The sequence below is a fragment of the Cornus florida genome, unplaced genomic scaffold (genome assembly GCF_030987335.1).
Source record: "Cornus florida cultivar Cherokee Brave unplaced genomic scaffold, ASM3098733v1 CherokeeBrave_3.0.0_Hap2_Chr01, whole genome shotgun sequence".
NCBI classification, from domain to species: Eukaryota; Viridiplantae; Streptophyta; class Magnoliopsida; order Cornales; family Cornaceae; genus Cornus; species Cornus florida.
Window position 1 is genome coordinate 42,434,813 of NW_026775571.1, and position 144,179 is coordinate 42,578,991.

The 144,179-nt window shown below is 35.8% G+C and overlaps 3 protein-coding genes, 1 long non-coding RNA gene and 1 pseudogene across 6 annotated transcripts; 4 read left to right on the plus strand and 1 right to left on the minus strand.

The window, feature by feature from the left end:
• Positions 1-2,950: 2,950 nt before the first annotated feature.
• LOC132271310 (uncharacterized) lies at positions 2,951-35,204 on the minus strand. Its single transcript, XM_059772652.1, has 4 exons — positions 35,087-35,204; positions 33,474-33,763; positions 30,913-31,574; positions 2,951-3,038 (listed from the first exon to the last, which is right to left on the minus strand). Exons 1-4 carry the CDS (start codon positions 35,202-35,204, stop codon positions 2,951-2,953), a joined length of 1,158 nt encoding a protein of 385 aa, XP_059628635.1.
• Positions 35,205-49,400: 14,196 nt separating this feature from the next.
• LOC132295443 (pentatricopeptide repeat-containing protein At5g39680-like) lies at positions 49,401-54,621 on the plus strand. Of its 2 annotated transcripts, XM_059793722.1 has the most exons (4): positions 49,401-51,924; positions 52,559-52,692; positions 53,920-54,078; positions 54,319-54,621. In XM_059793722.1, the coding sequence occupies exon 1, from the start codon at positions 49,640-49,642 to the stop codon at positions 51,773-51,775; it is 2,136 nt and encodes a 711-aa protein (XP_059649705.1). In that variant the 5' UTR covers positions 49,401-49,639; the 3' UTR covers positions 51,776-51,924; positions 52,559-52,692; positions 53,920-54,078; positions 54,319-54,621. The 2 variants fall into 2 exon arrangements, with proteins under 2 accessions (XP_059649705.1, XP_059649701.1); XM_059793718.1 differs by lacking the exons at positions 52,559-52,692; positions 53,920-54,078; positions 54,319-54,621 and adding an exon at positions 52,046-52,325.
• A 157-nt stretch (positions 54,622-54,778) lies between these two features.
• LOC132295458 (uncharacterized) lies at positions 54,779-55,789 on the plus strand. The gene is made up of 4 exons (XR_009478477.1): positions 54,779-54,887; positions 55,295-55,378; positions 55,457-55,581; positions 55,700-55,789. It is a non-coding gene; the product is annotated as an uncharacterized LOC132295458 (long non-coding RNA).
• A 79-nt stretch (positions 55,790-55,868) lies between these two features.
• Positions 55,869-63,723, plus strand: LOC132271315 (structural maintenance of chromosomes protein 4-like; annotated as a pseudogene).
• An 11,142-nt stretch (positions 63,724-74,865) lies between these two features.
• Positions 74,866-113,201, plus strand: LOC132295461 (uncharacterized). Of its 2 annotated transcripts, XM_059793737.1 has the most exons (11): positions 74,866-75,136; positions 76,737-76,831; positions 79,233-79,297; positions 90,460-90,503; positions 90,997-91,074; positions 100,973-101,126; positions 104,499-104,672; positions 109,041-109,100; positions 109,176-109,290; positions 112,655-112,698; positions 112,866-113,201. In XM_059793737.1, exons 1-9 carry the CDS (start codon positions 74,991-74,993, stop codon positions 109,284-109,286), a joined length of 927 nt encoding a protein of 308 aa, XP_059649720.1. In that variant the 5' UTR covers positions 74,866-74,990; the 3' UTR covers positions 109,287-109,290; positions 112,655-112,698; positions 112,866-113,201. The 2 variants fall into 2 exon arrangements, with proteins under 2 accessions (XP_059649720.1, XP_059649726.1); XM_059793743.1 differs by lacking the exon at positions 112,655-112,698.
• Positions 113,202-144,179: the final 30,978 nt, after the last annotated feature.

A 144,179-nucleotide genomic window follows, 5' to 3' on the forward strand; every position in this document is an offset into this window, starting at 1 on the left:
AACTCAAAGAAGAAACCCCCCCTAAAATCAAGTTTCCTACCCTGACCACAAACGGAAACAAAAAAAATGCATTGTAAAATGCCCAGAATGCCCCCAAGAAAATCAGGTCAAGAGGAAAAAAACTAATCCGAACTACTGCCCAAGTTTTGGAAATAGGGCTTCGGGAGGTTTTAAAATTGCCTAAATTGAAAATTCAACCTTAAAATGCACCCACAAGACCTCAAGAAGTTTCGGATTGGTCGTGACGATTTTCAAAAAAAAGTCGATGAATAATACCAACTACATTTGTACTAAAAATTTGCAAAACCTGGCAGTAAGGATTTTTCGGAAAAATATTGATTTTTGAGGGCCAAGATGATGTTTTCTGGAAAAACACAAAGAAGAAACCTCCCTCAAAATTGAGTTTTCTATGTGACATATGAGGAAAAATGAAAAAAATGCATTGTGAAATACCCAAAATGCCCCTGGAACAGAATAGGGTAAAACTCCCTAAAAATGCTACTTAGAGTTTTTATTTCATCAATGAAGGTATTGTTTGCCAAAGTGAGCATGCAAGTGTATGTAATATGATAAAATAGATGTGCTACAATGGCCTATGGCCTCATTACAATACATTTACAACATTTGACATGTCAAACCCCCAAGTTAGAAAAATTACATTTCATAGACAAATCATGAACATGCTAACACTTGCATGTGAACAAGAATGCTTCTAAAGAAGCTCAACTCAGCAAATCACCCAAGCAATTGCAATCTCCAATCTTGTATCCTGTACCTGAAATATGCCCCAGTATCGTAGGGGTGAGTAACATAAAGCTACTCGTAGGAAATGAGCATGCATCGACCTACATTTTACAAGTGTACATGATTTAATCATTGTGGTTCATTCCACCTAACGTCTATGTCAAAGGTGAGACTCAGGGAGCATCCTAGCTACCTAAGATCATTTCTAGCATAAAACACATCCTTTATGCAATTTCAACAACACAAGAGTATGCTACACATAGCAATAAGAAATAGCATGCTTACACAAAGCAACTAGTTAGAAACATGCTTACACAAAGCAACCAGATAGAAACATGCTTACACAAAGCAACTAGATATAGATTCTCAAAGTTATCAACTTGAAATCTAAAAGCTAAATCAACTAAATATAGCAATTTAGTATGGATGTACTTAACAACATCAAATCGCCAATAGCCAAAACCACTGTCACAATATAAACATGATTGATAACTTGGAATTGAATGCGAAAACAAATAGTGGAAGACTTGGACATCACAGCTCGGATTTCCGCTGAGATAAGGCAAATTTGGAGCTACTAACCCCCAGGCAGCCTACCTAACGCGCGAACTTTTGACTTAGAGGACTCTTGTCCCCGTACTAGAGCCAAACGCTAGCCATCACAGCTTAACAATGTCCCAAGCAACTCCAAAATAAATAAGTTAACAACTTATATATGTATTAAACAGTACACGAAACTACCTTCATGCACAAGTTTAGGGTTTGGATGAACCCCAAGCTTGTAAATTAAACCCTTTCTCTTGAATTTTTGGGAAATTTATCTTGTGATTAGTACTATAGCCTTGTGTATAAAATGAATCTTGGTTTAACTCTATGATTCCTATAGTTTAATTCTTCCATTTAATTCTCTAGATTAGTTGCATGTCTAAGTGTAACTAATTGAGGATTATATCTCTATGATTCATATGGTTTAATTCTTCATATTGATTCTCTTTATGATTACATGTTGTCTTATGTGTGATTATTTGGGAATTGATATTTACACTAGTTTCTCTATGTTAGTTGCATGTCTATTTGTGATTAATTAAGGACCTAGTGATGGCTATGCATGGTTTTCATTGAATGAGTTTGTCAATTAATTTGATGGATTATACTTATGCTTGATGAGTTGTTCTACAATTTAATTCATGTTTGTAGATAGGTAGACAATCTATACTTGATTTGATATTCCATGGCTTATTGTTGCAAATTCTATAATTCTCTAGATTGGGTGTGCAATAATTGTTACTAATTTGATGGGTCATGCTTAGAATTGATGGGTTGTGCTACACTTAGTTTATTTGTCGGTTAGGTATATAATTCCTTCTTAAATTTGATGGTCTATGCTTAATATAGCAATTGGTAGTCGCATTTTGTTCACAAGAATGTTTTTCCCCAATTAGTTGAAAGTGTGTGGTTTAGTGAACGAGCTTGGTGGTGATTTTAATGCCCTAAGCCTCTCTTCTCATCTCTTAAATCCCTATCTCAACTTAGTATTATTTTAATTCCACTTGAATTAATTGCATCTTAGTGTAATCAAACAACCAACCCTCCTTTGCAATCATTTGATATATACGAGTTGAATTTAAATTCCAACACGTATAATCTCTTGGGAGGATCCCTTTTTACTCATACTACATAGTATAGGTGTTAAGCGGTTTATAAATTTAAAGTATGATACCCATTTGACACTAATTTCCAAACTCAAAGTGTTGTGCATTATTTAGTGCACACGCTCGGTTCACATCATGCCATGAAAAAATTAAGAGAACATTTTAACAAGACAGAATCCTTAACCCATCCAACAAGACCGTTGACGATGTCTACCTGCCAGAGGGAATCGACACAGCCATTATGGACTCCTCTAAAGCTGATCTTATCCTCGAGGTGGCAAGACTGGGTGATATTCTGCAGCAAAGAGAAGAGGAACTCCAGGGATTTAAGACGAAGTTGGTGGAGCTTACTACTGAAGTTTCCTCCCTTAAAGTTCTTCTTCATGCTCCAGCTCTCCATGCTCAACCTAAGTTTTAGGCACCAAGTATCTCTTACGCGCCACTTGACGCACTGGTTGCACCTTCCCCAAGTCACATAATGCCTCAACCACAAGTTTCAAATTCAAATTTGAACGTGACGTCATTTACTCAGGAAAACGTGTCCCCATCCCTACCTACCACATCAAATCAGACGCATGCTTCCCCAATTTCCCTACCAACTGAATCCAATCAACCAACGCCCTCATTCTCGTTCCATGGAAACTGTAAGGAACATCACCCAGGTATGTTCCAATATGATTGTTTTTCCTCACTCATGGACCAACCCCTTGGTCCCCACTCAACCTCATAGACCATCAACACCCATACTCCTCCGAACTCATCCTTACATACCATTATCACGCGTACTCCTCCCAACACAGAGAACATAAACACAACCATTGATGGTCGGATGTATAAGACCTGGTCCTTAGTTGCTCAATTATCTCATTCAGACTAGAACTTTGAATTTTTTAAACCTTCGATCTGTGTTACCTAGACTCATCGTTTCCGGCGAGTGTTCGTGTCGACACGACATGACACGGACACGAACTCGGGATATGCTTCCGACCTTGTACAGTCAAGATCGGACACGATTGTTGAAGAAAACCCTTGTTTCAGTGGTCGGAAATTATTGGTTTCACAGCGATTTTAGGAAGGAGGTTTTGGAGAAGACGAGGGTTCTTCACGTGTTGGTTTTGCATAGAACCTACCCAATTTGGAGCGTCCCACTCACGTGTAAACTTCATAGCCTGTCATTGTCATTAAGAAACGTAATAGAGTGTGTATATATTTATGGTAGTGTATATATATATATATATATATATATATATATATATATATACACACACATATGATTATAGCATTTAAATATCTATATATATAATAATAAATATATATTGTGGTTAGTGGGTTTCCAGCTGTAACCCACTAACCATGTTGACCCTTTGAACATAATAAATAGGTGTAATTTTACATTTTTGACCTTATAATTTATGACGAAAAAATTAGAAAAGATTGTGTAGTATTAAGTTGCATTTTTGCCCCTCAAAAGATCTGGTTAGGACTTCTTTTCTTTTTTCCCTCTTGTGTGTGTGTGTGTGTGTGTGTGTATATATATATATATATGTGAGGTTTTTTATAAGAATACCCCTAAGTTAATATTGTAACGACCCGGTCATTTGCCTTCCTTTCCTTTTTCCTGAAATTTTACGAATGAATTTTTTTCGTTTAATTTTCTTTTCTGAACTCTGTTTCATGTCGCTTAGTGTCATCTCGAGTGCTCGGAATTGGTTCCTGAGACTCTTTTCCGTGGATTGACAACTTTCTCTGAGGACCGAGTCATTTTCACATTTTTTGTTTTTCGATACTATGCACTATTTCGTCCTTTTCCCTATTCTGTCTTATCTCCGTTTGCCAATTTTTGGCACAACCTCACTTCTCATGCTCGGAGTTGGTTTTTGACTTCACGTGCCTTCATCTTAAGTGGTTTCCTTGAAATACGTATCTTTACTTTTGCAAGAAAGTACTCTGGTTGCTCCTGGTGCCCACAGGGGAATGGATGCACAATTCTTTAGATTCTTTTTCATTTCTTGGGGTGTTTTTTGTAAATATATTTTGAAGATATTTTATTTCAGGGGTATCTAAGAAAATATCTTTTGGAAGATATTTTCATTCTAGAGCGGTTTCGCAGTTAACCCTTTTTGTAGGGGCCATTATGCAATTAACAAAAGTTATTGCAAAATGCCTCGTCTGGAGGCTGGATCCACGTACAGGATTCATTTTCACATTTCGTTGGTAGTGGACTCTTGGAATTTCCTTCTAGTCATATTTCCCCAGTTTCAGAGTTTCTGGACCCGGCTGCTAACGAACTTGTTCGGGGCATAACTTTCTGCTCGGGACTTAGTTTTTGATGCCGTTACTTCCGTTGGTCATATTTTCTTATTTTAAATCTTTTCTATTCGCAGAGTTTTTCCGTTTGAGTGCGTTTGCTCAAAATCCACATTTCCGGACCCGGCGGGGCCCTTTTGTGGCACTTTTTGAGATTTCTATAAATAGGTTGCCCTAATTTTTAAAATCAGATTTTCAGACCTTCTTCCTCCTCTTGGCTGGCAACCATGGGAGCCCAAGGGGCTGCCTTCACTCTTTCTTCTCCTCCACTTGATTTCCTTGGTAGAAATCCTTCGGCTTTAGCATTTATTGCTTCCCTCGATGTGCTCTACCTTTTGCCCTTATTAGAATTCATTTCTGACGATTTTTTGAGTTCGGGTTTGGAGTCAAGTTGAGATTTTCATAGGCCTTCTTGCGGATTCTTGTTCACGGTGTTGTCCCCAACAAAACCTCTCGGTATCGTCGAATTCAGAGCACTTTTATTTTGGTGGGCCTTTGGGATTTTCATCTCAAATTGAGGTAGGGGATGTTCTAGGTTTAAATTCTTGTTATATAGCATGCTTGTGATGCTTATACTACTTGTTTGCATGATTAAATATAAAATCTAGAGATTTTATTATTTATTTTTCTTGTACGGAATCTAATTTTTCCTGTTGCTCATGACTTGGTTTAAACATGTAGCATGATTTTATATTGCCCCTTGATATGCTCATTGTCGTGTATTAAAATTGGAACATTTGAATAAGTATTACAGATTTTATTTAATATTTATTTTAGGTGAAAGATTAATTCACATGGCCTTAACTAACTTGAAATTAATATGCGTTAGCATATTAAATTAGGCCTTAGCATGCTCTCCAACATAGTTGAATTTGAAAGTAATTGGAGGTGTTTTGAAAATTAGTAATTATTAATTAATTTAATTAATTAATTTGCCCCGAATGCACTATTCACTCTATTTGAATTCCGACTTGATATTCTTGATTTACATGCATATAGCTTCACATATATTTGATTTGGAATATTCGGTTAGGTTTTGAAACCTTTTATTTAATTAAATTCCATGTTTAAGATTAATCCTCATATAATATACAACTTGGAATTGAAGTGTGGCATGCTAGAAAATTAAGCTTAGGTATAGTTGTTCACATATATTAAATTGGGATTAATTGCATGAGAATTGCAACTTTTAATTTATATTTAACTTTAATGAAAGGTTAAGTCACATGGCCTTAAATTAAATGAAATAAACTTGTAATGTAATATTACATTAGTCCTTGACATATTCTCTAAGATATGTTAAATTGAGAACATTTGGCTAAGTTTAAAAATCTAGAGATTTTAATTAAAAGAATTAATTAAAATCTATTTTGTGGCCCATTAGCTTAATTAAGGTTTTAACTTGATATTTGTATTGGCTATGACTTGTTTACTGGTATATATTAATTTGGGACTATCTGAAGTTGTTTTAGAACCTTGGGATTTAAATTAGCATGATTTAATTAAAGTTCTACTTTGTTGTTCTAACAACCTAATTGAGTTTTAGAATGGATATAGGTGATGACCTTGCCATGCCCTTTAACATGTATTAAATTGAGGTTAATTGAAATTGAATCGGAAATCTAGAGAATTTAATTGTGTTTATCTATTTAAATTCTATCAATTTGCTCTATGATCTAGTTGTGTTTTAGAAGTGGTTTCTATATTCAAATCACGGACTTAGTCTTGTTGTATATTCATTTGGTTATATTTTGAACATTGGATAACATAATTGCTATGTTTGTATTCATGAGAATATGTTTTCCTTATTGAATATATTGTTGCCTTGTGTAATGATTTGCACACTTCGTGTTTAACATCTTTCATGCATAGCGTGTAACGAATCGCACACTGAAGATTCGACATTCATCATATCATATTAGTTGTGGATTTAGAGCATGTATTGTATAGGTTTCCAAATTTGGTTGTGCTTAGTAGATAGTTGATTATCTTGCATATTCCTGTTGATATATGCGTTGTTGCACAACTTGTTGATTTTGGAAACTTGGGGATATCGTTGTTTGACTATGGCTAGGACGTGGTTCTAGTACGGGGGATAGTCCCTCTATATGGTCTAGTGCGCACATAGGGAGGTTACCCATGGGCTAGTAACCCTAAAGTAACTATGTTGTCGGTCTGATCCGGCGTGACATCCGAGTATCCACTTTGTTTGATTTCGCATTTCATTTTCAAGTTTATAACTAGATGATGTTGTAACTTGTTGTTTCTTATTTGTCGTTCCATTTTAAGTTACAGGATGTTAACTTTGCGAAATTGTGCTTTATGCGTTATATTGGAAGTTCCAATGTTGGTTAAATTGCATCGATATTGAAAATCGTGTTTTGACGTTCTAATAAAGTTTAGGATTGATCCTATTAATTCATTTATAACATAGACGTTAGGTGGCATGAACCACTACTGTTATTTTGTGCTTTAGATTCTAAGTTGATGGCTTTGAGAACTTAAACCTTGTTGCATTGTATAATATGCTCTTTTGTTGTTGAATTGCATGGATAATGTGATTCTTGTTAACTTGCATTCAAATATGCTTTTGTCATGTTGTATGGATTACTCTAGACCTAGTTCAATTGTATTAAAAATGCAATTCATGTTAATCTATGCTCAAGCATCCTTCTTGTCGTGTTCTTTGGATTATCCCAACCATGATTCGTTTCATACACGTATGTATATCATGATTCTTATTGCTTAGACTCTAAGTTAGCTTAGGATGCTCCCCGAGTCTCACTTGGACATAGACGTTAAATGGCATGAGCCCCTTTAACATGTTTCACCTTAAGGTGATAAATTTATAAAATGCTAGGTCGATGCATGCTCATCTCCTACGAGTAGCTTTATGTTACTCACCCCTACGATACTGGGGCATATTTCAGGTACGAAGACTTGGTTCGTGACGCCTAGCATTCCTTGGATGTCGTGTAGCTTTCAAGTTTCCATTTCATGCAAATGTTAGCATGAAATGTCATTTTGTAGACTTATATGTCAAAATATGTATATTTGATTCCATGTATGTAATGTGTACTTAAGTACACTCCTTTCAATGTATTTGATATATATGAGATGAGGCCGAAGGCCAATGACCATTATATTGTATTCTATGTACTTTTTAACTTCAAGAAATATTGTGAAAATCTTGAAAAATCGCAAGTCATTGCTTCACCATAGTTGCATCGGGTGTGGGAATTCCATTTTCATTGAGTTCCACGACCTCATGGAAGGTCACTTTGACTTCTTAGAGTCCTGTTTTCTGTTTTTGCTTTCACATATCGGATCCGTTATCAGATTATCCTTACAGTTCATCACAGGACACGTTGGCCTAAAAATCAGGGTCATCACAAATACAATTACGTAATTTTGTACTCATGGAAAATCTTCTCCCCAGTTTTATTTTATTTTTTGTTTTTCCCTCTCTGTTTTCTTCAGAGTTCATATTGCCGGCCAGCAGTGCAAGAAACACTGTGAGATCGCCATTGCCCAAGGAGCATTGCAAGAGAGGTAAGTGGAATCCATATTTTAATCCCTCTTGCATCGACTGAGCAGTTGTCGATTCATTGGATTCGGCCGGACTCAATATTTTAATTCTGGTTTCTCACCGAAATCCATGGATTTCGACCGGAATCCATGGATTTCGACCGGAATCATTCTTTTGTCGTCGATCTCGTCTTATTGAACATGGAGTAGTAAAATAAACTATGAGAAATTTGAGTTCCATTGATTCCAATCTGAATCCATGTTTCAAATCTGGTCTGTATACATGGTATTACAAATTTGATTCACAAAGCACTTTTATTTCAATGTTTTCTTTGTTAGAACCACCAGAAAGTTCACAGAAGAAAGTTCACGACGGCAGACACAAATTAATGGAAAGAGGAGGAACCCCAGTTATATTGTTTATACAAGTGGGTCACTTTTTGTCCATTAAAATAATAATTTTAGTTTCACCAATGAATAATTTAGACAAGGTTATTTTTGGGCATTGGACTTTGTACATCATTTTTCCATCATCCATACAACAAAATATATACAAATTTGTTACAATAAAATACACAATAGTTTATAACTTTATATATGTACTTATTTATTAATATTAATGCTTGTTTTTTTAAAATATAAAGGACAATGATCAAAATATAAAACTTATATACTTTGACTTTTCAAAGTGGACAACTAATATGGAAAATCTAAAAATAATATTGTCTAAAATAATAAAAGGTTTTTCCCATAATTAAATTTCATAAATCCATTCAAAAGGGTAAATAAATACTTATGCATTTTTTATATAACTTTCATATAAAAAATATTGAAAGTAAACTAATTTCACATTAATTACTAATCATATTTGAGGTTTATAAATATTCTAAAAGATATTATATACATTATATTTAAATTAATTAACTTTTTGTCCCATATTTAAAGCTCGGTACCTTACACACCCACTTATTGCATATAATTTTCTTATTACTCATTAATAATGTTTAAGGGTATAAATATCCTACAAAAAAAAAAATTTAAATTTATATTACTTAAGATTCTTTTCTATTTAAATCTCACATATCCATTTATTAGTAAGATAATTATATAAATAATTACACAATAAATTATTTATTTTGTTTACAAAAATATTAGAATAAAATTAAGTATTTAACTAAAAACAAAAAGCTTATATTTAAGTATTTAACTATATAGTTCAACACATGGAATTAAGAAGGTTACACTTAGTACAGTGATTCATATATAACTATATAATTAAACACATTGAATTATATTTGTCCTAATTAAACACATTGAATTAAGGAGGCTATAATAGTAAAGTAATCCTACAGGACTATATAATTAAATACATGAAATTAAGAAGGCTACACTAATATAGTGATCCTATTACCTATATAACTATATAATTTAACACGTTTAATTAAAAATCTCACACTAGTATAGTGATCTATATTTACCTATATAATTAAACACATTGAATTAAAGAGGCTATACTAGTATAGTGATCCTATATAATTAAACACGTGAAATTAAAAATCTCACACTAGTTTAGTGATCCATATATAACTATACAGTTAAACACATTGAATTAAGGAGGCTAAAATAGTATAGTAATCCTATATGACTATATAATTAAAGACATGGAATTAAAAATCACACACTAGTATAGTTATCTATATATAATCAAACACATTGGATTAAGGAGTCTATACTAGTATAGTGATCCTATATAATTATATAATTAAACACATGAAATTAAAAGTTCACGAACGAGACTATAGTGATCATTGATCAATTGATAACTATATAGTAATTGAACTCATGAGACTATAATAATCATTACATTACTATTGAGACTATAGTAATGAATAGATAAGTATATAGTAATTGAACTTATGAGACTATAGTAATCAATACTTAACTAATGAGACTATAGTAATCACTAATTAATAGATAACTATATAGTAATTGAGTTCATGAGACATAGTAATCAATAGATAACTACTGAAATTATACTAATCAATAGATAATTATATAGTAATTGAGAAACTATAGTAATCAATTAAGTTAGATGATGAATTAATGATTTACATGATTTCTTGCTAATTATTATTACTTTGCCTATTCGAATTTAATCACAATGATTAATTGAATGATGAAATATTTAATTAAGAATAATTGTTTAGACAATAAATAAAATATTTATTATTAAACTAATGTTGCTATTCTATACACTAATTTTGTGACTTCACATCATCACAGGTACGAAAGTTGTTTAAATGTTAACTTAATATATAATATTAGATTTTAAATCAATGAAAAGGCTATTTGGGGGTGATGGCTTAGTCAGGTCATTAAATGCTACTGTGACATATTTTGTGGCTCAAAGCACATCTCATGCACCATACTTACACACCACCATTTTCAGAAGAGCTCCAGCCTACGCCATTTTCATCTTCTCTCTCTCTTTTTCTTGCACCATTTTGATGTTGCTCCTGTTGGGATTTATATGCCCTGGCATAGCAAATTCATATTTGGATTATAGTGACATATGTTCCTGACATATCTAAAATATTTATGATTTATATAATTAGAGAATTCAATATATTATGTTTCGATTCATTATGGAATTGATAATGTCAACTTGATTACAAGAGATATTTATATATGTATGTGATGGCGATCAATACATAATTATAAATAGTAATCATAAATTGTTCATAATTGGTAATTATGGATGGACCCATTATTAACTAAGACTTGAACTGGATCTACGTTAGGTTGAGATAAATTGTGAGAGTCGTCGTATGCAATTGCTCCCTATCACTGTCATGACATTTGACTCTTAAGTATGAGAGAAATATAGACTCTTTTATTAATTAGTAATTACTTTGATTTGTTCAGCGGATTCTTCGGAATCCTTAGACCGACACTTTGGATAATTATGTAATTAATAGTTAGAGGGTTATATTTTCAATATTTGCATCATTGTTACTTGTATTTATTTTGTATTGATTATGGTTGATCATAAAGTAAATTCGTGTGTTTTTAGATAAAATGATTTATTATATATTTATTTATTTAAATTATTATTTTTGTCAAACAAATGCTTTATTGTGATCGAGATGGAAATAATCAAAGGTCCCAAAATAAATATATTAATTAAGTAGTCGGATTGATGTCTTTGTTTATCCGATAACTAATTATGCATAGAGGGGTCAAAGTGCAACATTGACTTAGATGTTATTTATTATTTAATTGGAGTTCAATTAATTTTTTTTAGTGGAGTAGAATTTAATTTATGAATTAATTGAATTGGTTCCATGGATCAGGTCAATTATTAATTCATTGTAGCCAAGAAAATAATAAGCCCAAAGGATTCTCACTTATAGCCCAACTTGATATTGGAATCCTATTAGATTTGAGATATGTGAATTAGAGATTGAGAAGGATTTTTTGTTTCCTTTCCTTATCTTTATGTTGCCTATATATACATGGTTCATGTATATTTTACAGGTGACTTTTGGAAGAAAAAGGAATATATTTTCTCTCTCTAGAATTTTAGGGTTAATGTTCTCATCTAATGGAGGCTCCCATAAGCCTAACTTTCCAAGGTTATTCATGGAGGCTTATGGGTGATTCTTAAAGGCAAAACCATTACTAAGAAGATGGAGATCCAAGGAGGCATCTAGGAAAATGATCTACAATAAATGAGAACATTCATTTTAGATAAGAGATTTAAGGTTTACTCAAACCTTGATGTAAGTTTTCTATCCTTAAATTGAATGGATCGTCATATTCTTCATGCATAAAACTTGTCTATACACATGAATCAAGATCTTTATTTGAAAAACCCTCATAAAGTTTTGAAAACTTCCATTTCCCTAACTATGGTATTAGAGGTAGAATTGATTCATGTATAGAGTTTATATCTTTTATTGAAAAAAATCATCATTCATGAATCCAAATTTACATATGCATATGCATATATTATTTTATGATCATGATGTATGTATATTTGTGATTGGATGATGTTGATGTATGTTTGGGTCATGGGTGAAGTTTATAGGTTAATTAAATGTAATTTTATCTTTGGATAAATGTAGTTAAGGTTTTGATTTAGTCATTTGAAATTTCAACGATGTAATTTAATTTTTTCCATTGTATTTCAAATTGTAAAATTTATTTAAAGCCATATAATCTTCATCAAATGGTGCTATGAAGTTTCAAGAAGGTTTAAGAGGGTTTAATTTGTCTTCAGGAATTTTTTAGAATTTTTTAGAATTTTTGTGGAATTTTTCCAGAATTTTTTTAAAGCCAATAATATTTTCTGGGAATTTTTATTAATTTTCTGGAATTTTTCTACGATTTTTCGGCAATCGGAGTACCGCCAGTAGCGAAGGCGGCGCCGGAGTATGGCTGGCCGATCCGATGCGGCGTAATACACCAACATGCGGTGTGCCCTTATTAGCAGCCATCGGATCAAAGAATAGAAGAGGAGATGATCTAGTGAAGCGCGGCAAGAATGCGCTCCATGCGCCACCAGTGAATAGGCGCGTGAGGACCACGCGCCAGAGACAAAGTCAACACCACATGGTGCGTGCCAACGCGTGGAACACGCTGGCAACTCCCACACGGGCGTGGGAGCACGTGACATGCGTAAAAACATTCCACCAGCGCGTGCAGGCGCGTGGGAGTGCGTGGCACGCGCTGCAAGCTTCCTCCAGCTCGTGTAAGCGCGTAGCACGCACTGGGAACCTTCCCAGATGCGCTTAGGGGCGTCCGATGGTGTCTTAAGGCACGTTAGGTTGGGTTACAGCATCTTGCAGGTGTACATAAGCTTTAGATGGACCCTCGCGCAATAATTAGAGCATTTAAATGTTAAAAGCTAAATCCATTAGCCATTTTATTTGTTTTTGTCTGTTATCTAATTATTTTTGGTCATACATTGGATCCATGATTTTTATCTAAATGACTTGATTTATATTAATTAAATTATGAAAATTAATTGGATTTGATTACTAATTAATTAGAGGGCACTTATTGGGGAATAAAAAATTATTTTTAAAGTTTGCCTCAAATTAAATATTAGTGAATCATTTAAAAATCTAGATATTTTCTAAATTTAATTGGATTAAAATCAAGGCATTTTGCATACATTAAATCATGAATCGAAAACCCTAATTATAAATAATTAAAAATTGAGTGGGAGTAGGGATTTTGATACATTACCCCATGGCCTTCGCTATTATAACCATTATAATTAGATCTTCAAAAATAAGGCCCCACGCATGATTTGAAGAGTTTAAAAATTACAAGAATAGTTGTCGCATGAAAATGAAAATATTAAATGTTTATTGTAATTAGATCTTTAAAAATAAGGCCCTACACATGATTTAAAGAGTTTAGATTATAATGACAAGATATTTAATGTTTTATTTCTCGTTAGAGTATTAATAACGTTATACACTAAATCTAAAATCAATAGTGTTAGCTCCCCAATGGAGTGGTCTACACTAGTTGATTTTAGAAAGGCTAAACATAATCGGGAATCATTTCATATATATAGACAAGGCATTATCTTAAGAGATATGGAAATGATGGGATTTGCCCACCAATAGCAATAATGAACTTCACCAACCGAATAAGTTATTGGCATATTGGTTATCTGATTTTTCATGCAAAGTGGTTAAGGGACCCACATATTATTATTTTAATGGAAGTGCTCGCCTTAACAAATGAATCTCAACAATAGTAATAATGAACTCCTCCATCAGGATAAGTTATTAACGTACTGATTCTGTAATTTATTATACTACGAAATTGAAGGACCTACATTAATTAAAAGGGATTGTTCATCAATAATGATAATGAATTCCTATACTATTAAGATTTATTATACTATGTGGTTGACAAACTCATTTTAATTTTAAATATGCATGATAGTATTAATAATTCATCTTGCATATTGTATGAATGCATTTATATTCAGATTAATTATGTCTAATCCATTTAATCTGCTTACTAACATATTCAATGTAATTGAACCTCATTTATATTGACTGAAAAAGGAACTTAGATATTTTACTCACAACGTAAGGGTACAAAATGTATTTACTACTCCTGTACCTAATCCTTTTATTTTAAGATACCCAATTTGACATTAATACTTTTAATAAGTGAAATAAGGCAAATGATATGACTTGGTCCAATATTCTAAAATTTATCTCCAATACGCTCCAAAGCTAACATTTGCATTATTTCATTTTCATCAAACATCATGTTAAATGTCAATGAGATGTTTTGGTGAGATTAGATAGAGTGTATGCCTTAGTACTATGTCAGACTTGAATACCATTGAGATAGCCTAAGGAACTCCAGTAAAAAATTGTATTTTAAAAATGATTGTTATTATTTAAAAATTAACTGGAGGTCAATAAGGCTAACTTGGGTGGTAAGTTTCAAGTTTACATGATTATTGTCTTATTACCAAGCTCGTTTGACTCTTTTAGAGTGAACTAAATAAGGAACCAGTTTGAGTTTACAATCGCTGATATTCTTATAAAGTTAGTAACTTATGAAGGGATAATCAAAAGTATAGGCATTCCTATCAATCTAACCTAGTTTGTACCATCTTCTTCTAGGCTCAAGTGGATGGGCAAAGGAAAAGAATAAGGATGACAATAGGACTACGCTAGCACAAAGTATGGGGATCCAAAAGATTAAAGGAAATAAAGTAGTGTATGTTGAGGGCGAAAGAAATTGTTTCTTTTGTAGCCAACTAAGACACTTAAGGAACGAGTTGTCTAAGCAACTACGTGGCATAGAAAATATATATATTTAATCATTAAGCTATGTTATGTGGTTGCATCTATTAATTCCTGATGGATAGATTCTGGAGCTACTGAACATGTTTGCAATTCGTTGTAAGGATTTTAGGAATCCAGAAGTCTTCATGGCATGGATATATATTTGTCTTTTGACTTGATGCCAAGGTTGCAGCTAAGTCAGTGGGAGTATTACATCTGAAATTAGAGTGTGACGACCCTAGTTTTTCAAGCTAGTGCGTCCTGTGATGAACCGAAGATTGACCCGATAGCGGATCCAGATGCCAAAGCAAGACACAAAACAACGGTCTCCCAAGGCATAACACACCTCTAAGACACTTTGATGACCTTCTATGAGGTCGTTGAACTCAATGAGAACTGACGCGAAAGCAAAAGATATGAAATATGACAAAGAAGCCCCCAGGAACAAAATAGTCACTTTACATGAAAATGATGTCCCTATAATGTATATTATTCCCGAGACACATCCATAACATCCCTTGAAGTCACGGAATTCAAAAGAAAGTAACGGAAGCGAATTACAAGAAAACCAGACAAAAATAGCCCCAAAGGCAAAATGGTCATTTCTGAAAATATAAAATCGGGTGCAACCGAGCACACCATTGGGAAGACAGTGAAAAATTAATCAAGTTAGACTCAAGAATCACTTGATTCGGAGTCCGGATGGAAGAGAAAAGTCAAAACAAAGTTTTGACGTCGCCGCGGCTGTGAATAGTATTTTGATAGCACTGAATAGTAACCTGGGCAAAATGCTGAAATTCGTGTGCCGTTTTGAGGCCCTAAACGACGTTTTCTGGAAAAATACGAAGAAGAAACCCCCCTCAAAATAATTTTTCCAGGCTAACCATATTGAAAGAAAATTTTATTTTTAACGTGAATCCCCAAAATGCCCTCATAACAGACTTTTTTTAATAATGCATATGCGCACAGGAAATCAAATTTGACGCGGAGTTTTTGAGACCGAGACGACATTTTCTGAAAAAATGCAAAGAAGAAACCACCCCCAAAAATTACGTTTTTTGCCTGGCCATGTCAAAATAAGAAAATAAAATACACAGTGAAATGCCCATAATGCCCCCAAGAAAATTAGGTCAAGGGTGCCTAAAAGCTGCTATAGGGACTTCTAAATTCTGCTAGAACTGAGAGCAAAAACGGGGCCCTTAACGACATTTTCTGAAAAAATACAAAAAATAAACCCCTCCCAAAATCGAATTTTCTACCCGGTATCGCGAGAGAAAATGAGAAAAAAACACATTGTGAAATGGCCAAAATGCCCCTAGATCAGTAGAGGCTAAAAAACTCAAAAGTAAATCCATAGAGTACTCATTTTGTTAAATATGACTCTAAACTTGAAAAAGATCATGCACTCAAACGTAACTTACCTAATAGAACGTGTTACAATGGTCCACAGTTTAAAAATACCGTCGATGCAAAATTCGACCCCCCGACGGTAAAAAAGGCGAAAATGAACGAGAAATGAGAAATTTGAAAACCAAAATTAACAAATGATTTCAAATTACCATTTGGCCCTTAGCCACACTTCATACATGATTAATGAGACCCTATGAAAGAATAAAAATGGAATTCCCACATCCGATGCAAACATAGTAAAGCAAAGACTTGTTATTTTTCAATATTTTCATAATATTTCATGAAGTTGAAAGTTACATAGGATACAAACTAGATACCACTGGCCTATGGCCTCATCTTATACATGTCAAATACATTATAAAGAGTGTACTCATGTATACATTACATGTATGGAATCAAAAAATACAAGTTTTGACGTATAAGGCTACAAAATGATATTTTTTGCTAACATTTGCATGAAATGGAAACTTGAAAGCTACAAGTCATCCAAGGAATGATGAGTATCACAAACCAAGTCTTTATACCTGAAACAAATCCCCAGTAACTTCAGGGTGAGTAACATAAAGCTACTCGTAGGAAATGAGCATGCATCGACCTAGCATTTTACAAGGTTATTACATTTATGTGAAGCAATTCAAGGATCATGCTACCTAATGGTGGTTATCGTGGGCACCAACGTTTAAAATTGTACTAAGAATGTGAGTGTGCAAAGTGGCCAAGTTTTAAATTTATAAAAGCCACTACTACCTCTAACTAAAAATATAGTTAGAGTGAGTAGGGATCGTCCAAAGGGATTGTGGGCGTGTTTGCAATGGAAACAATGTATAGGGTTAGTAGGTCAAGTGATCAAAAGGTGGTTTGTTTGGTTGATTAAACTACAATGCAATTGAAATTAAAGCAAGTAAAAGGTAACAATTTAGAATATAGGTAAAAGATATAGAGGAGATGACTTGGGGTACTAGAGCTCACCACTAAGCTTGACTTCACTAGACACTAGCAATTGTATATCAATGGGGAAAATTGAATTGTAACTTTTGTGTGTGTGTGTGTGTGGCATTAATTGAAACTAGGCATAGATGGCAAATAAGTATAGATTGTCTAGCCAATTCAAATGGAAAACACAACCTATCAAATGAGACCAAAATCCTTTCAATGAAACCACAATTTATGCACACATAACTATCTAAAAGCATACACCATTTGCATTCATAAGCATGGAACACCAAGGAACAAGAATAGATTGTCCACCTATCTATGAATCTAAAGCAACTACACTACATCTACACTAAAGACAAGGAAATCAAACTAAGTAAGCTAAAGGTGTGGCACAATCCATCAAGAAACATGTGTGAATCTTCAAATAAATTACAAGAGTATTCAGTTAAGCAGTATGTTTTGACCATCTCTAGATTAACTTCAACCATACACATAAACATGCATAAACTCCACTAAATCTAGAGAAAAACACATGAATCATCCATTCTAGCATACATAGTGTGACGACCCTGGTTTTTAGACCAGCGTGTCCTGTGATGAACCGTAAGGATGATCCGATAATGGATCCGAATGCGGAAGCGAAAACAGAAAACAAGACTCTAAGAAGTCAAAGTGACCTTCCATAAGGTCGTGGAACTCAACAAGAACTGATGCGGAAGCAGAAGATCGAAAATATGACAAATAAGCCCCCAAGGGCAAAATAGTCATTTCTGTAAACTGTAGATTCGGGTGCCACCGAGCACACCGCTGGAAGGACAACAAAAAACTAATAATGATGGACTTAAGAATCGCATGATTCGGAGTCCGGACGAAAGAGAAACGGCATGACGAAGAAAAACGAACACTTAAGGCAAAAAGGGTAAACTGGTAATTATCCAGGAAGAACCGGGTGCAACTGAGCACACCGTTGGAAAGACAGCGAAAAATTAGGCAAGTTCAAAAAAAAATTCACTTGAATCGGAGTCCGGACGAAGGAGAAAAGCCCAAAAGAAGAGTTGACGTCGCGGTGGCCCGACGAGGGGCCACGACAGCCCCATGCGCACGCCCATGTGCTTGCCCATGCATGCCGCGCGCGCGCTAGTGCACACATGGCTGGCAGCAGCAGCCCATTAAGCTGCTGTGGGTTTGTTTTTCAGAAAAATCCGGAACAGAGGCTGAATTTGGAGGCCTAGATGAATTTTTTTGCAAAAACACAAAGAAGAAACCCCCCTCAAAATTGAGTTTTCTACGTGACTTGCGAGAGAATAAAAAAAAAACGCAATATAGAATGCCCAAAATGCCCTCCCAAGAAATCTGGTCCAGAGGGTCGAAAAAGCTGCTAAATAGAAAACTGAAAGCTGAACTTCGTAAGCGATTTCCGATGCCAAGATGACATTTTCTGGAAAAACACGAAAAAGAAACCCCCCCTAAAATCATGTTTTCTATTCAACCATGTTGAAAGAAGAAAATAAAACCATAGTGAAAAGTCTATAATGCCCCTAGATCAGAATATGCAAAAAAGGTGCGAAATGAATTCACAAGAGGCTCAAAACATAAACGATAAGGTTTTTCTCAGAAACGACCATGCACGCAAACGTAACTTACCTATTAGGACGTGCTACAATGGTCCACGACTTAAAAATACCACCGATACAAAATCCGGCCCCCCAACAGGCAAAAAGGCAAAAATAGAACTTGGAATGAAAACTCGAAATCCAAAAATATAAAACGGGATCAAATGACCATTTGGCCCTTGGCCACACTTCATACAAGATTAATAAGACCTATAAAAGAATAAAAATGGAATTCCCACACCCGATGCAACCATGGTGAAGCAATGACTTGCAATTTTTCAAGGTTTTCATAACATTTCATAAAGTTAAAAAGTTGCATAGAATACAATATAATGGTCATTGGCCTCTGGTCTCATCTCATACATATCAAATACAATGAAAGGAGTGTACTTAAGCACACATTACATACATGAAATCAAATATACATATTTTGACATATAAGTCTACAATATGACATTTCATGCTAACATTTGCATAAAATGGAAACTTGAAAGCTACACGACATCCAAGGAATGCTAGGCGTCACGAACTAAGTCTTCGTACCTGAAATATGCCCCAGTATCGTAGGGGTGAGTAACATAAAGCTACTCGTAGGAGATGAGCATGCATCAACCTAGCATTTTACAAATTTATCACCTTAAGGTGAAACATGTTAAAGGGGTTCATGCCACCTAACATCTATATCGAAATGAGACTCAGGGAGCATCCTAAGCTACCTTAGAGTGTTTCTAGCATACATCACATCATCTATGCCATTTAAACAACATGGAAGCACGTTATACAAAACAACGAGATATAGGTTCTTAAAGGTATTAACTTGCAATCTCGAATATAGATACAACTAAAGTGATCATGTCACCTAATGTCTATGTTCTAAATAAGTCTAAGGAATCATCTTAGGCCATGCTGAACAACCAAAATGCAATTTACAACTTCAATACAATCTAACCACATAAAAGCATATTATACAAAGCAACAAAATATAATTTCTTAAAGCTATCAGCTTGAAATCTAAAGCACGAAAACAACAGAAGTAGGTCATGCCACCTAACGTCTAAGTTATAAATTAATCAATATGATCAATCCTAAGCTTTATTAGAACGTCAAAACACGATTTTCAATATTGATGCAATTTAACCAACATTGGAACTTCCAATACAACGCATAAAGCACAATTTCGCAAAGTTAACATCTTGTAACTTAAAATGGAATGACAATTAAGAAACAATAAGTTACAACATCATCTAGTTACCAACTTGAAAATGAAATGCGAAATCAAACAAAGTGGATACTCGGATGTCACGCCGGATCAGACCGACAACATCGTTACTTTAGGGTTACTAGCCCATGGGTAACCTCCCTATGTGCGCACTAGACTATATAGAGGGACTATCCCCCGTACTAGAACCACGTCTTAACCATAGTCAAACAACAACATCCCCAATTTTCCAAAATCAACAAGTTGTGCAACAACGCATATATCAACAGGAATATGTAAGATAATCAACTATCTACCAAGCACAACCAAATTTGGAAACCTATACAATATATGCTCTAAGTCCACAACTAATATGATGTGGTGAATGTCGAATCTTCAGTGTGCGATTCGTTACACGCTATGTATGAATTATGTTAAATACGAAATGTGCAAATCATTACACAAGGCAACAATATATTCAATAAGGAAAACATATTCTCATGAGTATAAAATAGCAACTATGTTATCCAATGCTCAAAACATAACCAAATGAATATACAACAAGTCCATGTCCAGGATTTTGATATAGAAACGACTTTCAAACACAATTAAATCCATGGCTCAATTTGATAGAATTTAATTAAATAAAAATAATTAAATTCCCTAGATTCTAATTCAATTCCAAATAACCTCAAATTAATACATATTAAAGAACATGGCATGGTCATTACCTATATCCATTCTAAAACTCAATTAGGTTATTGGAACAACAAAGTTGAACTCTAATTAAATAATGCTAATTTAATTACCAAGGTTCTAAAGCAACTTCAAATGGTCCACAATTAATATATACTAGTAAACAAGTCATGGCCAATACAAATATCAAGTTAAAATCTTAATTAAGCTAATGAGACCACAAAATAGATTTTAATTAATTCTTTTAATTAAAATCTCTTGATTTTCAAACTTAACCAAATGCTCTCAAATTAACCTATGTTGGAAAGCATGCCAAGAACTAATGTAATATCACATTACAAGTTTATTTCATTCAAGTTAAGACCATGTGAATTAAACTTTCACTAAAGTTAAATATAAATTAAAAATTGCAATTCTCATGCAATTAATCCCAATTTAATATATGTGAACAACTATACCTAAACTTAATTTTCTAGCATGCCACAATACAATTCCAAAAGGTTTCACCATGAGGATTAAATCTTAAACATGGAATTTAATTAAATAAAAGGTTTCAAAACCTAACCAAATATTATAAATCAAATATATGTGAAGCTATATGACATGTAAATCAAGAATATCAAGTCAGAATTCAAATAGAGTGAATAGTGCACTCGGGGCAAATTAATTAATAATTACTAATTTTCAAAACACCTCTAATTACTTTCAAATTCAACTATGTTGGAGAGCATGCTAAGGCCTAATTTAATATACTAACACATATTGATTTTAAGCTAGTTAAGGCCATATGATTTAATATTTTATTCAAGATAAATATTAAATAAAATCTTTAATACTTGTTCAAATTTCCTCAATTTTATATATGTCAATGACCATATTATAGAGCATTATATTACCATGCTACATGTTTAAAACAAGTCATAAGCAACCGGGAAAATCAAATCCAATACAAGAAAATTAAATAATAAAATCTCTAGATTTCATATTTAAGCATGCAATCAAGTTGTATAAGTATCAATAGCATGTTATATAACAAGAATTAAACCTATAACACCTCCTACCTCAATTTGAGATGAAAACCTCAAAGGCCCACCGAAAAAAAAGTGTTCTGAATCCGCCGAAACCGAAGGGTTTTGTCGGGGACAACACGATCTATATGAATCCCCAAGAAGGCCCATGAAAATCCAAACTTGGCCTCAAAACCAAACTCAAAACTTGGCCAAAAATGGTTTCTAATAAGGGGTAATGGTAGAGCACGACGAGGCGAACAACAAATGCTAAGGCCGAAGGATTTCTACCAAGGAAATCAAGTGGAGGAGAACAAAGAGTGAAGGCAGCCCCTTGGGCTCCCATGGCTGCCAGCCAAGACGAGGAAGAAGGTCTGAAAATCTGATTTTAAAAATTAGGGCAACCTATTTATAGAAATCTCAAAAAGTTCCCTTGAAAGGGCCTCGCTGAGTCCGGAAAAGTGGATTTTGAGCAAATGCGCTCAAACGGCAAAACTCCGTGAACAAAAAAGATTTAAAATAAGAAAATATGAACAACGGAAGAAACGGCATCAAAAATTGAGTCCCGAGCAGAAAGTTATGTCCCGAATAAGTTCGGCTGCAACCGAGTCCAGAAACTCTGAAACTGGAGAAAAACGACCAGAAGGAAATTCTATGAATTTACGAGTCAACAAAAAGTGAAAATGAATCCCGTACGAGGATCCAAGCTCCAAACGAGATATTTTGCAATAACTTTCGTTAATTGCACAATGGCCCCTACAAAAAGGGTTAACTACGAAACTGTCCCAGAATGAAAATATCTTCCAAAAGATATTTTCATAGATGCCCCTGACATAAAATATCTTCAAAAGATATTTACGAAAAACATCCCAAGAAAAGAAAATAATTCCGAAGAATTATGCATCCATGCCCCTTTGGACACCGGGAGCAACCAGAGTACTTTCTTGCAAAAGTAAAGATACGTATTTCAAGGAAACCACTCAAGATGAAGGCACGTGAAGTCAAAAACCAACTCCGAGTATGAGAAGTGAGGTTGTGCCAACAATATGACAAACGGGGAAAAGACATAATAGGGAAAAAGACGAAACAGGGAAAAGGACGAAAGGCGCATAGTGTCCGAAAAGTGAAAATGCGAAAATGACTCGGTCCTGAAAGGAAGTTGTCAATTCACATAAAAGACTCTCAGAAACCAACTCCGAGCACTCGAGATGACACTAAGCGACACGAAACAGAGCTCAGAAAAGAAAATTAAACGAAAAAAATTCATTCGTAAAATTTCAGGAAAAATGAAAGGAAGGCAAATGACCGGGTCGTTACACATAGACATATGGTTAGAAATAGATAATCAATTAAAAGCATTAACCCATACACATCAAATAAAAACTACAAGATATATATATAAATCCAAGATTAAAACATTTATTACAAGCAAATCCCCAAAAATATACAAAACACTAGGTCTATGAAGCAAACTTAGGGGCTACTCTAGCCCCAAGTAGATGTCTAGCCACTCATTGAAGTAGTCATCCAACCCTCAAGGGCTATCTCCATGGTAAGAATGACTTCCTTCTTGATGGAAACCCTAGAAAAATGGAAGAACTCCCAAAGATGTGTTAAAGCTCTCTAGTCTCTAACCTCCTCTCCAAGATATGAGATATGATATGTGTAATGAAGATATAAAGATAATTGGATATGAATGGATCAAAATCCTTATATAGGAGGCTCAAGTGTCACACCCAATGGTCTGGATTCGTGCACTAGGGTCCTTGCAATGATTGCACCATGAGCCAACTTTTAATGAGCTGGAATTTATTTTATTTTGGACTTAAGGAGGTTTGATCAATCGAACATTGGTGAGATCCATCGAATGCTGCAGAGATCGATCATCTTTGGTGACGCCTTTTTGAATAAAGACAAATCTCTGAGATATTTTGGGATATTTTAGGAAAGAAACAAAAGTGGTAGGTGGGGTGGTAGGTGTGGATAAGATCGAATAATTTCGATCGATCTAAGAAATGTTGGATCGATCGAAAATGGTGAGATCTTTTGGATAAGGACAATTGCTTGGATCCATCTTGATGAGGCCAGATCGATGCTGCTCTAATCAATCGAAGGAATATTGAGATCGATCGAACTTACTGTTTTTCCATACTTTGCTTCCACTTTGCTCATTTCTTCCATTTAGCTTGAGATTGCTTCTTTTAAGCTCTTATTTGGTTGAATTAACTTATTTTTGGGATAAGTACCTAAAAGGGGCAATAACATGAGATTAGTCTAAGATGAGAAAATAAGATAGATAAAGATCCTAGAATACCTAAGCTTAAGGGGTTTAATTGCGCACTTTTCAGCGCTCATCACATCCCCAAACTTAAATATTGCTAGTCCCTAGTAATGAACTATAAAGTAAAGGAATGAAATGAACAACTATACAACTATGAACTAGAAAGTAATAAATAGATAACGCCACTTTCATAGGGAACACGATTGCATTTAGCATATGCAACAAGCCTTTTAAACCCCTAGGTTACCCCTAGTGGACGAGTGAAGTCTCGTGAGGGTTTCCAAAAATGATACCCACAATGTGATACCCCCTAATTTCTAAACACGAGTTGATCAAGTCCGTGCACAAAATTAAGAAATATCAAAACAATTAAAGTATTTACACAAGCACAAAATACAAAGATAAATAATAAAGAATAAATAAACCGCTGAAGAAAACTATTAACTAAAAGTTTCATTAATAATTCTCCAAAAATTACAACTCAGGAATCCTGTAACTCAAGGACCCCTTAACAAAAGTCCACTATCCAGAAGTTCATTATTAAATACTAACCTTAAATGAAAAATATAATAATATCCTACTTTTAAATAAACCGAAAAAATGGATAAGTCCTCCAGCTGCGAATCCTCAACCTTGAGACTTGAACTTTTAATAACCTGAAAAATAAGTCGTGGGTTAAACCCTACGAGCAAGTTCTCTCTACCAGACCTCTGAAAACCAATAAATAGATCATCTCTGATCAAAAGCAAACCTAATAAAGTTTTAACCTTAATATACCATGATATACATATATATATAACTAATTATATACAATATAACAATAACATCTATAGCTAGGTGCATTAATTCCAAAACCATTATCAATGATTAAATAATAATCATATCTAGTCCAATCCACAATTTCTTTTTAAAGAAACTCCCCTAACCTTAATTCCATCCTACACGGCAATTTAATAATTTAAATAATAAAATATAATTAAAAGAATATTATATTTAATTCCAAAACCAATAATGATTTTAAATATTTAAATTACACAGCCAATATCTAGGCTTTGACAAATCATCCATGTCACCACCAATATTATTTTATTAATATGTATAAAATAATACACTTACCTGTAAGTACTAGACTATTCTAATTTAAGAATATCTAACCCTAATCCAACTGGTACACACAATAACCATATATGCAATTTAAACCTTTAACACCCATAGCCATTAAGTTATGCTTTGGCAAATTAACCAGGCCATTATAAATATATTTATTTATATATTGGCAACTCAACCATTTCTCCTTAAGTATATATATTTATACTTTGGCAATTCAACCATACCTCCATAAGTATATTTATTTATACATTAGCAATTTAACCATGCCTCCACAAATATATATTTTATGCCTTTAAACTAGCAACTCATCCATGCTTCCTATGTATGTATTTTATTCGTACAAATACTTAGGCAATATATTTACGCCTATGGCAATTCATTCATGCCTACAATTCAACTATGTACCAATTTTAGACTCAACGATAGCTAACTCATACACAGACATCTCACGCAAATTATAAGCATGTCACTTTATTTAATAACCAGTCTGACCGGGTCCTTTACAAGGGTCGCGATACCAAGTCAAGCTTGAAGAGTTGTGTGTGTTTAGGAGGTGGCCAAGTTTACATTTATAAAAAGCCACTACTACCTTTCTCTATATAAAATATAGATAGGGCGAGTAGGGATCGTCCCAAGGGATTTAATGGTGTATCGAATTGTGAACTATGGTAATTAGGGTTAGTAGGTCGAGTGATCACACAATTGGTTGGTTGGTTGATTATACTAAATGAGCTAAATTATAATAAAGCAATGCAATAAGATAAAAAGTAAGTAAGAAGGAAAGGTCTTGGGGTGTAGAGATCACCACCAAACAATACTATTCCAAACCATAATCAAGTGACTAATGAGGGAAATGAATGTGTTGCAACAATGTTGTGTGTGTAAAAGACATTCAATTGGTAAGGGTGACTCAACAAGTGCAAATTGTCTCAATCAACATGTGTGAGGCCACAATACATCTATTGGTAGAGGAATATATTGTCTAAACATCATGTGAAGATAACAAAATAACAATTCAAGTCATTGAACCTTTCATTAAGCTCATAGTCCAAGCAATCCATAAGGATGACTTAGTTAAACATGCATTATCTAATCATCATGTGAGAGGTACAAAATATCTATTGGGAGAGGAATAAATTGTCTAAACACATGTGAAAGATACAACATATCATAACTAATCATTAACCCTTCATTAAGCTCAAAATTCCTTTACATCACAAAATTAGAGCATATGCTTCTTGCATTCAAAAGCATGGAACATCAAAGAACAAGCATGAATTGTTTCCCCAACTAACACTACACTACTTAAAAGAGAAACACAATCCATCAAGGAATAAGTATGAACCATCTAGAGACATAACAAGAGCATTACATTAAAAACTTCATATTTTGGCAATCTCAAGATTAAAGGCATTAATACACATAGACATGCATCAATAACATTAAATCTAGAGGTGAGCACCTACTCTAGCATACATAGACATATAGATAGAGAAAATGATCAATTAGAAGTATCAATCCATAGAACTTAATGAATAATCAAGATCTTCATAAGTTCAAGAATCAAAATATGCATTACAACACACATCCCTCAAAATTACACAAGATTGGGTAAAGAAAGCATGCTTGGGGCTAACTCTAGCCCCAAGAAGATGTCTAGCCACTCATGGTAGTGATGATCCAACCCTCAAGGGCTAACTCCATGGCTGCTCCTTGTAGATGAAGATCTCCTCCAATGGTTGCTCTAGCTTCCTCCCTTCTTTCTCTCCAAGAATAGCCTCCAAGATGATTTTCAATGTGTGACAAGAGACTCTAGGCTCTCCACCAAAAAGTGTATCATATTCCTTATATAGGTAGGTCAAATACACCCTATGATGAGCTGTGTTCGTGCAAGGCATATTCTCCAATGATTGGGTGAAGGACGGAATAAATGAGCTGGACTTTAACTTTTTCTCGCTGGAGGAAGTTCGATCGATCGAACCTTAACTTGGATCGATCGAAGATGGGTTCGATCGATCGAACTGCATCTTGGATCGATCGAAGTGGTCTGACTCCTCCGGATAAGAACAAGGCTGAGATATTTCGAAGATATTTATGGGGAAAAGGACAAAAGTGGTTGGTAGGCGTACAGCTGTGGATAAGATCAATCATTTGAATAGGACAAAATAGGGTTCGATCGATCGAAGGTGATGTTGGATCGATCGAACTTGGAATTTCAGCAAAGGCCAAGGTTGGATCTATCGAGAATTACTGTGATCGATCATAGATGTTCGATCGATCGAACTCTAAGTTGGATCGATCGAACTTTTCAGCTGCACAACTTTGATTCCTTTTTGCTCCTTGCTTTCTCCACTTTGCTCCCTCCTTTGGTTTATCTCAGGATTGTTTCAATTAAGCTCTTATTTGGCTGAGTTAGCTCAATTTTGGGATTAGTGCCTGAAAATATAAATAACACGTAATAAGTCTAAAACGGCAAAGTAAGATAGATAAAGGTACTAGAATGCTTAAGCTTAATGGGTTTAAATGCGCACTTTTCAGTGCTCATCACACCCCCAAACTTAAATATTGCTAGTCCCTAGCAATGAACTAAGAAGTAAAGGAATGAAATGAACAACTAAACAAGTATAAACGGAAAGCAAGTAAAATGATAGCGCCACTTTCGTAGGGAACACGATTGCATTTAGCATATGCAACAAGCCTTTCAAACCCCTAGGTTACCCCTAGTGGACGAGTAAAGTCTCGTGAGGGTTTCCAGAAATGGTACCCACAAACATTAAGCTCATTCTTTCAAAAAAGGCACCAATATTGCAAACAAGCATTGAGAGAAAACTACCTTGAGTATGCAATTTTTCAACCGTTTCTAAGCAATCTCCCAAAATTTCAATATCAAGTAAGCAAGCATGGTCCTCCACACATCAAGAAAATGATCATGAAAATCAAAACAAGTCTAGAATCCATGTGAGGGTCCGGCATCAAGTGTGTTGCTATCTTAGCTAACTAGAGAAGTAATCATATCCTTACCCTCAAACTAGCACACAAATCTAGTACCGATCATCAAGATAAGAGAGTGGACCTTTTATTAAAGCTTTATTGTTCCAGGTGCGCTTATTCTTTTCACTCTATTTCTTTCTTTTTTTTTTCTTTTTTTTTTCAATTTTTTTTTATTGAGGATCAAAGATGGAAGTATTGTGCAATGTGTTGATCTCTTAAGCTTTAGAAGATTCATGTAGCGAGCTTTAGGTCAATGACTCCCAAACCAGATGGCTTTAGGGCATTAGGTGTTAAGACACCCCTACGGACTTACAAACTCAAATCAACTAGGCTACAAATCAAGACGACAACCATCTAATCATTTCCCACTTCTCACCTTTTGGGAGAAGTCCTCACTTTTATTGCTTTTTGCAACTTCTTCTTCTTTTTTTTTTTTTTTTTTTTTTCAATTCAATTATTAACCTAAAGTTTGGGCCCTCCACCTTTCGGCGCGAGAAGTTCACTGCTTAATGAGGCAAGAATCCCGGCTACTCAATGAAAAGGGGTTGTTATCCACCTTTATCAAGAATGAAAGCTTTCAATGCACTATTAGCCCAATTGGGATATAACCAATTCAATAATCAACAAAGCATGTACCCCACAATTGAATGCTAGCGTGCGTCGGTGCTAGTGTAGAATCCTATATTGAATCTCAAAACAATCACAAAATCAGGATGATGTGGACCACAAATGCAAGCAAGATATCAATCTTTTGAAAAATTTACTCCTAAATGGCATCCTCAAGGCATACAAGGAGTATTGGACTCTCAAGTCAAGCAATTTTTAAATTTTAAGCAATATAGTCCTCAAAAGATCAAAATCATAGCTAGAAATGGACCAAGTATAGAAATATCCCTCAAATACACAAGACATGCTCAAAATTTGAATTTTAAAGTAACACTGAAACATACACCAATACCCCCAAACTTAAAGTGCACATTGTCCTCAATGTGTGAAGAGAACAAAGGAAAGAGTATACCAGTGCTTTAGACATAAATGATCGAGATAGAAGTATCCAAAGCAGGTGGCATGGCCCCCCCAAACTTGGGATAAACTGTGGCCCTAAAAAGTTTGCACTCGGATAAACTAATTAGATAACAAGATAGGATAATCAGTGCACAGTGGACATGCAAGTGTAAGATGGGATAAATAGAGAATAGAGAGAGAGGTGTAAGAGTGGTCGTGAAAAATTAGGCAGCACTCTCTCACTGAAGTCACTGTGGTGTACCAGATGGAGTCAAATATACAAATATGAGATACTAAGAGACATCCATAATCAAGAAGCAATATATAGAGAATATAAAGTGCAGGTACATCAATAAAATAATAAAGCCGACAGACCGGCCACAAAATATAATACAGTAACAGTGACAGTATAATACAGATCCAGAATAAAAGAAATGAAAGCATAGAACAACTGGAAGTAGAATCTCAGGAGGCCCGATCGTGAAGATCTGCAGTGGCTGGAGGTGCCGGCTGTGAGTTCGATCGATCGAAGATGGAGTTCGATCGATCGAACTTAGGTCTCCACTCTTAATGAAATTTTTTTTTTTTTTTTTTTTTTTAGATGAGATGCAAATTTCGATCGATCGAAGAAAGATTTCGATCGATCGAAGAGGATAAAGAATGTACAAGTTTAAGGGTTCAAGAGTTGATATGTGCTGGAACCTTGGATCGATCGAACTTGGAATTCGATCGATCGAACATGAAAAATTTTGAAAAGTCCCGAGAGCATGCATTTTGGAGTGTGGATGTAGGTCCAAAATTTTTCTAAGTGTTGGGACTGATGATCGATCGAACCACATGTTGGATCGATCGAAAGGTAGTTCGATCGATCGAAATGGTTTACGATCGATCGAACTTTTGAGAATTTGGAGATCCCGAGAGCATGCATTTTGGAATTTGGATGTAGGTCCAAAATTTTTCTAAGTGTTGGGACTCATGATCGATTGAACCACATGTTGGATCGATCGAAAGGTAGTTCGATCGATCGAAATGGTTTACGATCGATCGAACTTTTGAGAATTTGGAGATCCCAAGAGCATGCATTTTGGAATTTGGATGCAGGTCCAAAATTTTTCTTGGAATTTGGATGCAGGTCCAAAATTTTTCTAAGTGTTGGGTGCAAAATGAGAGCTGGATCGATCGAGTCCATAGTTGGATCGATCGAACCAAAGTTCGATCGATCGAACCAAGACTTGGATCGATCGAAATTATGCCTAAATGCTCAAAATGACTTGAATGCTCATGCAATCCCTTACTCAGTTCCTTCCAATTTATATGAACCACAAAAACAGTATCTAGACTTCACAAGAATCAAAATGTAAGATAGAAATGAGGGAGGAATAGGGTTTTGACATCCTACGAATTTCGGTGCTAGTCTTTAACGTCTCTAGCAAGACCTAGGGTTCTTTTAACCCGGATCAAAGATCTTGCAATGCATCCCCTCCTTTTTGGGATGAGAGATGTTTTGAGTTCCACTCAACAAATGGTTCTTGGAAGAACTTGTTGGATTTAACTCAAAAGATGTTTTTAAATTCTTATCAAAATCTTCATCAATATGTTCATACACCGGGTCAATAAGATTTGCAGCCTCTAAATGTCTTTGAAAGACTTGGCCCTCTATGTATGGTTTCAATCTTTGCCCATTCACCTTGAAGATGTTCCCCTTCTTCAAGTCTTGTATCTCTACCGCTCCATGCGGTGCAACCGAGATAATTTCATAGGGACCTTCCCACTTGGTTCTCAATTTGCCGGGAAAGAGTTTTAACCTAGAGTTGAAAAGCCAAGCTTTTTGACCGGGTTCTAAGGACTTCTTCACAATATGCTTATCATGGAAGGCTTTGGTTCTTTCTTTGTAGAGCTTGGCATTATCATAAGCATTGTGCCTTAGCTCTTCCAATTCACTCAATTGAAGTAACCTATTCTCTCCGGCTTTGGCTAGGTCAAAATTGAGCTTTTTAACTGCCCAAAAGGCTTTGTGTTCTAGCTCAACTGGAAGATGGCAAGGCTTCCCATAAACAATTCTATAAGGGGACATGCCAATGGGAGTCTTATATGCCGTACGATAAGCCCACAAAGCATCATTTAGCTTTCTTGACCAATCTTTCCGGGTGGGGTTAACCGTTTTCTCAAGGATATGCTTAATTTCCCGGTTAGACACTTCAACTTGTCCACTTGTTTGAGGATGGTAGGGAGTGGCTACTTTGTGAGTGACGGAGTACTTAAGAAATAATTGCCTCAAGAAATGATTGCAAAAATGCTTTCCTCCATCACTTATCATAGCCCTTGGTATACCAAAACGAGCAAAGATATTGGATTTAATGAATTGAATGACCACGGAGTGATCATTTGTTTTGGTAGCACAAGCCTCAACCCACTTAGAAACATAATCAACGGCAAGAAGAATGTATTGATAACCATATGACATTGGAAATGGACCCATGAAATCAATGCCCCAAATATCAAAAATTTCAACAACCAATATATTGGTTAATGGCATCATATCTCTTTTAGACATTGTTCCCATCTTTTGACACCTCTCACACGACTTGCAAAAGTTGTAGGCATCTCTATGAATAGTGGGCCAAAAGAGCCCACTTTGAAGAACCTTTAGGGCGGTCTTCTTTGCACTAAAATGCCCACCACATGCAAGTGTGTGGCAAAACACTAGAACACTTGGGATTTCACTCTCCGGAATGCATCTTCTCACAATTTGATCGGGACAATAACGGTATAAAACAGGGTCTTCCCAATAGTAATTCCGGATGTTGGCAAAGAAACGATTTTTGTCGTTCTTTGACCAAGAGGTTAGAAGCTTGCCTATTGCCAAATAATTCACAATATCAACGAACCAAGGCATTATTCCATTTGAGACTTGAAAAAGTTGTTCATCCGGGAAGGAATCATGAATTGGAGGACTAGGGAAAGGCTCTATTTGTAATCTGGAAAAATGATCAGCAACCACATTTTCGGTGCCCTTTTTGTCCTTGATTTCAAAATCGAATTCCTGGAGGAGTAAAATCCATCTAATCAATCTAGGTTTTGTTTCCCTTTTTGTTAAAAGATGTCTCAATGCAGCATGATCAGAGTAAACAATAACCTTAGATCCTAGCAAATAAGAGCGGAACTTATCAAGAGCATATACTATAGCAAGTAATTCCTTCTTGGTAGTGGAGTAATTCAATTGAGCTCCTGAGAAGGTTTTGCTTGCATAGTATATGGCACAAGGGAGCTTACCTACTCGTTGGCCCAAAACTGCCCCCATGGCATAGTCAGAAACATCACACATAATTTCAAAGGGCAAAGACCAATTAGGAGGTTGCATGATAGGAGCATATGACAATGAAGTGCGCAATTTATGAAAGGCGTCTAGGCATGCTTGATCAAAGACGAAAGGAGTATCCTTGGCAAGAAGATTGCACAAAGGTCTAGCGATTTTGCTAAAGTCCTTGATGAAGCGGCGATAGAAGCCGGCATAACCTAGAAAAGAGCGAACTTCCCTCACCGTTGAAGGTGGGGGTAGTTCAGAGATGAGTTCAACTTTCGCCTTATCTACCTCAATTCCTCTTCTAGATATGACGTGACCCAAAACAATTCCCTCTTGAACCATGAAATAGCTCTTTTCCCAACTAAGAACAAGGTTTGTTTCACGGCATCTTTTAAGCACTAAGTCCAAATTTTTGAGGCAAGCATCAAAGGAAGACCCAAAAATAGAAAAATCATCCATGAAGACCTCAAGATACTCTTCCACCATATCCAAAAAGATAGACATCATACACCTTTGGAATGTAGCAGGAGCATTGCACAAACCAAAAGGCATCCGTCTATAAGCAAATGTGCCAAATGGACATGTAAAGGTGGTTTTCTCTTGGTCTAATGGGTCAAGGGCCACTTGGTTGTAACCGGAATATCCATCTAGAAAGCAATAGTATTGTTCCCCCGCCAATCTCTCTAAGATTTGATCAATGAAGGGTAAAGGGAAATGATCCTTTCTAGTGGCGGCATTTAATTTTCAGTAATCAATGCACACACGCCATGAGTTGGCGGTGCGCTTAGAGATTTCCTCACCTTTAGCATTTTCAACCACGGTAATTCCCGACTTTTTGGGAACTACTTGTGTAGGACTCACCCATTTGCTATCGGAGATTGGGTAGATGATTCCGGCATCCAAAAGTTTCACTACTTCTTTCTTAACTACCTCTTTCATGTTAGGATTCAATCTCCTTTGGGCATCCCTAAAGGGTTCTGTATCCTCTTCCATGAGTATACGATGCATACAAATGGAAGGATTAATTCCCTTAAGGTCCGCCACACTCCACCCTATAGCTTCTTTGTTTTCTTTAAGTACATTAAGTAGAGCATTTTCTTGGTCCTTATCTAGGCTTGAAGAGATGATAACCAGAAGAGTGTCGCGAGGACCTAGAAATGCATACTTAAGATTAGAAGGCAAAGTTTTTAGTTCAAGAGTTGGTGGAGATACCAAAGATGGAACCGGAGGAGTACTAGAAAGTGAAGGAAGAGGCTCAATTGGAGTTTTCCATGGTGGACAATTCAAACTTGCTACGGATTCTATTATATTGCTTACTTCATTGATTGAATTTTCATTATCAAACCCACAACTCTCATACATTTCAAGAAGACATGAGGCAAGAGGATCATCGGATAAAAGAGATGAGAGATCATCCTCAAGCGGTTGTTTCATGATCATTGTGGGAATTGATTCCTCAAGAACCTCATCTAACACATCAATAACATAACACTCATCTTCATCTATGGGATGTCAACTTGCATTGAAAACATTGAGTTTGACCATCATGTTGCCAAAAGAAAGATCCATGATTCTGGACCTACAATTGATAGTGGCATTGGCGGTGGCAAGGAATGGTCTTCCCAAGATGATTGGGATTTGAGTAGTGGAATTAGCAACCGGTTCAGTGTCTAACACTACAAAATCAACCGGAAAGTAGAATTTATCTACTTTAACAAGGATGTCCTCAACCATACCCCTAGGTGTTTTGACCGATCTATCGGCCATTTGAAGAACCACCGAGGTTGGTTTTAACTCATTCAACCCCAATTGGACATACACAGAATAAGGAATCAGGTTAACACTTGAACCTAAGTCAAGAAGAGCTCTTCGGATCTCGTGATTTCCAATTACACATGAAATGGTTAGAGCACCGGGGTCTTTGCATTTGAGTGGAGTATTTTGTTGAAGAATGGAGCTCACTTGCTCCGTGATGAACACTTTCTTAGGACCTTGTCCTTTGTTCCTCCTCTTTTGTGTGCAAAGATCTTTTAAGAATTTGGCATAAGGCGGAATTTGCTTAATTGCATCTAAGAGGGGAAGATTTATGTTCACTTGCTTAAAAACATCCATCATGTCAAGTATTTTCCCATCTTGCCTCTCTTGAGGTGAGGTTTCTCTCAAAGCATAAGGGAAATGAGCTTTTGGCTCATGACATTTTGGCACTTGAGAAGATGATGAAGATTGAGTATTCCGATTTGGAACATTCTCATCCAAAGAGATAGGTATGGAATTGGAATTTTGATGAGTGACAACATTTGGTTGCACCGATTCACTATCCTCCTTTGGCAACTCAACCTTATTGTCAACTTGCTTTCCACTTCTCAAAGTAGTGATTGCTTGTGTTTGAACTTGTGAGGCATTCTCCGACGTAGAGTTTGCCTCCACACAAAATTGAGCTTTTGGGTTCCTCTCGGGTTGACTAGGTAACTTACCCACTTCCCTTGCATTCAATGCATTAGCTATGATCCCGATTTGGGACTCTAGCTTTGATATAGATTGAGAGTGTGAATGCAACAAATTTGTGTTCTTCTCTAGGCTATCCAAAGCCATTAAAACCTTATCTTCAAATGTAGAATCATTATGAAGTGCATGAGGAGAATGATGCTCCGTTTGGAATTCATACAATTGAGGATGTGAAGAATTATTCATTCTTTGATGATATGAAGGAGAATGTACTTGTTTTGAAAATTCTGAGCTTGAAAAGAATTTGGATGTTCATTCCACCTTGGAACATAAACATTGAAATAGGGATGAGCAAATGTAGCATTGACTTGTTCATAGTATTCATTATAAGCATGTCCGTGGGGACAATCAAAAGTAGTGTGCAAAACACTTGAACATGTCATACAAGGCTCATTCATTTGAGAGGTATGATGATGAGGATAGGAATTGTTAGCCGGTTTTTGATTTAACAAGAATTGGTCAAACTTTTGAGAAAGAGTTTTAATCTCGGCTACAATTCCCATTGAACTCTCTATTTGACAAACTTGAGAATTTTTCTTCTTCTCTTTTCGTTCATTGTCAATTTGAGAAGTATAAAATTTTTGTAAAGAGTTTTCGCTCATCTTCTCAAAGAGTTGCCAAATGTCATCCTCATGTTTCCCAAAATATGATCCTCCACATGATGTATCAACAATATCTTTATGAATGTCGGATAGGCTCTCATAGAAGGATTGAACCACTTGCCATTTTGGAATGCCATGATGTGGGCATTTCCCTAGCAAGTCATTCAATCTTTCCCAAGCCTCATGTAATAACTCCCCTTCTTTTTGAGAAAAAGTTCTAATTGAAGTACGCATAGCATTGGTCAAGCTCATGGGATAAAACTTTTTTAAAAATTCATTTTGCATTTGCATCCAAGAAGTTATAGAATTTGCTTCCAAAGTATTGAACCAATGCTTTGCCTTGCTTTTGAGGGTGAAAGGGAAAAGGAGTAGTCTAATCACTTCCTCCGGGACATTCATGTATCTAATGGTGGAACATATTTCAAAGAATTCATTTAGATGCTTATAAGGCTCCTCATCATTTAGACCATAGAAAAGTGGACACAATTGAATAGTTTCGGGCTTGATTTCATATTGATTTGTCTCGAAATTAGGCAACATGATACAAGAAGGTGCATGGTATGCATGGAGATCATAATAGTCACGAAGTACCATTGGAGGCATTGGAGCTTGAGCTCCGAGACCGTATTGATCGGGAGGGAGGTTTTGCATGAAATGTGGGTCTAGGTGGCCAAGATTACCCTCTAGGTTTTCCATGTGAATGCCTAGAGTGAATGATCAAGTAAAGACTACAAATCACAACAAAGCAATCAAACAAACACTTCTCCTCCACAACAAGTCAAATATCATCAACTTCCTCCATATACAATAATTCCCATACTCCCATGCTTTCAATGATATGCAATGCCACCACGTGGGCCCCCGATTTAACTAAGGAGATTGGGTAAGAAGGTCTCACAATAGTCCTTTAGCACTTCAACTCCAAATTTAAAAGCTTAGCTTAGCAACTCTTCATTTTAAGCATTTTTCCTTTGCTTTGCTTTGCTCCTTAGCTTGGAATTACTTTGCTAGCTCCTTGCTCAATGCACCTTGTTAATGAAGAACAAACTTAATAAGTAATCAAAAACAGAAAATAAAAAGAAAGTAAAGACAAGATCAAAAGAGTACTAATCCTAATTGAATTTCACAATTCGACGTTGCCAATTTAAAATCCCCGGCAACGGCGCCAAAAACTGACCGGGTCCTTTACAAGGGTCGCGATACCAAGTCAAGCTTGAAGAGTTGTGTGTGTTTAGGAGGTGGCCAAGTTTTACATTTATAAAAAGCCACTACTACCTTTCTCTATATAAAATATAGATAGGGCGAGTAGGGATCGTCCCAAGGGATTTGATGGTGTATCGAATTGTGAACTATGGTAATTAGGGTTAGTAGGTCGAGTGATCACACAATTGGTTGGTTGGTTGATTATACTAAATGAGCTAAACTATAATAAAGCAATGCAATAAGATAAAAAGTAAGTAAGAAGGAAAGGTCTTGGGGTGTAGAGATCACCACCAAACAATACTATTCCAAACCATAATCAAGTGACTAATGAGGGAAATGAATGTGTTGCAACAATGTTGTGTGTGTAAAAGACATTCAATTGGTAAGGGTGACTCAACAAGTGCAAATTGTCTCAATCAACATGTGTGAGGCCACAATACATCTATTGGTAGAGGAATATATTGTCTAAACATCATGTGAAGATAACAAAATAACAATTCAAGTCATTGAACCTTTCATTAAGCTCATAGTCCAAGCAATCCATAAGGATGACTTAGTTAAACATGCATTATCTAATCATCATGTGAGAGGTACAAAATATCTATTGGGAGAGGAATAAATTGTCTAAACACATGTGAAAGATACAACATATCATAACTAATCATTAACCCTTCATTAAGCTCAAAATTCCTTTACATCACAAAATTAGAGCATATGCTTCTTGCATTCAAAAGCATGGAACATCAAAGAACAAGCATGAATTGTTTCCCCAACTAACACTACATTACTTAAAAGAGAAACACAATCCATCAAGGAATAAGTATGAACCATCTAGAGACATAACAAGAGCATTACATTAAGAACTTCATATTTTGGCAATCTCAAGATTAAAGGCATTAATACACATAGACATGCATCAATAACATTAAATCTAGAGGTGAGCATCTACTCTAGCATACATAGACATATAGATAGAGAAAATGATCAATTAGAAGCATCAATCCATAGAACTCAATGAATAATCAAGATCTTCATAAGTTCAAGAATCAAAATATGCATTACAACACACATCCCTCAAAATTACACAAGATTGGGTAAAGAAAGCATGCTTGGGGCTAACTCTAGCCCCAAGAAGATGTCTAGCCACTCATGGTAGTGATGATCCAACCCTCAAGGGCTAACTCCATGGCTGCTCCTTGTAGATGAAGATCTCCTCCAATGGTTGCTCTAGCTTCCTCCCTTCTTCCTCTCCAAGAATAGCCTCCAAGATGATTTTCAATGTGTGACAAGAGACTCTAGGCTCTCCACCAAAAAGTGTATCATATTCCTTATATAGGTAGGTCAAATACACCCTATGATGAGCTGTGGTCGTGCAAGGCATATTCTCCAATGATTGGGTGAAGGACGGAATAAATGAGCTGGACTTTAACTTTTTCTCGCTGGAGGAAGTTCGATCGATAGAACCTTAACTTGGATCGATCGAAGATGGGTTCGATCGATCGAACTGCATCTTGGATCGATCGAAGTGGTCTGACTCCTCCAGATAAGAACAAGGCTGAGATATTTCGAAGATATTTATGGGGAAAAGGACAAAAGTGGTTGGTAGGCGTACAGCTGTGGATAAGATCAATCATTTGAATAGGACAAAATAGGGTTCGATCGATCGAAGGTGATGTTGGATCGATCGAACTTGGAATTTCAGCAAAAGCCAAGGTTGGATCTATCGAGAAGTACTGTGATCGATCATAGATGTTCGATCGATCGAACTCTAAGTTGGATCGATCGAACTTTTCAGCTGCACAACTTTGATTCCTTTTTGCTCCTTGCTTTCTCCACTTTGCTCCCTCATTTGGTTTATCTCAGGATTGCTTCAATTAAGCTCTTATTTGGCTGAGTTAGCTCAATTTTGGGATTAGTGCCTGAAAATATAAATAACACGTAATAAGTCTAAAACGGCAAAGTAAGATAGATAAAGGTACTAGAATGCTTAAGCTTAACGGGTTTAAATGCGCACTTTTCAGTGCTCATCACAGTCTATTATGATTAAATCAACCATGCTATATACCAAACAAGAATAATGATAATAATAATACTCTTAAATGCTATATACAAATACACATATATTATGTATAACACCTTCCTTAATAATACTTAATTATGTAAATCATAAATATATATACATATCAATAAATATGTATATATACAAACTTCCTAAATTAATTAAACCATATACACATATATAAATAATTATATATATGTATGTATATATTTATTTCCTTCCGTCATGTAATATTAATTAATCATATATACGCACATTAAATACCGTAGTGATACTCTATTTCTCTCATAACACTAAGAGTATCTCCTTTAGTGGTCGGTTTAAACCCTAACAAGCTTAAAATCAAATTTGGGAATTCACTGAACCCCACAGGACCTTACCGGGACCCCAAACATCTCTCCACGCACCACCACGCGCCGCCAAAAGTTCCCAAACATTCCTCACACGCTTCCACGCGCCACTACATGCTACCAGGTGGCCTCACGCGCAGCCAAACGCTGCACACGCGCTGCCACGCGCCTGTACTTCTTTCTGGCTGATGTGGCTTCTCCTGGTTGGCTGGAACTTTGCTTTCTGGTGAGCCACATTACACCGGATTTCTTTTGTATTTACTGGACCACATCTATGGTCCATATCGGTTGTGCACCTATTCTCCATAGACCTCCACCACAGCAAATCAATCCACTTAGATTAACTTAATCTAATGGCCCAGATCAACGTGCACACTAACTCCCCATGCACACGACCACATTGGATCATCCGCATATTATCAGGACCATCCCATGGTTCTGATTTGAGGTGCAGCAAAGTTCTATGCACCGCATCTCACCGAATCCCTAGTCCTATTTGATGCGCCAATTCACCCTCCAGCATATATGTAAATAGCATCTATATATATATATACATATATACATATATATTTACACATATATAATTCTAAAACTTCCAAAAAAAATATAGAAAAATCTCAGAAAATTTTAGAAAAATTATAGAAAATTACTAAAAATTCTATAAACCCTAATTAATCCTCTTAGGTCACAAATTCACCTATACCTTGATTTTTAAAAATATATACAACACCTACGTACATCATTAAAATTCAATAAATCCATAAATCAAATAATAATTTATGTTTTTAATTATTCTGATCTAACTATGATGTAATCAGTAAATTTAATTTAAAATTCTGATACTCAAGGTGATAAACTTATGGGTCCTAAGAGGAGAGTTAGAAAATAACTTGCCTGAAGGTTTCAAAACGAAACCGACGCTTCAATCTTTGATTGTCTTTTCAAATTCCGGCATCCTCTTTCTCAGATCCAGCCTACTCCTTGTCAGCTTTCCCTTCTTCTTCTCTTTCTATCTCTCTTATTTTTCTAACGTGTAAAATTTTTAACAATAAAACCTTATATCTATATTTATACACATTAATTACCCTAATCCTATTCCTACTAGGATTACCAAATAAAAATAATAATTATTATCTTTTAAATAATATAATATATATAAACATATATTATATTACCTATATATATATATATATATATATATATATATATATATATATATCTTCCATAATTAAATATTGGTTAATTAAATCATATATCCTATATATATCCTTATATAACACTAATTAATTAATTATATTTATATATAATTAAATAAATAGTTATAATTATACAAAAATGATTATTTAAATAACCACAAAACCATGGGCTTTATTAATTAATCAATAAAGCTTCATTCAAGCCCAAGACCATATCCGTTGGTCCAATTTCCCTTAAGTCCAGTCCAATTAATTTAAATAAATAAAATAATTAAATAAACACTTAAATTAAAATAACTAATTACATGAAGCATATACACAAATAAGAATGTACAACTAAGTCACATCATACCAATAAAATCAATACGCCAACAATTCAATAAATAATTAAGTACACAAACAATCAATCATCATACATAATCATGAAATATAACTTAATTAAAATAAGACAATTAATCTAGCACTCAATTAAATAAAACAAATCATTTAAAAAAAATAACAATAAAAGCAATTAAATCCAAATAAATCATTTAAAAAAAAATAAAATAAAAGTAATTAATTTCATACAATAAATCCTTTAAAATATCGGGGTATTACACACAAACATTAAGTTCATTCTCACAAAAGAGGCACCAATATTGCAAACAAGTATTGGGAGAAAACTACCTCAAGTATGCAATTTTTCAACCATTTCCAAGCAATCTCCCAAAATTTCAACATCAAGCAAGCAATATGGTCCTCCACACATCAAGAAAATGATCATACAAATTAAAATAACTCTAGAATCCTTTTTGAGTGGACCGGCATCAAATATGTTGCTATCTAAGCCAACAAAAGAAATGATCACATCCTTACCCTCAAACTAGCACACAAATCTAGTACTGATCATCAAGACAAATAGTGGACCTTTTATTAAAACTTTATTGTTCTAGGTGCGCTTATTCTTTTCACTCGATTTTTTTTTTTTTTTTTTATCCCTAAGGATCAAAGATGGAAGCGTAGTGCAATGTGTTGATCTATTAAGCTTTCTAGCGATCCATAAGGTCGAGCGTTAGGTCAATGACTCCCAAACCGGACGGCTTTAGGGCACTAGGTGTTCAAACACCCCTAACAACTTACAAGCTCAAATCAACTATGCTACAAATCAAAACAACCTCCATCTAATCATTTCCCACTTCTCACCTTTGGGAGAAGTCTTCACTTTTTAATTGTTTTTGCAACTTCTTCTTCTTTTTTTTTTTTTTTTTCAATTATTAACCTAGAGTTTGGGCCTTCCACCTTTCAGCGCGAGAAATTCAGTACTTGATGAGGCTAGAATCCCGGCTACTCAATGAAAAGGGTTTGTTATCTACCTTTATCAAAATGAAAACTTTCAATGCACTACTAACTCAATTGGGATATAACCATTTTAATAATCAACAAAGCATTACCCCACAAATGTATGCTAGCGTGCGCCTGTGCTAGTGTAGAATCCTAGAGTGAATCTCAAAACAATCACAAAATAAGGATGATGTGGACCACAAGTGCAAGCAAGATATCAATCTTTCGAAAAATTTACTATTAAATGGCATCCACAAGGCATACAAGGAGTATTGGACTCTCAAGTCAAACAATTTTTAAATTCTAAGCAGTATAGTCCGCAAAAAATCAAAATCACAGCGATTTATGGACCAATCATAGAAAATCCCTCAAATACACAAGTCATGCTTAAAATTTTGAATTGAAAGCAAACATTGTAATTAACACCGATTACCCCCAAACTTAAATGATACAATGTCTTCAATGTGTAGAGAGAACAAAAGGAAAGAGTATACCAGTGCAACTAAGGCAAAGAATGGCCGGGACACAAATATCCAAAGTGGGTGGTACAAACCCTAACAAACTTGGAATTGACTGCAGTCCTGAAAAGATAGCATTTGGATAAAACTCATCAGATAACAAAAGGGATAATAACAGTGCACAGTGGACATGCAAGTGTAAATGGGACAGTGAATGAAGTAAAGAGAGAGGAATAAGGGTGGTCATAAAAAAATTTGGGCAGCACTCTCTCTCACTGAAGTCACTAGGATGTACCAGATAAATGGAGTCAATCACAGATAAATGTATCAATATAAAATCCAGACATCCAAAAAATATCATGCATAGAAAAAGATAAATAATGTACAGTACATTACAGTATCAAGGCTAACAGACTGGCCGCAAAAATATCATATTAGTAGCAATGTAACAGTAATGTATCACAGATATATCAAATGAGGAGAGTAAAGAGATAGAGAAATTAGGCAGAGGAGGTAGGGGAAGCGGGGCGTGATCCCCGGATATCTCTGGATATGTCACGCAACGCAGCTAAGACATCCATACGGAGAGTAGAAATGTCTGCTCTGAGAGAGACTACTGCATCCTCCAATGACTGGACACACTCTCCTAGGCTGGGTGTCGGAACTGGAGCCTCAAGTATGACTGGATCATGAAACTATGGTACATCCTGACCCTGCTCCTGGAAATGAACTGGCGACCCAGCTGAAGAGTGATGTTGTAACTCCTCTAGAGGTTGTTACTCCAGGTCTATATCCATATGTGCTGCAGCCGCCGGTGCGACTACTGGATCGTCTGTTGTTGCTGCTGCTGCTGCCATCTTTGCCTCCTCAGCCTCTGCAGCCTCCTCTACTGCTAAAATAGCGTCCTCCTCCAAGCTCTTGATGCGATACCCCTCGAATCCGAGACATGGGTTGATCAGGTCCAAGCCCAAACCCTAGGGAAATATCAAACAATTAATATTTTAAAACGAACACGGATTACAAAATGAATTAAGAAATAAATAATTAAAAGCTGAAAGAATTCTAAAATATAATCCTTTGAAATTATATACTTAAAATCCACAACCTCCAATAGTTTAACAACTCGGGAATCCATCCAGTGGACCCCAAATATCAAAATCCAAACTAAAATGCAAATAACTAAAAGAACATCCAAAAGTAAACCACGGAGAGAAGTCCTACGTCGTCGGAAGAGTGAGTAATAGTCTCTACTAGTAAACCACGGAGAGAAGTCCTACGTTGTCGAAAGAGTGAGTGATAGTCTCTACTCAGCACGATCAGGTCTAAGACTGGAACTGTCGAATACCTGAAAAAGAGAAGTGGGTCAGGCCCACAAACAAGTTATATCCTACGACAATCCAAACAGAGACTCAATACGTATGTACATCCTAAATAACTCAAGAATAGCTATATAATCCGTGCATATATATATCCACACTACGGGACTCTCACTGGACTATGAAGAGGGTCTCAACCTGAATAGAAGGCAACATGCAAAACGCACCTGAGTGGGTATGTGTGACGACCCTGGTTTTTAGGCCAGCGTGTCGTGTGATGAACCGTAAGGATAATCCGATAACGGATCCAAATGCGGAAGCGAAAACAAAAAACAAGACTCTAAGAAGTCAAAGTGACCTTCCATGAGGTCGTGGAACTCAACAAGAACTGATGCAGAAGTAAAAAATAAAAAATATGACAAATAAGCCCCCAGGGGCAAAATAGTCATTTCTAAAAATTATAGATTCGGATGCCACTGAGCACACCGCTGGAAGAACAATGAAAAACTAATCAAGATGGACTCAAGAATCGCATGATTCGGAGTCCGGACGAAGGAGAAACGGTATGACGAAGAAAAACGAGCACTTAAGGCAAAAAGGGCAAACTGGTAATTATCCAAGAATAACAGGGTGCAACTGAGCACACCGTTGGAAAGACAGCAAAAAATTAGTCAAGTTCAAAAAAAAATTCACTTGAATCGGAGTCCGGACGAAGGAGAAAAGCCCAAAAGAAGAGTTGACGTCGCGGCGACCCGACGAGGGGGCCATGACAGCCCCCATGCGCGCCCATGCGCACACCCATGCACGCTGCGCGCGCGTGCGCCCAAAAGCTGCTATATGTTTTGCTTTTCAGAAAAATCCGGAACAGAGGCTGAATTTGGAGGCCTAGATGAATTTTTTTGCAAAAACACAAAGAAGAAACCCCCCTCAAAAATGAGTTTCCTATGTGACTTGCGAAAGAATTCAAAAAAAAACGCAATGTAGAATGCCCAAAATGCCCCTCCATGAAATCTGGTCATGGAGGTCCAAAAAGCTGCTATTTTGAAAACTGAGAACTGAACTTCGTAAGCGATTTCCGATATCAAGACGACATTTTCTGGAAAAACACGGAAAAGAAACCCCCCCCCCCCCCCCCCAAAAATCATGTTTTCTATTCAACCATGTTGAAATAAGAAAATAAAACCACCGTGAAAAGTCTATAATGCCCCTAGATCAGAATATGCAAAAAAATGCGAAATGAATTCACAAGAGGCTCAAAACACAAACGATAAGGTTTTGCCCGGAAACGACCATGCACGCAAACGTAACTTACCTATTTGGACGTGCTACAATGGTCCACGACTTAAAAATACTACCGGTACAAAATCCGACCCCCCTACGGGCAAAAAGGCAAAAATGGAACTTGGAATGAAAACTCGGAATCCAAAAATACAAAACGGAATCAAATAACCGTTTGGCCCTTGGCCACACTTCATACAAGATTAATAAGACCTTATAAAAGAATGAAAATGGAATTCCCACACCCGATGCAACTATGGTGAAACAATGACTTGTGATTTTTCAAGGTTTTCATAACATTGAAAGGAGTGTACTTAAGTACACATTACATACATGGAATCAAATATACATATTTTGACATATAAGTCTACAAAATGACATTTCATGCTAACATTTGCATGAAATGGAAACTTGAAAGCTACACGACATCCAAGGAATGCTAGGCGTCACGAACCAAGTCTTTGTACCTGAAATATGCCCCAGTATCGTAGGGGTGAGTAACATAAAGCTACTCGTAGGAGATGAGCATGCATCGACCTAGCATTTTACAAATTTATCACCTTAAACATGTTAAAGGGGTTCATGCCACCTAACGTCTATATCGAAATGAGACTCAGGGAGCATCCTAAGCTACCTTAGAGTGTTTCTAGCATAAATCACATCATCTATGCCATTTAAACAATATGGAAGCACGTTATACAAAGCAACAAGATATAGGTTCTCAAAGGTATTAACTTGCAATCTCGAATCCAAAAACAACTAAAGTGATCATGTCACCTAACGTCTATGTTCTAAATAAGTCTAAGGAATCATCATAGGCCATGCTGAACAATCAAAACGCAAATTACAACTTCAATGCAGTCTAACCACATAAAAGCATATTATACAAGGCAACAAAATACAATTTCTTAAAGCTATCAGCTTGGAATCTAAAGCACGTAAACAACAGAAGTGGGTCATGCTACCTAACGTCTAAGTTATAAATGAATCAATAGGATCAATCCTAAGCTTTATCAGAACGTCAAAACATGATTTTCAATATCGATGCAATTTAACCAACATTGGAACTTCCAATACAACGCATAAAGCACAATTTCGCAAAGTTAACATCCTGTAACTTAAAATGGAACGACAATTAAGAAACAACAAGTTACAACATCATCTAGTTATCTACTTGAAAATGAAATGCGAAATCAAACAAAGTGGATACTCGGACGTCACGCCGGATCAGACCGATAACATAGTTACTTTAGGGTTACTAGCCCATTGGTAACCTCCCTATGTGCGCACTGGACTATATATGGAGGGACTATTCCCCGTACTAGAACCACGTCCTAGCCATAGTCAAACAACGATATCCCCAAGTTTCCAAAATCAACAAGTTGTGCAACAACGCATATATCAACAGGAATATGCAAGATAATCAACTATCTACTAAGCACAACCAAATTTGGAAACCTATACAATACATGCTCTAAATCCACAACTAATATGATATGATGAATGTCGAATCTTCAGTGTGCGATTCGTTACACGCTATGCATGAAAGATGTTAAACACGAAGTGTGCAAATCATTACACAAGGCAACAATATATTCAATAAGGAAAACATATTCTCATGAATACAAACATAGCAATTATGTTATCCAATGTTCAAAATATAACCAAATGAATATACAACAAGTCTAAGTCCGTGATTTGAATATAGAAACCACTTCTAAAACACAACTAGATCATAGAGCAAATTGATAGAATTTAAATAGATAAACACAATTAAATTCTCTAGATTTCCGATTCAATTTCAATTAACCTCAATTTAATACATGTTAAAGGACATGGCAAGGTCATCACCTATATCCATTCTAAAACTCAATTAGGTTGTTAGAATAACAAAGTAGAACTTTAATTAAATCATGTTGATTTAAATCCCAAGATTCTAAAACAACTTCTAATAGTCCTAATTTAATATATACTAGTAAACAAGTCATGGCCAATACAAATATCAAGTTAAAATCTTAATTAAGCTAATGGACCACAAAATAGATTTTAATTAATTCTTTTAATTAAAATCTCTTGATTTTCAAACTTAACCAAATGCTCTCAAATTAACCTATGTTGGAAAGCATGCCAAGAACTAATGTAATATCACATTACAAGTTTATTTCATTCAATTTAAGACCATGTGAATTAAACTTTTACTAAAGTTAAATATAAATTAAAAGTTGCAATTCTCATGTAATTAATCCCAATTTAATATATGTAAACAACTATACCTAAACTTAATTTTCTAGCATGCCACAATACAATTTCAAGTTGTATATCACCATGAGGATTAAATCTTAAACATGGAATTTAATTAAATAAAAGGTTTCAAAATCTAACCGAATATTATAAATCAAATATATGTAAAGCTATATGGCATGTAAATCAAGAATATCAAGTCAGAATTCAAATAGAGTGAATAGTGCAATCTGGGCAAATTAATTAATAATTACTAATTTTCAAAACACCTCCAATTACTTTCAAATTCAACTATGTTGGAGAGCATACTAAGGCCTAATTTAATATACTAACACATATTGATTTCAAGCTAGTTAAGGCCATGTGAATTAATCTTTCACCAAAGATAAATATTAAATAAAATCTTTAATACTTATTTAAATATTTCAATTTTAATACACGACAATGAGCATATCGAGGGGCAATATAAAATCATACTACATGTTTAAACCAAGTCATGAGCAACCAGGAAAATTAGATCCCGTACAAGAAAAATAAATAATAAAATCTCTAGATTTTATATTTAATTATGCAAATAAGTAGTATAAGTATCACAAGCATGCTATATAACAAGAATTTAAACTTAGAACATCCCCTAGCTCAATTTGAGATGAAATCTCAAAGGCCCACCAAAATAAAAGTGCTCCGAATTCGACAATACCGGGAGGTTTTGTCGGGGACAACACCGTGAACAAGAATCCGCAAGAAGCCCCATGAAAATCTCAACTTGACTCCAAACCCGAACTTGAAAAATCGTCGGAAATGGATTCTAATAAGGGCATAAGATGCGTGGCGTCAAGACAAGCATTAAACGTTAAGGTCGAAGACTTTTCACTCGAGGGAAGTGGCCGGAAAATGAAGAACAAAGGTGGCAGCCCCTTGGCAGCCATGGCTGCCAGCCAAGAGAGAGGAGAGAGAGAGAAGAAAATTCTGATTTTTCTCTTTAAGTCTCCTATTTATAGAAAAACCCTAAAAGTGCCCCGAAAGGGCCCCGCCGAGTCTGGAAAAGTGAATTTTGAGCAGACGCGCTCAAACGGCAAAACTCCATGAACAAAAAAGATTCAAAATGAGAAAATATGAACAACGGAAGAAACGGCATCAAAAACTGAGTCCCGAACAGAAAGTTATGCCCCGAACAAGTTCGGCGGCAACCAGGTCCAGAAACTCTGAAACTGGAGAAAAACGACCAGAACGGAATTCTAAGAGTTCACGACTCGACGAAATGTGAAAATGAATCCCGCACGAGAATCCAGGTTCTGGACGAGACATTTTGCAATAACTTTCGTTAATTGCACAATGACCCCTACAAAAAGGGTTAACTGTGAAATTGCCCCAGAATGAAAATATCTTCCAAAAAATATTTTCTTAAATACCCCTGAAATAAAATATCTTCAAAAGATATTTATGAAAACACCCCAAGAAATGAAAAAGATTCTGAAGAATTGTGCATCTATGCCCCTGTGGGCACCGGGAGCAACCAGAGTACTTTCTTGCAAAAGTAAAGATACGTATTTTAAGGAAACCATTCAAGATGAAGGCACGTGAAGTCAAATACCAACTCCGAGCATGAGAAGTGAGGTTGTGCCAAAAACTGACAAACTGAGATAAGACAGAATAGGGAAAAGGACGAAATAGCGCATAGTGTCGAAAAACGAAAAATGTGAAAATGACTCAGTCCTCAAAGGAGTTGTCAATCCACGGGAAAAGAGTCTCAGGATCCAATTCCGAGCACTCAAGATGACACTAAGCGACACGAAACAGAATTCAGAAAAGAAAATTAAACGAAAAAAATTCATTCGTAAAATTTCAGGAAAAATGAAAGGAAGGTAAATGACCTGGTCGTTACAGCATGAGTACCTAAGCTTAACAGGGTATACCTCAACCAACATAACCAGCTATGCATCATACTGCATATACGCTCCCTAACCGTCGACTCTGAGACTCAAACTCATATCGCGATACCATAAAAATATATTTAAAGTCCTATCCTATCTATCCATAAGAAATCCAGTAAGCCATTCAACTTGTTCAGCTGCACTAACTTAAATATCCATAGCAAGTAATCCAGTTAGTCATTCAACTTTGTTTCAGTTGATGACTTAAATATAAGTAGAATTTATTTTATACTTCATTCCCTTATTTTTGCATAGGTAAGATGTAGTATTTTGAAGTTATTCTTGAAAATTAAAATACTTACAGAAAGCCCGCTTTTGAGTGAATTCCATAGTGTTGGAAGGGGCTTGCCATGAGCTACCCTCACATTCTGCTTCCACTAGTAGTTGTCAAATAGGATTAATAAATTGGTCAAAAGAAGAGATAGGGTTTTGAGTGGTGAATTGTTAAGAAATCTATTGGTAATTTTTTTTTATTAATTACTCCCAATGAAGTTGCAGATATGTTTTGTTCAATTTGAATTAGATACAACCATATCAGCAGCGATTATAAAGCAAGTTCATAGCAATGCCCACCCTAAAACCTCCATCAAACTTCCACGCTCTTCTAAACAAAGACTTGTCTTCTCTACTCAAACTAAACCAAGTTCCCTCCTTTCTTGAGGACGTCACCAAGTACTTGAAACTATCAGCTGACACCAAAAACCTAAAGCTTGGTAGAGTAATTCATGCCCAGTTGATTGTTACCAATCAAGCCTCACCAGACCATGTGATTGAAAACAATTCTTTGATCAATTCTTACACAAAATGTGGCGATGTTTTGATTGCTCGCCAACTGTTTGATAGAATGCGCAGACGAAATGTAGTTTCATGGAGCGCTTTGATGGCAGGGTATTTCCATAATGGGTTTGCTTTGGAAGTTCTCAGATTGTTCAGAACTATGATTTCAGTGGATTATTTGAATCCGAATGAGTACATATTAGCGACAGTTCTTTCATCTTGTTCTAATAGAGGATCACTTCTAGAGGGTTGGCAGTGTCATGGGTTTGTATTGAAGTCTGGATTGGTGTTTCATCAGTACGTAAAGAATGCGCTTATATACATGTACTCGTTGTGTGCAGATGTTGGCGGGGCTATGAGGGTTTTGAATTCAGTGCCTGGTTCAGACATTTTTACTTACAATTCCATTATAAATGGGTTTCTGAATCATGGGTATTTGAGTGAAGCATTAGAAGTTTTGGGTAGGATGGTGGCTGAATCTGTGGCGTGGGACAATGTCACTTATGTGAACGTTTTTGGCCTTTGCACTCGTCTTAAAGATTTGAAACTTGGTTTGCAAGTTCACAACCGTATGCTGAGGAGTAATGTTCAGTTTGATTTGTTTGTCAGTAGTGCCATTATAGACATGTATGGGAAATGTGGTAAGGCTCCAATTGCAAGGAAAGTTTTTGATGGGTTGCGAACTCGAAATGTGGTCTCCTGGACGGCAATATTGGCTGCTTATTTACAAAATGGGTGCTTTGAGGAAGCATTGAAACTATTCATAGAAATGGAACTTGAAATTGAGAATATAGTTCCAAATGAATATACCTTTGCTGTATTGTTGAACTCTAGTGCTGGTCTATCGGCAAGGGGATATGGGAGTTCATTACATGCACGTGTCCAGAAGTCGGGGTTTAAGGATTATATAATTGTGGGGAATGCTTTGATCAGTATGTACTCGAAGAGTGGCAACATAGAAGCTGCAAATAAAGTATTTACAAATTTGAGATATCGAGACTCCATTACTTGGAACGCAATGATATCTGGATACTCTCATCATGGGCTCGGTAAAGAAGCGTTGTCGGTATTTTATGACATGTTAGCTGCAGAAGAGCATCCTAACTATGTAACTTTTGTTGGGGTTCTTTCTGCGTGTGGACACTTGGGTCGAGTACAAGAAGGGTTTTATTATTTGCACAATTTAATGAAACAAATGGGCGTTGAACCTGGACTGGAGCACTATACCTGTATTGTTGGGCTTCTGAGTAAGGCTGGACTACTTGATGAAGCTTTGAATTTCATGAGGTTTACACCAGTGAAATGGGACGTGGTTGCTTGGCGTACTTTGGTTAGTGCTTGTCAAGTACATCAGAATTATGGTTTAGGGAAGCAAGTTGCAGACTTTGTCTTACAGATGGATCCTGATGATGTGGGAACTTATATCCTTTTGTCTAATATGCATGCCAAGGCAAAGAGGTGGGATGGAGTTGTTAAGATCAGGAAGTTAATGAGAGAAATGAACATAAAGAAAGAGCCAGGGACGAGTTGGACAGAGATAAGAAATAATACTCATGTCTTTGCTTCTGATGACAATAAACATCCAGAAGCTAGTCAAATTCGTGATAAGGTAAGGGAACTGTTGGCAAAGATAAAACCACTGGGGTATGTGCCAGATGTTGCTGCTGTACTGCATGATGTGGAGGAGGAACAGAAGGAAGATTATCTTAGTTTTCATAGTGAGAAGCTGGCCATAGCATACGCCCTCATGAAAACACCTCCAGAAGCACCAATCCGAGTGATTAAGAACCTTAGGATGTGCGATGACTGCCACTCTGCTATTAAATTTATCTCAAAGGTCACAAACAGGGAAATAATCGTAAGAGATGTCAACCGCTTTCACTGTTTTCGTGATGGATGCTGTTCATGTGCAGATTATTGGTGATGTATTGATGCTTTTTGTTCATGTAATGGGTGAATAGTGGAGGAAATTTCAGCTATGGAACGGAGAGGTCACTAGCAACAAATCAGCCTCCATCGCAGCTCAAAGAGAATAAGCTCATTTTGAGGATGTCCCTAGCCACCGTGACATATGTAAGTTCTTTTTTTTTTTTTTTGATAAGTATGACATACGTAAGTTCTTCAAATCAGATATTCCTCAAAACATGGATTTTTCACTTTTAGTTATTGATGGTGAGACTTTTCTGTACTGCAGCTGCTATTGATGTTTTGGACCGTATACATCATGAAAGTCTGAAATTAAGTGAAGAGAAGGGAATTTGTAAATTGTTCTATGAGAAAGAAGTTTTAATACCATTTTCTTTTTCCTGTTCTGGGAACCAAATGGTTCATTAGTCTTTCCTGTTACTATAGTGTACTCCTTTTTAGTTGTTCATAACTGCCAAAAGAAACGATTGATGTGGTTATAGTATTGAAAAAAACTTATATGTGCTGTTTGTTCAATATTTTTTCTTCTTAATTTTTACTCATGTAGGCCCTCAAATGCATTTGAATTAGAAACAAAAGCATTGTAATTATTTTTCTGTTTCTGGCATTTGTTATTGGGCTGCTAGTTATTCTCTATATTTGCTCAAAGTATATTCATTTGCTAAATATATTCTGATTTTTTATAATCATTGGATCACATGATAATTATTTTTCAATAAATAGTTCTTTTAGCTTCACCATTCATCGTTACCCTTTGGTTTGACTGGATTTCTCCGTGCAGCAAAATATGACGTTGCCTTATCAACAGCATGTCCTGGTCTTGATTATATTGTGGTGGAAACAACTGGCGCAGCACAAGCATGTGTGGAGTTACTTCGTAACAAAAAACTTGGTGTTGCAACGTTTATGATTTTGGTAGAAATCTTATATTCAATTTAGTGGTTTTCCATGGTTATTCTTTATTCAGTGTTGATTTGTTGTGCTAGTAATTAGGTTGGTAATTGGTAAATTTAACAGAAATTTGTCAGCACTTGCCAACAAAACTGTATCACAGCAAACAGCCTCTTCTATTTGCTGATTCTGAGTGGCGGGAGTTCATTATGTTGTTTGTTATTCATTTCTGGTATCCCATGGTTGTTAAAGCGCACCTAGGCTCCCAAAAAGCCCCCGGTTTGTCAAGGCTGCTCAGCTAAAGCGCCTCAACCTGGTACAGGCCAGGCTTCTCAGTCAGGCTCACTTTTAGTAGGTTCCAGGCTAAAAAAAGCACGCCTTTTATTTTTTAATGACTTATTCATATCATTTATTTTGTATCAAATGACTACTAAATGAGAATGTTATATATCATATCATGATCATATTTAGTGGATCATATTTTTAAACGTTACGAAATATTTGACAGAATCCATAAGTTTATGAGTCACTACTTACATTAATGGCATTTAGTGCTTGATTAGGGATATTTATGATAATATATGTTTAACATTTTGCATAATTATACTTTTAATTGTTTCAGATTTAAAATCACTTTTTATTTGGTTAATGCATGCATTTTAAATGATTTATAAGCATTAATTTACCTGATCCTCTTAGTTGATATGTCAAATTTCCCATTCTTTTAAGAATTTTTTATTATTATTTGTGTCGCATATGTTGAATTGTTCTTATTGTACATTGGTTATTGAATTCATATGCAAAAAGAAAAGAAATATGGATGTTGATTTAGCTTATGTATTATGAATTGATATGTTGAGATTATTCCTTATTTTGATATCGACAAGTATGTGTTGCATAGTTTAATTTTTCTTTATATAGATCACACACGTTACTTCGATCAGGCTTGGGCCTTAGTGCGCCTTGAGTCTTTAACAACTATGACTTAACCTGACTTAAATTTAATTCCTACTAGTGTTTGATCTTTGTAACCTTGATGACAAATGTATTGATATAAAACAAAAATTCATATTGCAAAAGGTCTATTTAGATTGAGAATGGATTATTAGTCGAATATACACATTCTTTTTACAGATTGGTCGATTATTAGTCGATTATTAGTCGCATTTGATGATTCTGACTACATGGAATAATTGATTGTACGTCAACTCCAAATGTACGTGACTCCTTTTTTGCTAATTGCTCTGGCAGGAGAAGCAAGTTGACCATTTACCTAGATTGAAGGAGAGAGTAAGCACTCCCTAGGGAGTTCCACGCCTATTTGATTAGATTAAAGTTCAAGATGAGAGAATGAAACTTGCTTTCTTTGCAGCAATGGGGAATACAGTTGTTGCAGAAAATATTGATCAGGTGGAATTTTTTTTCCCTAAATGGAGAAATTAAATCAATAGATAATGCAATAGAGTACGAGTGTATCAGTGAGGGCATACTCTCACATTACAACATATATATGTTTCATGTTATTTATTCTTTCACGAAGCACAAATGGCCAAAAAGAAAATGAAAATTAGGGGCTTATTTGGTTTGGTAAACATTGGCAATAGAATGCCAAGGCAAATATTGATTAACAGGTTTCTTTTGAATTTTTAGGCTACACGTATTGCATATGGTGGAAACAGAGATTTTCGGCGCGTAGTAACACTTGATGGTGCTCTTTTTGAAAAATCTGGTACTATGAGTGGTGGTGGAAATAAGCCACGAGGTGGCAAGATGGGATCATCAATCCGAGTGATAACTGTTTCTGCAGAAGCTGTTGCAACTGCTGAGAAAGAGCTTTCTGCAATGGTTGATAAATTAGTTAGCCTACATCAAAGAACTGATGATGCAGTGAGGCATTACCAGGCCTCAAAAAAACTAGTATCAAATTTGGAGATGGATTTAGCCAAAAGCCAGACAGAGGTAGAAAGTCTAGTACAACTCCTCCATCCTTTTCAGTTTGATAATAGTTATTGTGATTTTATGGGTCAAAAATTTTGTATCTCAACAGATCAGTTTGAATTCGCAATATGTTTATATTGGAAAACAACTTGATGCCCTGATGGCTGCATCTGAGCCGGGGAAGGATGAGCTTAGAAGGCTGGAGGAACTGAGAAAAACTATTTGTGCAGAAGAAAAAAGAGATCGAGAGGCTTGCACAGGGGTCAAAAGAGCTGAAGGAGGTGTGTAAGGGGATATCTTTTGACTTAAAATATATATATATATTCAAAATCCAATCGATATCTAGCTTAATGTTACATATTTTATTGGTTACTCTTTTGAGCGTTATATACTAAACAAATGTATTCTATGCAAAATGGTATGCCTTTTAGTTTGGGAGAACAATATCCGCACTCCACTTTTATACTCAAACATTACTTGCTTTTCTAAAAGAAAAATGACACAATTGTCCTTCAAAAACAAGTCCATACTTCATAATTATCTCAGAAGTACTCACACACTCGGGTAACTGAGCCATTTTTTTAAAGAAAATTAAGTGGAATGCAAGAGTTTAAAAATGAAGTAGGAATACCACATTCCTATGGTTTGTGATTGAAATTGCTTATAGCGTCCATGTTTTTATTTTTAGTCTTTGGAACTACAGAGCAAAATAGAGAATGCAGGTGGTGAAAAATTGAAAAAACAGAAGTCGAGAGTTAACAAGATTCAGTCTGTAAGTATTTGCTTGAGTAGCATATGGCAGATCCTATAAATGAATATTTCCACCAAATTCATATTACCCACTTTTCAGGATATTGATCAAAGCAGTACGGAGATCAACCGTCACAATGTACTGAGGAGAAGCTACTTTCCACCTTCAAAGAGATAGAACAGAAGGCTTTTACAGTTCAAGAGAATTATAAAAAAACACAGGAGGTATTATATTTAGTTGTTTTAATTTGTGGAACTCATTATGGTGAATTTTGTCAATGGAGTTGCATTTTTAATTGGTGGTTGCTCTCTTCATCATCATCATCTTCTTTTTCTTCTCTAGCTAATCGATCAACACAAGGATGTGCTGGATAAAGCAAAAAATGACTATGAAGAGCTGAAGAAAACTGTGGATGCGTTAAGGGCATCTGAGGTACACCAATAAGTATTTTCTGTTTTGAGCCTGTTCTGGTCAATCTATTTTGTAATACCATATCAGTGATTTATTGGGGATGGTACAGTTTGATGCTGACTACAAGTTACAAGATCTGAAAAAGGTCTGCAAGGAGCTAGGAATGAAGGTAAAAGGATACAAGAAAAGACTTGGTGATTTGCATGTTGCTCTTTCAAAGCATATGGAAAAGTATACATCACTCATAATATTTTCCTGTCAGGGAAAATTGTAAAACATTAAAGCATGTCTAATTTTATTCTTTTCTTATTATTTGCCCCTTCTTTTGTATGGTTGCTCGCAGAATTCGAAAAGACTTAAGTGGACCCTGAAAAGCTTCGAGCAACATTGGCAGATGAAACTCTTACTCGGGTTTGTGACCTAAAAAGGGCCCTTGAAATGGTGCCACTGCTGGAAGCACAACTGAAAGAGATGAATCCGAACCTTGATTCAATCTCAGAGTATGCAGTTCTTTGCTTATTTATTTAGGAAAAGCTCAATATATTTTGCAATTTTTCTGTACTAAGTATTCATTATAATTGATACCAGAAGAAAGTGTCCTTGTACAATGAATGAGTGGAGGATCTTAACTCAGTAACCCAACAGCGTGATGATATAAAGAAGGGTAAATTACACTCAGACCCCTGAGGTTAAGTCATTTTTCAGCTATATTAACATTTTGGTTTTAGATCTCACTTATATTTGAATTAGTGATTTAACATTTCACTTGCACCCCAAATTTTTGGTGGGGCCATAGTACTTTTAAGGTGTAAAATGACTATGCTACCCTTTGACCTCCTGTTGGCTATTTTTGTAACCAAACGATCCCCAACATATACCATCCTCTTCTTCCTCCTCATATCATCATCTCCATATCTATCTTCACTCCATATGACAGAACATCTAGAATATCGAGAGCAGTAAAACTGCCAGAGTTCAAGGCATTCACTTCCACTAAACTTCTAATGCTTGGATCATAGGAGAGCAACACTTTTAAAGTCTGCATTAAATAAATCAGATAAAATGAGAATTTAATGTTGCAGAAAGCTATACACTTGCTCAACCAAACAAAAATGTCATAGATTACTGGGCAAAAAGAAAAGGATCACAGATAAGATGATTTTTTCTTTCTTAAGAATGAAATTTTGTCCCCATGTGTGGAAGACCCACCATTCAGTACCAATACAATATTTAGCCTTATCTCATTTCATACCCTTCACTTTTTCTCTCTGGAAAATTTCTCCAATCTTTGAAATTCTCTTTCAACATCTCTTTGTCCTCTTAGCTTTTCCCTCCACCATGCCCACCAGGACCTTAACCCATAGGAGTTCTTAGGTGCCAGCTGTAGTTGGGGTGGTGGAAGAGACAAGGGCAAGGGCCTTGAGCGTGTGAAAAAGATGGAATTGTTGAATTGATTCTCTCTTCATCAATTTAGGAATTCATTATAGGTTTTCTATGTATTTAGAACAGGATAATGTGTACTATTAGAAGATCTTACAGAGCTTATGTGACGGCCCAAGTTTTTTTCAACCCGGTGCGTCAGTGATGAACCGAAAGTTAATCCGATAACGGATCCGAAATGCAGAAGCAAATGATAAACCAAGGTCTTAAGAGATAGGAATCACTCCTAAGACACTAATGTGACCTTTCATGAGATCACGGGACTTAAAGAGAGTAAAAGCGGAAACAAGGGTCAAAAAGGACAAAATTCGTTATCAAAGGGGCAAAACAATCAATTCACAATTAAGGAGAGAAACTTGACTCTAAACAAGTCAAAAAAAGTTAATACAACCTAATCTAATCATTTCAAGACATTCCAAGAGGTTTTAAGAACATTGGCCAAGAATCCCACAAATTGCCCTTTTCCCGGTTGAAGTGAAAACTGACACTATCTCACTAAAACATGAATAACTTCCACTGTGTTTGGAATCTGAGAATGGCATAAGTACCATTGGAAAGCTGACTCAAAATTCTTGAGTTTAGGCTCAAGAATCACCCCATTTGGATAAGGAACGAAGAAATTATGGCCTTTCGAAGTTGGAACAACAGTGCTGAATCACAACTGAAGAAGCTGGGCAAAAGAGGGCTATTTCGGTCGACCGAAATAGAAGTGGTGTGAGTTTCAGTCGACCGAAACTCACAGAATACTTTCTGAACAGTGGTTTTTGAGGGTTGCATGGCTCGGTAGGCCGAAATAGGCCATCGGTCACCCGAACTGGAGTTTCGGTCGACTGAAACTCCTCGAAAAGCTGCTGAATGACCTGTTATGAGCAAAATTTGTTGAGGCTTCACCCAAGCCTCAAACCCCAACATGAATGTGGACTAAAAACATGATTTTAAGCTATACAAACATGCTCGCAAGTGTACCTTATATATTGAAACATGTTACCATTGCCCATGGCCTCATTACATGACATTTACTCCAATTCACATGCCAAACCTCAAAGGTTGATGAAAGTACATTTCAAATGCAAAACTTGAAATTTAAATACATACAGTCGAACTTTAATGTTGGTGGCCCTTGGCCTCATATCATACATATCGAATAGGTCCCAAATAGTGTATCCAAGTACACTTTACATACAATAAGGCAAAAAAGGTATGTTGAACCCAACTAAGTGTTACAACATCAATAATGAAACTTAAACATGCTAACACTTGCATGTGAACAAAAATGCTTTAAAAGGAACTTCAAATCTCTAAATCACCCAAGGCAAGTGCAAGTCTCCAATCTTGAATCTTGTACCTGAACAAATCCCCCAGTAACTTCGGGTGAGTAAACAAGTTTACTCTTAGAGAATGAGCATGCATCGACTCGATTTCTTTATAGATTTTTATAACAACATAAAACAATTCAAAAGGGTCATGCCACCTAACATCTATGTCAAAGGTTAGACTCAGGGAGCATCCTAAGCTACCTTAACTCATTTCTAGCATAAAACACATCCTTTATGCAATTTAAATCACATAGGAGCATGCTATACGAGGCAACACAATATAGATTCTCAAAGTTATCAACTTGCAATCTAAAAGTGCAAAATCAACTAAATATAGCAATTTAGTATAAATAGAATTTCTAATACCACACATCAAAACATAGATTCTCTAGGTTATCGACTAGAAATCTAAAAGTGTGAAAACAACTAAATATAACAATTTAGTATAGATGTACTTAACAACATCAAATCGCCAATAGCCAAAACCACAAGTCATAATTAAACATGATTGTCAACGTGGAATTGAATGCGAAATCAAATAGTGGAAGACTTGGACATCTAAGCTCGGAATTCTGCCAAGACCTCAACGGTTATTCCGGGCATTAACCCGCAGGGAAAACCACCCTAAGTGCGCACTATCTCAATTGGGGAGAACTCATAACTCCCGCACTAGAGCCAAACTCTAGCCATGTAATTTGTAACAACAATGTCCCAAGACTCCAAAATAAACCAAATAAGTTCACAACTTATGCATAATTTATATAATGCATGAAAACAGCTTCCATGCGCAAGTAGGTTGAAACCACACAATCAATGCCTTAGAGTTTCAATTCTAAAATGACATACATAATGTCAATTACAAAGTGTGCAAATCGTGACACAAGGCAATAATATATTCCATAAAGAAAACATGTTCTCATGAATATAATTTAAACAACAATGTACTCAATGCTTAAAACAAGTCCAAATCCATGATTTAAATATAGAAACAACTTCTACAACATAATTAAAATCCATGGCGTAATGGATAGAATTTAATCAAATCATGATAATTAAATCTCTATTTTCCAAATCAACTCTAAATGGTCCCAAGTTTATATATACTAGTACACAAGTCCTAGTCATCACAATTATTAAGTTAAAACACAAGTAAGCCGATGGAACCTTTGAAATAGATTTTAATTAATACTTTTAATCAAAATTTCTAGATTTTCATACTCATCCAAATGTTCTCAAATTAAGGTATGTTGAAAAACATGTCAAAACTTAATTTAAAAGTATATCACAACTTAATTTCATGCAAGGTACGGCCATGATAATTAATCTTTCACAAAAGAAAAAATATTAAATAAAAGTTGCAATTCTTTTCCAAATAATCCAAATTTAATATATGTTAACAAGCACATCAAAACTTAATTTCCTAGCATGCCACAATTTAATTCTAAGTTAAATACCATCATGAGAATTAAATCTTAACCATATAAAATAATTAAATTAAATTCTAGATTCTTAACAAAAGCATGCATACAAGTTGTATAAGCACCAAAAACATGCAAGATAACAAAAATATGAAATTATAGCACCCCCTACCTCCATTTGAGATGAAATCTCAAATCCCCACCAAAATGAAACCGCTCCGAATCCGACGAAACTTCTAGGTTTTGTCGGGGACAACACAATCTACATGAACCCCCAAGAAGCCCCATCAAAATCACAACTTGACTTCAAACCCGAACTCAAGAAATGGTTAGAAATGAATTCTAATAAGGGTGAAAGGTAGAGCACGTCGAGGGGAACATTAAACGTTAAAGCCGAAGACTTTTCATCAAGGAAAAGTGGATCAAAAGAGGAGAGAGAAGATGGCAACCACTTTTTGACTTTAAGTCCCCTATTTATAGAAAAACCCTAAAACTGTCCTGAAAGGGCCCCGCCGTGTCCAGAAGAGTGGATTTTGAGCAAACGCGCTCAAACGGTAAAACTCAGTGAACGAAAAAGATTCAAAATGAGAAAATATAAACAACGGAAGAAACGGCGTCGAAAACCGAGTCCCGAGCAGAGAGATATGCCCCGAACAAGTTCGGCGGCAATCGGGGTCAAAAACTCTGAAACTGGAGAAAAACGATCAGAACTGAATTCTAAGAGAACATGACTCGACAAAATGTGAAAATGAATCCCGTACGAGGATCCAGGCTCCAGACGAGGTATTTTTGCAATAACTTTCGCTACTTGCACAATGGCCCCTCCAAAAAGTGAAAACTGCACTAATGGCCCAGAATGAAAATATCTTCCAAAAATATTTTCTTAAAAACCCCTGAAATAAAATATCTTCAAAAGATATTTACGAGAAACACCCCAAGAAAATAAAAAGATTCTGAAAAGTTATGCATCCATGCCCCTATGGACACCGGGAGCAACCAGAGTACTTTCTTACAAAAGTAAAGATACGTATTTCATGGAAACCACTTAGAATGAAGATATATGAAGTCAAAAACCAACTCCGAACACAAGAAATGAGGTTATGCCAACAAAGTGACAAACGGGGAAAAGACAAAATAGGGAAAATGACGAAATAGGAAAAAAGACGAAAAGTGAATAGTGTCGAAAAAAGAAAAATGTAGAATTGACTCGATCCTCAAAGAAAGTTGTCAATCCAAAGAAAAGAGTCTCGGAAATCACTCCAGAGCACTCGAGACGACACTAAGCGACGAGAAACTGAACTCAAAAAGGAAAAGACCAACGGAAAAAATATATATATATCTGTAAAAATCTGAGAAAAAAGAAAGGAAGGAAAAAGACCGGGTCATTACAGCTTACAGACCTCCGATGCCGGCACCTCCACGCTCCCACGCGTAGCACTCTTCTACGAGTAGATCTCACTCGCGCTACGCGTCACCACGCGCTCCTTCTTCAGCGACAGTAGTCATCTGCCATCTCCGGTCCTTGACCAAATCTCTGGTCCTTCACTTCACCGGACAGCGAGAAATCCGGTCATTGGCAACATTGGTGAGAGCCAGAAACTCCATCATCGGCAACGCCGACGAAAGCCTAAAGTTGTTTCACTGCCGTACAACGCCACTAGCAAATCTCTACCTCATCATCAACGACATCACCGCCGTTCCTCATTATCGCCGCTGCCACTATTTCCTTGCCGATTAGCACCACCAAATATATATATATATACATATATATATATATATGTCATATATACATACAAAATGGTTTTTTTTTTCGCCTTTTGATGTGTGAAGTTGCAGAGAGGGTATGAAATGGGTGTGGGTATGAAAATGAGTTTGTGGTTTGTGTGTTTTTTTGATGTGTGAAGTTGCAATGATGGGGCTGAAAATGAAAATCGAAGACGGGATTCGATGGTTCAAGCACCGCGACCAGCGGTGGTTGTTGGTGGTGATGACGATTTTGGCATTTACAAACAGTGTATGTGTGTGTGCGTGTGTGTGTGTATATATATACACACACACACAGAGGGGCCTTTTTGTCATTTAAGATTCCATATATTTTGTATTAAAAAAATTGAGGGTAAAATTTGCATGGGTCAGAGGCCAAAAAGTAAATTGGGGTGTAAATGAAAGTTAAAACCAAAATCTCCATCTAGCTAAAATATGGCCTAATCTCAGGGGTGTCTGTGTAATTTACCCAATAAAGAACCAATACGATGAGTGGAGAAAGAAAAGGCAAGTCTATCCTTTCTTGTTTGTAATTTTAGTTTCATTTCTTATATACAATGTCTCTCACTTAAAAGAAAAGTTATTACTTATGCATCAAATTGGTGCAATTTTATGGCAGGATTCAACACAATATCGTTGAAGTTGAAGGAAATGTATCAGGTTTTTGAATTAATTTTATTTAAATTCCCCTTTCTCAGCTATTCGTTTCAAGAATATGTGATTCTGTGTGTGCGTATGTGCGTGTGTGTATTTGTGTGCCCAACATTCTGGATTTCTGTGGATGCATGACTTGTTTGTTCATCTAAACTTACATGGTTGCTGAGATTTTGGCTGATGTTAGTAATGTTCTGTTACTACTTTGGTGCTATTGCCTTCTAATTCCTATGTTTCAATTCCACCCTCCCTCAGTGATGTTGCCATTTGTAAGAAAGCCATGTATCAGTGTGTTCATTTGCAATTGATGCTAGTTGTTGTTGACCTTTCTCATAATGGATGATATTTGTGTCAATTGTTTACTTTTCCTTTATTTTTTACTTTTTCAGTCGTTGATCATAGTTATTTTCAATCTTGCTATAGATGATCACACTTGAGGTGATGCAGAACTTGAGCTAGTAGATTCTCTGTATCCTTTTTCTGAAGGTGTTGTTTTCAGTGTCAGACCGCCTAAGAAGAGCTGGAAGAACATTGCAAACTTATCAGGTGGTGAAAAGGTATGCATAGAGAAGAGTCAACGGACCCAATTTATTTTGCCTCTAAATATATATTATAATTCTAGCGTAGCCTTGTCTATTAATCTGAATAATATAATTTTTTGTTGTCTTTTCATAATGTTGCTGATTTATTTATTGCTTCAGACTCTCAGCTCTTTAGCTCTTGTTTTGGCGCTTCACCACTACAAACCTACCCCACTTTATGTAATGGATGAGATTGATGCTGCTTTAGGTATGTTCCAGGGATATATGGTATTAGGTCATAGTATTTTTTTTGTTGTCTTTTTTGTTTTCCTTGTTGAATTTTATTCTTTAAATTTATGATTCCTTCTTTTGCCACCCTTCACTTGTATAACTCATGTAGCAGATTTCAAGAATGTTTCAATTGTGGGAGATTATGTGAAAGACCGTACGAAGGACGCACAGTTTATAATCATAAGGTAGATTGGATACATAAATTATAATCCTGGATTATCACCAAATTTATGTTACTTTTACTCAAGCTGCCCTTTATGGTTTACATGAAACCTGCAGCCTTAGAAACAATATGTTCGAGTTGGCAGATCGGAATTTACAAAACTGATAATTGCACTAAGAGCATTACCATCACCCTGTAAGTTTTGTGGTTTGTGAAAAAGCTGCTTAGGAAGATGGCTGCAAATTTAGAGGTGGATTGAAGTTCAGTCATGTAACAATTTTTTTTATTTCCTTTTTGGTAGTCTCTGTGAATTCCAAAGATACGTGAATATCAATTGTATATTTATTTTGATACTGTTAATTATTGTCTATAGCATGATTATGATCAAGTATTATTGCATACTTTGATTGTTCAGTTGCTAAGATTATTATTGTAAGAGGTTTATTTGTTATATGGCCTTTTTTGCAGTTTCTTGTCCTTTTAGAGTACATAAACTGTCCTATTTCATGGATCTTTCTAACAATCTGTTGCAGGTTGTGCTTTTACAATTTATAAGATGGCAAGTGGGTTCAGGTATGTAAATTTTCTTTTTACTGTTAAAAGTGCTGCCAAATGAAATCGTTGATTGCTTTTTACTGTCCTTAATATATATATATATGACACACATGTATATATTACCCAGGGCTGCATTTTTATTGGTTTTTTTTTTTTACGATATTTTGTGTGCTAATAGATGAATTCATTAGTTTTGGAATTTGAGCCTCTTTGAATTAGAGATAATATTCTATTGGTGGCCTCTTTTATGTCATTTATTTTTCCAGAGCTTTTAATTTTAAAGAGGAATTTGCATATATATTAATTAATATCTAAAGTGTGGTATTGGGTATTATTATAAACGGGCTCTGGTTAGCATCGAGAACGTTCCAAACTGTGATTTAGGGTTGGTTTGTCCGTGGCTCCGATTTAGATTGTTGGGCCATACCTCAAGGTTGTACGGGCTACTGCAATCTTAATTATTAATCCTGGGCTCTCCAATGGATATTTTCTTCGGGTCCTTTCTCAAGCAACTTATGAGGCCCAAAATTAGCTATGAATCCTGGCAAATTAGGGGAATGGGGGATTCGAATATGGGCACACTCAGAGCTTATTTATAATAATACTAAGTCACTGGGTAATGCCCAACTAACATTACTATTGGCGTTGTACCTGCTCTTCAGTTGAATTTTTAATTAATAAAATGACAAAATCGTGGAAGGTGTAATAATTTTAATACAATCAATATGTGCAAGTAACTCAAGCAACAGGAATTTTTTTAACTTCTATCAGATTGTTAATTTAATTTTATATTTTTGGTAATAATTTTATTTTCTTCAAATCAGGAATTAGTATCCAAAGCTTGACTCACGTGAGGCCCAACCCAGCGGGATTCAGTCTTTTAAGGGGTCCAATTGGCAGGTTGGCCCAGACCATCTCACGAGCCCATTGTGTCTCGCCCCAACAGTTTAACTCGTCACTATTGACTGTTTGGTCCAAGTGTAACCCAATCACTCTGACCGCCAATTAAGATTGACAACCGCATTTATGGCCAATTGGGTAAGTGGTCAGGCCTGTTTGGCCAGATTGTGGTCCTATCAGCCCAACCCACCAAGCCCGCAAATATTTTGGAGTTATCTCATTCAATTATTATTATTATTTTTTTGGGTAAAATACAGTTACACTCCTGAGGTTTGGCAAAAGGACACTCAGATGAAATTTACCTATTTTTTGAACAAAGACACCATTTGAGGGTTCAAAAATGGACAAAGACACCCCTTTACATGAAAAATTGACCAAATTACCCTTTGACAGTTTAGGAGTCTTTTTTAACAATTTAATAAATTGGACCAATCTACTCTCAAGAATAATTTATGCATAAAAAAAAAAAAAAAAAAGCAAAAAAAAACTTTATATTGTTCACTTTTTTTTTCTTTTTATTTTTTGTTATTTACTCTATAAATGTCCCAACTTCTTAAAAATGTAGAAGTCTAAAATGATTTTTTGATTCAATACATATATTTCAAATAAATTATATTTTGTTATTACTTCTTTTCTTTTTCTTTTTTATTTTTAAATTAAGATACTTAATTCTTTTATCTAAAAAAATTAAACCAATCTATTTTCCTTAAAAATAAAAAATATGGTACCAGTAAAACTTTATTCATCTTAAATTATATATCAAATATTATACATTTCCCAATATAAAAAAATAGGTACCCGTATAACTTTATGCATGCTTTGTGTTTTTTTTTTTTTCCCTTTGTTTTATTATTTTTTTCCCCTTTGTTTTATTATTATTATTTTTTCCTTTTATGTTGAGAAATGCATAATATTTGATATATAATTTAATATGCATAAAGTTATACTGGTACCATATTTTTTATTTTTAAGGATAAGAGATTAATTTAATTTTTTAAGATGAAAGAATTAAGCATCTTAATTTAAAAATAAAAAAAGAAAAAGAAAAGAAGTAATAACAAAATATAATTTATTTGAAATATATGTATTAGATCAAAAAATCATTTTAGACATCTACATTTTTAAAAAATTGGGACATTTATAAAGTAAAAAAAAAAAAGTGAACAATGTAAAGGTTTTTTTTCTTTTTTTTTTTTTTGGTTACTTTTTTTTTTATGCATAAATTGTTCATGATGGTAGATTTGTCCAATTTATTAAATTGTAAAGTTAAAAAAGTCTCATAAATGGTCAAAGTGTAATTTGGTTAATTTCTCATATAAAGGGGTGTCTCTGTCTATTTTTGAACCTTCAGGGGATGTCTTTGTCCAAAAAAGAAGTACGTTTTATTTGAATGTCCTTTTGTCTAATATCAGGGGATGTGACTGTATTTTACCTCTTTTTTCTTTTTTTTTTTTTGTCAAAATCATTCAATTATTAATGGAAGTTCATTTTTTACACTTACTGTTAGATAAATTGACTAGACCAATGACCAGCATTATTTTTCATTTGATAATTGGATATACAGTTATAATAGTTAATAATATGGTTAAATGTAATATAACTACCAACACATAGATTAGGATTTTAAGATAAAAAAAACTATAGGGTAAAGTAGAGCATACCCTTTGAGATTTGGTAAAAAAATACTCAAAAGAAATTTACTTATTTTTTGAACAAAGACACCCTTGAAGGTTCAAAAATGGACAAAAAAAACACCCCTTTACATGAGAAATTGACCAAATTACCCTTTGACCGTTTAGGAGACTTTTTTAACTTTACAATTTAATGAATTGGACCAATCTACCATCATAAACAATTTATGTATAAAAAAAAAAAAGTAAAGAAAAAAAAAACTTTATATTGTTCACTTTTTTTTTTTTGTTATTTACTTTATAAATGTCCCAATTTCTTAAAAATGTAAACGTCTAAAATGATTTTTTGATCCAATACATATATTTCAAATAAATTATATTTTGTTATTACTTATTTTTTTTTTCTTTTTTATTTTTAAATTAAGATGCATAATTCTTTCATCTAAAAAAATTAAACCAATCTCTTTTACTTAAAAATAAAAAATATAGTACCAGTATAACTTTATGCATCTTAAATTATATATTAAATATTATGCATTTCCCAACATAAAAGGGAAAAAAATAATAATAAAACAAAGGAAAAATAATAATAATAATAAAATAAAGGGAAAAAAATAATAAAACAAAGGAAAAAAAAAAAACAAAAAACAAAAAAACAAAGGCATGCATAAAGTTAAGATGCATAAAGTTATACTCGTACCTATTTTCCTTTATAAGAAGTTGGGACATTTATAAAGTAAAAAAAAAAGTAAATAATATAAAGTTTTTTTTTTACTTTTTTTTGTTATGCATAAATTATTCATGAAAATAGATTGGTCCAATTTATTAAATTGTAAAGTTAAAAAAGTCTCCTAAATGGTCAAAGGGTAATTTAGTCAATTTTTCATATAAAGGGGTGTCTTTATCCATTTTTAAACTTTCAAGAAGTATCTTTGTTCAAAAAACTAGTAAGTTTCCTCTAAATGTGCTTTTGCCAAACCTCAGGGGGTATGGCTGTACTTTATCCAAAACTATAATATTATTTGTATTACAACAACATAGTTATTACTGTAGTGTGATAGTCCAGTGATAGGGTGTTGGTGTTTGTGGTCAAATGGTCCAGGTTTGAGTCCCATCTCGTATGTCGGTCAATTGGACAATATCCAAAACGGGTTGCCCCCTACATAATTAGGATGACGTTCCAATAATACTGACTGCAAAATCATACCAAACCCAATAGGATGAAGTTCCAACCCAACATACACACTTCACTAGTTACTAGAAAACTGCATTTTTCAGTTTTCTCATTTGGATATTTCATCCTGTGTCTCTGAGATTGTCCAAAATAAAGCGTATTCCGTTTCTTGTGACACTTATAATAATAATGTCGATTAACATGTAACACACATTTCAGCTTCATCATAATGAAGGCATGGATATGTAAATCATTAAACATGAATATCACTAGAGAAAGAAATAGAAAAAGGAATCAGAAGCATGGAATTTATAAACAAGCTGAAAATAAATGAGAGAATTGCTATGTAAATTAAGGAGCAATTAGTTTTGAGCCCACTAAAAAACCTAAACTAACTCAACTCATTGTGATGGCTTTGTTAGGTGATTTAGGAAAATAGCCAGTTAGGTTATGTACATGTGTGTATTGTCTAACAGGACTTATTAGTTTAGACAAAAAAAAAATAAAATAAAATAAAATAAAAGTGAAAGTTAATAAAGTGACAACAATGCAGGTGATTTAAGGATTCAATTTCATCCATTGCCGACAGTTTGAGAAGATGTTAAACATAGAGCTGATTTAAGGTACTAAAAACAAATTAAAGAGGGCCCATACCTATGATGAACTAATATTATAGAATTTTAGGTAAGTCACAATTTTGATCAGTGCTGCTTTTGACCTTTTCAATATACCATGTTTTTCAGTAGTGTCGGTGCACATAAATTAATATGTGATATGTGTTTATATATATATTACAGTTGTCTGATTGTAGCTAGCCTTCTTGTGCTTGTTTAATATATATATCCACCCATATAACTAAACTAAAAATATATATAAAATTACACCAATAAAAAAATTTACAATTAACTAAAAAAATTTTACTAAATAATTAATATTAAAATGACAAATAAATAAACACTCCAAAACAAATTTCACGCACCATCCAAATAGTCAAGTAAATAAAAAATAAAATAAAATAAACACTAAAAAATTAGCATTTAAATGACAAACAAATAAAATCCTAAAATAAATGCACAAACAATTCAAATAGCCACGTAGATAAATAAAATGAAATAAAATAAATAAATAAAAGTCTTGAAAAATTTAGGGGTATTACATATGCACCTTGATAGCGAGATAAAACCTGGTTGAGAACTACCTCAAGGTTAGTTGCAGATAAAGCAGATGAAGCAGATGTAGATTCACCAAAAGAGTTGTTGACCAATGTTGTAGTTGAAGGTGGTGGTGACATTGTAAACACTAAAATTTAGTGGGCTTTGGTTTTAACAAATGGACCCATTAAATATGGGCCTAATGTTTAATTAAATTATTTAATTGGTCTTGGCTTGGTTTACTTAAATTATTTAATTAGCCCAGCCCAGATGATTGAATGAAAAGATAATTATTCCTAATAAAATATATTTGGAATAATTAATTTTAAGGATAATTATCATAATATAACTGGCCCGGCCCAGTTATGATTTTTTTTCTTATCCTGAGATGACACGTGTCATCGTCCTATTAATCTAAGAAACCTATAAATAGAGGCCTGGAGGAAGAAGAAAGGGTACACAAATTCAGAGTCCAGAAATCCAGAGATTCAGAATTCAGAAGTCCAGAGACTCAGAAATCCAGAGACTCAGAAGTCAGAGACACAAATTCAGAATCCAAACCCAAAAGTGAAGAACATCAAACACATCCAAAGACGTGCCGTTCTTCATCAAATTCCACTATGATTCAAGAACAAGCTCGTGCAACCCCTGGATTCAACTAACAACAAAAAGGAGATCGAATCAGAGGACCATTCTTTTTGTAAAAGATATCACAAAGGATTGTACTCCAAATATTTTTGATTTAATAAATTATTATTTTGCCCATATTTTGTCTTTATTTGCAGAGAATAAAATTTGTGTGTTCAGACATATATTCAGTGTTAGCCACAACTGCAGTGAAGAGTCGAGCACGAGTACGACAATAGTCAATGCTATGCCCCGGAATTCAACAGAAGGTACAGTAAAGAGATGAACGATCCTTTTTAAGGTTGGATTGCTGAGAGCCAGATCGATTTGTTATTGTTGTGTCCATTTGGAGCCAGATTGATTGTTATTATTGCGTCCATTGGAGCTAGACTGATTGTTATTGTTACGTCCATTGTGTTGAAAAAATGAGGCGGGGCAATCTGGTGCTGATTAAGATGGCACTGACTGATGAACAGAAGATGGTGTGGCTAGGACAGTGAGATGGTTCTGGGAACGAAGAGTCTGCAAGCACGTCTCTTCTCAAACACGTTCATTGAGAACTTGATCAAGTGAGGAAAAAGGTGAAGATGGAGAAGCTAACTGCGTACGGATTCAAAATCATCATGAAAGCTCATCAGAAATTGGTAAAGACGAATCTGATTGCGATACTCTAGAAATTTCCTTGCTTCAGAAGAATATTCCTATGATGGTTCTGAGAGAGCTAATTGATCCCATAGACATTTCATTCGGGAGAAGAATCCATTAATGCATTGACCTGATTCTTATTTGAGAGTAGAAAGTTGAACCATTAATTGAAATTGTCGAGCCCCATCAGAACCAGAGTAGCGAGAGGCAAGCATGTCCCAGACCTCCTTAGATGTGTCGTAACTCTCAAATTCCATCCCAATGGAAGGATTAGATGTGTTGGGTAACTATATGATGATCTTGTGATTATAACTGTCCCAGTCTTCAACACATATTGTATAGGCATCTGATGACTCTTATTTGGCCTAAGTAGGTGTTGTACGATATCTAGTAACATAAGACCATAACTTGCGACCTTTTAGAAAACTACGCATAGATTGATCCCAAAATGAATAATTGTCACCATTAAGAATAACTGATATAGAGTGAGTAACCTCGTTTTGTGCCATTTAAAAATCCCGAATGCAAAATCAGATTGCAAATTCGGTATTAGCGTAAAAAACTGGGCTGAAATAGTGTTTTTAGAAAGAAAAAAATTCTAACAAACGTGGCACTGACGAAGCAGACAGCTGAAGTCTGACGTGGCAACCTATTGATGTGGCAGTCCGCTGACATGACAAAATGGCCTTGGATGCTGATGTGGCAATGCTTATGTGGCATAATGGCCCTGGATGTTAACGTGGCAGAATGACCTTGGATGCTGACGTGGCAGGGCTAATTATGCAGCTGACGGGGCACGTGGGAGCGCGTTGAGCTTGAAGGAGAAGAATTCACGCGCGTTAGATGTAGATTTGACGAGTTTTGGCGCATGAAGGTGCGTAAAGGCTGATGCTGGAGCGTTGAGGCATGTGGCGGGCCGAAAAAAGGTATAGAGGCTTGCGGCAGCGCGTGGGGGTGCGAGCTTGCTTCTTTCTGGCTATTTTTGGTGGCATTGGGATGGTTTGAGTCTAAACTTTCGCCCAGTATGCTTAAAATGAGGCCAATTTCGAACACCTAACATAATGTACTCTTAATGGACTTATTGGAAACTACCAACAAATTAAAAAACAGAAGGCAGAGAACTTGGCTCTAATACCATGTTAGAAATAAAATAGAAAGAGAAATGTATATGTATTAATGTGTTGATAATGAATACAAGATGGGTTTATGTATAAGGGGTTATGTGTTGTGAACAAGTAAACCCTATATGTATATATGGTAACTCTACACATGGTAACAAGGGTAGGTGAAAACAGTTAACCCTAACCCTAGTATACAATTACATACATAAACTAAGCAAATTTTTTTTTTTTAATTTTTTTTAAGAAGGTAAAATGAGAAAGAGAGCGTTGTATATGACGCGAGAGTTGCTATGTGCGGCAATGTGAAGATAAAAGATGATGTTAGATTAGGGCTAAAGTTATATGCATATATGTATATGTGTATATCATGATTCACCGTATCGTCCGATACACGATTCGTATTAGCCAGTTTACAATGATTTTGTCCAATTTCAGTACACTGCGACTGTAACCGATACTGCGAACCATGGTGTGTGTGTATATATGTGGGGGTAGGGGGTGTTTAGGAACACGAAAGGCGGTAGAATTTTCTTATAATTTTAAAACAAGGGCATTTTTGACATTTTATTTTAGGGTTCAGTGCTCTGAAACCCCCTCAGGTTTGGATTTATTGCCCTCGTATTAAACCTTAGCCATTTTTGCTCTCACACCCCCTATGAAAAGTAAGAAAAAAATAATTTTACTATAATACCCTTACCTTTATTTAACTTTAAACTTATGTAAACAGATAAAACGTGAAATGACAATATTATCCTACACCCAATTCTCTCTCTCCCCTCTCCCTGAATCGCTATCACTGTTCACTGTATTTCTCTCTATCCCATATATATATATGTGTGTGTGTGTGTGTCAAGAGGTAGAGTGGTTACCAAAAAAGTTGTTTTTATTTAGGGGTAAACCAACTCTCTGTTTGGTTGCTGGGAAATGGAAGGAAAATAAAATGGATTTTTTTATTTTAATTTATTTGGAAACTAAAATAGATTTAAAAAAAAAAAAAAATTATATATCATGGTGTTTTTTTTTTGGTAAACTAACCTCAGTTTCTAATTTTTTTTTTTTGGTAAATTTTATAGGAATGACTTTTGCAGATATAGTGATGGCCATGGCTTCTATTATTATTATTATTATTTTCCTCACTGGTGGTTGTGGTGTGGTGGCGGTGGTTGGGGTGACCATGGTTTGTTTTCTGTTCTTCTAGTGGTACTATGGTTGTGGTGGTGTTTGGGTTTGCCATGCAAGAATTGTTAGGATTATTTTGGTCCATTAAATTGGTATTATATTTACGTAAAACCATGGAGGGTAATTTAGGCATTATATTTTATCAATTTGAAAGAAAGGAGTGTCATAATAAGATAAACCAAACCTCGTGGGGGTGTATTAGCAAAATTGGATGAGGTTTAATATGAGAGCAATAAACTGAAAACTTAAGAGGTGTTACAGCATTTAACCCTTTATTTTACTACTCCCTCCGTCTCATAAAAGTTGTTCACATTAATAATTAGGTGGTAGAATTTTCTTCTAATTTTAAATAAGGGCATTTTTTATGTTTTATTTTACTACTCCCTCCGTCGCATAAAATTTGTCCACATTTATGGGACGGAGGGGGTAATGATAGGAGCACGAGTCTATTATTTCGGAGTGCTAATTTCATTACTCAATTTAAAATGTGTATTCGTTGGGAAGGAATTTTTTTTTATAAAACCATTAAGCCCCTTGGGAAGGACTTTTTGGGAAGGACATTTTCATATTGACTTTATTAAACTATTAACACCCCCGGCGCTTGATGTATAGACATATATTAAACGATACGTTTGACCATTGTCGAGACCCAATAATCTTCTATTGCGATTGACCATTTAAGTGGTCCAATGTCCACCAAGAAGAAATTAGTCATGCAGTATATGATAATAATAATAAAAAATCGCAGTTTTTTTAAATTTAAACTCTTCACCTTTGCAATTTAATTAATTGGTAAATGATCCTAATGAGTTGTAATTGAACATTAAAAGAATAATTGATTCTCTCTTTTAAATTGGATTAATTAGTTTTTTGAAATTTAAATACTTCAGCTTTTGCAATTTAATTAATTGGTAAATGATCATAATGAGGTGTAATTGAACATTAAAAGAATAATTCATTCTCTCTTTTAAATTGGATTAATTAGTTTTTTGAAATTTAAATTCTTCACCTTTGCAATTTAATTAATTGGTAAATGATCATAATGAGGTGTAATTGAACATTAAAAGAATAATTCATTCTCTCTTTTAAATTGGATTAATTAGTTTTTTGAAATTTAAATTCTTCACCTTTGCAATTTAATTAATTGGTAAATGATCATAATGAGGTATAATTGAACATTAAAAGAATAATTCATTCTCTCTTTTAAATTGGATTAATTAGATATATAGAATTAAGTTATACCAATGCTTCTTTTGAACAACCGAGTATCCTACCATTATTTTCGTATTAAAATGGATATAAAAATAATGTCAAAATACTTTAAATCAAGTTATGAGTTAGCCAAAGATAAAGAAATGATTTGTTCAAATTTGATAAAACAAAAAATTAATATGAAATTTAATTTGAGTGTATGATTTACATAAAATTAAGAGTTTGTTTGGCTATCGCAGTTATTTTGTGCTTTTACTTTGACCTGAAATAAAAATAATATTTATACTTCGGAGTGTGTTCAATACCATTTCGTAGCATGTTTGGTAGCGTACATTTGTTACAAGATTTTTGAAAATAAAAATATAAAATCATGTTTGGTAAAAAAAAGTGTTGCAAGTTTAAAAAATAAAATGACTAGTTAAAAAAGTCATTTTAGAGTTTTTTTTTTTGGGTACTGTTTATTGCTACAGTGTGGAAGCAAACATAAGCCTGAATTTGGTGCTTTCGATTTTGGGATCTTTTGCAGAAACGCTTCGATATTATTTACATTGTAGCAAACTTTACCAAACACGATTAGTTGTTTTGCTTCACTACAATAAAGAAGAAAAAAAAACACGAAGCAATTGCATTTGCAAACATCCTTTAATATATATATATTTTTTTCAATTTCAATTTTAAGACCCTGATTTATACTACAAAACACAGTTTAAATGAATTTACTATCAAAATTTTGACCATTATTTTTAAAACACGATTGGTAGGGATGACAATTTCCTCCAACACGGCAGGTTCCGCCCCACTACTAATGGGGCAAATTTGATAGTTCCTTAAATGAGTTTGGGGTTGGTATGGTGAAATAATTGAAAATCCGAAACGAGTTTGTGACGGGGGCAGATTTAGTGATGAACCCGTTTCGACCCTGCCCCAATTATATATGTACCTTTTAAAATATATATATAAATATGTATTTAATATTTTTAATACTTTTGTTATTTTGTTGGAAGTGTCACTTAATATATTATTATTCATTATTTAGTAATATATTTTCTTTCTACGTAATAAAAGTGACATAACCCGCCATACTCAGCAATTAAACGAGGTACACGATGGGTGATCAATACTTTATCTATCAAAATAATGATGAAAATAATATACCAATTAATAACCAGTCCAAAATAAGGGCAAAATTAATATGACAAATATTCTAACCTGCCATTGCTGCCATCCCTTAAGATTGGACACAAAACTAAGGAAAAAAAGTACCGGGTTCATGGATTCTAATAGCGAGGTGACGACATCTTAATGTTTCTCTTAAATAATAAATAAATAGGGAATGAAGACACACAAGTCAATTATTCTCCATTTCGGATTCGCCGCCCACTGAGTACACTAAAGTGGCTACGCAACCCTTCTCTCTCTCCCAAAAGTTGATTGTTTGCGCTCTTTGTTTTTGTAAGAAAATGGATGATGACTGTAACTCCTCCGGTCATCTGCCAACGATTATGGTGACGAACGACGATGGAATTGATGCGCCGGGTTTGCGAGCTCTAGTTCGCGTCATCGTCTCCACCGGTTCTTATCAGGTTCTAGTCTGCGCGCCTGATTCGTACGTACTCTCTCTCTCTCTCTGTATATGCATTCATTTCTTTATCAAACAAATGTATTTTATATATCTATCTATATGTATGTGTATGTGTGTGTGCGTTTCTTTTCAACTGAAGGCCTGCCAATGTATTGAAGTCACGTGTGATCAGTTTGATTCTCCAAAGTTTAAGCTCTGTATATGTGAATTTTGACTGCAATTTGATAATTCTAGCTTTGTAGTATTATATACATATTTCAATGTGTTGTGGTGACGTAGCCTAAGATTTTGCTATGATCAATTGTCTAGTGATTCTTTCTGTGACCGATTTTTATTTCCTTTGATAAATTTGTTGTGGAATTTTGAGTAATATCTCATGTTTTTATGATTGTAAATTGGCTGTGAAATCCCAGAAAATAGTTTTGCTTTCTTTTATTCATTCACGATTGGCAAGTTTGTGTGAAGAGAAAAAGGAACAAAGTTGAGAACATAAATTTCTGTTAGTGTTGTCATCTACGATTGGTTTAGACAGCTAGAGAAAACTTTGGTGATAGATTGTTAATGTACATGAAAATTATACAAGAGTTGAAGAGCTCAGTTTGCTTTTATAGAACAAGAAATAAAAGCTCAAGTCTCAAATTGCAACTTGTATAAGAGTATGGTATTTGTTTTACCATTACTAAACTAATTCTACCTTCTTCTTCTTTTTTTTTTTTTTTTTTTTTTTTACTTTTATTTATTTATTTATTTTTTAAAAATATGTTTAGCTCCAAAGAAATAAGGTAATAAAATGATAAATTCCACAACATTAACCCCACACAGACGGAACTCTAATTGCAAATAATGATTTTAGTTCCTGCATTTCTATTGCTCCTATCTAAAAAACATATTTATTGAAGAAAAAAGAAGAAAAAACAAAATCCTAGCCATTAGACATCCTTCACGATTCCATTTCTTTTCATCAGTTGAATCACTTGCAATGACATTGTAACTTTAAGATTCATTGTTTGGTACAATGGTAAAATCGGGTTGTCAAGTATGAAAAATGTTTGCGTGTTTGAGTATGGACACTTGTCCAAGGTTATTTCAGTAGCTTTGAATAAATGGTTTTCTACTATGATACCATCCATATATATGGAGCTTTGAGTGCCTATCAAATACCCTAAGCTTGGTAAGGTTTGGGGGATGATGCACAGATTCAGCATGGGATAGGACATTCTCCAGTTCCCATGACCACTAAAGCCTAACTGATCTACCTTCATAATTATTAATTAAAATAATAGACAAATTCTGGTCTTCTCTCAATCAAAACGGTTGTTGTCAAAGTGTTGTATCTTGACCGGTCGCATAAAAATTCCCCCCTTGTTTGGTTTGCGACTGCAACCTCTTGTATTGTTCAAGCAGAACCTAGCCAAAATGATGTAAATTGTAATAGTGGGGTTAATATGTTTCTTGGATTATTAAATGTGGCAATGCACAATAAAGGAGAATAGTGATTTGATCAGTTATAATTTTTAATATCATTTATCAAATAATTATTATATATTGACAAAATAAAATTGGGAAGAATTGCATTTCTAGACAGAATCTGATGTCCTTTGTTTACTCATTGCTCCTTTTCCAGGGAAAAGTCAGCTGTTAGTCATAGTATCACTTGGCGTCATGCTGTTTCTGTCAAGCGAGCAGAGATTGATGGAGCAACAGCCTTTGCAGTTTCTGGTTTGTTGCAACTTTCTCTTAATTGCTTTCATATACAACTTATTTTTCTTGTAATCGCTTTCATATACAACTTATTTTTCTCTTAATCGTTTTTTCTTAGTTTACAGTGGTACCTAGTGAGAATCTCGTTTATCATTAGGATTTGAGAGGGGTCTTTTCTTGGCTTAAATATATTTTATTCAAAGGTAGACGTACTTTCCCTACTTTCTGGTCCAAACTTTTAGAATAACATCACCATCGAAGGGTACAACTGACGAACTCTGTCTTCTTCTTTAATGTGGTTTATCATATAGTATCAACAAGACTAGGGAATCCTTGTATGCTAGTGGAAAATGTGAAAGAATGATTCGTTCTATTTGTAAAAGAGAGAATGCCTCCCCATAAAATTATACCCCTGGTCTAGCTACAACAGGGTCCTTGGGAGGAAGGACTTGAGACTCGAGAGAGACTAGCCTTTGGTATTTTACAAAGTGTCAGGCTTGAACTCACACCTACAACACTTTACATTTTTTTTTGACTTGGAGTATATGCTATCCGTACGAAAATGGGAAAAGAAAACCACAAAATCAACTTTGAATTTTATGGTTTATAAGTGTTTTTTGACATTTGGTTCCCTGATGTGTGTATATTCGACGTCAATCAAATTATGACCAAAAAGGAATCAACATGAATTCAGGCATATTTTTTTTTTTGATAAGTAAATTGTATTAAAAGCGTTCAAAAAGGGGAATGCGACCCAAACTATACAAAGACAAAACGGAGCCTATGAATTCAAAGAGCTCATAAAATCAACAATCTCCTCAAGAGAGGAGTAGTCTCTCCCCTGACCCCAACAAAACAAATTACAAATGATGGAAAATTTTAACACCCCAATGGAGGATTCCTTTCCCTCAAAAGATCTTCCATTACGCTCTCTCCAAAGGCTCCACCAAATACAAAAAGGGATCATCCTCCAAAAAACTCTGACCTGAGCCCCCACCCATTGGCCCCTCCACATATGAATTCAGGCATATAATTACTCTATTCCTCTATATGTCAATAGGAACCCCAAAAATTCCAAGTGATGATGTTTGTAAAATTAGTAGTGAGGTGGATTTTCTGGTTTGCCTCCTCTTGGAGTCTTCATCACTAAAGTAATTCTTTATGTTAGGTTCAAACTATAAGACCTGAGCATTACTAATTGCATGCATGCATTTGCATTTGCATCTGTGTTCAGGTTTGACACTGACACATTGTTATATTGCTATTAAACACATGTATGCATGCGTGTATGAATTAAGACATATGTACTTTCTCTTTTCAATCAAATTCTTATGAATACATGCATACTGTGTATATTATAACTTATCAAAAAAAAAAAAATGTATATATATTATAATATGTTTTACATAACACATGTATAATGCAAATGTCTGACCTCATAACCTAATGCCTATGCTTGGAATTTGTAAATTATAACCTCAAAAGAGCTTCACCTGCCAATCTACCATATAACTTGTTCTACTTGTGTTAGTACAAGGAGAAATATAAAATGCATGTATCATAAGCCTTCTTGTTTATGTACTATGTAATCTCTATTGGTTAGTGTTGAAGGATTTAAATATTTGAGTTACACCCTCTAACTGCTTAAGCTTTTAGAGTAGTGGTGATTGGCATGGTATTAGAGGTAAAGGTCTCATGTTCAAACCTTACCGTCACCATGATAAGGTGGCCATACATGAGGGGGCGTGTTGATGAATTTAAACATTAGAGTTACACCATTTCTAATGGCTTAAGCTTTTAAAGAAGATGGTGGTTAACATGGTATCAGAGCCAAATGTCTTGTTTAAACCTCACCGACAACCTCATAATCAAAACTGAAACACGTGAAGGGTTGTGTTGAACGATTTTAAAATTTAAGTTACACCCTATCTAACAACTTTAGTTTTTAGAGTAGATGGTGGTTAACAGTTAGGAAGATTTATAACCTTATTGACCATTGTTTCTTAGTTATTAGGCCATGACTTCATGTTAACCTTTGTGTCCTTTGACTAGGTCATTGTGTCGAATGTTATTTCAAATGGTAAGATCACGAGTTATTAGTTTCAAAGAGCGATTGGTGATAGAATAAAATCGTGCCAGTCAAAACCGAATTGTGCATTTGATTTTCTTTTTAACTAGCATGATAGCGTCAATGCGATCCAATCTCACATCCTCCAACATTGCAGCTCAACTTCTCCACATGCTTCTTTTTGCGAACTGACTGCATTGGTGACATTGAGTGAACACTGGTAGACATAGGGGATGATGCACTCCTTAATGCAAAAGCCATTAAGTATTCTTGTTTAGGTTAATTACTCAAATAAGTCAAAGATTGCTCTTTGTACATCTACAATAACTTAAAGTTACTTATGTTTTGCAGGTACTCCAGCAGATTGTACTTCTTTGGGGATCTCCAAAACACTCTTCCCTTCAGTACCTGATCTGGTAATTATTTGGGCTTCAATTTGCAGTATCAAAATGTTAATGATTACTAGACTGGAGAGCATTCACTTAAAACCTTGACTATAAATTTCATGTTGCTTCCATTTTGCTAATTGGGGTGCACGTAACAGGGATACTTCCTTTAGCATTTCTTGAGAGTTGTGCAATGCGGAAATGGTAGGAATTGTTTCAAATTATAAAGAGGCAGGGGGATTGACTAGGTCTAGTTTGCTCTTTTTGTTTGTTTTTTATTTTAACCAATTTCAATTTAGTTAATGAGCAACAAGCAAGCAAAACACATGACAAAAATAAGAACGAGAGAGAGAGATAGAGAGAGAGAGAGATGACACAAGTTCTTACGTGGAACACTATAGTGAGGAAAAACCATCTGAGAAAGATTATGATGAGTTTCAGTGCCTTCAAAGTTGCTTTCCACAAGATGTCGATTCTAATGCCTTCAGATTCACTTTTTGTTGATTTACCTCCGACACCAACACTTAGTGTCCTCCAATTCCAATGCCTTCGGAATTTCCAATAACACTGATCCACGTTAACTCAATCATCTCACAGTGATCTGGTTCTCACACTGATTAAAAACCTTTTTCCTTCCACTAGCGCGTGCAAAGTGACAATACGAAGAGAACAAAGAGATTTGTGGAGAAAACTTCTGTCCCTTTCCCTTCGGGAGACTTTCTTTATATAATAATATTTACTATACAAGGAATGCTTACCACAATCATATCCCAAGATTTAGTATCCACAAATAATATTCCTAACTACAAGCAATCTGTAAATCATCTAAATTGGAATGAAATCCCTAATTACAAGTTATCTTACAACTCATCAAATCATCTAATTTTGGTATGTAGATCACCTCCTCTGATACCCCCCCTCAAATTGATGTTGGTGAATCCACAAGCATCAATTTGTCAACTAAGAACTGGTGACGAGTCTTAGTTAAGGCTTTAGTGAAAATATCTGCAGTTTGGAAATTTGTTGACACATGAGGCAAAGTAATGAGATGATTAACATAGGCTTCCCGAATGTAGTGACAATCGACCTCTATGTGTTTAGTCCGTTCATGAAATACTGGATTTTCTGTAATCCGGATGGCACTTGTGTTATCAGCATGTAGAGAAGTAGGATTTCAGAACAGGCAGAAGACATGGCTCGATATTCTGCCTCAGTAGAAGATTTTGAAACTCGCTCTTGTTTCTTGCATTTCCATGACACAAGGGAGCCATTGAGATACATGCACTACCCCGTTGTAGATTGACTAGAATCAGGACAACCTGCCCAGTCAGCATCACTATAAGCTGTAAGTTGGAGAGATGAACCAGCTTTATAAAATAACCCACGCTCTGGAGTGCCGAGTAAATAGCAAATGATCCGTTTGACAGCTACAAGATGAAGATGTCGAGGTTGGTGCATAAACTGACTCATCAAATTAACTGCATGAGAAATATCTGGTCTTGTGATTGTCAAATAAACCAAGCTCCCAACTAGTTGCCTATATGTCGTAGGATCAGAGAGTAGTTGGCCTTCATCTTTTTTATACTTGACATTAATTTCAAGTGGAGTAGCTACTGGAGTTGAGTTCTGGAGTCCAGCCAAAGCAATAAGATCTTTGGCATATTTGTGCTGATTAATAAAAATTCCATTACCTGATTGATGCACTTCAAGGCCTAGGAAATACGTGGGGTTTCCAAGATCCTTCATGTGGAAAAAAGAGTGTAAAGAAGCCTGTAGTTGTTGAATGCCTATTGTATCTGTACCAGTGATGATGATGTCGTCCACATATACAAGGAGAATGGTGATACCAGTTTCACGACGACGAAGAAACATAGAAGGATCAGTTTCAGATCACCATGTAAGAAGGCGTTTTTTACATCCATTTGATAAAGAGGCCAAGATTGAGAAGCTGCAATAGCAAGCACTGTATGAACAGTTGTCATTTTTGCCACAGGAGCAAAAGTCTCTTCATAATTAATCCCATACTCTTGCCAATTCCCGAGAGCGACCAAACGAGCTTTATATCGATCGAAGGAGCCATCAGATCTAAGTTTAACAGAGAAAATCCATTTGCAACCAATTGGTTTGTGACCAAGAGGACAAGGAACAATATCCCAAGTATGATTCCTCTCAAAAGCTTCCAATTCTTCCTTCATAGCTTGTTTCTAACATAAATGTTGTATGCCCTGTGAATATGAGTTGGGAATAGATTTTGATGACAGAGTAGTCATAAGAATTAGGCGATCAGGAGGTTTGATTTGGCGAGTGGATCTTCGAAGAGGAGGCGGTTGTGGACTTGGATCAGGAGATGGAGAGGAGTCACGGTTAGGACCTTCTTCTGCACCAATTGTTGTTTTACCTCGTCGCTTATAAACCAGCCCAGGTTTAAACCTTGTGAAAACAGAAGGATTATTACTACTAAAGACATGAAGATAAGAAAAGGAGGACGGAGGAGAAGGGACATGAGTATTTTGAAAGAAATACTGTTTTTCAACAAAGACAACATTACGAGAGGCACGAATGCGACGGACAGAAGGATCATAACACAAAAAACCTTTTTGATGAGATGCATACCCAAGAAATGCACAAGAAGCAGATTGTGCAGATAATTTGTTTCGATCTTGTGCAGGTAGATGGATGTAACAAACACAACCAAAAACACGCAATTGGTTATAATTGGGATTAGCTTGATGCAAGCGAAAATATGGAGATTGATGTTGAAGCTTTGGAGAAGGCAATCTATTGATAAGATGCGCAGCTGTGGAAAGTGCTTCCACCCAAAAACGAGAGGGTACTGATGCATCAAGAAGTAGGGTCCGAGTAACATCCAAAAGATGCCTATTTTTCCTCTCGGCTACTCCATTTTGTTGAGGAGTAGATGGACAAGTTTGCTGGGAAATGATTCCTTCATGTTGAAGATAATTTTGAAATTCATTTTTCATATATTCACCTCCAGAATCGGAACGAAGAATTTTGATGGATGTGGAAAATTGATTTTTTAGGTAAGCCAAAAAACGCTTAAAGGCATCAAAAACTCCAGATTTAGAATGCAAAAAATAAATCCACGTGTGTCGACTATAATCGTCGATGAAGGAAACAAAATATTTGTGACGAGAATGAGAGGGAAATGGAGCATCCCCCCAAACGTCGGTATGAATCAAATCGAAGCATTTTGTAGTAATGTCACCATGAATTGGAAAAGGAAGAGTCTTACTTTTACCCAATTTACAACTACTACAATCAAATGAGACATCATTGAAAGAAACAGGGTCTTTATTAGAAAACAAACCAGATTTCAACAAGAACAACAATCTTTTGGCATTAGGATGCACCAATCGTTTATGCCACATCTGATATGACGTACTAGAAGAAGGATAAAATAACGAAAATAAAGATTTATTCCTGGGATAGCTAAACAAGCTTAGAGGAAACAGCCTTCCACATTTAGGTCCCTTCCCGATCACTTTCCTCGACTCCTGATCCTGCACAATACATCCAGATGTAGAAAATGAAACTTTAGAGTTATTATCAACCAATTGACCGACAGATATAAGATTAGAGGTCAAACGTGGTGTATGATAAACATTATGTAATGGCAAAGAATGAGGGATATCACCAACTGACTTAATGGGAAGATGTTCCCCATTAGCAGTATGAATTTTCACATTTCCCACATATGGTTTCACATTAGTGAGATGTGTTGAGGAAGAGGTCATGTGATTGGAAGCACCAGAATCAACATACCAAATAGATGAGGAGGAAGGTTTACCTGTGAGACCAAGAGCAGAAAATGCAGAATGAATCATTTGTTGCACTACCTCTGGAGTTATGGATCTAGAAGCAGTAAAAGCTTGAGAATGCTGCATGGTCGTAGCAGCAGAGGGAGAACCCACTGCGGTGGTAGCATTGAAAGCCTGGGATGATCGATTTTGAGGTCGCTTACGGCAATCAACAATCAAATGTCCAGACTTCTTACAGTAGTTGCAGAATTTTTTGGCTATATGCCCATATTCCTTACAGCTATAACATTGTATTTTGGACAAATCCCTTCCTTTAGCCTGAGCTGCATAAGCTACATCCAGTGGATTAGTGCCAACACCCTTTTGTTCAATTGTAGCTTGAGTCAAACAACGTTGTTCTTCTCGGAGAAGTTCACCAAAGCACATATCCAATGATGGAGAAGGATCTCTAGCCATCAGATTTGAGCGAATAGATTCAAAATCACGTCTCAATTTCATAAGAAACTGATCTCTTAGAGTAATTTCATGCACTTTTTGAAGAGATGGTAGCCCCTCACTTGGGACAGTAGCATAAATTAGTTGCTTATATTCAGCCCAAAGATTCATGAATCCAGAATAATAGTCTTGAATTGACATATTCCCTTGGGAATATTCAGATATGTCCAATTCAAGCTGAAAACGCCTCCCAGAATTTTCTTGATTATAAACCTTTTTTAGATAACCCCACATATCTTTAGCATTGGAATAAGGCTGCAAATTGAGTACAATATTAGAATCTACTGAGCTTAAAATCCAACTAATTATCTTTGCATCATTAGACTCCCATTTAGCTATGCTATCATTTTCAGTCCCAGCTTTTGGTTCTGGGATTGATCCATCTACATGTCCCCACAATTCTTTCCCTTTAACAAACATACGGAATTGAAACTCCCAAGAAAAATAATTCTTCCCATTCAATTTAATGGGCAAGATTTCTGACTTTTCTGACATTCTAAAAAAAAAACTTCAAAAGAGACTCAAACGAAAGAGAAAAGATGAATGAGAACCTGAGATGATGCTAACAGCAATTCTTGACTGCAACTCTAACCAAGATTGTTGCTGCAACTCCTTAGAAACAAGACACCATAGTTTTTAACAAAAAACTGTGATGTATCTTATAAAAAAAAAAAAACTCAGAACATCTCTTGTATCAAGCTGGGCTCTGATACCATGACAATACGAAGAGAACAAAGAGATTTGTGGAGAAAACTTCTGTCCCTTTCCCTTCGGGAGACTTTCTTTATATAATAATATTTACTATACAAGGAATGCTTACCACAATCATATCCCAAGATTTGGTATCCACAAATAATATTCCTAACTACAAGCAATCTGTAAATCATCTAAATTGGAATGAAATCCCTAATTATAAGTTATCTTACAACTCATCAAATCATCTAATTTTGGTATGTAGATCACCTCCTCTGATACAAAGAAATGTGATTGGATCTGCTTCTCTGTTTGCTTTGGATGATCTTAGTGATGGAGCTCAATATGCATGATTAGAAGAGAACACACACGACTATCACTCATGTGCAAAAGTGTATGAAAACTAAAAAGAAACAAAGAAAATATTTCAACAAAATATGTATTATTGATCTCACTTTTAGAGAACAAAAGCTGAGCTTTTATATAAAAGAATCTTTGTTTTTGGGTTAAAAGTCAATCCTAAATTCATTAGAAAATATTTCTTTGAGAATACTAGAAGTTGGGACGTGTATCATGTAAGAATCATGTTCTTTTTGAACTAGGATAAGTTGGACTGGTACAAGCTAAGTGCTAAAAAGTGTAAATTGTGTAACTTTCCTCTGGACTAAGTTGAACCTGTCCATGTCAAAAGTTCGACCGGTGCAGTTTCTCTCTGACGTTAAAATGAAGCAAGTTGGACTGGTGCAGTGGCCTTATGGACCAGTGCAAGTGGGCACTGTCCAAATTCGTCTTTAAAAATACTTTTTAACTTGTAGAACTTGATTGGCACTCAAAATATTACCTTTAAATATCAAGTTTCCACTCGTCATTCAACTTACCTGGTACCATAGTGTTTGCTCATCATCTCTATCCCACACTCACTGATTTCTATGAGACTACATCTCTCTACTCAGTGCCTTTTTGAACCCACTCTCTGCTCTCTTTTTTTTTTCACTCTCTCTTCCATTCTCTATCTTCTTCTCTTTGTTTTTCTCTTCAAAGTGCATCTCCATATTTAATCATTTATAGATGAATTGTGCCACCTTTTCATTCTTCACCGCCTCAACAGGACACTATCTTACATTTTTCTATCTTTCATTCAATGCACTTACAACACATTAAATCATTTTTTTTATGCCACACATAGTCATTGCAGACACCATTTTTCTGTTTCATATTCATGCACTGACATTATCACAATTTAATGCACTGTCATAACTTTTTCTCTTGTTCATTTTACTGCCATCATCATTCACCTTCACACACATCACTTTAGCTAATGGATTTTAGCCACGACAACACTTCAGATGATAAAATCTGGTGCACTTGTCATTATCACTCAACCAAATAGGACTAGATTTTTGAGCCCATAAAGTCTCTTTCTGGTTGAGAGCAATTACATATCCTCTCTAGATGTTCTTTTTTTTTTAATTTTTTTATTTTTTTTTTATTTTTCAGCTAATATATATATATATATTATTGAGAGGATCCCCATTCTATCAGACTGAATGCCCCCAAGCTAACTTCGGACTTCCTGCACTCGCTGCTGCTGATAACCCTTATTCCTAACCTTGATAGCTTCCTTGACCAATTTTAATTTCTTCATTAATCTGGGAATAGGATTGCATTAGACCTCCCAATTATTTTCTATAAGATCTCCCAGCTCTTCAATATGACACCAGATTTTTAAAATTTTAAAAGATTTAGGACACTCAACAAATTTTCTAGCAGGATACGCCACCATTCTAGCTAAAGAAGCATCAACCACTTTTCATTCACCAAACCTCTTCAAGTCTGGCACAAATTCTCCTCTTTGTATATTGATTGTTGCACCAAGTCCAGCCTGAAAGGTCAAGACTATCAACAACTGAGTTAAATTCATCATTGAGTCTTTGAGGCACTCTGTGACCTGCAACATTCTCACGTTTGAATCTTACAACATTCCAATCACCAATGGAAATCCATGCTCCTTGAGGCTTGAACCAAGCGATGAACTAAATTATCCCACAAAAGCCTTCTCTCAATCACAGTAGTGGCAGAGTGCTCTGAAAAGAGAAAATGTTAGGAATTGTGTCTCAAAATTCTATTGTAATTAGGTTTCTATTTAGAGTTGTATTTTATTAGGTAGTTTCTTGGTTGTCAAAGTCTAGGGCTCTAAGGAATTGTAATCCTTGTTGGACAAGGAATTGGGTTTTTGAACTCTATGAATAGATATCTAAATTACTGTTGAGAGTTATGAGTTGAGAGAGATGTAACCTCATGAGGGTTGGAGTTGATGGGTAGAGGTGTAGTTACACGTTGGGTACAGTGAACATGGAAGGCGAGAGGGTTCTTGCGGAGTACGCAGAACTCGGTCAAGAGTTTGTGTGCATGGTTGGGTGTTGGAAATTCTCTACTATTGTAATATCTCTACATGATTATCGTGAATCTCTTCTCATCCGTGGACGTAGCCCTAGTTTTGGGTAAACCACGTATATCTTGTGTTCTGTGATTGTGTGTTTGTTTTTTCACTTCCGCTGTGCCTAAGATAAAAAAAACACTCCTGCTTAGAAACTTAAAGTTTGTTTTTCAGAAGCATGCTCTGCACATCTTCAGTGAGCATCTTCACCATTACAAGATTGGTATTCCATCCTACCAAAATTTTCCCACCAGGATTAGAATTATAATTATCATACTGGTGCCATCTGCAATTACTTATCAAAAAACAAAATACTGGTGCCATCTGCAATTGATCTTAAAAGAGATTCTGTTAAACTTTGGCACTTTCACCCTAGTCCCCACCAAGCGAACAATAGCAACATTAAATTGATAAATCCAATGAGCTCCTTCCCATTCCTTTTCCTTCCAAAAAAAATCTTCCTTTTGATACTCAACCATCGCCCTTTTGCCAGAGCCACTGCAAGACTCATGTTGAATCTTTCCACCCCCAAGGTTGTTGGTTTGCTGCACCAAAGGACTCAACACTCTTTGGCTAGAGCCACTGCAAGGTGCAGAGGGAGTCCTACATCCCCAACAGAAGTGGTATACTGCACTAAAAGCTTTCTCATAAGTTTATCAATCTCTACCTGTTGAACTTGCCTCTCATCCAAAGGATCTGCAATCTTCTCTCCTAGACTATCAGAAGCACTAGCAACTACTGCAGATGGTTGATCTTCCATAAGTCCTTCATTCAGTAAGTTATCCCCCGAAACAACAAAGGGTTTCTCAATCCTAACCGTATCAGATAGAATGATATATGTGTAGAAACATTCTCATAATTCAAATGCTCATTATCCTCAGCCTTATGAGTCTCATTTATTTCAATTAGTTTACCTTTCTGTTTGATTACCCGTTTTTCAGTTAACGTAGGCTTTGCCTTAGGAACCTTAGCCTTTCGAGGACAATTAGCAAGATGATCCACCCGTTTGCAAAAGGTACATACCTTGATACCCATGGTTTCCAATTTCTTTGTATTCGATTTGGACAACAGATTCTTGCTGATGAATAGTGACATTTGTTACAACAAACTGCAAACCAAAAACAAATCAAGAATCACGTTAGAAAAGTAAAAACTCCACACACAAAGAACACAAAGATTTACATGGTTTGTTGTAACAAACTGGTACCAAAGCTAAAGGTTCATGTTAAGAAGTTCGGCCTTTACTTGAAGGAGATCTAGAAAACACAAGGAGTCTCAATAGCTGCTACAACGGGTATCAGTTGTAGGTGGAGTCAATCAATCTGCTTATTTGGTCACAATTCAGAAAATCGTGATGGTGGCATTGAGCTCGAGTAGTCAAGGTGGAGCCTTGGAGATTGGACTGATCAAGAAGCATACAGTGGGGACAATCAGAGTTTTGCAGGAGGATTGTCAAGATTGAAGCTGCAAAGAATTGTCCTGATCAATGTCGTGAGAAGCGATGATTGGCTTCTAATTAGACTTCTATTTTAGAGTTGTATTTTATTAGGTAATTTCTTGTTAGGCAAGTCTCAGGCCCCAAGGAATTGTAACCCTTGTCTAACATAGAATTTGGTTTTGGATTTATAGATAAATTCCTAGGTTATGGATTGAGACTTATAAGAAAGAGAGAAATATAGCCCTAATTCTATAGTGGAGGGTGGTAGGCCTGTGAGGGAGTTGATGGGTAGGGGTAGTTATGGGTTTGATAGATTGAACATTGATGGTGAGAGGGGAGACTCATGGAGTTACACAGAGAAGAACTCTGGGGCAAGAGTTTGTCTACATGGTTTGGTGTTGGATATTCTCTATAGTTGTAATATCTCTACATAATCATAGTGAATCTATTCTCATCTGTGGACGTTGGCCTTTTTGGCTGAACCACGTTATATCTTGTGTTTAGTGTGTGATTGCTTTGTAAGCCTTCATTGGTTCTCCATGTTCTTGTGCTTCCGCTGTTGCCAATAACATTCATAGAGTCTGGCGTCAAACTCAACCATACCTTTGATAAATAGACCCCACGAACATGAAAAGGAAGGTTGTATAGTTTGATGCAACGTGGAAGTAACCCCAAGACATCCCTCTTCAAGTTAACATTCTTGTTCCATCTTTTATTGATAATGGGTCTTCCTTCAAAGGTGTGAACCTTTGTAGCACCCTTTTGAGCTTAGAAACTGACTCAAATATTGCCATGAAAAAACTTTCTTTCAACGAGACCACCTTGACATCAGTTCTCCGTCTGGGATTGATGCCTTAAGAAAAGGGTAGTAGGGTTTCTTTCCCATCACATATCCGATCACCAAATGCTGCCAACACTCAATTTCGCCAGCCACATTGTCATCTTCTGTAGAGGCAGACTTTGCTTTCTTACAATCGTCACAAAGGATAGGTTTACAAGGGTCTAGTTATTCTAGTGGCTCTGGAAAAAACACCTCCAACTTGTTCATGGGGTGGATTTTTTCTGATTAGTTCTCTCCCAGTGGTTCGTGGGAGGAGGTTTGACCCTCCTTCATGCTAGAAAAGCTTGTCTTCCTCATGGAACCCTATCTGCAGACTGCAGCAGAAATCCTAGTATCACCCTCATAGTTAAAAGCTAATTCTTAGGGTTCATGCATTAATGTTTTGAGAATTCATGGTTTGATTTGGAAAATCCTAATTGATATGCATCAAAAGTGTTTTTAGAGACTCCTTTACTAATATTTTCCTACAAGTGTAGGATCCCCTATCCCTTTTTTTTTTTTTTTTTTTGATAAGTAGGATTCCCTATCACTTTGATCGATCAAGTATCAATCGAAGGGTGCAGGATCTATGTTAATCGAACGACCTATTATGCTATTGATTGAGCCAAACGGAAAGCTAGTTTCCTTTTCAGATAAAAACGCCAAAAACCCTATTCTCTCTACAACTTTGTTTTGTCTACAGCTACTCTGTCACATTACAAGTCCTAAAATACAGAGTATAAACAGAGAGATACAGAGATTAGAGAGATCATATCATATTTTGAGTGCATTCATATATTTTTCTTTAAGCATTCATCAATTGCATTAGATTTTAAGTGTTATATTAGTGTGTTGACATCATAACTGTTGTGGAGCTGATTTGGAGAGTTCAACACCAACAAACAATCAATCAATCGAGATTAGAGCAGACTAGTAGTTTAAAGATCAGAATTGTTATTGAAGAAGTAGATTTCTGAGGAGCGAATCTGTTGACGGAGTGGATTGTGAACCTGGAGACTTTGTGTGTGAGTATGGTGGATTAGTCTATGTCAAGAGGTAATTAGTGGTTCTACGGTATGTGATATTTAACCTAGTGTAATATTTCTTTCTAATAGTAGATTTTCTATCGACTGGACTAGGTCCTGTGGTTTTTCTTGTTTGGGTTTTCCATGTAAAAAACTTAATGCCCGCTGTTCGTGCTTTATTCTGCTTTAAAAATACCTGCAAGACCTAATCATCTGTGATCAAGGTCTAGATCATGGACCTTGCACTAAATCTCTATCGGAGCCTAGAGTTCCGGTCCTTACCTTCTCAGTATGATGGGGTTGTGAAGAGAGGTCCATATGTACTCTGCAATTTAGTTTATGTTTCATTATTATTTTCAGCGGCCTATGATAGTAACTATAGTTATGTTGGACAAATTTCCACTTGTATCCTTGTTATGTAACTTAAGGCATTTCTGCTCATTGTGCTCCATATATTTGTTTTCACCTCTTGGTGGCTGATAAATTTTCCCGTCTCCTCTCACAGGTTGTCAGTGGCATAAATATGGGAAGCAACTGTGGTCTTCACATGTGAGTAACATTTATTCTCCATTGTGCCATCCCAGCTTCTCTTTTTGTTAAATTATCTTGTTGGTTTTTTTTTCTTTTTCTTTTTTTGTTAAAATATGAAATGCCTATTCTAAACTTCATAGTTTTATTGTACATATAAATGAAACATCATGTGGATATTTAAATTTTAGTACTAGTTTATTGTACTTAATTTAATATTATTTCTTAAATTCCATCTCAATTCAGATGTTCTACTGCACTGTATGGCTGTGTCTTCAAATGCTATGAGAAACAAAGTCAAGTGAATTTATTGTCCTAGAAAGTGTAAACGTACTTTTTGGAAGGATGAATTTTTTTCAATTCCTATTATAGACATAGCAACTATAAAAGGTGCTCCAATACCAGCTATTGTGTAGTTATATCTTAGTAATTTTTTTGTTAGAGTCTATAGAGCAGTGGCTGGCTGGTTGGGTGCCTGTGTCTCTACTAATTGGTTCTGTCATTGGAATTGCAGTGTTTACTCTGGGACGGTAGCTGGTGCAAGAGAGGCATTTTTCAATGGTGTGCCTTCAATCTCTCTGTCATATGAGTGGTATGTGGACATATTTCTACAGTCATTACTAAATATTGAAAAGATATATGTTTAAACTCGAGTGTCTATTACTTTGCATAACTCTTAATTATCTTTTGTAATTGACGGTGCCATCAAGGTCATAAATTTTCCAATTAATATGCTAAAACTGTTCTAAACCAAGAGGGCAACATTGCGACTTCATATATCATAAGAATAAGGGAGGGGTGCTGGTACATATTTGTACATTTGCTTTCCTTGTATTCTGTAATATTCTTTTCTTATCATCATCTCTCTCTCTCTCTCTTCTTCTTCTTCTTCTTCTTTCTTCCTTTTTTTATTTTTTATTTTTTTTAAATTTTTATTATTATTATTTTTTTCGTTCATTTCAAATGAATGCCTATTAAACATACTGTCAAATGCAAGTACTGTTTACTGTACTTGAAATTACATGAGGGCATAAGGGTTACTCTAGTATCTAATATAAGTAATAAGATTTAGGCAGAAAACCTTAGGGTGCATTCAGTAATGCGAACATTTTCTGTTTTCTGTTGTCAATACTTAAAAAGCAAAAATAAAAAGAGGAATTGTGTTCTGTAATATGTTTTTGTTTTTCTGAAGTCAAAAACATTTTTCATTTTTGGAAAGGAAAAGGTAACATTTTTTTTTTGTTTTTATTTTTTATGTTTTCTATGTTTTCGGCACTAAAACGCAAAAATGTTTTTGATACTGTTACCACACAGGCACTGTTAATTCCAAATAAAATTCATGTTATATTTTTATTATAAATATTAAATATTAATATTATATATTATATATTAGTATAAATGATTTTTTCGAGACAATAATATTTTATGTATTATATATTTTTTTATTTATTTTATATAATATTAATAAATCATCATGACATAGATATTTTATAATATTGTATACAATATTTGTATTATTATATTATTAGAGGACTGGTGCCTTTTAACAAGGCCCTTTTGGGAAAGTGGCGGTGGAGATTTGGGATGGAGAGGCATAGACTTTGGAGAAGGGTGGTTGCGAGTAGATTTGGGGATGAGAGAGGTGGTTGGTGCTCCAGGGAAGTGAGAATTCCTTACGGTGTTCGGGTTTGGAAGTCCATTTGGAAGGGCTGGGATGAATTCTCAAAACACATTAGATTTTGAGTGGGGGATGGGAGGAGGATTCACTTTTGGGAGGATACTTGGTGTGGCGATCGCTCTCTTGCCATTACTTTTCCCATACTTGCAGGATTGCTATGGACAGACAAGCCTTTGTGTTTGACTACTATCGCCTTGATAGTAGGAGAACAGTTTGGGACATACGTTTCTTAAGGCACTTTCAGGATTGGGAGATCGAGGATGTCTTTGGTCTTTTGGAGTTGGTGTACAAACAGTAGCTTACGGGTGACTTTTTTGACTCATGGGGGTGGGTTCCTTCTCCCCAGGGTCGTTTTGGTGTTCGGTCCTTCTACAGGTGCATTATAGAGGTACATTGTGACGACCTTGGTTTTTAGGCCAGTGTGTTCTGTGATGAATCGAAGATTTGACCCGATAACGGATCCGATATGCGGAAGCGAAAACAGAAAACAGGACTCTAAGAAGTCAAAGTGACCTTCCATGAGGTCGTGGAACTCAATGAGAACTGATGCGGAAGCAAAAGGTCAAAAATATGACAAATAAGCCCCCAGGGGCAAAATAGTCATTTATGAAAAATGTGAATTCGGGTTCCACCGAGCACACCGCTGGAAAGATAACAAAAAAATAATCAGGATGGACTCAAGAATCGCATGATTCGGAGTCCTGACGAAGGAGAAATGGCCTGACGAAGAAAAACGAGCACTTAAGGCTAAAAGGGTAAACTGGTAATTATTCAGGAAGATCCGGATGCAACCGAGCACACCATTGGAAAGACAGCGAAAAAGTAGTCAAGTTCAAAAAAAATTTCACTCGATTTGGAGTTCGGACAAGGGAGAAACGAGGGTTTGAAGTTGAGACGTCGCGGCGGCCCGACGAAGGCCATGGCGCACACGGCGCCCATACACGAGCCCACCGGCGCCCATGCCAGTGCCCAATGGCATGCACCAGCTGACAAAAAAAAAAAAACAATGAGGTTCCAGAACTGAGGCTTGAAACGAAGGCTGAAACGAATTTTTCTGCAAAAACACGAAGAAGAAACCTCCCTTAAAATCGAGTTTTCTACCCGACCTCACGAACGGAATCGAAAAAAACTTACTGTGAAATCCCCAAAATGCCCCTAGATCAGAACTGAATAAGAGGGTTAAAGGTTGCTACAGTGACTGTCTGCAACTGAGAGCATAAACGGACTAGAAGATGAATTTTTCTGGAAAAACACAAAGAATATACCCCCCTCAAAATTGAATTTTCTACGTGATTCGCGAGAGAATTAAATAAAAATGGAATGTAGAATGCCCGAAATGCCCCTCCATGAAATCTGAACAAGAGGGCTCAAAAGCTGCCAAAATGAAAACTGGAAGCTGAACTTTACGATGGATTTCCGGCACCAAGATGACCTTTTCTGGAAAAACACGAAAAAGAAACCGCTCCTAAAATCACGTTTTCTAAGCGACCATGTGAAGATCGGAATTTATTTCCTAAAGGAAAACCCCAGAATGCCCTAAAATCAGATTATGCAAAAAGAATGCGAAGTGAGTCAATTGGAAGCTCAAATCACCAAGGATGAGGGTTTGCCCGGAAACAACCATGCACGCAAACGTAACTTACCTATTTGGATGTGCTAAAATGATCCACGATTTAAAAATAACACCGATGCAAAATTTGACCCCCCAACGGCCAAAAAGGCAAAAATGAACTAGAAATGGGAAATATGAAAACCAAAGTTAGGAAATGGTTTCAAATGACTATTTGGCCCTTGGCCACACTTCATACAGGATAAATGAGACCTAGTGGAGGTGCCGGAACATACTTTGCACCACCCGATTTGAAAATGAACCCTTAAAGGCTCGGATTTCACTAGTTTAGCCCAAAACGCAAAATATGAAACTAAAATGCAAAAATGAGAACTAAATGGTGTTTGGCCATTAGCCACACCTCACATATGGCAAACAAATGCTAAAGGATGAATTACATACACAATGCACGCACCGGTGCGAAAATGACATAATATCTCATGAATTTTTAATATTTCCATAATGAAGTTTGTAAGTAAAAGTGCATAACATATATAATATATGATATTGGTCTCCGGCCTCATTACATACACATCAAAAGAGTGTCAAAAGGTGCACTTTAGTGCACATTACATGGCTTAAACAATAAGTACAAGTTTTGTCAAAATAAACAAAAGTAAACATGATATGCTAACATGTGCATATTCAATATCATCAAAAATACTTCAAGACTTCTAGTCTATCTAAGAGTGTTGTGTATCTCACAACAAAGATTCTTCACTTGCAAAACAACCAGTAACTTCGGGGTGAATAAACAAGACTAACAAGTTTATTCGTAGGGGACGAGCATGTGTGACTTGATTTCTTTAAGATTTTTAGACAACATGAATCATTTCAAAAAGGGACCATGTCACCTAACGTCTATGTCAAATATTAGACTCAGGGATCATCCTAAGCTATCTTAGATCATTTCTAGCATAAATCACATCATCTATGCAATTCAAATAATATGGAAGCACGTTATACAAAGCAACAAGATAAAGGTTCTTAAAGGTATCAACTTGCAATCTAGAATACAGAAACAACTAAAGTGATCATGCCACCTAACGTCTATGTTCTAAATAAGTCTAAGGAATCATCTTAGACCATGTTGAACAATCAAAACAAAAATTACAATTTCAATGCCATCTAACCAACATTAGAACTTCTAATATAACGCGTAAAACATGGTTTCTCAAAGTAAACATCCTGAAACTTAAAACGAGAAAACAAGTAAGAAACAACAAGTCATATCATCATCTAGTTATCAACTTGAAATGAAATGCGAAATCAAATAAAGTGGATACTTGGACGTCACGCCGGATCAAACTGACAATGTGGTTACTAGCCCATGGGTAACCTCCCTATGTGCGCACTAGACTATATAGAGGGACTATTCCCCGTACTTGAACCACGTCCTAGCCGTAGCCAAACAACGACATCCCCAAGTTTCCAAAATCAACAAGTTGTGCAACAACTTATATATCAGCATGTATATACAAGATAATCAACTATCTACCATGCACAGCCAAATTTGAAAACCTATACAATACATGTTCTAAGTCCACAACTAATATGATATGATGAATGTCGAATCTTCAGTGTGCGATTCGTTACACGCTATGCATGAAAGATGTTAAATACGAAATGTGCAAATCATTACACAAGGTAACAATATATTCAATAAGGAAAATATATTCTCATGAGTATAAACATAGCAACTATGTTATCCAATGCTCAAAACATAACCAAATGAATATACAACAAGTCCATGTTCATGATTTTGATATAGAATCGACTTTCAAACATAATTAAATCCATGGCTCAATTCGATAGAATTTAATTAAATAAAAATAATTAAATTCCCTATATTCCAATTCAATTCCAAATAACCTCAAATTAATACATATTAAAGAACATGGCATGGTCATCACCTATATCCATTCTAAAACTCAATTAGGTTATTGGAACAACAAAGTAGAACTCTAATTAAATCATGCTAATTTAATTACCAAGGTTCTAAAGCAACTTCAAATGGTCCACAATTAATATATACTAGTAAACAAGTCTTGGCCAATACAAATATCAAGTTAAAATCTTAATTAAGCTAATGGGATCACAAAATAGATTTTAATTAATTTTTTTAATTAAAATCTCTAGATTTTTAAACTTAACCAAATGCTCTCAATTTAACATATCTTAGAGAACATGCCAAGGACTAATGTAATATCACATTACAAGCTTATTTCATGCAAGTTACACCTATGTAAATTAAACTTTCACTAAAGTTAAATGTAAAATAAAGGTCGCAATTCTCATGTAATTAATCCCAATTTAATATATGTGAACAATCACACCAAAGCTTAATTTTCTAGCATGCCACAATTCAATTCCAAATTGCATATCACCATGAGGATTAAATCTTAAATAAGGAAATTAATTAAATGAAAGGTTTCAAAACCTCACTGAATATTCTAAATCAAATATATGTGAAGCTATATGGCATGTAGATCAAGAATATCAAGTCGGAATTCAAATGGAGTGAATAGTGCACTCGGGGCAAATTAATTAATCAAATTAATTAAAAATTACTAATTTTCGAAATACCTCCAATTACTTTCAAATTCAACTATGTTGAAGAGCATGCTAAGGCCAAATATAATATGCTATCACACATTGATTTCAAGCTAGTTAAGGCCACATGAATTAATATTTTATTCAAGATAAATATTAAATAAAATCTTCATTTCTTATCCAAATGTTCCAATTTTAATATATGTAAATCAACATATCAAGGTGTAATATAATGTCAAGCCACAAGTTTAAAATATGTTATAACCCACCGGGAAAATTAAATTTCATACTAGAAAATAAATAATAAAAAATACTAGATTTAATATTCAAGCATGCATTTGAGTTGAATAAGCATCAAAAGTATGTAATAGAGTAAGAAAGTAAATTATAACACCCTTTACCTCAATTTGAGATGAAAACCTCAAAGGCCCACCGAAAAAAAAGTGTTCCGAATCCACCGAAACCGAAGGGTTTTGTCGGGGATAACACGATCTATATGAATCCCCAAGAAGTCCCATGAAAATCCAAACTTGACCTCAAATCCAAACTCAAAACTTGGCCAAAAATGGTTTCTAATAAGGGGTAATGGTAGAGCACGACGAGGCGAACAACAAATGCTAAGGCCGAAGGATTTCTATCAACGAAATCAAGTGGAGGAGAAGAAAGAGTGAAGGCAGCCCCTTGGGCTCCCATGGCTGCCAGCCAAGAGGAGGAAGAAGGTCTGAAAATCTGATTTTAAAAATTAGGGCAACCTATTTATAGAAATCTCAAAAAGTGCCTCGAAAGGGCCCCGCCGGGTCCGGAAAAGTGGATTTTGAGCAAACGCGCTCAAACGGCAAAACTTCGTGAACAAAAAAGATTTAAAATAAGAAAATATGAACAACGGAAGAAACGGCGTCAAAACTGAGTCCCAAGCAGAAAGTTATGCCCCGAACAAGTTCGGCGGCAACCAGGTCCAGAAATTCTGAAACTGGAGAAAAACGACCAGAAGGAAATTCTATGAATTTACAAGTCAACGAAAAGTGAAAATGAATCTCGTACGAGAATCCAGGCTCTAGACGAGATATTTTGCAATAACTTTCGTTAATTGCACAATGGCCCCTACAAAAAGGGTTAACTGCGAAATTGCCCCAGAATGAAAATATCTTCCAAAAGATATTTTCTTAGATGCCCCTGAAATAAAATATCTTCAAAAGATATTTACGAAAAACACTCCAAGAAAAGAAAATAATTCCGAAGAATTGTGCATCTATGCTCCTATGGACACCGGGAGCAATCAGAGTACTTTCTTACAAAAGTAAAGATACGTATTTCGAGGAAACCACTGAAGATGAAGACACGTGAATTCAAAAACCAACTCCGAGCATGAAAAGTGAGGTTGTGCCAACAATGTGACAAACGGGGAAAATACAGAATAGGGAAAAAGACGAAACAGGGAAAAGGACGAAAGGCGCATAGTGTCCGAAAAGTGAAAATACGAAAGTGACTCGGTCTCAAAGGAAGTTGTCAATTCACATGAAAGAGTCTCAGAAATCAATTCCGAGCACTCGAGATGACACTAAGCGACACGAAACAGAGCTCAGAAAAGAAAATTAAACGAAAAAAATTCATTCATAAAATTTCAGGAAAAAGAAAAGGAAGGCAAATGACCGGGTCGTTACATACATGGGGATTCTTTTCCATGGAAGGCTATTTGGAGATCCAAGGCCCCTCTCAAAGTGGCTTTTTTTGCGTGGACGTCGGTGTTGTGGAAGATCTTAACCCAGGATAACTTGAGAAGGAAAAGACAGATAGCGGTCAAGTGGTGCTACATGTGTAAGTGAGATGGGGAAACAATTGATCACCTTCTGTTGCATTGCTCCGTGGCTAGGGATTGTTGAGTTTTACTGTTGAGTTTGTTTGGGGTTCAGTGGGTTATGCCTAGATCTCCCAGATTTTTGATTGAGGCTTGGCGAGGGTGTATAGTGGGGGCCCAAGTCCATGACTTTTGAAGGGTTATGCCGCTTTGCATCTGGTGGTGTTTATGGCTTGAAAGAAATAGGAGATATTTAGAAGGAAAGGAGACTTTTATAGGGGAGTTGAAGTTCTCTATTATTAACACTCTTTTTTGTTGGGTTTCAGGGAGATATTGCAAATCCACGGAGGAGATAGTTGATTTTTTGGACTATTTGAGAGTTTAGAGCCCCTATTAGGTCTTGTGTATCTTCTGAGGGATGCGTTCTCCTTTTGAATGCTTCTTTTATACAATCTTTACTTATCAATATATATATCATATGTCATAAAAAATATATATATATATTATGACATATGACATATATCATTTAATATTTTTATTTTTTATAATATACTATATGAATAAGTGACATATTATAGTAAATAAATGGTATATTACAATCTTCTCAGTTGAAACTTAAAAATTCTCAAGCTAACAATTGGTTGGTTTGATCAATGGGAGCTCGAAAGGATGTGTTTCAGATAGAGGTGATTGACGGTTAACGTGCAGACAGATATTATTTTAGCAACAGGAGCATAGAGGAACCATATAAACTTCCTCGATGAACCGCCTTGACAACAATTAATGTGCAGACAGATGTCATTTTAGTAACAGAAGCAAAAGTCTCCTCATAATCAATACCATACTCCCTTGTGAATCCCCTTGTAACAAAATGAGCTTTATACCTCTCTAGGAACCATCAGACTTGGTCTTAATTTTATAGACCCATCGACAACCAATTGCACGTGTATCGGGGTAAGGGTACCAAGTCTACTGGTCTTATGCAGAGCTGAGAGCTCTTCATCCATAGCTTGTTTCCAATGAGGATCAAGAACAACCTCTTTATAGGAGTTAGGCTCAGAGTGAGAAAGGGTAGATGCTAAATTGGAACAGAATCTAGCAGAATTAGAGAAACCAAAAATGATCCGGACAATTAACGAACTCATTGAGGATAGCAAGGAGGTGCAGGATCCACATTATCAGAATCCAATGGAGAGCCAGCCGAGAGAGGTGGATTTAAGCCTACAATAACTCAAAATAATTAACGCATCCATTGGAAATTCACTTGTTCCCCCATAGTCGTTCCAACTATATTCACCCATACATTATATATGTCCTTTCGTGTGTTAATATAGCCCTTTATGACTTTTATTTTTTATTTTTCTTCTAAAACCCTCCATAATTGATCTCTAGGTATATCATATTCGATCAAAAAAGTTATTAAGAAGTTATGATATTCTGTTATCTTACTGATGGACAAAAGATCAAATGAAAGCTTTGGAATATAGTGTAGAAAACTATGAGGAGCTGCATCAACTGTTGAATCCGGCAACATTACAAATCTGCCATCAGCAAGAATAACAGGTGATCTGGAAAAATGATTATCCAATGCAGTAAACAATTTAATCTTACTATTGATATGGGCAGAAGCTCCTGAATCAATGGCCCAATTAGTGGAATGAGGGGATGCAAGACAAACAATTGTACTTAGATGACCAAAAGTAGCAATGTGAACACTTAAAAGCCTAAACAATCACTAACTTTTAATGCATGATACTTAGAGTTTTTGCAAGTAATCTAACTTCAAAGCCCCACAAATACAGCCTGGGCAGTTCATATGGCCTAAGATATTGACTCGATCAACCCTTTATTTTGGTGTTGCTTCTGGATTTAGAAGAAATTGAAGACATTTGGGAAAGACTTGGAAAAGAAAAAAAGAACAGAAAAGAAGGTGGGGGGGTCAAGACCTTTGATATTATGTTTAGGATGTTGAGAAATAGAATAACTTAAAATGCATCTTTGCCACTTACTACATCACTCTTGACACAGATCTTTTCACGCACTCGCATGAGGACACGTGTTTGAACTGCAAAAATCATTTCCCAAGATGATTTAGTTATCAAGGGACGGTGCTTAGAAGCAGCTTCCAAACCTTTACCCGTCATTATTCCTATGTGGAGTCTAGCTCTATAGCACTACCTGTTCTACTACTATAGATTTTATGGCCTTCCCACGAGCATTTGGGGAAATTTGAGAGCAACTGGAACAGGTGAGCAGTTAGGAAGAAGATCCAAATAGAGTATCTCTTTAATGTGAGACATGATCAAATAATGGTATTAGTGAGAAGTGAGTGAATGGATTCTAATTCTTGAGAAATAGAGGGCATGGCTGAAACAATTGCTTACATTATTTAGTTAGAAGAAACCCCTAACTTTAAATCTACAATTAGAGACATAAGCTTGTAGAGAGTGCTCTATGGTTTCTTGTTACAAACTCTTATATATATATATATATATATATTTCAGATACTATTAAGATGATGAAACTCTTTTTTATCAGCACGTTGTTGGCTTTACTTATTAATATGGACGAGTGAAAATGTGTCCCGTATGTTTATAAGTGGATGCAAAATATATCAGCTTTTTTTTTTGGTCTCTATGTGACACTGCGTTTCACAATTTTACTTTTCTGTTTGAACCAGCTGAGTAACAACCAAATGTATTGAACATCTCAAACTATAATGGCTTGTAAAGTCAGGACCACCAATTTACTATTGTTGACTGTCTTAGTTTGTTATCTTTCTGTCGACTCATTATTAAAAGAATTATGGATATATTGTATGGATGACGTGATTAATTTGGGTGGTTGAATTTCAGGGTTGGAGGTAAGAGCAATATTGATGACTACACCCTGGCCGCGGAGGCTTGCTTACCCATCATAAATGCAATAATGGCCGAGATCAAGAATCAAACTTATCCTCAGAGATGCTTTTTGAATATAGATGTACCATCAAATGTTGTTAATCATAAGGTGAATCTAATGCTAGCTTTTGGCCATGTAATTGTTGCATTAACTAAAAAATTATGAAAACAAAGAAAGATGAGTAATTTTTGACATGAACATCTAGAAACGCATCTGCTCCAGATCTTTAGATACACTGACTCATGCAGATCAACGGGCTAGTGGCCTAGCGGTATCAGCCTTTTACTTCCTAAAGGGAGGTCAGGGGTTCAAGTCTCAGAAGAGACGTGTGTGTGAGTACCAACTAGGAAAAAAAAAGACTCATGCAGATCTTCAGATAGAGGGGTGTGTCTTTTTGTTTTATTTTATTTTTATATATTGTTGTGCCTTGCCATGTGAGTTATAACCTACTTTCTAGGAATTGTCAGATTGACCTATCCATTTTGTGTCTGTCCTTGACTAGCTGAGCTTCATATCTAGATGGTTGAGCTTGGTTGATCAGATAATGGGTAATTTCATCCTTGATTGCAATCACTGCACTTCGTAGAATTCAACTTTCCTTGCCTGGGCTTGGTTTAAATCTTTGAACGAGTGATCAGCTCATGTCAGCTCAATTCAGTTAGCACTTGGTGCTCCTAATGTTAAGAAGACTAGGTGCTTTTATGTTAATTTATTGAAAATTTCAGGTCATTTTAGTCAGTAAAAGGAAAATTGGTGCTGAACAATGTTTTGTTTTTGTTTTATTTATATTATTTTTTAGGGTTAAATGCAAAAAACCCCCCTGAACTATAGGGGTTTTGCAACTAACCCCTCTGAACTACAAGAAACCCCCTTGTACTATGAATTTATTGTAATTTGCCCACTCAGGCCACCAGAATGAAGAATGACGAAACTGCCCTTCCAATAAAACGACGTAGTTTCTTATAATCCTTTCCTTCTTCAATGGCTTCAGATGGAATGTTGGGCGAAGCCGAATCAGACGACGTCGTAGAACCTGCAATCATCGTCGCTTGACGATGACGACGATGAGCCTGGTCATCCCTGATATCGACGACGTCGCTCTTGGTCATCGCCGACGAAGCCCCACTACCGTCGGATCTGTTCTCACTGGAACTGAATCGGTAACCGCAAAGCCATACATCGGAAGAGACAATGGTTCGTTGTTGTTCATTTTAGAGAGAGAAAGTGAGGGTTGTGAGATCGACTCGAAGTCCAAATTTTTTGATATATATGTGTCTGTATGTGTGTATGTAGATATATATGTGTCTGTATGTGTATGTATAAATATATATGTGTCGGTGATGGTGGTGGTGTTGGGTTCGATTAGGGCTTTACAAGGTGTATGTGATGATGGTGATGGTTTGATTTGGTGGTGATGGTGGTGGCAGAGTGGGTTTATGGTTCAATTTGGTTTCACAATTGTTTGTGCATCTCCATTACATCGGGCTAGCATTTTCGTTGCTGAGTTTGGTAACGCAACCGATGGTGGTGTTGTTGGGTTTCAGTTAGGTTCTGCAGACAAGCCGAATCGGTGATGGTGATGGCGTTGCGTTCGATTAAGGCTTTGCAAGGTGTCCGCGATGATGGTGATGGTTTGATTTGGTGGTGATGGTGGCGGCGGAGTGGGTTTGTGGTTTAATTGGGTTTAACAATTTGTTTCAACATCAATTCTCTGAGTTTCTATTGGTGTTGTTGTGGCGGCGGCGACGGTGGTGGTGCTGTTACATATTCGATGAACAGGCAGGGCAAGGACAGCGGTGGCTCGCGGTCACGATTCCGGAAGCGGCAAGAAAGGAACCCATCGGGGTCGAATGAACATGGTGATGAAGTAGTGCAGCGGCGGCGAGAAGTGATTCTGATCGGTGCGAGGGCGGAACTTCAGTGGTGGCACTAAAATGGCAGTGATTGGGTTCTATGATTGGGTTGCAATACTGGGTTGGCTACAGAACCTTTTTTTTTTAAAAAAAAAAATAAAATTAACTCCTTTCAATTATGGTATTTGATTAATGGGTTTTGTTTATATGATCAAATTATTGGATGGTTTTGAAGGAAATTCAAATTTTTTGTCAGAATTCATCCTATGGTTCACAGGTTTTGAGGTATATGCAGGGGGACAACTGATAGTTTTGGTGGGAATTTCAGTACTGAGCTCGGCGGTGAGAGAAATAGCCGGCGAGCTTGGAACTGAATCGGCAGTGCTTGCAGCGGTGCTTGGAATGGTGAACTGAACTGATAATGATGGTTAGTTCCGGCGAGCAGAGAGCTCGGCTATCGTCATTGATGGGTTTGATCATTGTTGTTGCAGGGGACGGGTTTGATGGAGACGAAGGGTGTATTTGGCCGTCCTGTTTAAAACCCATTTATTGGCTCAAATAGGATTGTTTGGTTATAATGGTAGCAAGGGTATTTTTGTCCTTTTATGTGAATAAGGGCATTGTGGTCTTTAATTTTAAAAATTAGCATTACGTGATGGCACATGCCATTTGTAAGCCGGAATCCCGCCGGAATCCTGCTGGATGGAGTCATCTGCAACAAAATTGAATAGTCCAGGGGGTTAGTTGCAACTTTTGTAGTTCAGGGGGGTTAATTGCTGATTTGCCAATAATTCAGGGTTTTTTTTGCATTTAACCCTATTTTTTATAAGTAATTTTCAAATGCTGAACAATGTTTTGTTACTACAGGTTATACATCATCTTTTGCTGAATTCAAAATCTATACAAACACAAGATGTTGTTGTCTACTTTATATACTCTTACCACTTTCTTTGTTGCAAGTATGCTACACTTTTTGCTATTGGACTTTCAGGATATGATTGATACAACCCTCAAAACACTAAGTAATACAATTTGAATGTTGCATAGTGTGACAAGTGTTAACATGAACCACATCAGAAGCTATCTAATTCAAGCACTGGTTAATCAAGCCCAATTTTTTTTTTTTTATTAAAAAAAACAAGCTTATTTTGTGCTGAAGCTTTGCTCAATTTTTTCCTTGTGATCAAGCTCGGAAGAGTCTTTTTAAAAGCTGAACCTGTGTTGAACTATAGCTGTTTCTTTTGTTTAATTCTTATCTCTATCCAGTACTACCAAGAAATGAATGAGATTCTGACTTCATTTTAAGTTACAATAGCCATTATCATAGCTGATGCAGTTGAAAAAGACGGTAATTTTTGAAGTTCGAACTAATAAAATTGCCTTCAATTTTGTTATCTGATCAATTTAAATGTGTCCAAACATTGTATTGTGCTCTCTCTCCTGTCTTATAGTTATAAAAACTTTACGTAGAAGCAACGGCTGTGGTTAATTCAAATTAACTATAGTTGTTCTAGGTTCATTTATGACAGTAATATTTATTTTCAACAGATAATGGAATTGTCAACCATTCTGAAGAGTACTCTTGATTTGAGTTTTGGTTGTAATGTTGTTTTGGCTCCTTCAATAGGGATATAAGTTGACTAAGCAGGGCAAGAGTATTTTCAAAATGGGGTGGAGGCAGGTCACTTCTGATGCCCAAGGAGGGAAAATGTTATCAACTATGACAATGGATACGAATCCAGCATTTACAGAAACAGATACTTCAACTGTATCACAAGAGCAACTTGTATTCAAGAGAGAAGTAGGGCTCTTTCTCTATTAACTGCCTATTTATTTACGAAGATTTCTTATTTTGCTAATCTGCTAAAGTGATTTTTCTATATAATTTCCGAGATACTTTGAAGCTACTTGTCTTGATTATAATTCATAGCTAAAAAAATTGTTTTCATTTATAATCATTTTTTATTATTTTATTTTTATGTTCTGTATATTTGTTGTGGCACTACTTTTCTCCTGGAATTGAGTAAATTCTTTGCGCACATGACCCTTCCAGGGTGGTGCTTTCTTAAAGATGATGGAATCTTCTTTCTCTGGAAAGATTACATTAGCTTTGCCGCTACTACGGATTTATCCTTTGATGTTTTGATTGTAATACTTCTTATGAATATATCACTGTATAATTTATAAAGCACAACTATGAGTAGATGAACTATCTTGATCACATTAATGAATCTGAAAGTCAAGCAAACATGTATTTGTAAAGCTTAGTTTCCAGTATAACTTTATTTTTTCTGCCTAGATTTGATCCGTGTTGCCTTTACTTTTGCCATCTCTTTCCACTGCCACACAACTCTTTGCACTGCCACACAGTTTTTATTGGAAATGTTCCTCTAATGCAAAAATCATTATGATTTGCTTGTTCCTGAAAATATTCCTTTTTTACTGTAATACCTTGTTTTGACGAGATGGATGGACCAAAGATCAAGATGCCCACTTTTTATTATTTATTCCTTCCTCTCTCAATGTTTATAGAAACTGATTTAGGGCCTGTTTGGCAGCTGCTTCCTTTTGCTTTTTTTGTTATCATCCGAAACAGAAACAATGTTTCTGTTGTGGAGTGTGTTCAATAGTGATTGAAAGCATGTTTAGTAATGTAAAAATTGTTTCAAGATTTTAGGAAGCAACAACATGAAAACATGTTTGGTAAAAAGTGTTGCAAAATTGAAAAATAAAATGGCTAGTTAAGAAAGACCACTTAAGATTTTTTGTTTGGGTTCTGTTCATTGATACAGTGTTTTTTGCTACAGTGCGAAAGCATTAGGAAACACCAATTTGGGCCTGTTTTTGGCAACAAACGCGGTACTAATCAAATCGCAACACTTCTTACCAAACACGTTTTGATATTTTGCTTCGCTACAGTTTTTTTTTGATAAGTAATAATAAATTAAAAAAAGGCGTTCAATAGGGGAACGCGTCCGATAGACATAAAAGAACCCGGGAACTAAGGCCCTAAAGAATCCAAAAAAGAAATTAAATCAACAGAAGAGGAACAGGAACTTCTGTTCACATAACTGAAGAGAGAACGAATAATAAAAAGTTTCAGTGTCGCTGTAGACGACTCATTTCCTTCAAACATTCTACTATTTCTCTCCCTCCAAATACATCACCAAATACAATGCGGTGCAGATCTCCAATAATCACAAACACTTCTACTCACACGATAACCTCTCCAAGCATGAATCAGCTCCTTAGTAGAACGTGGCATTACCCAATACATGCCAAAAAGCCCAAGATTAAGATTCCAATAGTCGTGCGCTACAGAACAATGCATTAGCAGATGATCAACTGACTCCCCATTCTGCTTACATATGCAACACCAATTAACAAAATAATTTCCCATTTTCCTCAAATTATCGATCGTCAGAATCTTACCCCAAACTGCGGTCCATACAAAAAAAAGCCACCCTAGTAGGAGCCATAGAACGCCAAATAGTCTTCCATGGAAAATTAGAGGGTGCAAAATTAGACAAACATAAGAACAAAGACCTTACTTCAAAACGACTGTGAGAAGAGGGAATCCAAATCAAATTGTCATAACCCCTGCCAATTCCTTCCTGCCGATACAATTGATCCAAAAAAATGCTCACATCATCTAACTCCCAATCCTGAAAAGAACGCCGAAAAAGAACATTCCACGTAATTCCACTATTATCAAGCTGGTAACAGTTAGCGAGGGTGGCATGTCTATCAACTGCAATACTGAATAATCTTGGGAAAGTACGACATAAAGGCTGATGTCCACACCAAAGATCTTCCCAAAAACGAACGCGACTGCCATCAAACTCTAAATCTAACATGAGGAGAAAAGGCATTCCATCCTTTTCGAATGGATTTCCAAGCCCCAACTCCTCCCGCAATAGAAACCGGACGTGTAGTCCATCCTCCAACATCATCCCCATACCTGCAGGAAACTAATCTACGCCAAGGACGATGTGTTTCCTTCCCGTATCTCCACAACCATTTACCCAAAAGGGCTTGATTAAAAGGAATCAATCGTCTAATACTGAGACCCCCCAGTTTTATAGGCTTGCAGACTTGCTCTCATCGAACAAGGTGATACTTGAACTCTTCTCCCCTTCCTTCCCAAAGGAAATTCCGTTGAATTTGTTCAATTCTATCAGCAACGGAACATGGGATTTGGAACATAGAAAGAAAATAAGTGGGAAGGCTAGATAAAGTGCTCTTGATAAGAGTAACTTTACCCCCCTTTGACAAATATTGCTTCTTTCAACCTGCCAACCTCTTTGCATACCTATCAATCACAGAATCCCAACTCCCCACTAATCTGGGAGAAACCCCTAGGGGCAAACCCAAATAAGGAATAGGAAAGGAACTCACCCTACACCCAAGAACTGCAGCAAGAGAAGAGATGTCCTGTACATTCCCAACTGGAACAAGCACACTCTTGGCCACGTTAACCTTAAGCCCGGAAACTGCCTGAAAGCAAGCCAGAATACATCTCAAATATCTACGTTGAGACACTTCCGCATCACAAAAAACCAGAGTGTCATCTGCAAATAACAAATGAGAAATCTCTACCTAATTTGCAATATCCCTTCCCACCTTTGATGAGACCAAGATTCTCTGCCCGGCGCATAAGTCTGCTTAAACCCTCCATAACAATAAGGAAAAGAAAAGAGGACAAAGGATCACCTTGTCTTATACCCTGAGAGCACCCAAAAAAGCCGGCTGGAGACCCATTCACAAGAATTGAGAACTTAACAGACGACAAACATGTCTGAATCCATGTCCTCCATCTACTTCCAAACCCCATTCTTTGAAGCAAGTAGAGAAGGAAATTCCAATTAACATGATCATAAGCTTTCTCAATATCAAGTTTACACAGAACTCCAGGAACACCAGTACGCAACCTTGAATCCACACATTCACCGGCGATAAGAACTGAATCAAGAATTTGCCTACCTCCAACAAAGGCATTCTGGGAATCTGAAATAATCCCATCCATAACTTCTCGCATTCTTTGAGCAAGCACCTTAGCTATGAGTTTGTAAATACAACCCACTAAGCTAATAGGACGAAAATCCTTAATATCTGAAGCATTTCCCTTCTTAGGGATGAGGGCAATAAACGATGCATTAAGCGATTTCTCAAATACACCTGTAGATTGCCAAACAGGTCCTTAATATGGCAGAATGAGCCACATAACAAAAGCAAATAGTGAGTCTAAAAAGAAGTGTGTATTGTTGGCGAGAGGAGGACTGGTGAACATGGAATGATGTAATTGTCACAATACAGGGACAGGAAGTCTGCAAATGCAAGGGCCTGATCTACGGGTCTTTATTTAGGATTTTTATTTTTTAAATCCTTCTATGCTAGAGTTATTGATAGGGAAGAATGACATACTAGGACCTGCTGCAGCAGGAGAAGAAAAAAGTTTTCCTTTATCGGAATCCACACTGCTGAAAAGTCTGGGAAATTGGGAGCAATAAAGGACACCAAAGCGGGAGACAGTTTGTAAGAAAAATCAAATTTGAGACAGAAATGATTTTAGTTTTCCTATACTGTGGTTTCAGTTACTGATTGTATAGATGACCTTTTGGTTACTGGTGATAGAACTGGTTGGAGATATAGTTTTAGCTTTTATTAAACTATCAATATAATTTCCAGACCCCAATAATTCTTGCTCATTAACCATTAGAATATTTAGGGTAAATTATTAAACTTTTACTAATTTTTAGTTGTTTTCCAATGAGAAAGAAGCAGTTTGATTTTTTATTTTTCTTCTTTTCTTTGGTTTTGATTTTCTTTTCCTTTGCTGTTTTACCTCTATCAGAACTGAAGATTCAAAAAGTGCATTCCTTGCGTGCTCCACACGTGTTACTTTTGGCTCTCTAACTTATATATGTTTTGCATTCTCTAAAATATATATGTGTATTTGTGACTCTTGAATTCATTATTAGATTGCAATGAAGTCCTCTTTAGAAATATTCTAGGTATTTGTGACTTATTTTGCATGAGGAATGAAATATGGTGGTCTTTAAAAATATCCTACATGGAAGTACATCACTTTTCATAATCATTTTTTTAAAATTTATTCTTTCTTTTATATTATTCTAATTATAAACTCTACTCTTCACACATTTTCTAGGTAAGAGGAGCTCATGTTGACGAGGACGATACAGACTACCGATCTCTTCAAGAAGGATATGTTTGTAACTTCTCTTTACTTGAGGAAACTGACCAGAACATTCCGTTACTAACAAGCACTCATCTTTTCTTTTAGATAACTGTCACTCCACTTGGAGCCCTATCTCAAGCAGAGATTGAGTGCCAGGAGTACTTCAGACAATGGATACCAGGCGTGGCTGATCGCTCCTCTTCCTCGGCCTTGTGATGATGTAAGTTCCCTAATTCAAGTGAAAACCTGATGTATGCCCTTTATCATTTGTATGTTTCCCCCGAGTGAAGGCTTTAATAAACCTGAAATATTCCATCATCAAATCATTATTCTTATCCTTGGATTTCACAATACATCTAACTACGTATTTTTGGATCCAATAATTATTGATATGTCGGTGACAATAATTGTTTTCGTCTGTCACCAACATGTCAATATATATTGGATCCAGAAATAGACAGAAAAAAAGAAAACGTAGTTTGATATTTATTGTTTGTATGCTTCCCCCAACTAAAGGCTTTAACATGTCATATTCCCTCATCAGTTTATTAATTCTTATTCTTGAACTTTTCACGGCATTGAACAGCATAATTTTGAATTCAATAAATATTAACATGTCGGTAACGATAAACTTTGGTTATTTATTTTGTCTTTCCAATTTCATTATGGTAAATTATCCGGATATGAAATGAACGATTACAATACAGTCTTAAAGGATGTACTTGACCAGTTAAGATAAGTCTTATAGAAGGGCTTGACGCCTACTCTTGCTGTAGGATATTCTATTTCTATTTCTTCATCAATGGATTCTTCTTTGTAGAAATTGCATTAATTGCATATGTCACCGTTTGTAGTGACGGGATGGTGTTTGGCGGGACGGACACCGGGAAAACTCTCATTTTCTTTCAAAGATTCAATCTTTATACATTAAAACGGTCTAGTGACTTAAAAGGTTACCTTGATTGAGGTATTTTCATTCAAAGATTCAATCTTTACTCATTAAAACACCTTAGGTTTTGGGTAATCACCACTGGATTAAAGTTATGAAAGAAATGTGGTCAACCTCCCTTGAGGTATGCATGAAAATACAGATAACCCCTACCTTAAGCGACTGTTAGATTCATTAAACAACTTACCTCCTAAAATGCTGCAAGTTCAACGAAATAAGAATTGGCCCTACTAACCTTTATGAAATGACTATCCTACCCCCGTCACCACCACCACCAATACCAGCTGCTGCTACCACCATCGACTTCTTTTCTCTGTGTTCCTTCTTTCTTTCTCCCTTTCTCTCTATATTCAATAACCCAATTCAACACCAGTGCCATGCATATGCACTGATTATATAATGTACATGAATTAATTATACATCTATATGTATGTGTGGGAATTGCAAATCACAAAAAGATTTCATTACCTCTCTCTCTCATCATACATTGTTTCTCTCTCTAAGTGACCATCTCTACCCTTATGACACCACCACCGTCTCCCTGTTGGGTAATATTAGGGACTGTTTGAATGCATTAATGGGTTAAGCTTTGAGGTCCACTAATACATAGCCATTGTGATTCTCCAGTTCATATATGAGTTTCACTGTTTCAGTGAAAGGAACTGTTGGATGAACTATCAATTGAACAATCCTTGTAGATATATATTCTATTAGTTATTCTTAAATTGTTTTCGAAGCCGTCCAAATAAATTGGTTCCTACACATAAAATACATACTCTGTACATATATATACTATCTCATGGCTTTATAAAAAGAGAGAAGGAGGGCGATGACAGTGCTTTGATTTTGCGGGAGCCATTTATGGATCTTCTTTTGCAATAACCGACTTAAATCTGGGTCTTCCTTGGCAACAGCGATTGCTGTTGATGATGGGGTGTGGAGGCAGTGGTTTAGAGGGAGAAACAAGTGTAAGAGAAAGTTGAGCGGCGGTTGTGGAGAGAGTGTGGGGAGTGGTGGTGGTGGAAAGGGTGACTTTAGGAGAAAAATACAGGGGTATTGAAAAGAAAATAAAAGGATTATGAGAGGCTGTATTTGTTATTTAGTTCAAATTGTTTTTGTGTTATTTTTGAATGAGGAATATAAATTCGATATGCTCCAATACCAATTGAGAAAATATAGAACCATAACCCAATGTTTTGAATACCGGAGTATGCGAATGTGCCAACTAAATCTAAGAGGGGGGCAGGAATAGATCTTGACCAATTTTTCCTAACAATAGCTGATTTTCAAAGTATCACAATTACAGTTTATAATGCAGCAATATGAATCAGTTAAAGTAAAGAAAGCTTGAATAAATAGACCAAACAGGCACACATGAAATATGTGGGGAAACCCCAATGCTGAAACCCATGGGATCTAGTTCAGGTAAATAAAAAAATCCACTATGTAAGAAAGGTTTAACTGAGTTGTCAGATTTTACCTTAGAATCACCTAGACCTTCTCGACTCAGACTTACGCAACATCTCCTTACATCCTTCTACCCACTGACAACAGACTTGCTCCTCCCACAATTTGGTTCTTCGTGACTTCTGTTTTCCAATAACTAGTGAGACGTTTGGCTATGATATGTTGGTGTGATTTAGTGATGATCAACACTCTGAATAAAACTCACCATCTAATACAAACATGCTAGATGATGAAACAAAATTTGCACTCTATCTGCCTACAATTTTTTTTTTTCAAGTATAGAACTGTATAGTGTTTCGATCGGCTGAGTTATGAATCGCTACTGGTGTCATATCAATAGATTGACATGTCTCTCAAACTGTCGAGCTGTTCAAAAAAGCAGTTTCCTTTTCAGCTGTAAACACCAAAAACCCTATTCTCTCTATAATACTGATATGTTTTAGATACTCTATCAAAGGCAAATCCTACATACACAAAAGAATATACAGAGAGGACTCATGTTTTTGAGCAAAAATTGAGTGCACATATATTTTCCTTTTAGGAGTCATCAATTTCATGAGATTGGTGAGTGTCAAATGAGTGTGTTAATAGCATATTTGCTTCAGAGCTGATTTGAATGAGTTAGTTGAACACCAACAATTATTCAATTAAACCAATATTGGATTCGACGTCTGGTCGTTGGAAATCAAATCACTGGTTGGAGAAGCTGATCCAGTGGGAGCGGATTTGTTAATGATGTTGAACGAACTGTGTTCCTGGAGACTCAAATGGAGAGTTTGTTAGATCAGTTTGTGCCAAGACGTAACTAGGGTTAATCTAGTTGTAACTTCCTTCTCATTGTAGATTTGGTTTTTCTAGATTAGGTCCTGTGGTTTTTCCCATTTGGGTTTTCCACGTAAAGAAATTTGGTGCTATACATTCTACTGCTTTTATTTATTACTATTTGAATGATATTGATTAGCTTGATGGACTGATTGAATTTCATTATTTAGCTTTAATTTGAAATTGAAATTCTGGTCGTTCATTTAAAAAAATCAAAAGTAGTTAAATTTAGGTAAATTTACAAGCAATACCATTGTTATTATCACATAACATACTAAATTATCTTTATATAACATTTATATGAAAAAAATGAAAATATCTTTACAATACATGCATCATTTTGCAGTTAAAATTATAGCCATGCAACCTCTCAGCGAATTACGTTGAAAGGTAAGATGAATTTTTTTGTCAAATCTGATCCATTTTCCGTTGTTTCATGTTACTTAATTGACTCAATCTCATATGCTAGAAAAATTTCCCATAATTTTAGCATCCTTAAAGCAGTTATAATTGCATAATCTCACCATTCCCTGTTGTCTAAAAACCGTGTTATGCAGGACATACACATGACGATTCAAAGGGATTTGTACCTCAGAATTGTTGAAGTCGCTCTTTAGATTTATCTCTAATAACCATTTTCCTGCTTACTGATTGGCGAGACAGTACGTAATTGCATTCATTTCAGAGTTAAAGAAAACCTAAACATTGATGAAATGCTTGTTATCTGATTTGGAGGGAAAGCCTCCATTTCCTGTATGGTGAAGATACACATATTGATGAAATGCTTGTTATCTGATTTGGCGAGAAAACCTCCATTTCCTGTATGGTGATACACACATTGATCAAATTTTACTATATTGTGATTGTTCACAATCTGATGAACTTCACTACTATATGAAGTACGTAATTATCTGCCAACATGTTTTCTTGATAGAGTATCTGCCAATGACACTTGTGCACTGAATTGGCACCTTGGTTTATTGAGCTTGCGTAGAAGATCATGTCTTTTAATTTAAATGGACTTTGTATGACATGAAAATCATGTAGGTTTGTCCCTTTCATTCTAGAGTTTGCACAGGTCAACTTCAATGTATATATATATATATATATATATCCAAAAGGGTTGTGCAAGGAAGAATCGAACTGCCATTTCAACTACTTGAAAAAAAAAAAAAAAAAAAAAAAAAAAAAAAAAAAAAATCTAGAAGAAGAAAGCCCAAACTAGTTCATTCTGAGCTAACTGCACTGAAGATGTGAAAAAATATTTAAGCAAAAGGAAAAACAAAACCTCATACTAGTACAGAACGTTACATGTATACTCTGTACATGACTAATTCAAAAATCTTATTTTTGGTCATGCTTGTCTGTGTGTGTGTGTGTGTGTGTTTACGCAGGAAGAGCCTTCATTTTGTTGACGGCAAAGATGGCGGGTGTGCCTTCACTAGTATCGACCACAGCACGTGCACGTCTTCACAGGGGCATGACTTGACATCTTCATACAGGATGTATATCCCTCTACCTGAGAAAAGAAATGCAGTAAATATGATCTGAAAACGAACAATGTTGCCCAAATAGAGAAGGCAAAAGATAGAGAGACAATTGTATCACTATATATATATATATATTGTTCGGACATGCAAGAGCGAGAGTTATTGGAGTCATTCGAGTACATACCTTTCTTGTGATTTGAATGCAGTCGAACCCACAGCTTCTTCAATGGCGAGAAGAGGGATTGCAGACACCTCATTTGGAGGCCTGGGTGTGGTAGGTTAAAGAATGGTGAGGAAAGAGAAAGAAGGTGAGAGAGAGAGAGAGAGAGAGAAACTGTAGGTTTGCTTAGACTAGGGTGCAAGTTTAGGTCATTGTTCTTTTTATTTTTAATTTTTTAACATGTACATTCTCTTGTAGGTCAATCAATCATGGATCAAAATCTTCTCCTGAGCTACAGTGTATCTGTCTTAGCTAGTGAGGAGAATGTTAGGATACACTTTAGGAAAATATTGGGATACAAAGCTAAACGTTACAACATTTTTGTAACGTGTATCACTAATTCTCCTCACCGGCTGAGACAGATCCATTGTAACCCAGAAGAGGATTTCAATCCATCAATCATGCATAATTTTCATATCACATGCTTTTCTTGGTGCACTGTCTTCATCACCTCTTCACTTGTGGCATGATCTTCCCCACAAATCACTAGTTCTTTCATACTTTATCAAAGTCCTTTCTATTCCTTCCGCACAAACATCCCTTATGACTGAAGCTAGTGTGTGTGTGCGTTTTTTTTCCCCTATTGTTTAAGTTTTGAGATGGCCAGATAGGCAGCCATTTGTGGGGTTCCTTTACCAGTTTGGGACTTCTCTTGTATTTTAAGAAGACAAGCTCTCTCTCAGGATCAGTGTGCCACAAGTAGTCATCTCCTATTGGTCCACTTGTACCACAAGGGTATATACGTATCAACATTGTCGGATCATGGCTTGCAGGCTCAGAAATATGGATCACTCACTTTTTGGAAATTATTGGCTTGCAGGCTCAGAAATATGGATCACTCACTTTTTGGAAATTATAAGTTTCGGCTCAACTATGGATTAGTGAATAATTTTGGAGTCAGATCACTTTTTCATATAAATCCCCACAAGGAAAAAAAACACAAATGAAATATAGTATATTTAATTTTTTTCGCGAAGAGAGACATTGATTGTGGCACAGCCACAGACGGATTGAGGAATATCATTTTTTTTTCTTTTTTTCTTTTTTCCTCCTTTATATAAAGTTGTCAAAATAAGTGTTGTAAATTTTAGTAATTTACCAATAGCATACTTTTACGACATAATCTAATAAAGATAAATTTTTTATAAGTTTTATTAATTTTTACTGAATTTTTAAAGATCATTTAAGAAAAATAATAAGTTATTTATAATTTTTAGGCTGCCATTATTTTTTTAGAAAATTAATGAATAATAATAATTTAGACATGAAATAAATGAACATTCATATCATATATATATTTTTCCTAAATTAATATGAGAATATATATATATATATATAAAGAAAAAAAATGAACAGAAGAAAAAGGAAAACAAAACCAAAGAAATAGAAAAGTAAAATAAATAAGAAAAAAAAGGGGAAATAGGGAGTCGCCCCAAGGGTGCTCTTATCCTATTCAAAAGGTGGAAAGCCCTAGGGTGCCCCTATTTGACCCCATTTGCCCAAAATTTGGGGCCGCCCCAGAAAAATCGATACCCCTAATAACGTGGCCTAATCGCAACTTGTCGTGTTCCCATTTGTCTCTATAAGTACCAAATTACTCATCACCCACCAATCAATTGTGAGAACTGAGTTCTTTTTATTTATTTTATTATATTTGTCATTTTCAAGTCTTGTGGGCTCGGGTTGGGATAAGTGTTCGGGAATAGTTTTCGACCCTTCATTTATTTCATTGGGTCATTTTATCATTAATGACATGTAAGGAAGATATATACTACACATAAATGTGAAGTAGAGATACATAAGATAATTATAGTCATGAATTGAATAGGCATGTCAAACATGAAATGTATCAACTTTAAAGAATATGACACCATCATAAAACTAGGCCATTAATGCAAATATAAGGAAAATCACTATCAACTTCCTCAATGCATGCACCATACATGATATACCCATAAAACTCAAAGAAAACCTAGTTTATGATCATCCTACACCTTACCTTAAGTTTATGAGCAAACCCTAGATGCTCTAAGAAGAAAAATGCTCCAAATGCAAAATGAAGACAAGGGTTTTGTAGCTATCGGTGTCCCCGTTCTTTTTCTTTTCTATGGTGGGATGAAATACCCAATGGAACTTGGTGTAATGGAAGCTTAAAGATTGAAGGAGCTTGAAGATGACAATGGAGGAGAGAGACAAAGAGGGGGCTGGATGAGGGAGGACAGAAATGAGTGATATTTTGGTGTCTTCCTCTCTCTATACGCACACATACATAAACTTCATCCTCCACCACTCATATAGTCAAAGTGAGTTCCACCTACTCCCAAAATCACACAAATGGCTTAATGATATAAATATGAGTAATGCTATTGCGAGAGCGCTCTCGCAAAAAGTCTAAAGAGCTTCCGCTTATTAGCCACATGATTCACTTTTTAGGGATTTGGGAGAGAGAATTAATTAAGAAAGAATTCTAATAACGAAACAAATAATCTTTTTTTTTTTCTCTCTCTTCTCTCCACGTTCTCTATTTTTCTCTTTTGGTTAACCCTTAAATACTCTTGGTTATTTCTCATGGCCACATTATAGCCTTTATCCCATTCTTGAAAGATTTGATATTGTAAAGCTTGAAGGCTTGATTTTGGCCCATTTTTTCTCTGCCGGTCTCATTACTATAATGAACTTGAGACTATATGTGTATTTATAATGTACTTTAGGTACTTTATGATTTTAGAGCTTCCAACAAACAACAGTTCAAGCTCAAGGGCGGGGCACCTAATATGGCCATGAGAAATAAAGAACCGATGCTCTTATTCCTCACCGAACGGTTGAACTAGAGTAGAGTTGTTGCTTTCTCTACAAACAAAACTGAAGAACAGTTTCATAACTCCTCTAATCTAATTTTTATAAAAGGGTTTGGATTCTTTACCTTTTCATTTGGTTCTTAAAGTTTGAAATACTTAACAATTGAATAAGTTATGAAAAAGACTGTAATATCAAATCTTTCAAGAATGGGTTAGCCAAGAAAGAGAAAGAAATAGATTGGTAAAGGGTGTTAACCAAAAAAGAAAAAGGGAGAACGTGAAGAGAAGCGAGAGAGAAAAATGATTATTTGTTTCCTTATTACAAAAGATTCTTTCTTAATTAATTCTCTTTCCCAAATCCCTAAAAAAGGAATCGTGTGGCTAATAAGCGGGAGCTCTTTAGACTTTTTGTGAGAGCACTCTCACAATAGCATTACTCTATAAATATATACACACATGCATGCAAATGACCTATAAGGTTAAATTTATGATATTTGATGGTTTCGAGGCCGCACTACCATCAAGTTTGAGAGTGTGAATTTTAAGGCGAGGGTCAGGAGTTTTACATTTATAGAAACCACTACTACCTTTCACTATAAATATAGTTAGGGCGAGTAGGGATCGTCCCAAGGGATTGTGAGGATCGAATAAGGTCGTGGAATCGCTATTAGGGCTAGTAGGTTAAGTGATCAAACAATTGGTTTGTTGGTTGATTAGACTAGAGAGCAACTAAATTAAACTAAGTAATAACAAAAGAATGCAACTAAGAGCAAATAAGAGAGAGAAGAGTCTTGGGGTTTAGAGATCACCGCCAAACAATGCATTTCTATACTGTTGACAAGTGACTAATGAGGGCAAATGGTGTGTTACAATATTGGTGTGTGTGTGTGTTTGGTTGATTCAACAAGCAAGGATGACTAATTAAGCATGTATTGTCTAAATATCATGTGAAAGGCACAATATATCTAAGCAATGAAGCATATATTGTCTAAACAACATGTGAAAGGTACAATAGATCAAAACAAGTCATTAATCCTTTCATTAAGCTTACAATCCAAATACAACACAAGGATAGAGACATATGCTACTTGCATTCAAAAGCTTGGATCATCAAACAATAAGCATGGATTGTCCTCCCATTTAACACTACACTACAACTACACTACATCTACACTGCTAGCATGAAAATAAACTAGGGGAGAGGCACAATCCATCAAGGAATAAGTATGAACCATCAAGAAAATCACAAAGCATTACATTAAGTACTATGTTTTGACAATCTCTAAATCTATAGCATCAATACACATAGACATGCATCAATAACACAAAATCTAGAGACAAGCATATGAGCATCTATTCTAGCATACATAGACATATGGATAGAATGAAATGATCAATTGAAAGCATTTAACCGCATAAATCATTGAACAATCAAGATCAATATATATCAAAGTGTCAAAACATTAATTACAACACTAATCTTTCAATAATACACAAGATTAAGATGTAGAAAACATGCTTGGGGCTAACTCTAGCCCCAAGAGGATGTCTAGCCACTCATGGTGATGCTCCTCCAACCCTCAAGGGCTAACTCCATGGAAGAAATCTGCTTCTTGTTGATGAAGAACTCCAATGGTGTCTCTAGCCTCCTTCTCCTCTAAGCTTGCTCTCCAAGAGATGATATGAAAATGATATTAGCTCCCCCCTTTTTGTAAAAAGCAATCCTTATCCTTATATAGGTAGGTCAAATGACACACCAAATGAGCTAGGGTCGTGCAAAGAATATTCTCTAATGATTGGATAGAGGACGGATTGAATAAGCTGGTTTTTTTAAACTTTTTCGCACTGGAGGAAGTTCGATCAATTGAACCTTGGACTTGGATCGATCGAACTTGCTAAGATCCATTGAACTGAGGCTGGATCGATCCAACTGGTTGAGCTTTTTGGGAAAAAACAAATCCAAGATATTTTGAGAGATATTTTTGGGAAAAAGGACAAAAGTGGTTAGTGAGTGGTATAGCTGTGGATAGGATCAATCATTTGAATAAGGACAAAAGTGTTCGATCGATCGAAGGGTGGTGTTGGATTGATCGAACTTGGGACTTTTGCTTTGGGTCAAGGTTTGGATCTATCTTGAAGTGCTGAGATCGATCAGTGTTCGATCGAACCAACCTTGAAGTTGGATCGATCGAACTTTGCTACTTCCCACCTTTGGCTTCATGTGACAACCCTAGTTTTTAGGCCAGCGTGTCCTGTGATAAACCGTAAGGATGATCCGATAATGGATCCGAATGCGGAAGCGAAAACAGAAAACAAGACTCTAAGAAGTCAAAGTGACCTTCCATGAGGTCATGGAACTCAACAAGAACTGATGCGGAAGCAAAAGATCGAAAATATGACAAATAAGCCCCCCAGGGGCAAAATAGTCATTTCTAAAAACTGTAGATTCGGGTGCCACCGAGCACACCGCTGGAAGGACAATGAAAAACTAATCAAGATGGACTTAATAATCGCATGATTCGGAGTCCTGACGAAGGAGAAACGGCATGATGAAGAAAAACGAGCACTTAAGGCAAAAGGGTAAACTGGTAATTATCCAAGAAGAACCGGGTGCAGCTGAGCACACCGTTGGAAAGAAAGCGAAAAATTAGTCAAGTTCAAAAAAAAATTTACTTGAATCGGAGTCCGGACGAAGGAGAAAATCCCAAAAGAAGAATTGACGTCGCAGCGGCCCGACGAGGGGGCCATGATAGCCCCCTATGCGTACGCCCATGCACGCGCGCGCGCGCTGGGCGCACACACGGCTGCCAGCAGCCCAAAAGCTGCTATGTGCTTTTTTTTAAAAGAAAACCAAAATAGAGGCTGAATTTGGAGGCCTAGATTAATTTTTTTGCAAAAACACAAAGAAGAAACCCCCCCTCAAAATTGAGTTTTCTACATGACTCGCGAGAGAATTAAAAAAAAACATAATGTAGAATGCCCGAAATGTCCCTCCATGAAATCTGGTCATGGAGATCCAAAAAGCTGCTAAATTGAAAAACTGAGAGCTGAACTTCGTAAGCGATTTCCGATATCAAGACGACATTTTCTGGAAAAACACGGAAAAGAAACCCCTCCCTAAAATCATGTTTTCTATTCAACCATATTGAAAGAAGAAAATAAAACCATCGTGAAAAGTCTATAATGCCCCTAGATCAGAATATGCAAAAAAAGTGCGAAATGAATTCACAAGAGGCTCAAAACACAAACGATAAGGTTTTGTCCGGAAACGACCATGCACGCAAATGTAACTTACCTATTTGGACTTGTTACAATGGTCCATGACTTAAAAATATAGCCGATGCAAAATCCGACCCCCGAACGGGTAAAAAGGCAAAAATGGGCTTGGAATAGAAAACATGGAATCCAAAAATGTAAAATAGAGTCAAATGACCGTTTGGCCCTTGGCCACACTTCATACAAGATTAATAAGACCCTATAAAAGAATGAAAATGGAATTCCCACACCCGATGCAACCATGGTGAAGCAATGACTTGCGATTTTTCAAGATTTTCACAATATTTCATGAAGTTAAAAAGTACATAGAATACAATATAATGGTCTTAGGCCTCCGGCCTCATCTCATACATATCAAATACATTGAAAGGAGTGTACTTAAGTACACATTACATACATGGAATCAAATATACATATTTTGACATATAAGTCTACAAAATGATATTTCATGCTAACATTTGCATGAAATGGAAACTTGAAAGCTACACAACATCCAAGGAATGCTAGGCGTCACGAACCAAGTCTTTGTACCTGAAATATGCCCCAGTATCGTAGGGGTGAGTAACATAAAGCTACTCGTAGGAGATGAGCATGCATCGACCTAGCATTTTACAAATTTATCACCTTAAGGTGAAATATATTAAAGGGGCTCATGCCACCTAACGTCTATGTCTAAATGAGACTCGGGGAGCATCCTAAGCTATCTTAGAGTCTAAGCAACAAGAATCATGATATACATACGTGTATGAAACGAATCATGGTTGGGATAATCTAAGAACACGACAAGAAGAATGCTTGAGCATAGATTAACATGAATTGCATTTTCAATACAATTGAATTAGGTCTAGAGTAATCCATATAACATAACAAAAGCATATTTGAATACAAGTTAACAAGAATCACATTTTCCATGCAATTCAACAACAAAAGAGCATGTTATACTATGCAACAAGGTATAAGTTCTCAAAGCCATCAACTTAAAGCACAAAATAACAGTGGTGGTTCATGCCACCTAACGTCAAAGTTCTAAATGAATCAATAGGATCAATCCTAAGCTATGTTAGAACGTCAAAACACAATTTTCAATATTGATGTAATTTAACCAACATTGGGACTTCCAATACAACGCATAAAGCACAATTTCGCAAAGTTAACATCATGTAACTTAAAATGGAATGACAAATAAGGAACAATAAGTTACAACATCATCTAGTTATCAACTTGAAAATGAAATGCGAAGTCAAACAAAGTGGATACTCGGACGTCACGCCGGATCAGACAGACAACATAGTTACTTTAGGGTTACTAGCCCATGGGTAACCTCCCTATGTGCGCACTAGACTATATAGAGGGACTATCCCCCGTACTAGAACCACGTCCTAGCTATAGCCAAACAACGACATCCTCAAGTTTCCAAAATCAACAAGTTGTGCAATAACGCATATATCAACAGGAATATGCAAGATAATCAACTATCTACCAAGCACAACCAAATTTGGAAACCTATACAATACATGCTCTAAGTCCACAACTAATATGATGTGATAAATGTCGAATCTTCAGTGTGCGATTCGTTACACGCTATGTATGAATGATGTTAAATACGAAATGTGCAAATCATTACACAAGGTAACAATATATTCAATAAGGAAAACATATTCTCATGAGTATAAACATAGCAATTATGTTATCCAATGCTCAAAACATAACCAAATGAATATACAACAAGTCCATGTCCAGGATTTTGATATAGAAACGACTTTCAAACACAATTAAATCCATGGCTCAATTCGATAGAATTTAATTAAATAAAAATAATTAAATTCCCTAGATTCTAATTCAGTTCCAAATAACCTCAAATTAATACATATTAAAGAATATGGCATGGTCATCACCTATATCCATTCTAAAACTCAATTAGGTTATTGGAACAACAAAGTAGAACTTTAATTAAATCATGCTAATTTAATTACCAAGGTTCTAAAGCAACTTCAAATGGTCCACAATTAATATATACTAGTAAACAAGTCATGGCCAATACAAATATCAAATTAAAATCTTAATTAAGCTAATGGGACCACAAAATAGATTTTAATTAATTCTTTTAATTAAAATCTCTAGATTTTCAAACTTAACCAAATGCTCTCAATTTAACATATCTTAGAGAACATGCCAAGGACTAATGTAATATCACATTACAAGCTTATTTCATGCAAGTTACACCTATGTAAATTAAACTTTCACTAAAGTTAAATATAAAATAAAGGTTGCAATTCTCATGCAATTAATCCCAATTTAATATATGTGAACAACCACACCAAAGCTTAATTTTCTAGCATGCCACAATTCAATTTCAAGTTGTATATCACCATGAGGATTAAATCTTAAACATGGAATTTAATTAAATGGAAGGTTTTAAAACCTCACCGAATATTCGAAATCAAATATATGTGAAGCTATATGGCATGTAGATTAAGAATATCAAGTCGGAATTCAAATGGAGTGAATAGTACACTCGGGGCAAATTAATTAATCAAATTAATTAATAATTACTAATTTTCAAAACACCTCCAATTACTTTCAAATTCAACTATATTGAAGAGTATGCTAAGGCCTAATATAATATGCTAACACATATTAATTTCAAGCTAGTTAAGGCCATGTGAATTAATCTTTCACCTGAGATAAGTATTAAATAAAATCTTTAATACTTATTCAAATATTCCAATTTTAATACACGACAATGAGCATATCAAGGGGCAATATAAAATCATGCTACATGTTTAAACCAAGTCATGAGCAACCGGGAAAATTAGATCCCGTACAAGAAAAATAAGTAATAAAATCTCTAAATTTTATATTTAATCATGCAAACAAGTATTATAAGCATCACAAGCATGCTATATAACAGGAATTTAAACCTAGAACATCTCCTACCTCAATTTGAGATGAAAATCTCAAATGCCATCAAATGGAATGGCTCCGAATCCAACGAAACTACTAGGTTTTGTCGGGGACAACGCCGTGAACATAACCCCCATGAAAGCCCCATCAAAATCATAACTTGACCTCAAAACCAAACTCAAGAAATGGTCAAAACTGAATTCTAATAATGGGGAAAGGTAGAGCACGGCGAGGGGAACAACAAACGTTAAGGCCGAAGACTTTCCATCAAGGAAAAGTGAACCAAAAGAGGAGAGAGAAGATGGCAGCACCCCTTGGGCTGCCATGGGAGCTCCAGGTCGTGCATGAAGAGGGTAGAAGATGAAAAATGAAATATCTCACCCCCCTTTTATAGAAATCTCAAAAAGTGCCCCGAACGGGCCTTGTCGGGTCTGAAAAAGTAAAATTTGAGCAAACGCTCTCAAATGGCAAAACTTTGTGAACGAAAAAGATTCAAAATGATAAAATATGAACAACAGAAGAAACAACGTCAAAAACTGAGTCCCGAGCAGAAAGTTATGCCCAAAACAAGTTTAGCACAAACCGAGGCCAGAAACTGGAAAACATCGACCAGGAGGAAATTCCAAGAGTACACAACTCAACGAAATGTGAAAATGAATCCCGTACGAGGATCCAGGCTCAAAATAAGACATTTTGCAATTACTTTCATTAATTACACAATGGCCCCTCTAAAAAGTGAAAACTGCACTTATGGCCCAGAATAAAAATATCTTCCAAAAATATTTTTTTAAAAACCCCTGAAATAAAATATCTTCAAAAGATATTTACGAAAAACACCCCAAGAAAAGAAAATAATTTCAAAGAACTTTGCATCCATGCCCTTATGGACACCGGGAGCAACCAGAGTACTTTCTTGCAAAAGTAAAGATACATATTTCGTGGAAACCACTCAAGATGGAGACACGTGAAGTCAAAAAACAACTCTGAGCATGAGAAGTGAGGTTGTGCCAAAAACTGACAAACGAAGATAAGACAGAATAGGGAAAAGGACGAAATAACGCATAGTGTCGAAAAACGAAAAATGTGAAAATGACTCGGTCCTCAAAGGAAGTTGTCAATCTACAGAAAAGAGTCTCAGGAACCAATTCCGAGCACTCGAGATGACACTAAGCGACACGAAACAGAGCTCAGAAAAGAAAATTAAACGAAAAAAATTCATTCGTAAAATTTCAGGAAAAAGGAAAGGAAGGCAAATGACTGGGTCGTTACACTTCATTTGCTTCTTTCTTTCTCCACTTTGCTCCTTTCTTTATTTAATCCCAAAATTGCTTCAATTAAGCTCTTATTTGGCTGAGTTAGCTTATTTTCAGGATAAGTGCCTGAAAATGGAAACAATACGAAATCAATCTAAAACGATAAAGTAAGATAGATAAAGGTACTAGAATGCTTAAGCTTAAGGGGTTTAAATACGCACTTTTCAGCACTCATCAATATTATATCCATTATAGTGGCTATGTTGATGATTTTGTGAACTATTGTTTTGAGAGTATAATTATGTGATTATTCAAGTTGCCTAGTGTAACTTCTATTGATGGAATGTCTATATTTTGAGAAGTTTGTTGCTATGATTATATACTATCTCATTGATGCCATTTGCATGGATATTTATTAAGGGTGCACACGGTCCAGTTTGGACCGAATTGGGAGTTTTTTGGGACCAAACCATTAATAATGGTTCCACTATTTTTGAAACCATACTGAACCATAATATCCATGGAACCAAACCAAACCACGAAAAACCGGTTCGGTTTGTCGGTTTCAGTTGATTTCTTTTTTATTTTATTTTTTAAAAATAGAATTTCTTATTTTTCCTTGTACATAATATATCAACAGGGAACCCACAATATAGACTTGTGAAACAACAAACAAATTCAGTATATGTATTTATTAAATATATTTTTTCTAATACAATTTGACAAACACTACTCTTCCACTTTAGTGTTTAAAGAACCAATAATTTCCTCTGGTCCCTAATGGTAATACTTTATTTTTGTACCATTTGGTCTCTGATTGCATAGTTTTTTATTGTTCAGTAATTTTCATATAATGTTTTTCTTATTATGGCCCATCATTTCATTTTCTTTATCTCTCTCTTTGCTAGTTTTCATCATAACCTGAGAAAAGTTCAAAGAATATGAGAATTGGGTAAATTGGGAGTAGCTTTATTGAGAAAGGTGGGAAGTGGGAGTAGCTTGTGTCCAGCCAAAATTATAAGTTATATCATATATATATATATATATAATATAAGTTATATAACGGTTTGATCCGGGCGGACCGGTCTAGCAGGACCCCAAACCAGGATTGGACTGTAAAATTACGGTTTCATAATTTGGGCCCAAGACTGGATCAAACTGCTATACAACTAGCCCAAACTGCCAAGTTTAGTTCAGTCCGGTCCGGTACAATTTTTCGGTTTACCGTATTTTTTGAACACCCCTAATATTTATGTCATAGTAGCATATTAAGATGATATGACATGAATTGCATGGATAACATCGCTATTTGCACTTGTGAAGTGCTATATATGATCATTGGTGTTATTGTGAGGGCTTGGCACTTGCAGACGAAACTCGGGCTTCCCTAATTTTATAATGGCCATTAGGTTTGTTCCTTGTAGTTTAGTATACCAAAAATAACTCTTTCATCGTTCATACAGTAGGCATATCCCATTATATGATTTCAAATCTTATTTACAAGTTGACATCCTTGTGTAGTTGTAACTTGGTACATTTGGTTATATTTCATTGCCTTCATATGTGCTTATTTGAAATGAATTCGTTATATCTATGTTGAATGCTAGTATAGGTTGTTCCCTTAGGACTACACTTGGACTAAACGTTACGAGGCATGCACATATGCTATATTTATAGAGCCCGGAGGAACTTAGTTGTTTTCATAATGCATCTCTACTTAGCGAATCTGTTGCTCACCTCGTTGAATTTATTATTTTTCAAGTAAAAACATTTCTCTATAGGAGACCTCTCACCCCTAGCTCGAATGGGAATTTCCTTTCCTTTTGTATGCTATGTGTGGTATGTTGTTCCATGTATTTCGTTTTGAACATGTGATATTTAGGGAGTGTGATTTTTGGCATTCGTAAAACTTAAGAAAATTGTTTTATTTTTTTAAGAGAGAAATGGTCCGGGAACTCACTTTTATCTTTTGTACTTCCCGAGTGATTTATACTCCATTCTACTTATTTTTTTATTTTTATTTTTTATTTTTTTTACATGAACAAATGATGTAGTGTGGCTATAAGGCCATTTTTATTTTAATGTACATATTTCACTTTTTTTGTTGTTATTGTTACGCACACAATTTTTGTTCATAAATGGTCCAAGATATGCTTAGACACCATGAGTTGGTTAGACTCATTATTCAGACACTTTAGATAAGACCATGCATGATTAAACAGAGTTTATTATTTTAATGTTTAGAAAAAAAAAAAGAAATAATAATAAAATCTATCAATTTGGAAGTCTCATTTTTGGTCCACTGCTCAAGTAGAACCGATTGCATTTACGCAATCAATTCACGCAACCGGTTGCGATCAGTTAGTTTACGTATTTTGGGTTACATTATGCATCTTTCACCACACGTGTTTGTGTACATGTCGATGTGATGTGGCTATTCCTCTTGTAACCATAGTATTGTAGAATACTTTTGATGACTAACGAGACTTGAGTGAGAGTCCGATTGATTTATTTCTTTGACAGCTTTGAGGTGTTTATTTAACTTGGGTGACACTTATTATTTATTTATTACTTTATTTGCTTCCGCATTTCAGACTTAGGTTTCGGGTCAGAGATTTGGGTTATTGGTTCATGCATTGGGTCACTGGGATTCGGGGTGTGACATTAATTCTCCGCCTACCATTTTCATTTCAACCCATATAAATTCCCCCCATCGTCCCTTACATTTCACTCATCAACCAAGGGAGAAAATTGGGGGTAAAAAGAAACAAGGTAATCACTCCTGGCCTCTTAGCCAAGTTTCGTTGGTTTGTCTCTTTAAGCTCAGGTCTAACATTTGAGGCAATGTATATTGCGATGAGGTTAGGCCGAAATGACCGGTTTAGAGGGATTCTCTAGCAAGTACATTTTTGTAGAGTTACCTTCTACACTAAAAAAGAGACATTAGACCTCTAGCATCCATTTCCATTACATTCTCGATTATCCACCTCTTGAAGTTCAGGTTTAACCTCTAAGGCAATGTATATTACAAGGAGGTTAGACCGGAGTGACCTATTTAGAGGGATACTTTAGAAAGTGTATATTTGTAAAGTTTTCTTCAATGGTGAGAAAGAGAAATAAACCAATAAAGGCCACAATTCACACGCACTCCTCCATATCATGTATTTCATGTTACACTCATTTTTTCATATCAAATTAAATGAAGGAATGTAATAAGTGGGACTACTAAACCAATTGTTTTTCCTCCAAAATTGACGTATTTCCTTATGTAATCATATTTTTCCAAATAACATACTTTTCTAAAACCTCATGCCTCATTAAATACTGATAAGGCATTTTCATGATTTTTAGAAAACCAAAATTATCACTAGACAAGGGATTAAGTATCGAATTGCCTAACTCGAATCCACTCAATAGACTTTAATAAATGACCAAATGGATTACATCTACTTTCAAAAATGAAAACCATTTTTTTAAAGATAAAATAAAACTTTTTGTGAACTTTTAAAGAATAAAGGAATTGGAGTATTATTTTAGAATGTGCAGGGATGCCTAACACATTCCTCTGGTATAACTGAACCCCAAATCTCATGAATTTCAAGGATGTATACTTATATGGAGCCACTTAAAAAAAAAAACTTTTTCAAAAATATCTTTGAGAAATGCTCCAAAAATCATATTTTGTAAAAAATATATTTTAGGAAAATGATATTTGCACCAAAGATGTAAACCATTTTATTGACCTAATCTATGTGTCTGTCTAGATGGATATGCCATGTCATAAGTAGAGTGGTAACTCTAAATTCTCTTTCATTTTGTTTTTATCTCTCCTCTCATTTTGATCAAATTCAATTTTTTTTTTTGTTCTCACCTTTCTCATCTTTACTGCTATTAATCTATCTTCCATTAGGCATCTGTAGACACTAAAATTTTAGTGGACTTTGGTTTTGACAAATTGACCCATTAAATATGGATCTAATGTTTAATTAATTAATTTAATTGGCCCAAGCTTGGTCCACTTAAATTATTTAATTAGCCCAGCCCAGATGATTAAATGAAAAGATAATTATTCTTAATAAAATATATTTAGAATAATTATTTTTAAGGATAATTATCATAATATTTATAGGCTTATTGGATTCATAGGATGATGACACGTGTCCTCTCCTGATAAGAATAAAATCATAACCGGCCCGGCCTAGTTATGATTTTATTCTTATCAGGAGAGGACATGTGTCATCATCCTATGAATCCAATAAGCCTATAAAAAGAGGCCTGTAGGAAGAAAGAAAGAGGTATACAAAAATTCAGAATTCAGAAGTCCAGAAATTCAGAGACACAAATTCAGAAATCCATCCAAGCCCAAAAGCGAAGAACACTAAGCACATCAAATCATGCCATTCTTCATCCAAATTCCACGGTGATTCAAGATCAAGCTCGTGCAGTCCTTGGATCCAACCAACGAAAAAAAAGAGAGATCGAATCAGAGGACCTTATTCTTTGTAAAGAATATTACAGAGGATTGTACTATAATTTTTTTCAATTTAATAAAATTTTTGTTTTACTCCATATTTTGTTCTTATTTGCAGAATACAAAATTTGTGTGTACAGCATCTTAGGCATCTCAGTCATAAATGCCATCTTACTATCCTTGCTGACCACTAGCGATTGTGATCTAGTCCATTATATGAAAGATATATATATGTGTGTGTGTGTGTGCGCGCGCGCGCGTGGGTGATATATGAATTGATATTTTTCTTGATTGGTGAAGTAAATCATCTAAAAATCCAAAAGATAATCGTCTAAAAATCCAATTATAAATAAAAATTACAGGGATGAGAGCTGGGTTCGAGGTGGTTTATTTGGTGGTGGTTTTGGATTTCGAATAGCATAAGAGAAAGATTTGAAGGCAAAGAGTTCGACACTGGAAACCGTTGATGGACAAGGAGGAGTTTGATTCAACAACAATGTGGCCTGGGAGGAGATGAAATTTTTTGTACCTCCATATACGGCGGCGATTATAGCGACATATTGAAATAATGGCTGGGATTTCTCATTGGTTTCAGAAAGACGCCAGGGAACTTTCTATGAACGTGGAAACCTTAGGAATGTGTAACTTTTTTCTTACAAGAATCACCAGCCATGATTTTAAAAACCCTAAATTATCAAAAGAATATATAAAATACAAATAGGAACTATTACAACATGCCTATGAAGGGGGGAAAAAGAAGAGAGGGTCCTAATGAAAGAGAGGTTAAATTTGTGATATTTTTGAGTTACAATTTGCAGTGGTTAGACGACGGTGGTTGTCCGTCCTTTCGGGATAGACGATGGCACTACATTTCAATAATCATGCTTATATATATATATATTTTTATAGAAAGGCGCGTGAATTTTGATACTTAAATAGAGAACACATGAATCTTGATGACATGGCTCTCACATAAACTCGGTTAAGGAAATCTACTAAAGTTTTTGGTGATTGTATCACGAATCTATATTTTAAGGTGACCTAACAAATTGAAATTCAATGTTAGGTGGTGACTACATAAATTTCTATATAAGACCGTAAGTTACATAATTGTTGTTGCTTTAAGTTAATGTTTAATTTGCATTGTCCCATTTTATACATTCATCTTTCCAAAAACAAACATCAGAATTGTGCATGTTGAAAGTTTCGGCATGACACCTTGTCAAGTCAAAAGCCTATCAAGTATCAGTAGGTTTTAACTGGAATATTAGGGGTCTTAGATGACGTGAAATAAGGCAAAAATACTATTTTACCCTCGCACTAAGTTTTGATAATTAGGAGTTTTACGTGACTTGTTTGTCTTGGTCTTTGGCCTATGTAGTAGTTTTAAGTCTTTTTGGTTCACGTGGTGCTTTTAAGACTTTCTAGTCAACGTGGTTGATAAGCGCCAAATATTACATATTCAGGCGCCCTTAATTTGCATATCTTATTCCATTAAGTAGTTTAGTGCATACTTTATGAGGAAATTTTGCATTTTCCTTTATTTTTAGGGTTTTGCCTTAAAAAAGAATAAAAATCAGGAAATGTGGGTTTCCAAATGATAAAATCATCTCGGGCGTTGAGGTCAATGAAAATCTTAAAGTTAGATGGCCCGCGAGATCATGGACTCCTTGAGCTAGAAAAGGAATGAAGAATGCATTGAGCAAGCCAAAAAATCCTAAGCAAAGAGGGAAAAGTGGACCATGAAAAAAAGCTGGCTACCGATCATCAATGACAAGCATTAAGCTGGTTACCGGTTGTCGATTCAGGACTTAGCCAAATTTGGCTGTGCTCGAATTCCAGTAGACTCGTAAAATGACAATCGGTAACCACTAGCTGCTATCGGTCGTCAAGTGTCAACCACAGCGCTATGACATGCCTTTTACGCGCTCGCAAAGGGAGCTTCGACTGGTAGCCACCAGCTGCTACCAGTCGTCCATTCTGCTTTAGTAGGTGAAAGCTGTTTGTTTTTCCCCTTTATGTGGATCTGTTGGCAGGCTTTTGGGGCACGAAAATTGACCCATTTGAAGACCACACAAGTGATATATGAACCATATCTTGGATAAGAGATCTTATCTTGATATATATAGATAGTAAGGGAGGGTTCTAGAGAGAGAAAGCTTTATTCGTGAACATTGAAGCTCATCCATGGAGTCTAGCTTAGAGATTATGTCTTTTTCCACCAAGGATGCCTCCACCTTGACCATAAGCAACTAAACCTCTCCCTAGGGAGTTGATGTAGTCATCTCTAAGTAAATATGTTTTGATTTGTTTTGTATTTTGGGGAAAAATTATGTTAATGCATAGCTTTGTTGTATAACTTTGATATTGCAAGTATTACATATCTTGTATTGAATTTCAATGTTTTTATTCTCTCATAATAAAACCCTTTTTCTTGTCTTAGAAAGATTTTATTATATATGTTTGAACCAACATCATCTTCATAGTGAAAATGGAAATGACAAGTTATACACATGTTTACATGGCATACAAGGTAAGAACTTTGATATATCATACCCAGGGAAGACAATTCGTGCTATAGATAAGCTTATTTTAGATAGGTAGACGTGTTGTACCAGCTAGAAATGAACTATGCTTAGTTTTTGAATTGTATGTGCATCCATCCTCTTGAAGAATTTGTTGTGAGTGTAAGCCATATAATTCATTTCTATGTTTAACATTGTTTTCCCTAAAGCAAATATAATTGAACATAGCTGCAACAGGGATCGTAAAGTCAATTCCCTAGCCGCCTCTCCATTTGCAAGCTTAATCATTTAATTTCAATTCTAGTATTTACTTTCAAACAATTTAGATTACACAAAAATCATCATCCAATCATTCTCGAATTAAACCGAAATTAATCTTGAAAAATTAACGGGCATAAACTTTACAATCCTCGTGGTTCGACACCCTTTCCATAGCCGTATCCTATAAAGATTTATGCTATTGTGAGTGGTTTTAGTTGAAAAAAATATCAAGTTTTAGAACACATCAATTTTTTGCACCGTTGCCAGGGATTGCGTTAACGGTTTTGTCGTTAAGTTTAAAGGTTAAATCTAGTTTGGTTCTTAGATTAGGAATTGTATATATTTGGTTTTGACATTTTGTGTTATGAGTGCATTGTGTTGATACGAAGGTCGTCATTTTGGAAAAAGGAAACGAAAATTTTCGGGACCTCAGGTAAGTTTTCGTATCTCTTTGTATGCACTTTTGTTTCATTTTTATATATTGATAATTTGTGTGTATGTTGGGTAGTCATTCATTATCTCTTCTTTTACTTGACGACAACCTTGATATTGTCGCACTTGAAAGAACTCTTAGACGGAACCTTAGGGATCCTGAAGTGTTAGGAGAACAAGAAGGTGAAAACAACAACATGGATGCCGATAAGAATGAGATACCAATGGTCCTTAGGGATCATTTCATACCTACACTTCCCCCTCGTGCATCCAAATGCCCACCATTGATGCACACCAATATGAAATCAAATCTAGCATCATTCAAATGTTACCATCATTTCACGGATTTGATAATGAAGATCCCTACAAGCATCTTGATGAATTCTTAGTAATCTGCTCTACCATCAAGATGCAGGATTTTCCTCAAAATGTTTTGCAGTTGCGTCTATTCCCATTTTCTCTTAAAAAAGAGCAAAGTATTGGTTGAATTCCTTAGCGGAAAATTCTATTACTTCTTGGAACCAAATGCAACATGAATTCCTGAAGAAGTATTATCCTATTGGAAAAAACTAACCAAATGCACCTCTCAATTCTTTGCTTCTCTGAAATAGACGGGGAATAATTTTCTGAACATGGGAAAGATTGCAAGAACTCCTAAGAAAATGTCCGCATCATCAAATTCCAAAATGGAAATTGGTGCAAGGTTTCTATGATGGCTTAATCGAGTCACATAGACAATTGGTTGATTTATCATGTGGTGGTGTTTTCATGTCCAAAAATGAGGATGAAGCTTGGACTCTACTTGAGAACATAAACGAAAATTCTGCGGAACATGGTTCTCGTAGAGCTAACAAGGGTGCTAATCCTTGTCAACCACGAAGTATGAAGGAAGATCATCTTAAGTGGATGCCATAACTCATAAGCTTTATCAACTTATGGCATCTCATCCTCCTTCTCCTTCTCTTCATTCCAATGCATCGCATGAAGTGTGCATTTTGATCGAGTCTTTGTTATCTAGGATATTGTCCCACAACTGGACAATTTTCTGAAAATCCTCAAGAGCAAGTTAATGTAACATTCTTTAAACCAGGGTATAATCCATATTTAAATACTTCTAACCCGGGGTGGAGGGATAATCCGAATTTCTCGTGGCAACCACAACAAGCCACACAAAATACAGCTCCACCTCGTGGACCGTAAGGTCAATCTATTGCTCAACCCAATTTTCAATCCAATAGTTGATCTTTCAATCATGCCTTTTTTTCAAGTTACCTCCGGGTCCGCCCCACCAATTTTAAAATCATTCTGTCCCTCATCCTCTTCAGAATTCTGCATTCGAGGACAAAGTGTTGATCGCATTGAGAAACCTTAAGTCTAACACTCAATTATTGCATGCACACTCTCAAGCCATTACTAAGCTAGAATCCCAAGTGGGGCAAATAGCCAACACTCTAAATCAAAGAGAGAAGGGTAAATTGTCGAGTCAACTCGTGGCGAATCCCAACAGACAATACATGATTGGTGATGTTCCGCCTAGTGGATCATACCATGAGCAAGTCTAAGCCATTACCACGCTTCGAAGCGGAAAGGTAGTGGACAACAAAGTGAAACAAAAGGAAGTTGCTGAGTTGAACTATTCCCCAAATCTAAATCATGATTTCGATAACCCAAATCATCCCTAAGATCAAAAAAATTTCAAATGAAAAGCAAGTGACATTCGATGTACCTTCTTCATCCACTCTGAATCTTGAGACTTTATATGGGCCAAAAGCTCCATTTCCTCAATCTCTCAAGGAACCGGCCTCCTTTAGGAAGCACGAAGACAAAATTCATGACATGATGGAGGTATTCAAGTAAGTAAAAATTAACCTTCATCTTCTTGACACCATCAAACAAATTCCTCCATATGGAAAGTTTCTCAAAGATTTATGCACTCATAAGCGATTCAAGAGCAATGCCCCAAAGAAAGTACGCCTTACCGAGCAAGTGGGTGCCATTTTTCAAAATAATGCCCTCCGAAGTTCAAGGAGCTTAGTGCTCTAATAATCTCGCGTGTCATTGGCAATAACGAGATTAAAAAAACCCTTCTTGACTTAGGAGCAAGTGTTAACTTGATTTCTTACTTGGTGTACTTACAATTGGGCTTGGGAGAGTTAAAACCCACGATAGTTTTCTTACAACTTGCGGACTGATCCGTCAAGTAACCGCGTGGGATCATTGAGGATGTCATCATCAAAGTTGACAAATTCTACTTCCCGGGTCTTGGTTCTGGATACGGAACCGGTCCACATCCCAAAAATTCACATTCTCGTGATCCTTGGTTATCCATTCTTAGTAACAGATAATACTTGTAAAAATTGTAGAACCAGGGTTATGGACATATCTTACAGGAAAATGAAAGTCAAGCTTAATGTCTTCAATGTATTTCAACATCCTCTAGATACAAGTGAATGTTTCTTTCTTGATGTCATAGATGAAATGGTTAATAAATTATCTCCCATTCCTTTTAACTCAGACCCTCCAGAGATATGCTTAACTCATTTTGGCATTGATAATTTTGATGTGGAGCTCTCCATTCGTGCCTTGCTTGATACGGTGGCAATCATGGATGTTCCACCATGAAAATTGCCAAAAGAATCCCTCATTCTCACCTCTGGTACTCCTCCAATTCCTTCTCTTGTATCTCCGCCCAAGCTTGAACTCAAACCCTCGTAGGACAAGCTAAAATATACATTCTTGGGCTCCAATGAAACTCTCCTGGTGATCATTGCTTCGGATTTAACTAAAGATCAATAGAATCGCTTAATAGATATGCTTCAAGAGCACAAAGAGGCTACCAGGTGGTCGGTGGCCGATCTAAAAGGGATTGACCCTTCTATTTGTATGCACCGCATTCATCATGAAGGAAGTTATGATGAAAGAAGTGGTGAAATTGCTAGATGTAGGAGTCATTTACCTATCTCAGATAGCAAGTGGGTTAGCCCCACTCAAGTGGTGCCAAAGAAATCCGGCATCACCGTGGTTAAAAATTCAGTGGGAGAATGAATTCCACAATGCACAACCACGGGTTGGCGTGTGTGTATTGACTACCGAAAGCTCAACTTCCCAACTAGGAAGGATCATTTTTCATTGCCATTCATCGATAAATTCCTAGAGCATTTAGCTGGATAAAGCTATTATTGCTTTCTTGATGGTTATTCCAGTTATAACTAAGTAGCCATTGATCCCAAGGATAAAGAGAAGACCACCTTCGCACGTCCCTTTGGCAAATTTGCTTATAGATGCATGCCCTTTGGGCTAGGGAATGCACTGGCGACTTTTTAAAGGTGTATGATGTCTGTTTTCCTGGACATAGTGGAAAAATTCCTAGAAGTGTTCATGGACGATTTTTTCGTCTTTGGATTATCATTTGACTCATGTCTTCAAAATCTTTCCCTTGTGCTCAAATGATACAAAGAAGCCAATCTTATCTTGAGTTGGGAGAAGAGCGATTTTATGGTTCAAGAAGGAATTATTTTAGGGCACGTTGTGTCTAAAAAAGGCATTGAGGTCGGCAAGGCCAAAGTAGAACTCATTTCTAGTTTTTCACCGCCTAACTCAGTGAAATAAATCCAATCTTTCCTTGGTTACGTGGGCTTCTACCACAGCTTCATCAAAGACTTTAGCAAGATTTCCTGCCCCTTTGTCATCATCTTTCCAAAGAAACTCCTTTCCACTTTGATGAAGCGTGTCTTCAAGCTTTCGAGAAGCTTCAATCCCTCTTAATCTTCTCCCCCAATCATAAAACCACCAACGTGGTCTCTTCCCTTTGAGATCATTTGTGATGCCTCTGGTAGGTGCGTCTTTGGGCCAACATGTGGACACAATTTCACATGTCATTTACTATGCAAGCAAAACTCTTTCGGATGCCTAAATGATTTACACTACCATCGAAAAGGAGTTTCTAGCTGTTATCTATGCCTTGAACAAATTTCGATCTTACCTCTTGGGATCTAAGGTCATTGTTTTCTTCGACTATGCCGCTCTATCACATTTGCTAGCTAAAAAGGAAACCAAGCCCCGATTGATTCGTTAGATACTCTTGCTCCAAGAATTCAATTTCAAAATCTGGGACAAAAAAGATTCCAAAAATGTCGTTGCCAACCATCTCTTTCGAATTCTCATTGACCCTTCACTTGACTTCATTTTGGTTCATGATTATTTCCCGGATGAGCAATTGTTTGAGATTTCTCAAATAAAAGTGCCATTTTTTGCTGACATTATAATATCTTACGGTCGGAAAAATCCCATCCCATTGGTCCAAATAAGAAAAAGGACCCTTTCTTCACACAAAGTCGAATATATATTTGGGACGACCCGGAATTGTTCAAATATTGTCTAGACTAAATAATCGTTCGTTGTGTCACCGAGAGTGAAATCTATAGCATTCTTAACTTATGCCACACTCTTGCTTGTGGGGGACATTTCAGTGCTAAAAAGACCTCTTCCAAAGTTCTTCAAAGCGGATTCTATTGGCGTTTCTTATTATGAAATTCTTATAGCTTTTGTAAGGTGTGTGAGCGGTTCCAAAAGATAGGAACAATGACTTAGAGGGACATGATGCCCTTGAACCCCATTTTAATTGTTGAAATATTTGACGTTTAAGGCATCAATTTAATGGGACTATTTCCACCATCCTATGGCCTTGAGTGTATACTCATGGCAGTGGATTATTTGTCTAAGTGGATTGAGGCAATTGCGACCAAAATAGCCGATCACTCTGTGGTGATTGACTTCATTAAAATAAATATTTTCAGTCATTTTGTTATGCCAAGGACACTCATTAGTGATGGAGGATTACATTTTTGCAACCGGTTTCTCAAAACCGTACTTCTCGTATACTCCATCACTCATAAGGTATCCACGTCTTATCATCCGCAAACTTTGGGTCGAAGTATCCAATCAGGAAATCAAGAACATTCTAGAGAAAATGGTTAGACCGGACCGCAAGGATTGGTCATTAAGACTTAATGGCACGTTTTGGGCTTACCAGACCGCTTTTAAAACTCCCATCGGTATGTCTCCCAACCTCCTTGTGTATGGAAAGGCATGCCATCTTCCAGTAGGGCTTGAGCACAAAGCATTGTGGGTCATAAAAAGGTTTAATTTTGATGTGCAAGAAGCCAGCTCGAACTGAAAACTTTAACTCAATGAGCTCGAAGAAATGCGGAATAAGGCGTATGAGAATGCAAAAATCTACAATGCAAAGACAAAGGCATTCCATGATAAGAACATTATTCATAAGACCTTTGTTCTGGGATACAAGGTTTGGCTATTCAATTCCCGACTTCGTCTCTTTCCTAGAAAGCTCCGTTCTTGATAGGACAGTCCATTCATCGTTACAACCGTTTTCCCCAATGGAGCAGTAGAACTTTAAGACCCAAAGAATAGCACCATTTTCAAGGTTAATGGATAATAATTGATGCCGTATAAAGACGGCATTGTGTATATGGGTGATGTGAAGACCGTCCACTTGACGGACCCTGTATATGTGGACTAGAGGAGTTTGAAATCGTTTAACTATAGACGTTAAACTTAGCATTCTTTTGGTGATCGATTCTTTTACTGGTTGAAATGATGTTGCACTCCATTCTTTTCATCCGAGTCATTTACCCATTTTTATTATTATTATTATTTTTTTTTGGTCTTCCATTTCACTATCCTCATTTTCCTTCCCTCATTTCTTTCAAACTTGTAAAAATAGTAAGTTGACAAAATGACGACTAGTAGCCACTAGCTAATACTGGTAGCCAATGCCATAACTTGCCTTCGTGCGCGCATGGCTTGTGCAGTGCACACCCCATGACACCTGACGACTGATAGCCATAGGTAGCTACCAATTGTCCTAACCTAGAAATTGGCCCATGACCTAGTTTCTTCTCTTCTATTTCATTCCTCCTTTTCCCAATTCTTTCCTTATCTGAATCTCTCATCTATATACACCATAAGGCCACCTCTCACCCTAGTTCCATTATCCATTCTCTTTATATCTCAAAATTCTCATCCCACTCCCTCTCTCTAACCTTCTCTTTACCTATTTCCTTCTCTTCAATTTTCACCATCTTCTTGGCTGTAAAGAGGTTCGAGTTGAGCATCCATAGTGGTAAGTTTTTATGTCAATCTCTCTTTCTTTGGTACATTGGTGTCTTCTAGTTTGTGGTATAAATGCTTCATTCATTTTTAGTTGTCTAGAGTTGCATTATGTTGTCAATGGTATTTGTCTTGAGTTGTCTAGTTTAATTTCATGATTTTGGAGAATGGGGTTTGCATGTGGAGGATTGTAGGGCGGTGTCTAGATTGTTAGGATGATTTCATGGTTTTAATGCGTCCAATTTTTGGGTTTTAAGAGATTATGTCTTGTCTTTACCATAGGTTTATACGGAATGCACTCCATTTGCTCGATAAAAGTCCTGAACCAACTCTAGAATTCCAAATGGCACCCAAGGCTTCCAATAAGCGTGCTAGAGAACATGATGAGGGCCCCATTACTGATTGGGAGGCATGGCCCCTCGAGTATGAGAACAAATTTGTGGTGCATTAGGTTTTCAAGAACCATTCGAAAACCAAATGGGTGGTGCAAAATCTGAAAGACCGGGGGTTAAAACATTTATTCAAACCTTCCATTGATACGAACTACCCCCGTATTGTTCACCTTAACGATCAAAATTTGTTTTACTCTTGTGAGGACCCCACGGTTCTTAAAACCTCTATTAATGGGACCAATTATGAGTTTACCATTGGCGACATTTCCATTGCCATTCATTGTCCCATTGACACCCCCCCCCACTGATGAGCTAACCGATGTCCCCATTTTTACACCAATATCAAAAATTTGTGACTTGGATGATATTGTTGAAGCCATTTGCCACAATCAGTTCGCCAATAAAAAGAACAACTAAACTAGCAAGTCTTTTTTGCCGTGCCATGTGTGGTTTCTTGATGCTAACCTCTCCAAAAATGTGTGCCCCATTGGCGATCATTTGGAAAGGCGAGGTGACCTCTTGAGTGCCCTTTATGTTGTTGAAAAGGGGCATTAGTTTTTTGTACCTTTCTTGGTATGGAATCAAATTGTTAAGGTATATGTTAAGTTGCTGGTTAAGCAGAATGAGAAATCCTTAGCTTAGGGGTTCCCTTTTCCATACTTGATCACTAAGATTTTATGCAACAAAGGGTTTATCGCTTCTAAAAATGAAGAGAAGGATGTCATTGCTTCCCATATATAGTCTTACAAATTGGAAGAAGAGTGTGGCACAAATGAAGCGGGCACAGATGCTGAAAATTGGCGACGTGCCAAATTGGGGAAATAATGACATGGCTGTGGATGTGGAGGAAAATCCCGTGCCTCCAATCCATGCCTCACTGCCTACTATGTTTCGAGATAATTACGACTCCCTTTCTAATCACTTGGACACTCTTCAGCTGTGAGTTGATACTATGGATGGCAATCTTGCGGATTTTCATTGGTAATCTTAGGAGGGGCAACAATCTTTGCATGCCATGATGTAGACGCTCATTGCTCATGTGATCGGAAGTGTTGGCTTATCTTCGACTGCAGTAGCCCTAACGGATAGTTGATGATCCCGTTGTCCCTTGCCTTTTTTTTTTTTGTTTTTTTTTTTGTTTTTCCTTCCAGATTGGCGCTTAGACTTTGTTTTGGGTTATATTTGGCATTATTTTCTTTTAGTATTGTTTCCTTTGTTTTACTTTCAACTTATGGGTGCATTTTGATTTTATGCATAATTTTGGTTTTTATCACCCGTTATGTTTGGATTCTTGTTTTTGGAATAAATGCATGCTTGTCCTTGTTATTTATTTTCGTTTTTCTTTTATTAGAGCTATGCTTTTATGTGTTGAACTAGTTTTGTATTGATAGGTTCTCATATCCACGTTTGGGGGGGCGTTTTGGCATTCACTAACCGGATTCTATTCGAGTACATTACCTACTTGCTCTTGCCGCTCCACTTGGTATTATTGTTCCTTTTACCCTCGTATGATTTTTGTCTTTACATCTTTGTCTTCACACATTAAGGATAATGTGTCATCTAAGTTTGGGGGCATGGTTGTTAATATTCTTTTCGTGTTTGTAAAAATAAAAAAAACTCTGTTGGTTTTCTTTAAAAAACAAAAATAAAATTATATCTTTGGAACTTGTTGGAGATTGAAACATGTGATTAATACATTTTGTATGGTTGCAAAGGAGAGTCAGAATGATGGAAAATTCTGATAGATATACTTGATTCAAAATGGTTCGTATGATGATTTGAATGAATTATCTTTGAGTTATCATTCTCTAGAACACTTCACATGAACACACTAAAAATTTATTTGTGAGACATGCACCCTAACTTTCTTGGCATGACATAAATGGTTGATTTGAGTTGATAAATCCAAGGAATAGATAAATTTGGCATGTTATGTAAAAAAAAAAAAAAAAAGAAATTGAAAAATTCAATAAAATTTTGTTACATTCTCTTAAAGTCATTCACCAAGTAACCGAGCCTCTTGCCTTATTAAGCATTGAGTGTTCGCATCAAAAAGGGGATCATTGAAGACTTTAACATTTATTTTAGGGCTTGTTTGGGTTTTAAGCCTAGCTAACTTGAGTTATTAAGCCATTTGGAGTGTTTTTACACTTAGTGCCGTAAGACTACTTGGTTTGGGAGTCATTGGCCTAATGCTTGCTACATGGGTTAGTTAGAAAGCTTAAAGTACGTAGACATTGCACTGCCATAAAAAAAAAAGGAAGTATATTTGCTCATTTATGAATAAATTCATGCCTTATGGATCATATTTCGAAGGAAAAGTCAATGATATGAGAACTATGTTGTCTTGAAATTGAAAAGGAAGGTAAAGCCACATATTGAGTATCCGGATCACTTACAATGAAGTTAGAGATAATTTCTATTATGGATATAAGATTTTGAATTAAATATATGGACTATGATGTTATTGCATGAAATCTAAAAGTTAAAGTTATTCTTGAATATCAATGTCTCATATACTTGATGTAGTCTTCATAAGGATCCTTTCTCCAATGTTTCCTATGTTTCGAGAAAATAAATGGGCTTTGTGCATCTTTATGCACCATTTTTGCTAATGTTTGTGGGTAGCATTCCTGTTAAACCCTCACGAGACTTCACTCGTCCACTAGGGATGCCTAGGGGTTTAAAAAGCTTGTTTTATACGCTAAATACAATTGTCATTCCCACGAAAAAGGAATTTTCTGTTATTCCATTGTATTTTTCATTTTGTTTTACTAAGGGACTAGCAAAATGTAAGTTTGAGGGTGTGATAAGCGCCAAATATTACATATTCAAGTGCTCTTAATTGCGTATCTTAGTTTATTACGTAGTTTATTGTATACTCTATGTGCAGATTTGGCATTGTCCTCTATTTTCATGGTTTTGCCTTCAAAAGGAATAAAAATGAGGAAATGCGGGTTTCCAAATGATAAAATCATCTCGGGCTTTGAGGTCAATGAAAATCTTAAAGTTAGATGGCCCACGAGATCATCAATGCCTCGAGCTAGAAAAAGAATGAAGAATGCGTTGAGCAATCCCAAAAATCCCTAGCAAAGAGGGCAAAGTGGACCATGAAGAAAAGTTGGTTACCGATCGTCGATGCCAAGCATTAAGCTGGCTACCAGTCACTGGTTCAGGACTTAGCCGAATTTGGTTGTGCTCAAATTCCAGTAGACTCGCAAAATCACGATCGGTAGCCACCAGCTGCTACTGGTCGTGAAGTGTCAATCACAATGCCGTGACATGCCTCTTGCGTGTGTGCAGAGGGAGTTAAGACAAGCGACGACTGATAGCCACCAGCTGCTACCAATCGTCCATTCTGCTTCAGTAGGTGAAAAACTATTTGCTTTTTCCTCTTTTCGTGGATCTATTGGCAGGCTTTGGGGCATGTAAATATAGACCATATCTTGGATAGGAGATCTTATCTTGATATATATATATAGAGAAAGAGAGGGTTTTAGAGAGAGAAAACTTTGTTCTTGAAGATTGAAGCTCATCCATGGAGTCTAGCTAGCTTGGAGATGATGTATTCTTCCACCAAGGAGGCCTTTACCTTGATCATGAGCAACTAAACCTCTCCCTAGGGAGTTGATATAGCCATCTCCAAGTAAATATGTTTTGATTTGTTTGTATTTTGGGAAAAAATTATGTTAATGTATAGCTTTATAACTTTGATATTGCAAGTATTATGTATCTTGTAATGAATATCAATGTTTTTATTCTCTCATGATAAAACCCTTTTCTTATCTTAGAAACATTTTATTATGTTTAAACCAAGATCATCTTCATAGTGACAATGTAAATGACAAGTTATACATATGTTTACACGGCATACAAAATAAGAACTTTGATATATCATACCTTGGGAAGACCATTCGCGCTACACATTAAATTAATTTAGATACGTAGATGAGTTTTACCAACCAAAGATGAACTATACTTAGTTCTTGAATTGTATGTGCATCCATCCTTTTAAAGAATTTGTTGTGAGTGTAAGCTACACAATTCATTGCTATGTTTAACATTGTTTTCCCTAAAGCAAAGATAATCGGATATAGTTGCAATTGGGATGGTGAAGTCAATTCCCTAGCCGTCTCTCCATTTGCAAGCTTAATCATTTAATTTCAAGTCTAGTATTTACTTATAAGCAATTTAGATTACACAAAAATAATCATCCAATCATTCTCGAATTAAACCAGAATTAGTCTTGAACAATTAACGGCCATAAACTTTGTAACCCTCGTGGTTAGACACCCTTTTCATAGCCGTATCCTACAAGGACTCATGCTATTGTGAGTGATTTTAATTGAAAAGAATATCAAGTTTTAGAACACATTAGTGGTTGTGTGACGTTCCGAATTTTCACAAACTCGGATATGCTAATGTGACCCTAAAGTTGACCCGATAACGGATCCGAAATGTAGAAACGGAAACAAAAACAAAGTCTATGGGGATATTCGGTATCCCTAAGACACAAACATGACTTCCCATGAAGCCATGGAACTAAAAGAAAACAAATGCAAAAGTAAAAGGGTAAAAATAGACCATATATGCCCCAAGGGTAAAATGGTCATTTCACATGCAAACAAAGTTTCGTATGATGTACGTCATCCCTAAGACACAAACATGACTTCCCATGAAGTCACGGAACTTGAAAAGAGAACAAAATGCGGAATCGACGTTTTAAAAACGAACAAGTTTAACCTTAGGAGCAAAATGGTAATTTCCAGAAAGTTATGGGTGCTACCGAGCACACCATTGGATAGACAACGAAAAATTAACGAAGTTAGAATCAAGAATCACTTGATTCGGAGTTCGGACGGAAGAAAATGGCCAAAAACAAAAATGGGCGTCGCCGCGCGCGCGCGTGCCCCTATGCGCGATGCTGTGTGCGCGGGCATGCCATGTTGACACTTGGGCATAAACTGAAAAATGCTGAGAACAGTGTGCTTTTTGGACCCCGAAACGACCTTTTTTGGAAAAACACAAATAAGAAACCCCTATTAAAATAATTTTTCCAAATTGACTATGTTGAAAGAAAAAAATTATTTTTGACCTGAAATGCCGAAAATACCCCTGAGATCAGTTTTGACAAAAAATGCAAGTTTGCTTCACGTGTTTAAATGACCAAATATAAAGTTATGTGCTAAAACGATTGTGCATGCAATCGTACTAAGTGTTTTAAAATGTGCGAGAATGGTCTGTGACCCCCCAAATATGCCCGATGCAAAATCCGACCTATTAAACCTCAAGAATGCCTTAAAATGGAAAGTTTGAAGCCTACTAATAACTATATCATGCAACTGTGATATTTTGTGCAAAGTGAACATTTTTGCAAAAGTAATATACATAATAAAATGTGTTCCAATGATCCATGACTTCAAAATACTCCCAATGCAAAATATGACATGTCCAAATCCCAAAAGCATGAAAAATGGCATTTTAAAGCAAATTTTGAAGTCAATTATCATAGATGCATTCAAAGAACCGTTTGGCTCTTAGCCACATGTCACATATAATAAAAGAGCATTAGGAAAAGTGATAAAACGCAATTGCCACCATCCAAACTGAAATTAACATACTAAAATTTCGCATTTTCCAAATTTTCTCATATTTAAGTATAATGTCAATTGGCATAAAAGTAAAACATAACGTCTTTGGCCCTTGACCTCATCATATAC

Bases quoted from the DNA above. Each gene is read 5' to 3' on its own strand.
- LOC132271310 (XM_059772652.1), bottom strand. From the start codon at position 35,204: ATGGCTTTGGATAGCCTAGAGAAGAACACAAATTTGTTGCATTCACAC. The intron at 31,575-33,473 runs GTGAGTCCTACA...TTGAGGCAATTA, and splicing joins CAATCTCCGATAGCAAATGG to TTTCTTAAGTACTCCGTCAC. The intron at 3,039-30,912 runs GTATGAACATAT...TGTTCCTTACAG, and splicing joins GCAAATCTTATTGACCCGGT to TTTCCATGGAACGAGAATGA.
- LOC132295443 (XM_059793722.1), top strand. From the start codon at position 49,640: ATGCCCACCCTAAAACCTCCATCAAACTTCCACGCTCTTCTAAACAAA.
- LOC132295461 (XM_059793737.1), top strand. From the start codon at position 74,991: ATGGATGATGACTGTAACTCCTCCGGTCATCTGCCAACGATTATGGTG. The intron at 79,298-90,459 runs GTAATTATTTGG...CTCCTCTCACAG, and splicing joins TCCCTTCAGTACCTGATCTG to GTTGTCAGTGGCATAAATAT. The intron at 109,101-109,175 runs GTTTGTAACTTC...CTTTTCTTTTAG, and splicing joins GATCTCTTCAAGAAGGATAT to ATAACTGTCACTCCACTTGG.